The sequence below is a fragment of the Triplophysa dalaica genome, chromosome 7 (assembly GCF_015846415.1).
Source record: "Triplophysa dalaica isolate WHDGS20190420 chromosome 7, ASM1584641v1, whole genome shotgun sequence".
In the NCBI taxonomy this organism is placed as follows: domain Eukaryota; kingdom Metazoa; phylum Chordata; class Actinopteri; order Cypriniformes; family Nemacheilidae; genus Triplophysa; species Triplophysa dalaica.
In genome coordinates, this window is record NC_079548.1 from 6,418,244 (window position 1) to 6,525,743 (window position 107,500).

The 107,500-nt window shown below is 37.8% G+C and overlaps 4 protein-coding genes and 1 non-coding gene across 6 annotated transcripts; 2 read left to right on the top strand and 3 right to left on the bottom strand.

The window, feature by feature from the left end:
• Window positions 1-18,579: 18,579 nt before the first annotated feature.
• On the bottom strand, window positions 18,580-49,173 carry tmem104 (transmembrane protein 104). Its single transcript, XM_056753720.1, has 10 exons — window positions 49,042-49,173; window positions 48,741-48,828; window positions 47,141-47,262; window positions 45,645-45,726; window positions 44,881-44,977; window positions 44,684-44,764; window positions 42,137-42,236; window positions 41,755-41,851; window positions 30,091-30,184; window positions 18,580-20,652 (listed from the first exon to the last, which is right to left on the bottom strand). The coding sequence occupies exons 2-10, from the start codon at window positions 48,783-48,785 to the stop codon at window positions 19,889-19,891; spliced, it is 1,482 nt and encodes a 493-aa protein (XP_056609698.1). The 5' UTR covers window positions 48,786-48,828; window positions 49,042-49,173; the 3' UTR covers window positions 18,580-19,888.
• A 3,354-nt stretch (window positions 49,174-52,527) lies between these two features.
• tnpo2a (transportin 2a) lies at window positions 52,528-60,552 on the bottom strand. Of its 2 annotated transcripts, XM_056752882.1 has the most exons (21): window positions 60,460-60,552; window positions 59,374-59,473; window positions 59,213-59,288; window positions 58,923-59,072; window positions 58,662-58,768; window positions 58,326-58,459; window positions 57,453-57,534; window positions 57,229-57,351; window positions 57,032-57,150; window positions 56,805-56,865; window positions 56,440-56,611; window positions 56,100-56,252; window positions 55,708-55,933; window positions 55,450-55,621; window positions 54,098-54,184; window positions 53,739-53,846; window positions 53,490-53,648; window positions 53,319-53,406; window positions 53,095-53,193; window positions 52,798-52,894; window positions 52,528-52,606 (listed from the first exon to the last, which is right to left on the bottom strand). In XM_056752882.1, exons 2-20 carry the CDS (start codon window positions 59,470-59,472, stop codon window positions 52,857-52,859), a joined length of 2,253 nt encoding a protein of 750 aa, XP_056608860.1. In that variant the 5' UTR covers window position 59,473; window positions 60,460-60,552; the 3' UTR covers window positions 52,528-52,606; window positions 52,798-52,856. The 2 variants fall into 2 exon arrangements, with proteins under 2 accessions (XP_056608860.1, XP_056608861.1); XM_056752883.1 differs by lacking the exons at window positions 52,528-52,606; window positions 52,798-52,894 and having other exon boundaries at window positions 53,094-53,224.
• On the bottom strand, window positions 56,332-56,397 carry LOC130427028 (small nucleolar RNA SNORD41). The gene has a single exon (XR_008907275.1). It is a non-coding gene; the product is annotated as a small nucleolar RNA SNORD41 (small nucleolar RNA).
• A 522-nt stretch (window positions 60,553-61,074) lies between the features above and the next one.
• On the top strand, window positions 61,075-66,749 carry gaa (alpha glucosidase). Its single transcript, XM_056752817.1, has 19 exons — window positions 61,075-61,798; window positions 61,871-62,022; window positions 62,195-62,360; window positions 62,448-62,544; window positions 62,634-62,753; window positions 62,831-62,949; window positions 63,079-63,210; window positions 63,378-63,488; window positions 63,599-63,712; window positions 64,463-64,547; window positions 64,623-64,740; window positions 64,819-64,952; window positions 65,060-65,211; window positions 65,335-65,483; window positions 65,565-65,706; window positions 65,800-65,898; window positions 65,981-66,145; window positions 66,279-66,431; window positions 66,564-66,749. The coding sequence occupies exons 1-19, from the start codon at window positions 61,289-61,291 to the stop codon at window positions 66,624-66,626; spliced, it is 2,781 nt and encodes a 926-aa protein (XP_056608795.1). The 5' UTR covers window positions 61,075-61,288; the 3' UTR covers window positions 66,627-66,749.
• Window positions 66,750-67,253: 504 nt separating this feature from the next.
• tbc1d16 (TBC1 domain family, member 16) lies at window positions 67,254-90,233 on the top strand. The gene is made up of 12 exons (XM_056753735.1): window positions 67,254-67,393; window positions 70,398-70,604; window positions 70,752-71,163; window positions 76,392-76,580; window positions 77,183-77,330; window positions 77,740-77,904; window positions 78,516-78,664; window positions 81,689-81,823; window positions 83,075-83,261; window positions 85,405-85,584; window positions 86,879-87,025; window positions 88,933-90,233. Exons 2-12 carry the CDS (start codon window positions 70,430-70,432, stop codon window positions 89,188-89,190), a joined length of 2,145 nt encoding a protein of 714 aa, XP_056609713.1. The 5' UTR covers window positions 67,254-67,393; window positions 70,398-70,429; the 3' UTR covers window positions 89,191-90,233.
• The last annotated feature ends 17,267 nt before the right edge of the window (window positions 90,234-107,500 follow it).

The window sequence follows — 107,500 nt, forward strand, 5'->3', positions numbered from 1 at the left end:
TTAACGCTGCTCAACTCAAACCGCGCCAAACAAGGTGAAACAGCCAATTACTGTAGAGCAGTTACGATAGAGAGGAAACTGCGCATGCGCCTGGCGGCTTGAAACAGTTGTGGCCGTTACAATGGCGGACAACAGTCGAGCTCCACAGTCACGTTTGGCTATAAGGACTTTGAACTGGACCGTGAAAATAAAAAATTATTTGCCAGATGCAGAGCATGCAACGCGAGGATTTCTGACGCGACAACCACAACGTCGAATTTCATCCGACATTATAAGAACCACAAGGAAAGGTTACAAAGTAATTTCTTTATAGTCAGTGTAATAAAACGATTACTAATATAATGAATTAATCGTTTCTGTTTGTCATAATTTTGCTTTGGTTGTTTTTTATCATTAGAAAAGTGATAATCGATCATCACTGGTAGGCCTACATCTCATCTCATAAGGTGATGAATTGGGGAATCTGGCTATAATGGCGTAGCCCGAATTGTTATGTTCTTAAAACATTAAAATCATCTTAAAATAAAGAAGGGCTTCTCTGTATTACATGTAGGCGAATGTCTATATTAAATGTGCGCATGTTCAAGTGTTTGTGTTGACTGCGTGTGGAAACTGAATAGCAGCTCTCTTATATACTGCATGACTGGCTAACATGGACGCGCCGGTGAGATCACTTGAACTTAAAAAAACTCTTTAAAAACTTTTCGGTCATACTGACGAGAATAATTTCATAGTTCGAATCTGTTAAATGTCTAAAAAAAATTTATACTCACAATAACAGCAAAACGTTTTGTGCTGTAAAATAATGAAACCAGTTCAAATAGAAAACAAATATTCTCAGATTATATATTACGTATGAAACGTGCATACTGCGTGTCCACCGCAGAGATGACGATTAAGCATCATAACTTCATCACTGGGCTATATTAACATACATTTTATTTATATTCTACCGAAATGAAAAAGATTCGTTCATTTTGATAAACAAGATTCAATACCGAAGTCAATAAAATGATCCGGGATTCCCATCAATAGATGCAAATTCCCTATAGGCCTACTGTTCACATTAATGGACAGCACAAGTATTACAGCATCATATACTTAAAACATACAATAGTCAAGTTTTCAATCACAATTCTTAGTTTATAAGCTTCATAGCCTGTATAAATGCATTCTCTCAGATACAAGTATTTCCATTTCTGTGTAGACGTTGCAATTAAATTGAATTAGATTTTATTATACATTTCAGACTGGATTTCTTTTGTTTAAGCAACACTTTTATTTTCAGATATTAATGTTGCACAGATATGCATATAATTCATATATAGCAATGTGAATAAGATACATAATGTATGTATATAAGTTCATCTTTTCTGTGCAAAAATAAACATGTATCTAAAAAATTAACCTCTGTTTATTTTAGTACTGCGACTTGACTTGACTTGAAACTTATCAGGACTTGACTTGACTTGCTTAGGGTGAACCCTTGACTTGACTTGACTTGCTTGATTTGTCTAAACTGTGACTCGAGACTTGACTCGAGACTTGATAGTTAAGACTTGAGACTTGCTTGGACTTGGCCATATGTGACTTGTTCCCATCTCTGTGTATCATACAGAAGAGGCTTATTTCCCTATAACAGCCGGCTACTTGTAGTTGTTCATTTTCCTGCTTATTACACGGCTACTTGCCACATGAGAAAAAAATAAAATAAAAATGAAATATTTTATTAGCTCATTACCGAATGCCGACCTTCCGCGAGAAAAAGACGTTAACTTACAGATCTAAGGTAATAAACGACCTTCAAATGTCACGAACAGGCCATTTGGTTTACTCATTTGTAAATCTAATGTCATGTATGTTATAAAAATACATATTTATCTTTAATTGTCAAAAAGACTGTCAAAATGATTTGCTGCATCCGGGTTACAGTGTGTTTTAACATTTTTGGCATAATTTTGTGTCGATATGTAAGATTAAGAGTAAGAAGACGTAAAAGAGAACTCAATTCAGTTTTGCCTGTTGTCTGATGTAGCTGTGCATATATCTCACACAACACCGAATCCACCTCTTTTGCATCTTCTTGGGAATATTTAAATAGGCAAGTCTTAAAAACGTACAAATTATATTTTCCATGACGATATATCACTGGTCCGATCGTGCAAGTGACAGTTCTCTCAACTGGCCCGAGGATCTCCATGCTGGCCCCGGGCCATCGGGCAGTCCATTATGTCAAGCGCTCCTGTGGCTCAGTGGTTGGCGCCAGCGATGGCAAGATCATGGGTTTGATCCCAGAGGATTGCACATAATCAGAAACAAATGTATAGTACATAACAATGTAATGTAAGTTGCTTTGGATAAAAGTGTCTGCCTAATGAATAAATTTAAATGTAACAAACTTGCAAATTATGAATCAAGCAATCCAACAAGCCATCTAATAAATTACACCATATCATATCATAAACATTACCATATAATGTATTGCATATAATATGATATCTTTAAATATAAAATTCAATTCAATATATCATAGAATCCAGTAGCTCTATTGGTAAAGCATTGCAGTAGCAGCGCAAGACTTGATTCCCACTGAACACACATACTGATATTAATACATGCCTTATATCAACTGTAAGTCCCTTGTGTAAAAGCGTCTTCAAAATGCATAAAAGGCAAGAAAAAAGTCATCGAAACTCAGAAATCCAGACACTTAACATCCCAACATGTCCAAATCAGTCAAGGCACTGCAGAGGACAAACTCCCATACTTCCGCTTGAATACATTCAACATGGGCTGCGGTTTTGTGCCACTCCTCTATCTATCTAGTGTCCAAGTACACAACCATCACAAAAGCCCAGCGGCCTAATTTAAATGGATGAACATTACCACCAACGCCTGCTATCATTTGTCAAAATCTCGCTGTGCTTTGACAAGCAGAGTAGAAATAATTGCCTTTTAGTGTAATGCTACAAACTCCAGTTAGCCAAGGTGAGCATTGCTGGCGGGTAAAGTAGCCAGATTGTGTGGAACCGAACGTTGGCCGACGCTTCTTTTTCTGCTCGGCAGCTGCTAAAAGAGCAAAGCTGTGCCCACCCCCCTGCTTTCCATCCATCATAATAATGTTGAACTATTCCAACACTGATATGATTTTATTCCCAATCATTGTTCTCTCTTAATTTATCCATCAATCTGTTGTTGTTTTAATTGCCGTTACCATTTATCAAAAGAGGGTAAACTTTTACTGTCTTGGCGCCATAACAGCTCCATCTGTCTCCACTCGACCCAGAGAGCGCCAGAGCTAGATCTATCCATGTCACATCAGGAGTGAGTCTGGCCTACAAAGAAGAGGAAAACATGGGCAGGAAAATATTTTTATAGGGATCTCGGACATTTCCATTTTGTTTGAGCTATTTTATACAGTAGCTCATCTTTTATCCAAAGTGACATTGGCTTTAAAGCGGTTGCGTGTGTTCACTGTGATCAAACCCATGAATCTATCAATTATAACTTCGTTTATACAGTGACAAGAAAATTTTTCATATTTAACATAAATGTTCAAACACATCAGTTGAATATTTGACTCCCAAGTAGGACATACTCTCGACCCCAGTGCAAGACTAATGTGGTAAAATGGAGATGAGAGAAGAGAGACCGAGCTCCTGGATGTTTACTGGTGAACAGCTGTTGTGCAGCATGCAAGTTTTTCCCCCTGCGAGCATCTGCCATTGCAAATTGATTACCCAGGGGTGGACCAGTCTGTGCCACCCACTCCAGACTAATTGCACCTGTTGCTTTGATTAAGAGGAGAACAAGATCTCCATCTGATCCTGGACCACAGAGAGGCTCACACTCATGTGGTGAAGAGAGAAAGGATGGATGGACAGAAGATGAGAAAGACATCCAAGATGCCTTGTGGTGGTTAAGGATCATTTTTGATTTAAAGAGAGAGGTATGAAAGGAACAGGTGTTCTGCAAGAGTTACATTTACATTTAGTCATTTAGCGGACGCTTTTATCCAAAGCGACTTACAGATGAGGGAACAATGGAAGCAATTGGAACAACATAAGGACAACTAAAAGCATAAGTGCAATAAAAGAAAACTGGTCTCATGTAGCCCACCACAGTATATAGTAACGTTTTTGTTTTATTTTATTTTTTTATGTTTTTGAGTAGAAAAGAGATAGAAGTCAGAACTGATCAGTCAGATGTTGACGGAAGAGATGTGTTTTCAGACGATTCTTAAACACGGTTACAGAGTCTGATGATCTTGTAGCACCGGGCAGATCATTCCGTAAATGTGGAAAAGATCCCGAGAAGGTACGTGAGAAAGATTTTTGACCTTTTTGGGATGGCACCCAAAAAAAGCGTAGGGATCTGGCGGGTACATAAGTCTGCAGAAGCGAGTGAAGATAAGGGGATGGCGAATCAGTGGTGGTCTTGTGGGAAGTCACTGTCAGAGAGTAAATCTCAGCACATCTGATCGACAAACCCAACAGATCGCACATAAACTTGCGTCACTGGTTGGCAGTGGCTGTCCACATCAAGTTCAAGACTGATGGTTACGTACAGAACGATCAAGAAATCAAAACGAAATCTGAGCTTTAGTTTGAACATTATAATTAGCAATTAAAAATTCATTGGAAAATCTCAATATAATACATTTTCTGGATGAACTGATTAAGTTTTTGATAAACCGTTTTTTGTTTAATTTATCAAGAATTTAATGTTCTTGTTGCACACACAATTTTCAAACAGTATCATTATGTAAATGTGTCAACGTTTATGTTTAATATCCAGAAATCCCCAAGAAACATACAGTAATGCTTAATAAAAAACAAACATTACATAATGAATGAAGGCCATTATGGTTGCATCTGTTTCATTACTTATACATGCTCAGCTCTGAGTTGTTGAGAAACTATAACTCATTTCTCATTTTTGTGTCCTGGATATTATTTTTATATTAACTGATAACAAATCGCAAGATCACTTTTCTTTACAGCCAACAAGAGAAACACCAAATATCGATCTGCTGTAATACCATGAATGACAAAGAGTCTGAGAGAGAGAGAGAGAGAGAGAGAGAGAGAGAAAGAGAGAATGTTATATTTGCAACTGGAAAATTACAGTTTTGACATAAGGGAAATTACATAACAGCCTATAAATGACTTTCACTCAACTTCCTGAAAGACCTTTTTCACAGACATTTACCTGACACCATAAATCACATTTTTATGCCAGCAGTGCCCGTAGAAATGGACATTTCATTGATTGAGAAAAGCGTCCACAAAACTCCTGGTAACTTTTTGACAGATTCTGAAACAAAATCAGACTTTTACGTCTAAGATGCATGTAAGTTGAATGTCATTTTATTGCAAATTAAAATATGAAACCAAGTGGAATTGATTTTAAAGAAAGATAGCTCAAAGATGCTTTTTATGTTAAGCATTGAAATGTAGATGTTTTGGGGGTTTTAAAAGTTATTGTTATAAACTGCTGCAACTGCTAAGAATTTGACGGGATTCATTTAGACAGCCATTAAAAAAATCACATCAGAACATGTATGTTAATTTATTTCGTTAATGTTTCAGATGCGAATTACACTCAGATCATGAAGTGATTTTCAGACCATTTGAAATGTGTCTTAAGTGTTCAAAATATTTTAGTATACACGCAGTATACTAAAATATACTACATACTACAGTATATAGCTGAGCTGCATCAAAGCAAGGCATACTGAAAGAGATGACAGCATTTATTTTGCGCTACAGTAGTTTAAAGATAGGTAAAAAGGTATTTATGCACTCATTAAAGTGACCATTTGACTCAACAACCTCAGTAGTTAAGTCTTGTCAGGCAAAATTTAATCTTAAATTTGTCAGTCGTAATCATTTTTGAGTCACATGACTATGTGAAATTGTCCTAACATTGCTAACCCTTCAGAATCAACCTCAGGTAACATGAAGGAGATGAAATTAAATGAGATTGAGACATTCAGCATAAGCTGTAAAATCATCTCTGTTCATGAGAAATGATGTTGCAAAGAGGTTTTCATTTTAATTAATTTTTCATTAGACTTGTTATGGACTACCAACCCTACCTATTAAAATTCATGTCTGTTCTCCTCAAAGTAAACACACTGTATGGCTTGCTCATGAAGGTCCACTGTCACTACTTCAAGATTTAAGATCTTATTTTTATCTGCAAGATAATTTACACGTTTAGGAAACAATTCAGGCCCAAACTTAACATCCTAGTGACCGGTTACATGTAAATTTTCCAATTGCCTCGATTAAACTTCTATAAATTTAAGAAGCTTTGTTTTGTTGCTGCAAGTCATCATTTGCAGTTGTGCCAATGTGGAAATGTAAATGTAATCTTTGAATGTCTTAAATGTAAAAAATATGAAGTTGAGGCCTGATTTTATCTTTTACAGGGCATCTCATTAGACATACAGTAACATCCTTTTGACCTGATCCAACACCTAAAGATTTTTTTTAATCTAATTCTCAGATCAGATTTTAAACCGCACAGTGAAAGCAGCTACCCAGAGTTCAGTCTGCGTTCAGAGGGCAATGAACAAATGAAATGAGTCAGCTTGGCTGAACTGAACTAGCTGAGGTGCAGTGCTTCTGCCCTACAACCTTCTCTATCAGCTTTCTCTCCTCCTTGGCAACAAAACAGAGGTAACAACAAGGTCGAAGTGAAACTCCTCCATCATAAATTTAAAATCGGTCATCTTTGCCAATAGAAAGCTGCTCTCAAGTCCCCACGAAAGCGTAATCTACGGGACGCCAGGCTGTATTAGCAATGATTTAACTTGCATGTCCTTCATCGGCCCTGAAGACCAATACACAGTATCGTTACCATGACGATTGAAGGGCGGAGGAGATAGGAGGGCATAAATCTGTATTCTCTATTATGGATGAAAAAGCAGAAGAGAAAAGGTAAAGGACTGGCAAACATTTAGCATTACACCAATAAATAGTGACTATAAAACAAGATCTCTGCTCATATTCTTAGAAGGATCTCAACAAATCAACTTCGCACATTATTGGTGCTGCAAGGGCACAATTTGTCCGCGGACGTAAACTGTATTGCTGTAGAGGCCACAAGCAAGCGGAGAAAACGATTTTTAATGTTCTAGGTGCGAAAGCAGGTAACATCTAACTGAAGTGATTGACAATTTTGTCAGACTAGCAGAAAACAGCGACCACTTTCTCAGAGCCAAACAATGAAAGCTTTAAGCAATCTTTGAAAGCATAAAAACAGAAGACAAATCTTTCAACCTGTATAACAAAAACTTTTAAAACATCTGCTTCAATGCAAATGATGCGAGACATTGAACAGAGACACAAAAGTCAAATAAATCGGTTATGCTTAAAAATTAATAGTGTTTCTTTCGTCAAAGCCCAAGCTCGACAGTCTAGAAATGTAAATCAGCCAAAGGTATAAAATGACAAATAATTCATATAAATGCGTATGCAGTTTAGTAAGTTAATACATAAAAAATTAACAATTTAAAGCATTTTGAACCAACAAACCCTAAACCAGCATGCTTTGAAACATTATAATGTTATACATTCTAGAAATACTTCAAAGTAAATATATAAAAAAAATTGCACCGAATCAGTTAATGAATTGCAATATCACACTTTTGGACACTTGTACTGTCCAAAAGATTGTAAGACATGTGTCTTAAATCAACAAAACTACACCAGCCCTGAACAGCTTTGAAACATTGTTAACACTATACTGTATATATTCATATATTCCTGTATAAAGCCCTCCGTGTGGGTCTTTATTAAAGTATAGATATGTGGAGGAAAGAGCTTACATAATGCAACATAATCTCTCTCTCTCGTTTCATTTTATTATATTCAATGTATCCTCATATTGCTGGAGGTCACATGATGCACCTAGACCTCTCATCTCCTCTCTGCCCCCGTTCACACAATTTAGTCTGCATCATAGGAGCTGAAAAGACTCTCTCACCTGCATCCGACCGACCGATCGGCGTGACGACCACAGCCGCTCTTCCTCCAGCGCATCTAACTTCCTGTTAATTACTTCGGTCAATCAACACCTTTCCGGGCCACTTCGTCCCACAGCAAATCTGTGCGTCCTCATTTCCCTCAGCACTAATGGAGAAAACAAATGCAGCGCTGCTCTTGTCTGCCTTGTACATTCAAGGTGGAAATGACTACCTCACAATTTACTCATTTAAAAAAAGTCTTGGTTGCGGGCCGACATGCTTAGCTGATAAATCAACGTCTATGACACATGGATGGATGCTATTATAAAATATATTCATATCTTGTACCCTTGACACTTTATGTTTGATTTGCGGCTGGCAGTGTCTGAATTTCCCTTCTGGGATCTATAGAACATCTATCTGTGAATTATTTCATTATACATATTTGTCGTCAGTTTATACCCTTCGCTCAGGAGTCTGACCTAGATGTAGGAAATAACATGTAAATAGATGATAACTAAAGACTATCTTTGCTTTGAGCCATTATCTGCCGTGTGAGGGATGAAGCTCAGAATAGATGATGAATGAGATGGGAAAGAAACTACAACTGAAGTGGAGGGCAGGTCAGAATGATTTAATCTAACAGGACCCCGGCGATGTTCTCAGGATCATGCAATTAAGTCTAGTGCCTGATACCATTACACTTCTGTCAGGTTAATGAATGGCAGCGGAACTAGTTTTCTCTTGAATGATCTGAAGTGGAAGAAGGGACCCTGAGGGACCGTCAGTCAACGGCACATCAATAAGAAACTACAAACTTGCCTGTGTTTTTCTCTCCCCTTTTTTATTGCTCGATCTCCTATCAATAGGGTAATATCTCTTTAGAAACTTGTTAGTGTTTCCAGCATTAGTCACCACTTCACTTTAGGAACAATAACTGCATTCATCTCAGAAGCAACTGTTTCCCTAAATCCTTCTACTATGGTAGTCAATCTAAGTTGATATCTTTCTTTCTGATCAACCCAACAAAGAAATGTATAGGCTTCAGGTTTGGAACTTGACTGTGAGGAATTTATGACAAAATTTGCCATCTTGGGTGAACTAAGTTGGCTGTCAACACAAGCAGCACTCTCGTTGCAACCAAAACTGTACCAGATTAGTCAATGGTTTGCAATCCGATGGTGAAAATGCATAGTTCACCTAAAATGAAAATTCTCTTTTCACTTAAATTCACTCATTTTCACTCTCAAGCCATCACAGATGTATATGACTTCCCTGAAAAATAAATTCAACAAACAAACAAATAATCACTTTATGCCCATACCAGTCAAACGTTTTAGAACTTTTAATTGAAATGTATCTTATCTTAAAAAAGGGTTTAATCCGAAGGTGTATTCTTAAATTATGTCTGAATTGAGTTTCTTTGACAAAAATATCAATGCGCAAAAAAAGCGTACTATTTTTCTAAAATGTGTTAGAAATACAAGTGCTCTGAGTTCTAAAACTGTTGACCGGTTGTATAAATCTAAAAATGTTGAAGCACATACATTCATCATAAACAGCATACGATTGTCTCCAGTGGTCTAATAAATGTATTCTGAAGCACAACAACGAGCGTTTCGTACAAATGAATTAACATTTTGAGTTTAAAAGTACCTGCTGAAATCGTAAAAATGTGTCGCCATCATAGGCATAATTTGTCACAATAATGTCCCCACCACTTTTGGGATGAAATTTGCTTGTGCATACAGTGTCCAAGCACAAACACCGTATATCAAGAAACAAGTGACATGTTTAGTCATAGGAATAAACAGTTTTTAGTGTAATGCACCGCAACAGCCAAGTGACCTTTCCCAAATGACAGGTTGGGAACCACATGAGCTGGAGTCAAAAAGCGGAGTATACAATGGGCGGAACGCCCTCTATATTAGATAAATATTCCCAACGTGACAGAAACAATTTATGAAAGTATTAATTGTTTTTGTCCCCATCGCTTTTCAAAACAAAGTTACGCCACTGTTCGCAATCAAAAGCCAAGCAACCTATGTCGACATTGTGATTGTCTTTCACATCTCAACTGTCCTATCCGATAAAATGCTATAAAAAGCTTTCAAATGAAGTAAAAATGGGTGTAACTTTAACAGGCATTTGATTAATATGTTGCAAAGATGATACTCCACTAAGCACAAAATTCCTCAGTACTTTAAGATTCTGAGCCTGCCTGAGCTGTCAAAAAAGCTATCCACATATCCAGCTCTGCAGGATCTGTGACTCAGCCAATATCTCCAGGCTTGTTTTGTCTCAGCAGCCCCCAGTTGCACGCAAACAGACCGAGAAACCAGCTGTGGAAGGGTCATGGAGGAATCTAGAGGAACAGATGGGCTTTGCGAGCGTTGTCTTAAGGCGAGAGCTATGATACGGCATCCTGGCAGAGAATCATCCTTGCTGCTGAGTTTTAAATCAACGGCCCTTTACAAAACACTCAACCATGAACAGATCTGACACACACCTGCAGTTAGGGATTGACTTCAAGGTTTAATTGGGGCCAAGAATTGCAATCTGACTAAAGCAAAGACATCATCTCAAACTCACCTAGAAGCTGCAAAAATGATAAAAACCTGTTAACTTGTGGTGTTCAGTGCTGCTTTACTGAGAAAACCTATCGGTGAAAGACTCTAAACTCTAAAATTCATAGAAATTTAAAAAATAAACTAACAAAACTTTGTTCATACTTTATCTTTCACCACATAATGAGGGAGGACAACTAAAACAGCCTTTGGCAAAAGAAGTAATCAAACAGACTAAAAACATCAGCGAATAACAAAGGGAGGTTAAAGAGAAGGGTTAAACACACTTTTTAGAGGTGTTTGTAACGTTACAAATCAATAGACGCCCCGTCAGCATGCTGACTACACCAATGAACACAAGATGGATGGCAGTACATAAGATTAGAGAAGATTGTGAGGTCAATTTGAAATAGAAAGTACAGTTTTGGTCTCAAAGACATTAAGATTATTTACAACGGTATAGGCAAACAAAACAGAATATAAAGAAGTAATCCAGAGACTATGGCCTGGTTTCACAGACAAGGTTTAAGTGTAGTCCCAGAGTAAAATGAATGTGTGACATGTATAACTGAATATAACTTGCCGAGAAATATCTTAAAATATCAGTGACATTTCTTTGTCTCAAGATGCCCACCAGTAATATATTCTTCTAAGGCATTTTTTATAAAAGCGACATATGTAAATATCTTAATTCAACTAACCCATAGTCCTGGTTTAAACTCAGCCATGTCGGTGAAACCGGGCCTATATGTTGTACATAAACCTACAGTAAATCAACTATTTCATCTTTCTCAGATGGCTGCATGTGTTAAAGCCAAACAATCATTATTGATGTATTTGTTCAGTAAGCAAAATCATATTACTGTATGGTTTGCAAAAACTCAAATCCACAGGACCCGTAGCAGTAAAAAACATATGTACAGTTTGTTACTGTTATTTTTCACAGTTGTTGCGTTTAATGTAAAAGATACCGTAATTTTGACAAATTTTCACATATTTTTGTAATACAGTAAAAAAAACGTAAAGATCACGTTCCCCGCGACCCCATTTTTCAACCTAGCTAGGTTAGTTTGTAATGTTGCTGTTAGAGCATAAATAATAAAATGAAAAAAGATAAAGCTCAAAGTTCAGTGCCAAGCGAGATATTGTCTTTTACAGAATTCGCTTTTCAAGGACTACAGAGAATGGCTGGATCGACTACAGCCCTCTACTTCCCGGGTACATGATGTCACTATTCCGAGTGCTCCGCTCAAAGGAATACGCCAAAAAGAGCCGCTGGAGTAGTGCTCGGTTATCAGAGATTGTAAACATTTGACTGAGCTACGCGCTAAACTACTTTCACTTTCATCACAGTCCTACAGCTGGTAATAAGAATTCAGCTACACACATTCTAAGATAACCAACAGTCACATAACAGCTTCCATGATTTTAACATCGTCTGTGAAAGCTGTTCTGTCAAAAAACACTTCTACGAAACGTCCTCTGAAGTCCTGCTTGCCGTCTCCTTGTTTTATTATCCAACTCTGTTATTAGTGATAACCGGTCTGACGCCATTCGGTCCGGTGTCATTACCCTCGTCATAGTAGAAAAAACTTGATCTCTAACAAAGATTGAGCTTTGCACATGCACTAGTAGACCTCCGTTACACATTGATCGATCCGCATGTTTTTAACCGATGAAGATAAGTTGACGCCATTGTTACTGTTTAATGCTAAAAGCCAAAGCTTATGAATTCACTTGCACTGAGAGGGGGACCGACCAATCACAATAGCTTGAGAAGCAGAACTCGCTAATATGGTATTGGTGGGACATCTTCACACACATACTCTTAGCTGTGAACCAATCATGACAGACCTAGTCAGCTTTACCAATCAGAGGGTTTCGGAAGGCGGGACGTTGAAGAAACCGGAAGAAATCCAGTCGTTTCGTGAGAGGAGAGACAGCGGTGGATGATAGACTTGAAATATGTTAAAATATAAAAGTTTTTTGTGAAACATGAAACAAGTGACAAGAGATTGTGTTACAAGAGAAACATGAACTTCCATTGTTAAACACCCAAAAAACACAATCAAAGCTTCGAAAAAAGGGGGAAAAACGGAGCCTTTAAAATGATAGAAAAAGATGTAAAACATGTAATATTACATGGTCACCCCACCTGTATTTTTACTGTGAATGTGACCCTACTGTTTATGTTGCAAAGGGATTAAACACCCGTGTCAATTCGTATACTATCCATCATAAACAGTATTCAAAAATTAAAATCATTATTATTTTTCAGAGTAACCGAATGGTTTACTCTATTATCCACAATTCACAACGGTAGGGTGGTGTAAAAAATGTGTAAAAATCCTAAATTCCTGTATTTTGATGAGGGTGACTGTTAATGATCACAATTTCATTTAGGCAACAGCGGTCATTACCGTTTCGCATTAGTATATCTCAGTGTGCGCAAACTGTGTACACATTTTTCCATGACATAAACAATACTTTTAGGGCATACTATAAGTAGACGAATTAGGATGCAGCAGTGACTTTTGTGCAGTCAATTACTGGCTCCCGTGACATTTAGAAAGCAAAAACTATAATACAATATGATCCATCATTCTGAAAGCAAGCAAAAAAAACAACACACTGTATTAAAAGAGAAATATGCATAGACATGGAGCGTGGACAGAGTCACCCACGAGCCATCAATACAGAAGAAACCTTTCCAAAGATTTGTCTTGTTTGCTTATTTGGGTCAAAACTATTAATATCAAACATGAGCTTGGAGCTGTTGGTCTGACCCTTCTGTCGGACGACATCAATCCAAATGTTCTCTCTGAACCTGCTCCAGCCCAGATGGAAGCCCTCGAGACCATTAGGGAACCCAGGGATGTGCAGAGCGCGGCACACAGTTTCTCGCTCTCATACCCGCCCAAGGGTTTGCATCTAGTACTTTTATGTCGCAATTAAAGATGATGGCCTGGACTTTATGTCTGTTCTAAAACCTGGCATGCCTACCTAGACTGCATTTTAAAGCATCATTACTGAGTGACATAATGTGCATGAATATTGATCATCCATCATACAGGTAAGTGACATAAAACACAAATACAATCAGTCTTGGCTTCAACCAACTCATTCTAAAGTGCCAATGAACGTATTCACATTTTCAGAGCAGATTAAGAGCTTGATAACATTTCTTGAGGCACCACCCTGGGCTGAGGTCACCACAGCTCTGGCATTACATGCGAGACAAGTAAAGCTTACGGTATATATGGTACCTAAAGTGACACTTCACAATCTGTGTAGACTTAGCAAACATCAACCACCTACTCCGTTCCAAACGTGCACGTGATGGACTCGTGGTCTTTTGGCCTCTCATTTGTCATTTAAAGGTTCTGGAGGGTCTTAAAATGATTCAATGCAGTTCCCAGAGAGCCACCATCCTGCAGTCAATGCAGACATCGCAGCAACAGCTCTATTCAAACACACCTGAAACAGCATTTCAAGGTGTGCAGGATAATAAACAGACAGGATCGGTTAACAATTCTACAGTTGGGTGAACAATTAAACAACGAAACTACAGCAGTGTACTGTAGAATAAGGCAATGGTCAACTATATCATATAAAGATTGGGTGAATTAAAGAGAAAGTGCACCCAAAAAATTAATTCTGTCATTTAATTAGCCACATGTGTTTAAAAACTGGAAAATTGTGTGTGCAGGACTTTGTTTTGATGACATATTTTTTTATTTAATGTGACTCATATATCGTTTCCAAGACATTACATTAACAGAAATTACATAATAAATGTAACCTCTCACAACCTAAGCAACCTTTTTTAATACGTATATGACTTTCCATCTTTTGTGAAACACAAAAGATATTTCGAGAAATGTCCCAGCTCTCATGTAGCTCAGTGGTAAGAGCATGGTTAACAACGCCAAGGTCGTGGGTTCGATCCCAGGGGATTGCACATACAAATGTATAGGATAATGCTTTGGATAAATGCTTCTGCCAAATGCGTAACTGTAAATGTAATATAAATGTCTAAAGTGAACCTTTATAAATGTATGCAGACATAGAAAAATCGTCACCACAGAATTATAAGGTTCTATATGCATTCTGAGCGATATTGAGCATTAACATTTTTGCATTTCATTTGACTTTGTAGATAAAATCTTTTTATTTTCTAAAAATTAAGTTCCAAAATGTACACCACTTTAATATTAAAACATCACATAATGTAAAGAAGTTGTTACAAAATAAATATGTGAATAATTCATTTTGACAAAAAATGTCAGATTGAACCTAAATAAATGAATAATTCTGAGGCAATGATTTGCTTCATGACCGAACAAGTTCAATATATTTGTACACTTCATAAATGTTTTTTTTTTGCTGAAGAAGATTGCTGATTCTTGGTGGAAATGGAACAGATGAAATGCTTCACTGTTTTTCTCAAGTCCTTTTAAATAAATGCCTCTAAATGTTGCCGTTTTTTAACAATTAACTGCATGATTTTGCTGTAGTAACTGCTTAGAGTCTCTGTGTGAATAAGCATCTCATAATGGTCAAGCACTGTGACAGAGAGATGCGACAGCGGGGACTCATCTTGCATGCAGGGCAGGACACACACGTGCAGCAGGGCTTCCTAAGACAATGCAGTGTTGCGGACAGACAGTTTTATCATTAAGATCACATTCAGCTCTCTCTCACCCACCACATGTACTGATGGAATTGTTACTGTGGACTGGCACAAATGCTTATAACTGTTGTGTAATGACAAATAAAGTATTGTATAAACTCTTCCAGATAAGCTAGTTATGCTTATTTAGAATTGCCTAGACCAGGTAAAAAAAAAACAATTATTTTGTCAACAAGCGTCAGAACAAAGCATGGCTTTGTTGGGCATAACGTAGCACCTACGGCGAATCATAAATACAATGTGACACAAGATGACGGCAGCATAAGCGTGTTACAGATGCACCTCATGTGTGCCTGTATCTCGGTGACAGCACAAGGCTGGTTAAACTGTCTGGAATAAACACAACAATCTTTTACAGGTGACTCATAACATCTATCAGCCGAGAAAGAGATGGGGCATATGTCCACTGAACCCTATGCAATAAATTTGTATAAAAGTAAGTCAATATCAATCAATGAAAATCACGGCGCTGTTGGATATAATAACAAGAATACATCCCCCGATGTATTTGTTCACTGTAGTTCATTTTAGTTATTATCGATTAAAATGAACAGTCAGCTAACGGAAAAAAGAAAATGCTAAATATGGCATCAATCATCCGAATTTATTTTTCTTAAGAACAAATTTATCTAAAAAACTATATAAACTATTGGCTTCCGCTGTAGATAACACGAAAGATTTTCCCATCTCTACTTATTTATGATCAGCGCTATAGGGATCGACTTAAAGCGAGCTGAGAGAAAATGTTATAAACAAAAATATTGTGCAGCCTAAATCCTGCATTTATACAATATACTTAATCCATATTAATAGAGTGCGTCTAGCAGCCCAAAACGAGAATTTTAAGGTACAAATCTTAAATCAACATTTCTGGAAGCGCTTTGGACATTTCAGTCCAGTGTCTGAATTTCAACTGAGACTGGCTTTCGTGTGGGTTGATGCTCTTACAGGCGCAGTACAGGAAAAATGTCGCTGAATGCAACAGACAATCTGTTAATAGTGGCTACAGTCATCGAGCATCACATTGGCGGTGAACATGAAACATCACCAGTCGGAAAACAAAAAAAAATTCCTTTTTGACCATTGGCAGTGTATATCAACTCTTTCTGCTAAAAATCAGCTTTGAAAAGTATGCAGAACATGATTCAGATGCCTTTAATGCAGTGTCATGTAGGGAAGCACAGTCATAAATCAAACACTGACATGTTATTCAGGCTCTCGCCTAGGAATACTCAAGTGGCAGCTGTCCCACAGTTGATCAATAGATAGTCAGATGCTCGACATTAAAAAGCACTCTATATTTTTCTGAGAACAGGAGCTAGTGTGAACCATTATAAAACATTATGAAGTGTGCATGATTCCCTATTTTTCGGTAGATGTTTTTTTGAAGAATATTGGTGGTTGTGACCAGTCTCAATGTCAATTCAGTTCCAGAGGAAAGCTCAGGTCCCCTCCTTCAACGTAATTATTGTTTTTTTGCCAAGCAAAAAATATATGCATGCTTGGAGAAGAGTGTTAAAATCGTAATAAACTTTACAGCGTTCACGTTCAATCCTGCAAAAATCTTACATGTTAGATTTAATGTTAGAATTAACATGTATGAGCAATAATAAGTGTTGTTGGTATTAGTGAAAGTGACCCATTAGTCAGATATGGTGACCCCGAAATGTGACCTCTGCGTTTAACCCATCCAGAGAGAAGTGAACACAGCACAGCAAGTGGTGAACAGACGTAGCACCCGGAGCAGTGGGGGGCTTTCACTGCAGCGCCCGGGGACAAAGTAGGGGTGAGGTGCCTTGCTCAAGGTCACCTCACCTTCTTGTCACGAGTCCAACTCTCTGACCATTAGGCCACGACAGCCCTTAACAAGGATCTTTAAATGTACAGCTGCATCCGCATTTTTTAAGATGTATCGTGGTCATTCCCGTATAGTGCCTGTTGAATTTGAACTAAATCAAACCTTAGTAGTGACAAAGTCATCCAACAGCAATGTGAAAGACTGACAGCATGATAGGACACATGAAAACTGTGATAAAAATCTATAAAAAATATGTTTTTAACTTTTCCTACAGTATATACTGTACATGTACAAATATTACTATTGTATTGCTTAAAAGTGAACATGGGGGTCTGAAAAAATACTGAGTATATTTTCTATCATTTTAACCCTTTTGTCCAGTTTTTATTTTCTGCACATAAATGTAATTAGAAAGCTTTTCTTTATATTGTTAGTAGTTCCCACTATTAAATAAATGATGATTTTACTCATACACATGCGTATAAATGATACACTTTAAAATCAGAAAAAAAAGCATTTTAAATTGTATTTTATATTGAATTCACTGTCACTCATTACGTATCGCATTAAAATCTAGCAAATCAAACTTTTTAATGGAAATCACAATTTTTTTTAACTTTGTTAAAAATATAGTGATACTATCTTAGAACAAATACAATAATGTGTGCTGTGTGGGTTTGCAAGTGGAGTATATTGTAACACTGGGAATAAGGTAACTGTGTGCAAACTCTTCTCCTTACTGTTGTTCTTACATACAGATTGCGTACAGACGATGTTCTTGGCACATGCTGTTCTCCATTGAGTCCTATTTGTGCAGCAGGTATGATCAATATCCGATCAATAAAGAGCCGCTTAAATGAATGCAGGTGAGGCAGCAAGTACACGGCTGTCTGTCTATGAGATTGATTAGCCTGACCGGTAAAAGAAAAAGCACCTGCTATTGGGTCCAACACGGTAAGACCTTCACACACTCACGTGTCACTTTTAATGACTTAAGATATATACAGTTATATAATTGGCAGAAAAATAAGTTCCTGTGACGTACATTTAAGTTAATAATGATGAGATAATTGACAGCTTGCTCTTTATTATCACTCAGGGTGTTTGCACAAAGTGACGAAACTCATTTCATTCAGTCACACCAGCGGCGTGAGATCAGCAACCTGCTAGGCGTTTTCATGAGCCACTGTGAAAGTAGCATAAATCAAGGCAAATTAAATCAAACATGAAGGGATTAAGAAGGATGACGTTTTGATTTACAATAACACGCACAGACGTTAAAGGACGGGGTCGTCACGGACATGCCGAGACTGGAATTGAGAGGTTTATGATCATAATAAAAAGCCAGACCTGTTAACTCAAGAGTTATGGAAATGACTCTAAACAATGTTTGATCGTGTCTCAACAATTCTTGCATGAGACTTTAAATAAATCTTTACGGTTCTGATATAAAGGGGATAGTTCAGCCAAAATTGAGAATTCTGTCATGATTCACCAATAAATGATTATACAAACCTGTCAGAAATTTACGAGTCGACATGAAAGATCAAAAAAGATTTCATGTTTATTGTTCCAAGACATTATTAGACAGTGATTGTCAAGTATCTGAAGTGACTTACATGCATGTCAAAGACTTTAGATTTGAAATGTGAGAGAGATTCAGATTAAGGCAGGAACGTGTACCTGCCAGGAAGGCACATTTGTTTAGTTAAAAACACACATGAACACATTACTATGAATATAATTTGGATCTCATTTGTGTTTTTGTGCTTGAGGCAGACATGAACATTCGATGCATGTCCTTTATAACAATTTCTTGCAGTTTAAATAAGCAAAAACATTGCTAAACAGCAGCCTTCTGTTTTGAAAAAAGTGAACGCGGACTTATTTCCCTCAAAATCAACACCAGTGAAACCTCAAGTGGAGCAAATGTAAATCAAGAGGCTGTGCTCTCACAGAGAGCAGCGATCAGTTTAGAACATCAAAGACATCACTGAAGATCCAACAAATCAAACACTGACAAAACACAAAGGGAAATAGCGTAAACTGACAACAAATTCATGACATTTGTGACACACTTATGATGTCCTGAAGGCCTCTGTAGGGTAGACGGAAACATTAAATAAAAAGTATGAAAACCAAAGCGAAGGTACCAAAATGAAACAAACATCATTCAATGCAAAATGCAATATGCAAGGCAGGGTGAAGATCAGCTGCCCAACAGTTGTATTTGAATTAACTCGTTATGTTAAAAAATAAGTTGATCGACCCATTGACAAATATATTGAGAACATGTACAGAACATGTAGATCAGGAGGCAGATGTCTCTGTCAAATATTAGGTTCATCTTCCTCTCCTGATGCCCAAAGGGTTCTCTTCTGAGAACCTGACATCAGTTCACCAAGAACATTTGGAAGGTGTCAATGAATCTGCGGATGAACTGAGCCTGAACTCCAGGTCTGAGCACATCATTCACACAAACACTCGCATCAGCATCAGTCACTCCAGAAGACATCCAGGTGCTAAAAAATGCCAACTTGTGACGTGCTGACCATCTGAGATCATCGGAGTTTTGGAAGACTAGAGAACTTTTACAGTATTGTCTGTCATTGCTTAATAAATATTATGACTGTAAAGCATACAATTTTTGGTGTACAAATATGTTCGCCTGAATATAACAATAAAGTATGTAAATACTACAATAACAACATCAATTCTTCTGAAGTAATGCCAGAACTATATTTGGTCCCTTTTGAACAATTAAATGAAATTAATTCAATTAAACAGCTAATTTCATTGTTTCCACATAAGCAAACGCTTGAACCAAAAACACGCAGAGACAAGCTCGCTCATATTTAGACGTTGGTTTCAGTGAGGACAATATTAGCCGTAACAAACATCAAACAGAACGTTGCCCATAATACTACAAACCATACCCAAAATGTGTGGCGAAAGGGAGACCTGTGCTTATTAACAACATCCCGTCCGAACACGGGTTCTAGATGGCGCCGGCTTAAGTACACCAGAAATGCTGGGATGATGTACTGAATGCCCGTGCCGGCGTACGCCCCAGTGATGCCCACTAGTGACTCCAGGTCGTGTGTACAGAAAGCCACGATAACTGGTGGAATCAGAGTAATAAGAGGGAACACAATGCGGTCCACCACCCACGGATATGTACCACCATCCCGGTGGAACAGAGTTTTCCAGTTATTTCGCAACGTGACAGCTATTATGGGAAAGTTGGTGCTGATGGTGAAGACTGGGAACAAGCCCAGGAAATAGCGCAAAAAAGGAATGCCCAGAACGTCACAGTTATCTGTGAAGTTTAACGTGTACATGTCACGCAACAACGAGCTGTCGAAACAGAATATAGCTGTGAAGGACAGCAGGGCGTAGAAGCACAGAATTAGGATGTAGTCGATGACCACCAAGGTGCTCATTCGCTGTTTGTTGGAGATGGGCGTCACGAGCGAGGGCAGGGAGTGCTGGCACATGAATGAGTAGACGCAAACCCCGAAGAGGTTGGGCACACCTGAGATCTGTGCTACGGGTGGGCGGCCTTCGCCGTGACCCTTGCCAATACGAATCAAAGCCAGGATAATCATCATGGTAAATGCTGAAAGAGAGAGAAAACGACATTATAAACAAAATAGTGCTTGTATAAATCTTGAATTTATACAATATACTAAATCCATATTAATAGCAGCCCCAAACCAGAATTTTAAGGTAAAAATCTTTAATCTGAATTTCTGGTTGGACTTTGGAGAATTCAGTATAGTCTCTGAATTTCAACAGAAACAAACCTCACAAGTCAAAAAAATTCACTTAACGTCATTGTGAACGACAGAGAGAATCCAAAGAAGCATAAAAGTTCCATCATATATTCATTTTTGAACAGCAAAACATTAGTATTCTGTAAGGGTTTAAATTTTAATATGAATAAATTTGTATAGTTAATAAAACAAAACTGATTATTATACTTAAACATGCACCAGGGCTGTCGAATGATTAATTGTGATTAATCGCATCCAAAATAAAGGTTTGTGTTTATTTAATTTGTGCATATTAATTGTGTATTTATAAACACATGTATACTAGGGATGTGATCTTGTAGCACTCCTATTATAAATGCATTACTAAATACAAAAATATTTTTTTAAACACAATATAGTCACGCAATCTGCATGATAGAGTGATTGACTTGAAATAGCGACAATTTTAAATGTTTATAGTTTATATTTTTCTTAAATATATGCATCTATGTGTGTATTTAAAAAATATAAAATAAACATGCACAGTACACAGTCATATTTAATGTAAACGCAAACTTTTATTCTCGATGCGATAAATCCCGATTAAATTGTAAATTCAGAAAAGCTGAAAATAATTCTGTAATTTTTCTACAGCTGTAAATATTTCCTTTTCTATTTTAGACCATTCTAAGCAGAGCATTTAACATTTTGTCAAAGAGCTGTTGTTGTGTATATACAGTAAACAGAGGCATTAACTACACAGTAACACATCAGTCTGTCAGCCCTGTTTTCCGATTCAATTTGTGAATCCATTGGAAGTGTGTGCAGTGTAATTTGGCCACAGATCAGTTGTAAATCTCTTCTCTGCTCCAGGCCAGTACTTTATCAAGGAACAAATATGCATAATGCAATATACATTATTAACCCTAAACACTGTGGGTTACGCTTGACTAATAACATTTCAGGTACAGAGACGGCCACAGGTCAGAATCAGTGCAAAGTCTTTTTATTAAAGCTTCTAAATTCCCTCACACGTCCATTACTTCTAAAACTTTGAACTAAATGAAAAAATATATATAATGCATGCGTTTCTGTATGTCTAATATGATCAATATTGCGATCGATGTAAAACAAGACGAGATTGTTAAGGATGTAATGGGGTGATGGATAATGCTGAGCTAGTAAGAATGGACCGATAACTTCTCCAGCTTGTGTCACCTGAATGGACAACCAGACTAAATGATACAGAACACAACAGGCCGAAAGCAAAAATACTGCAATCGCCGGCTTCATCTTCATCATTTGTCGTGTCAATCAGCTGTTGCATGTTTCTGGAGATCTACTTTTCTGGATTGCCGCACACATTCTTTTGCTTTAGACCATCTGCATTCAATCTTTAACCAAACCTAAATACTTCAACCCCAAACTAGTACTAGCCCAAACAGCTAGTAAATCTATGATGATGTGTATATACAGATTATCGTAAAAACAAAACCGTCCATATTACATCATGAACTGTGGCTTTCACCCAAAACCTAATATCTAAATATCTAAACTAAAAATATCGAGAAAATTCACATTCAGCCTGAATGTCAGAAAGGATATCTCTCAAAAAAGGACAAACGATACACAAGACAAAGGCGAAACTTTAATAGCAAATTTTACAGGTAACCTTCATTGTCTAAGAGGCTTAATATAGCAAAACAGAAACACAGCAGATGAACTAAAGGACAAACGTGGTCATATATATAAATGGAACCGCAAATCACTGGAGAAACTTAAGAGACAGATAACGTAACCAAGCACGAAGCAAATGTAGAGGGCACCGTCACGAACGGACCGCGGCTCAAGTCGAGATACATTACTCCAGTCGCAACCGTAGCGCTTTACGGAAGCACCAAACCGAGGAAAAAAACTCAAGGGCACACTTAATCCAAATACTCCTGACATCTCCCGACACAACTCAAGTCACTGTACAGATGCTTAACCTTCAGCTCAGAGGCTTTTGTTGTTTAGGGATGAGATGTGATTCTGTCTGGGCACACATGGCAAAGCTATTCATCACACAGCCTCAATTCCCTCAGTGTCTCGCTGACGGCCAAAGAAAATGCCACTGGTACCTCTGTCATCCAGTCTTATTCATGTTGATGCCAGGTCTGAAGATGCTACATGGGAAGATAGGAATTAAATGGCCCCAAACGATTTCAAACAGCGAAATCAATGCAACGCGGACATTAAAACTAGTTTTGCCAAGTTAAACGTGCTGATCTCTTACATCAACAATCTCATTGGTCCTTGATTATGGATCCTAACAAACAATCAGAAACTGTTTAGGGTTGAAGTTTGTCTAATGCTGTGTTCACACCAAACGCAAAGCGTCGCGTCCTTGCTCTTAATTACTCGCGGGATTAGTTCGTTACTTTTGCGCGAGTGATGCGAAAAATCAAATCGCGTAACGAGGGGAGATGTTTTACTCGTCAAACAGTAGGTTTCAATGTGCTCTTCCTGCGAATTTCTCGCTCGAATTGACATTTTTCTAATTGCACGGAAGACGCAAATTATGAAATGATACTATGAAATGCAAATTTTCTAAAACGTTCTTATTAAATAATAAATCCCTTATGCTGCGTTCACACAAAACACGAATCAAGCAATAAGTGTGAGTAAATTACAATGCAATGCAAAGATGCATGCGAAATTTCGGCGCAAAATTAAGCAAAGCGCTTAATACGTGTTATGTGTGAATGCGGCATAAGGGCTATATTTTTTATAAGAACGTTTTGGAAAATTTGCATTTCATAATATCATTTCATTCCTGTGACTGAAAAGAAAATATAAAGGTTATACTGGTCTGCCCAATCAGATTAAACCGATTCTCTAACTACATTTCAAAGGAATTAAAGTTTTTAACCGAAACACATTAAGGAGACAAATGTGACCATCAATATGCAGCCAGAGAGTGCAAAACAACTTGATCTCGTAACGCAATTCCCATTCAGATAAGAGAAAATCCTCACCGGGGACAGCCAAAGCTATTTCGTCCAATGCAATCCAATTGATGATGTTCTGCAAGCCAAAGCAAATGAGCGTGTGGTTTTATGGTCTGTTAAGGAAAGTCGTGTATGATAGTTTGTGGCTTGTCCATATTGCAAGCCCTGCTAAATGAGAGGTACCGATGCATTTTCCTCTAGAGCAATTTTCAGGCTCTATGAGCTGAACCATCGCCTGCGGTATTCATTAAGGCCCAGCTATATTTCAGAACACCTTGAAACTACACCGCTGCAAAACATCCATAGCTGATGCTCGATGCTGTTTGAGACCTAACCTCTTATATCTGACCTATAAAACACCATTGGGTTCTCAATGGACGTTAACAGCATATGACCCTTAACATTTTAAATGGTAGTAGTATAGTTAGTACGGACAAAAGGTCTGTTGATGGCTATTTTAAGTTTCTTTGACCTGTATGAAAACAAAGAGGTGTGTTGTACGTAGTCAAGACCCCCTAATCCGAGACCAAGACCATCAAAAAAATGGTCTTGATACCAAAACTGGTGACGAGTTCTACAAAATGATGCCTACCTGCCCTCTACACACCTGACACAGCCATGCACTTATCTAAAACTGTTCATTGAAATCAACACCCTAGAAAATTATTATTATTATAAAAAGTACATTTAATAATTTAAATAAGTCGAGGCACTAAAATTGTTAACTGAAAATAAATAACAAAATAAAACTGTAATATAAAATAAACCTCTATGGTTGGTATCATCAGGCACACTCACCTAGCCTGGAGTTAACTTCCGGCTTGTATGGAGAGGCACAGAGATTGACCCGGAAGTGATTTAGCATTTTAGGAATTTCGGTTCCATCGCTCTAAAGTGTATGTTTTTGTTTAATAGGTTTTTGATAAATCCCCCGAAATAAGGTTTGTTGTAAACAAAACCTCTAAATATTTTCACGTTTTATTCGTATTATAATAATAATACAAATAATTCATGTCACACGTATTATTTATTTATATGACATAAAACACACCAATTATAAACAGCGTTTGATTTAATAAAGCCTTATTGCGCCTTAAAAACGGTGCTTGCTAACAAGTTGCTAAAAGCGACTACTTCCTTTGGTGTGGACGTTAGACGTCATCGCGCATATAAATCTCACAAATAATGCAACATGGGGACAAATCCCTCAAGGTTTTGTTGTGGACTCATTCACGGAGTAATTACTTACCAGGGAACACATTTTTAATAAAGTTTGAAAGAGTTTACGGAGCCTTGGTGCTGGTGATGTTGATATCGAGCGACTTTAAGTCTATTCCGTTTATATCATTCTAGCTTTTTACTTCTGCAGATTGTAATTCGGCTTTAAAAGTAACATGTTGTGTTCATTTGTAAAGATTATCTTGATGGACAAAACGTGTAAACATCATGAACATTTGTTAATCACCCAGCTTATTTTTTTGCAATCTTCCAAAAGGAATGGAAAATGCAGTCTAGGGATCCAACTTCCGGGTTAGTCAACAAAAATATGTGATCTCTGATCCTCTCCATTTGGTTATAATATAACAATTTATTTTATTTTTAATAAATATTAATATTTTATTTAAAATTGAATTGAAACTACTGATTCTTTGAGGAGGTCTACGGGTAGTTTACATTGGGCAACATAATGTTTATGTTGTTGCCACTGAATTGTCTAAAGCAACATAAAAAAAGACAAATTCACATTAAATTGCTAAAAATGTAACAAAAATTACCATAAAAACTAAAAATATAAAACATAACCTAGTTTAAAATATTAATAAAACCGAAAACAAAACATTAATAACTATCAAAACAGTTCCATCCATTCCATTTTCTACCGCTTATCCGAACTACCTCGGGTCACGGGGAGCCTGCGCCTATCTCAGGAGTCATCGGGCATCAAGGCAGGATACACCCTGGATGGAGTGCCAACCCATCGCAGATCAAAACAGTTGTTATATAAATTAGTTACGTTACCAAAATAAAAATAGAAATGTATCCACGAATGCCGCATTTCCAGCTACAAAGGCCTCTCAACACAAGTTGTCCGCCATTATAGAACAGTCCAAGCCGTTTTGTAAATACATATTTACTCTCATCAACTCGAAAGATTCCTACGATTCTGCACCTCCATCAACCAGTAGCACAATTAACAGATGAGCACTCTTTCTAGAACATCCTGTAGCTCACCAGAGCAATGCAAGATGAAGTCATAAATCTCCCTAGAATAATCACAAGCTCTTTGTTCGTTCCTCAACGTTCACACTAAATATGAATTAAGGCGGCAACCTTACTGATTCATTTGGCTCCTGATGTCAAAAGCTGATAAATGTTCTCTACTTCAATGCTAAGGAGAGGAGGTGATCCTTCCCATTTAAATTACCCGAGCAATAAAACGCCCTTTAAATAATGCATGCGGCCCACATCTCTGCGTACGAGGTGCCGTGAACGTGTTACTGATAAACAAGTTTCTTCATGCGTTTCATGGAATTAGATGTAAAGAGCGGACTGCAAGTAACAGTTGATAAAAACGCAGCGTTAACTCACGAGGCCGTGTGGTGGTTAAGTTAAGGTCATTATTGAGCTCCGCTATTCGGTGCGTAAGGTTTCGGCAAAATAACGGCGGTGGGTGGCTAAAGAGTGGCTCCCCTGACGCACACAAAACCGAACCCTATTTACCACATCTCATTTGACAAAAGAGCGGCCCCGGTCTCCCCCCTAGTGCATTATGGGTGAATGGAGACACACAAGGGACATGCCTGCTTGTCCTGCTGTCTGCTGTGAGTAATGACCGGGAACAGAGAGGATCACGCACAGGACTTGAAGGGGTGGATGAAGAGAGGAAACTGTTGATAGGTGTCTGGTGTGCTCGTGCCCATGCTTATTTAATGACATGTTTCTTTAAAAAGCAGCAAGATATAAAATAAATGAAAAGCAATATAGAATTGTTTGTGAATAATGTAAAGATATTCAACCGGACATGAAGTTCTCTCCTGAAATATAAGCCACGGTGACTTAAACTTGGCTTACGTGTCTGATTAACGTAGACAGGGTTGTTTTTTATTTTCATTACAAACTGCTCAGCAGCAGATTAAAGCATCACTGCTCGTGAATCACTCTGTGCTTTAAATGCCATTTCCAAACGTGTCCGTTAATGAGAACACACAAAACAACTAAATCAACCAGCTAACTAGACATAACGCCATCTTTTGGATGGTTTTAATAATGGGGTTTTTTTGCCTGTCATTCAATTTCAATGCGCCCCAGAGATTAAGTACAGTCATTTGTATGGTTATAACCTGAGCAGAATATATAACCTTGTTGAAATCCTTACATTCAAAAGAAAGCATTATCAAATAATTACTTCAGCTCTCTAGAGGTTCAGAACACCTGGAGGAAAACGTCAACAGGGAACAAAGATAAGAGCAAATGCATATAAAGAGAGAAAGACTGCAGGGTAACCATGATGGTCTATTCCTGGAAACAGAGACACTGCAATGCAAAGAAGCCAGAGGCGATATAGACCAGTGACGTCTCCACCATGATGAACCGATCATACATAATATATACATTGTACAAACGATCTCATATTGATTGGAACGTCTAACAGAGCGAGAATGCTCTGGATAAACAGACTGAGAATAAGTGCGCTGCTGTGAAGTTCCTCAGAAGTTTCATTTAGCAGTATATTGCTGAAGCAAGCAGGATGAGCTTCTTTAGCCTTCGGGTTATGGTGCCCTTTAATGGAAAATACATTACAACAGCTATGACAGAAATATTGGCATACGTACTAACCAGCACATTTCTTCAGACTATCTTCTGTCACGTTCCTCCGTACATAAACGGTGAGTGAGAACATAATTATTTTTCTGAGGTGGAGATTTCACATGAATTTCTAATTGTGAATCGTATTCATTCAGCACGTTTGAGGAGACATATATAGCGGCAACATATAGTGTCAAAATATCAATTACATAAATTCCTGAGAACGAGTGTGATGCGATTCTCTGTTGAGTAGACGCGTGGCTCAATTTAAACATCTGAAATGGTCAAATGTTTTAAACGGTTTTAATTCGCAGTCCGAATGAAACGAAGCAAAGGTCCGGATCCGGCCCGTGGTCCGCCAATTGAGGATGACTGTATACGCACAAAGTCTATCGTAATAAATTGTAATTTAACATATTTTATATAACATTTTAAAATGATTACTATATATTAAATACAAACGTAATTCATATATGTACATATTTGTATATGGGTAGTTGACAAACAAACACCTTACGACCTGTGTCTATATTTTTTAATTTATCAATGAAGATAAATAAATATGAATAATATAAATATACTAATATTATATATTTTTAACAGTTTGTTTTCTAACCTTTTCTTGTCACACCATAGGGCATATGATATGGTTTATTTGTCAACTACTCGTTCAATCTTAAGTTATAGTATATTAAATTAATATTGATACACTGTTGTTCAATTTTAGTTTATAATTGTTTACCCACATTATAAATTATTATAATTTGCTTGTTGTTTCAACCCTGCATGACATAACACTTCATTTTATGGGTCAGTTATCTCTTTAACATTAACCCTGATTTATATTTTATGAATCAAATTATAGATTTTTTTATATATATTATAGACCACTCTGTAACGCTGGTCCAGAAGAACTTCTCGTTTCCTCTTTTGAACACTACACATACACTTGATCAAAATAAAATCAACAGAACATTTATAACCGAATCAAAATATAAAACAAACATGTATACAATTCAATTCTTTATTAAAAATAAAATATTTAAAAATAAAATTAACTGAAACCAGAAGGATCTTGCAAAATGGCCTATAATTAAAAAACAAAAGCTTACTGTAAGACTGTTTTGCAAATATGTTTTCTTACATGTAACATAAATCCACAAACATCCCTGGTGAAGCTTCCCTTTGAAGCAGGACCATTTGTCAGTGGAGCTTAAGGAAACAAAGCCATTTGGCCAATGCTGATCAGAATGTTTAGAATGTCTAGAGATTAGTACTACCACAGTGACATCAAAGACTTTTGTTTATGCTTCATTATGAATCAAAAAGACGAGTAGTAAAGTCGGATGAGCAGGTGGACAGTGGACAATTTCATGACAGCTAAATGAGACCGTTTTGTTTTCCAAATTGTTTGTGGATGGCTCCAGAAGCCTTGAGTCGTTTTTGTTTTGAGCGGCGGGTGAGGATTGGCGGTTTTATTTTGGTCGTGTCGCCTGGTAAGTGACTGCCCAATCGCGCCTGAGACGGCCTGTCTGGGCTGTCAGTCTGAGGTATGAGGAAGAGGGAAAGCAGGGGCGTACAGCGAGACAGTTTCATGATAGACCGATGCTACCAACCCTGCAGAGGACACCGTAATAACAATAACAGTGCTCTTTTAAATGGCAGATTTGGAACAAAAATGATAAATACATTAAATGCAAATTTGGTAGCAGGAACTTTGGATAGTTATGTGTGAAAAAGGCAACTGTGGCAAAATGTATTCAAACACTGTGTTTCTACAACTTTAAGGGCCAGAATTACAATCATCTTACCGCAATGCAAACGCCTGATGTGACGTAAAAAACTACTGTCTGTAATTTAGTAAAAACAAGCAGTGAAAATTTGTGCTGAAAAGGCATGGACACAGATGTTTTTGCGACTGACCTTATTGCATTTGTATGAGTTTCCTCTCTGGAAAGGGAGGAGAGTATTTACATGAATCACGCTTTTACACAGCGTCATCTAGCTATGCGATTGTTGTTGTTTTGTTCGTGCGCCCTCTAGCGGCAATTTCTAAAAACTGTACCTTTAACATCTGAAGCTGAAACAAAAGTGAATGTTTAGTTGCCGCTATCACTGCGAATGCTTCTCAGACAGCGTACACAACAAGATGTTTCTTCTTCGGCTCTTGTCTTAGCTACACAAGCAACACGCGCGTGGACACAAACGCCAAGTGGTCATTGCCTGTCAACGCGGACACTGCATAAATGAAACCCAGCGAGGTGCTTACGCCGTCGGTTCTACGCACGACCAGAACTTGTCCTTAAGGTTTCCGCTCGTCATTGTACAGGAAATTGCAGATTTATTTAGCCAGACAAAAGCATGTCTTAAACCCTGCGCTAACTTTGCGCAGCTCTTGGCACATTGCGTTGGTCATTATGGGGATGAGATATTGCGCCTGTGTTTTTTAATGTGCGCATTAAATATAAAACGACACAAAAAAGTATAAAAACATAAGCAACTTACCAATCCACCTCATGACAGACGTGAGGATCTGCAGGTACTTGGTCTTTTGTGCATTGAAAAAGGTGAAGGGCCCCAGAAGCAGTGTGAAGAGAGCCTGAAATAATGTGAAGAAAAGAAGAATGCATAAACCTTCACTGTCTCAACGGTGTAAGATGACCAACATCATATATGGGTAACTTTTGTAAGTACTGTACAGTTAATGTTCAATAAACCCATAGGACAGCATGCATGTTATGAATTCATATAATGACTAATAATATTGAACATCAAACTGTTGATGTTTCTTAACATTTTCTATATACACAACACAAATTCAGTGCATTTTTCTGTCCTCTTTTTATTGACAGGAAATATCGGTAGTTGATAGTATTGCTTTATCGGCAAATGCCGATTACTGGCCGATATATGGGTGCATCTCTAATAGTTACCTACTGTAAAATAAAAAATATTTTAAAAAGGTATCACATTTAGTATTTCTGTGCACATGTAGTTTCATAACCCATTTCCAATCAACTTTGGTTCAATGTATATGAGTAATGAGGTTCTGCACTTTATTTGATACTGTTATGTATCAGACAACTTGTTCTCTTCAATCTATCATAGGCTTGATCACTTTTACAGATGCAAGAACTGGACAGTCCAGTCAAGCTGTTTAAAATATCCATTTAGTATGGATAAATGTATTTATCTTTCAGAAAGAAAACTACAGTAAACCTTTTCCGCAGGACTGTTTAGACTTTTTATTTCGATAGATTGATTATTCAATTAATGTTTTTCATTCATGACTCGCTGTTTATTTATCTTTAATATTCCTCTTTCATGTGTCTGTTTACCCCCAGCTTTAATATTTTCTCATTTCTTCTGCTATTTCAGACACTCACATCTGTGCATATGCTTTATGCCATCGTCACTCAGCGTACAGTCAGATTCTGATTTCCAATGCAACAAAAATCTTCAAACACAGTAACGTTTACTTGAAAACAACAGGAAATAATGCCCGATAACCCACTTTCTAAAGAGAATCAATAATAATTTAATGTCTTATGGGGTCCGAATAATGGTCCCAAGACAGAGATTAACAGTGCATTTGCTCTTCATAATAAACTGCACAACAGCGGTCATCTTCCATTAAAGAGTGAATTACACATCACATGGCCTTGAGTGACACTGGCCATATTTTATGTTGAGAGGTGAGGAGTGTCTGGATTTTTGTATAGTCAGATAGGCTTGGGGTGAGATAACAGTTCATCATGATGCCTGAACATCCGTCCTGATAAAAGAGTTGACAGTCTGACGACGGCCAAAGCCCTAAAGCGATGGAGAGAAAGAATGAAAGATCTGATTCATGTGCCGTTCCAATACGAGAGCTGTAATGGGAAATGAAACAATATGGCCGAGAAAGTCACAGTGGGGGTGGAGATAATGTGTGGGTTTGCTCTGTGTTATAATTGAAAAGTCACATTTTACTATTCTTCCCATTAGAATGCGAAATAACTGTTAAATACAAGTTGACGTCCGTCATTAATTATTAAGATTTTTTTTTTAATTGATTATTGGCAATAAACTGCAAACATTGGTTCTCACTTAAAAGGCACATTAACACGTCACTCCAGCCACACAAAAATATACAACAAACACCCACGACCCCAACGATGAGCTTCCCTTCCTGCCCTGATAGAAGACCTCCTACATTCTCATACGCCCATAAAATCTCAAACGCAATCTCATTTCAGAAAAAACCCTCTTGTAGCTCTCTTTCTTTATAGCCGAAAACACATCACCCAATCTCAGCTCTGATGCTGGAGCTCTATATCTCGAGCTTGATTTATAACATATGCCACAGTTTCCGATGTAAAAATGGATGCTAGCAGGCTGGAACTTTGACAGAAGCACCTCTACGTATGCTGACGCTTTTCCATGGCTGTTCTAAAGCTGGTAGTGAAAATGGTGCAACGTTGGCATGCTGGCGTTGCACGTATGCCAGGAAATATAACAGGAAGGAAGTTTGGCGTGGATGGGAGTGAAGGATGAAACGGAGAGACGAGGCCAGGCCGAGAGGGGAACAGTGGACGAGGGCCGCGGGGCGCTGAGTGACTCAGACATGACATGAGAGAGGGAGAGAGAGAGAGAGAGTAACGCATTCAGAGTGAAGAATTAACCAATTTAGTGTTTGTAATAAATTTGACGTTATTCATGCTTCCTTTTACATATAATGATGCAAGAAGATATCATTTGTTACACTGGAAGGTCAAGTCAAACGGGATAAAGCGTTCCAACTATATTTTGGGAAAAGTAGCAGCTCCAGGTTAATCAAACATACAGAAAAGGTGTATTGTACAAGTCATACATACTGCGGAAAAAAGAATTCCCAAAACAAAATGTGTGGTTTTATTAAATTTTTCTGTAGTATGACATAAATGGTTGTCATTGAAGGATTTCACCAATTTCAGTATTTTCTGGAGGACTGTAATGTTCTAAAGCAATATCAGATAACAAATTCAGCAATCCGGAGCTCATTCAAATCCAGCACTTCACTGAAATGAGATAAGCCCAAAAACATGAAATTAGAAAATGCAAAAGATGAACAGCGTGACGCCGGACCAGGACTCACGGTCACATCAAAATGTGCAAAATGAAACGGTCAATGACTGCCACAGGGAGACGCTAACATTGTTATAGCACAATACATCAAATTCAGTTTGACATTAGCATCATTCATAAGTACATTTCTGTAGAACTCTCAACATTTCCCATTTGAATGTAATAGTGATGTGATATACTGTTATAGATCACACTGATGCAGAAAGGATTTTGCAAAAAAAACCTGTTTTTCGGGAAAACTCTGTGTGAAAGACATGGCCAAACGGGACATTGACATTTCGATTCCGACTTTAAAAGAGATTGGAAAGTGTAGACAACAGACTCATCGGCCGATCAGATGTTATCAAATGGACTCCAGGGTAATTACTCACCGTGCCCTCTGCAGAAGCCCATGTGGTGGCACAGAACGCAGGATTATAATTCAACTGACAGTAACAAGTAAAACAGGGATTATATATTTGCAATCCCCACGGTGTCAAGATCCCATGCCATTTGTGCCCAAGCGTTAATCTCCGTTAGGCAGAAATTCTAGACGGGATCAACATGAGGAAAGCAGACACGCCACCATCAGCTAACAGAGCTGAAGGATTAAAGACTGTTATTTAACAATTTCCCCCAATAAAACGAGACCGAGGCATCAATACAGAGATGTGTCTGTTCTGCTGTGTCACGACTCACTTCTAGCTTGTTTTCTTTCATCTGAGTGAAAATACCTGTCGGCTGCTTCTGAGGACGTTGGCAGGAACAACGCTTTCATCCCGCCTCTCAATATTCATATTTCACGGTCGCGTCAGAACTCGACGTGTACAGAATTGTCGTTAAAACTTGTAGCTTGAACTCATCTAGCCATTCGCAAAACCTCTCTAATGGTTGCAGCACCAATAAATCACAGTGGAGGAGTTTGTCATGAGGCGGGCTGTGTTCATTAAGCCTGGACGCTTGCATTACTCCAGCATTCACGGGTCAACGGCTCTCTCGTAAAGGCCTTTTGTAAAGAACATGTCTATATATATTTAAAAAGGAGCCATTTGTCCGTTAAGAATCATTTAGGGCATGATTACACCTGCAACTGTGGTGTGAATCAAAGTTGAAACCTTTCAAATGAAGCCGCAGAGAAGCAGGACTAGGTCACGGGTCCATGCAACACTGTGTTGAGTTTACCAAAGCACTTAGTCCCGTTGTAGACACACAGCTTATGGTCTGTTTAATGCAAGCTAAAGAAAACACAATCGATGTATCGCCACAATTGAGAATGACGTGACTTTCATGCCACATCGACATGGTAAGTTACAAGGACCGTCCCATGAGGAAACCTGGGTAATGTGCTCAAGGGCGCAATGCAAAGAGCTCCAGTTCAGCCTATGAACTTTAGGCAATCTTCCAGAGAGCAGAAACCAAAACAGGCGTGACCGATTAAAGAAACCAAGCATCATTTGTAGAAAACCTACACAACAACGTTCTGTTACTGTACACGTAAATATGTGCTTTTGTCAAGTGGTCATCATTCATCCAAAACAAGAGTTTCATGCATCCCACATAAAATTACAAGCAGATCCTATAAGAATTATATAAGCATCCTGTAAGCATATAATGCAATGAATGCAACGGTCTAAATTTTTGTATAAAAAACTTAATTTGTTGATTAACAACTTCATTGAAACTACATACATCATTGAAAGTCTATGAATATCAAGCTTCTACTCTGCCTCCACCTCAACCTTGTATAACAAAGACAACAGGACCGTTTCTGTATTAAACATTTGTAATACAAAAAAGGTCCTAACACGGTTATCTGAACCCCCCAGGCGTGCAAAAGCCACCAACGTCAGAATGAAGGTCAAACAAACAGCTCCTTTCTGTACAGCAAGATACAGAAGGATGTTCTGATAATGAGACATTGGATTTCATTTCATGGAAATCACGTACGACTTCCTCGTGACACCCACCGAGAAAGACCATTACATCATTATGCGATGTCCTTGGACCAGATAACCAGCTTTCTCGAACCGAGAACAATATTGCACACAGCAGGTAGCCATCGCTGAACATGCAAGCTGTTCACCATTCACTGGACTGAAGTGTAGCATGCAATAACTATGATGAAATGTAATTCAAATAAGTCTTTATAATAACAGGAGCAACAAACCAGAACAGCCATTATTGAAAGCACAGTTCAAAAACACATTGGATTAAACTGACTCTTCTTCTGTGGAACAGAAATCTTGTGTGGGTTGTCTCTGTGGTTTTGTGTCCATTTAATGGAAGTCAATGGGGGCCAATATTGTTTGGTTACCAACATTCTTCAAAATATCTTCTTTTGTGGTCTTCAGAAAAAATGAAGTAATATAGGGTTGGAATGATATGGGGGTGAGTAAATTACAGAATATTCATTTTTGGGTGAACTGTCCCTTTAAGATAAAACTTTGTTTTTTGTTTTCTTAGTAAGTGGCTTCTGGCACCTACATCCAATTGTTTAGCATCATCTTGACACTCTTGGTGGAAGACTATTACATCATTCTGCAATGCCCTTGGAGCACATAAATGAAATCGTAAGTCTAATCGTTTAGAAAAGAAATAGCACTTCGACCAGCTTTGTGATTTGAGGCATCATTTATGTCCGTCACATCCTCTGATATAGGGATGCACCGAAATGAAAATTCTTGGCTAAAGCCAAATAAAAATGAAACGCTTGGCCGAATACCGGACATGGCTTTTCTTATTTCTTTAGCCATTTTTTTTCCACTATTGCACAAACTGAATGGTCAAAATGTGCTTTTAATATTTTGTCTTGATTTTCAATATATTACAATATAACTTAAAATAAAATTTAGCAAAACAAGTAAATAAAAAAATATCCGAGCCCTTTCCCATGAAACAAGCCCTTTCCATGTTTCATGCTGTGTCTTTCTCTGACACTTTAAAATGCTCCACACACTGCCGACATGTTTGCTGCATTAATAATATCTCTCTTTATCTCTCTCTCTGTGTGCTGGTTACTGCATCCCTATTTGATCCAAGTGAAAGAAATCTAACATTAAGGGTTAGGAGTTTAGATTCCTAATCCTAATTATGAGACGTGAACATGTGACATCTGTGACTTCAATTACTTCCGTGTTTATAACATTCTGACAGACTCACCCTTGCGTATCCTAACAGAGGACATAAAATCTGTCTTGTATAAAACCTTTATCGGGATCTTAACCCAAGGCTGAGTTTGTGTTATCTGCATGCACTGCCTGTTTCCCTTTTATTATATATCAGACAACACTTCCTCAGTCTGTCGAGAATCTCTATAGTGGTGCCAGCCACTGTTTACACTACAGTCCCACTGTGGAAAAGAGAGTAGATTGTACCCCTGGTGGTCCGCTACTTTAACTCTTCCCCCTGCTGTGCTAATATCCACTAAACCATCTGCGTCGCCTTGTTCCAGCAGAACAATCCTCAGTGTGAGAGCTTTGTCCAAGAGATTCAACTACATCACGATCTGAAGCAAAACACATCGCAATGGACCCGGGTTCGACCAAAGTGCACATGCTGCTTATGACACAACAAAGCTGTAGGTTCTGATTGAATAGACTGTAGTTAAGACAACTCAAACATTCAGTTCAAATTCCCTTTTAAGAAACATTAATACTTCAACATGTATTTAGGAAAAGCTAAAAAAATATTTGTATGTGATAACCTGCGTTTTTATCACAGGTTTCATGCGTCCGGTCATTCTGTCAGTCTTTAACATTGCTGTTGATGACTTTATGTCACTGCTGAGGTTTCATTTGGTTAAAATTGAACAGACGCTCGACCGGAATGGACATCAACATTTTTTTAATCGTCTCTTCCTTTTCTCTGCAGCTGTATATGAAGACATGTGTTTGGTACAAAGGTTTCTGCCATCAGCATGTTATACATAGTTAGTTCACATGCCAAGAAACCACAGAATAACAGATCATGTCAATACATTAAATCCAACTATACCCTTCCGAAGAATTATCATCTTAATGTTAACAAGAGGATGCTTTGCTGTCCTTGAAACAATTTACAGCTTCAACCTACATTAGCCCTGTCAAATATCACCCCAGGTCCTCAGAATACTATCAATACCTTCAATATGTTTCCTGAATCCTGGCCAAACTTAAGAACTTGACTAATAACCGAGAGGCAACATTCTGGTCTCTCTCGTGAAACCAACACAGAAGTGACTTAAACTGCAATTCATTGTCTGGCTGCTAGAGACTGACTCTAAAAGAGATCAGAATCTCATTGAGCCCCATGTTAACATGCCCAACTTTATAGCAGAAACAAACATGTTAACAGTCTGGTGCAAAAAACGATTTTAGTCTATATAGCAAAAACTGCGGAGGGTGAATTTTAAACTCATCCGTTCAAATGATTTTATGTGGTTTCGCCAACTATGCACCTTAGCTTCACCCACGTCCTGCCTTTTTGCCCATTTTCTATTATCCGAAGCTGTTTCTGAAATAGCCCCATATACCCAAATATAGTGCACTATTTAAAGAAAACATCCATTTTTAGTGGTGTCTAAATCTGTAGTGCACTCTATTATAACGAGTGTACAACCGATGTACACTCACGGCTAGATTGTAGCCATCTATCGTGAGCTCTCACTTTTTGAATTCCCGTGTCTCGGCAGAACATGGCGCTTCAGCACTTCCAGTGTGTCCGAATTAACTCACTCGTATTCACCTGCTCCTTAAAGTGGACTTTACTAGAAAAACTAATGTAGGGAATAGTGAATGAGGGTGTAGGGGTTGATTTCGGGCACAGCCTGGTCGTGACGCATGCCGGTGACACACTGCCAAGATGGAAGCTGCCGGCTCCTCCCACTTCATACTTAAAAATTGCACTTCACAAACCTACAGGTGACATCACGGACAGCCAGAGACTACGTCCATGTTTTATAATTCTGACATTTTCCGTATAAGAGATGAGAATTAGATTCAAATGTTAAGAAGTCATTAAATCCTGATCTATACAAAGCACATTAAACAAGACACTGAAATTAATCGACAATAGAGAAAGTCTCAGTCCACTGATCTTCTTATAAGCTTTTTAGTGAACCCAATATAAAAAAATGCCAGTTTTACACAGTATGGTATATTACTGTTGACCAAAGCAGACGGTCGTCTGCCAGACAGCCGCCAAAGATTCTGAATGGATCCAAATTTGGACTTTCATGAGCAGAGCCAGAATACACCTTACTACTATTACTATGTAGGAGGGTAGTATGTATCCTTGGATGTCGGTTTTAGGCAATCCAATTAAATCCACTGACTCTGTGTCTAATGAGTAACAAAACTGTATAATTGGGAGTGAATATTACCCTAAATGTCTTTAGGCTTCAATTCTTGTCCTTATCCTGCTCTCCTAATCTTGTCTCAGGCTTTAAAAAAACAATATTGCTCTGGGACAGCTGTTGAGCCGGAGTTCAAAAATAGCTCTTGTTTGCAGTGAGGCTAAAGCGATGGGATACATACAAATGTGATGGCACTGATCTACTTAACACATAAAAGAGTGCAAAAAAAAACTTGGTTCAGAATTGGCTCCACATTTTGGTTAGTTACAGTTACATCTTTACAGTTGGGGTAAAAACTCTTTACTAAGAAAAGCCTAGAATAAGGAGACACAATAATGTTATACATTGTAAGATTGGGTTGCAATATGTGTTGACAGCAGAACGGCAGTCATTAATATAAAAAAAAAAAAATCACAGGCCATCCTGCAGACTTGTGCAGTTTGTGAAGTCCAGAACACCTTGTTCCTGCACACCATTTCACCTAATCCCCAAAAGAAAAACATCTACAACATTCCACTTGTGAAACAGGTAAAGACAAAAACTCACGTCCGCCACCCACTCAGGGATTATGGGAGTGTTATGTCCAAGCATAATATCACTCTTATTCTTCAAATTTATTTCTAAAGCTTCTGCCATGAGGCTACGCTAATGTATAAGACATCAATTCGGCATCCCATGAGGGGACAACTGACCGTTGCTTACAATTCTCTCAGACAAATCACGTACAGGTCAAAGTCAAGATACTACAAAAGGCAGTTTTGTAAAAGCCATTGTGCAACAGCAGCACGATCATAATTCCTTTTGCCTGCTATAGACTTCAGAACAAAGTCTGCATGAAGATATGTGACATCCTAACGTGAAAGAAAGTTTAAAAGCACAAGGACAAACTGGCACTTGGATAGGATTCGCTAAGCTTGACTGCTTCCTAACAATGTGAAGCCCCAGCAAACCCACCGAATATCCAACCACAAGTCATCATGAATACATTTTCAAAGATCGTAGACGTAATAAAATCTTTTCATTTTTTTCAAATCATGGCTTCATGGCTTCATAGGCTCGTTCCGTGTCTCAGCAGTATTCTCCTTAATAGGATTGCGGTCAATTCTGCTTTATCAGCACTAGATGAGCGACAAGCTGCTATACTCACCATAAATACATTTTAAGTAATAAAAGCACAGAGAGGAATTACTGGTTGACTAACCTATTAAAAAAGCAAACAAATCAATGACCTTGCATCAGTTTTCCATTCCGTATAAAAGATCAGACAGAGAAATCGAAGCAGAAAACCCTTTCTTTTCATTTATTCGCATGCAAATGTGGCCTGACATTTTTCTGATCATGTTTTAACGTAAATGCAGTGTCTGTGTAAAGCTGCTGACGTTGTAACTCTGACAGCAAGAGAAAAATCTCAAGAAGAAATGCCTGGCCCTTTTTTACCCAATAATCAAGAGGTGGAAAATAAATCTATATTACCTTACATTAAGAAAACAACCTGACTTTATAGTCCGCCAATGTTTTGGATTGACATTTCTATATTTCAAGGGACCCTCATAATAAATTCTCATTATTGCCACAATTTAAAATCTCATTCTCATTAACATAATGGGTAAAATGGTCTACATGGTCTAGCGCCGCAGTATTTGAATGAACTTCTATTGTATTACAGACCACCACGTACATTACGCTCTAAGGGGTCCTGTCAGTTGGTAATACCTAGAATTTCAAAATCAAGTGCAGGTGGTAGATCCTTTTCTTATCTAGCGCCTAAACTTTGGAATATTCTTCCCTGCACGGTCCGGGAGGCAGACACACTCTGTCAGTTTAAATCTAGACTAAAGACTCATCTTTTTAATCTTGCATACACTACACCTCCATAATATTAATCCTCAGAGGATTTAGGCTGCATTATTTAGATCAACCGGAACCAGGAACACATCCAACAACAAATGATGTACTTGTTGCATCAAAGAGTGCAGAACAGTACTCTACTCTCAGCCAGTCTTGTCTCTTTGTTCCAAGGTTACCGCAGGATGCAGTTCATGCCCAGACCTGATGGCAGAGCTGAGAATGGGAAGCGGTGACCTGACAAGTGCTAAGAGGATAGAGCTGGATAAAGGACGCGACAACTTTGTTTTTTTCTACAACATTTCAAATGCTATTAGATTGTTAATGATAATCTTTAATTTTTATATTTTTATTAAGCCTTGTTGTGCAAGCACTGATGAGCTTGTGCAGAGGCAGCAGCTTTTGCCAGAGGGGAACTGGAATCCCCTGGTTGGGCCTGGGTTCCCCTGAGGTTTTTTTTTCTCGATGGGAGTTTTGGGTTCCTCACCACCGTTTGCATATTGTTTTGCACTATCTGCCTGGCCGGGGGGGCTGCTTTAGAATTCATACTTGTATTAAATGTGTCTCATGTACAGCTGCTTTGTAACAATGAAAATTGTAAAAAGCGCTATATAAATAAAGTTGAGTTGAGTTGAGTTAAAATCATACCATTTATTTTTTGCATTACAAGATATGCTCTGCTAAAAAAATCCTAATTGATACATCCCAAATACGCTTATTTAATAAGGATATATTTAGGCTAAAATATGACTCAGACGTGCCAGATTTCCTAAGACTTAATACAACAATAAAAAATGAAGAATATATTTAATAAGAAGAACAGGAATGTTTAACATGCACTGCTAGAACCTCAACCTATTATACAGGCTAATATCACTGAATCAAATACACAATGTAATGCAGCAATGTATTATTTTGAACAAATCAATGATATTTCAATTATGTCCGATGAATCTGCAACGCACAAGGAATGCTCAAGTGAGATGGCAAGCTCTCAGCCGAAAAGCTGAGGAAGACAACATCCCTTTGAGCCGACTCGCCGGGGACAAACAGTCTGATAAAGCTCATAAAGTCAATGACTCAGACTCTCTTCCCCTTTGGACACGTCCCAAACTTCAGACTTCAAAACTGGTCATTTTCCTCAATCACAAAAGGTGAGAGAAGCCGGACAGCTCTAGCGACCCTCAGTTCATAAACTGTCTGGATTAATGTTTTATCAGAAAAAGAACAATGATTTATTTAAGAGCCCATCCAAACAGAGATTTCATGATGTCCTTCTGGTCAAAAAGAGAAAGGTTTGGAACAGAACAGGCTGGGATGAGTCTCCCAGCTGCATAAAAGCATCAAGAGAAAAGATCTAATAAAGTAAACTCAAAACACAATAAACATATGCTAACCGTAAATGACCTCATGATCTTAAAACTCGACACGGATGTCAAAGCAATTGCGAGGAGATTAAAAGCTCCTCATCAGTAAGGTAAGCACACATTGCCGTGAATTCATAAATCAGGCATAGTTTACCCCAGTTAACACGCGGTAAGAGGCTTACAGAGCAGGGAGATTTAAAAAAGCTGAAACAATGCTTTTTGGGAGACAACCGCCTATTTATGGAGATGAAGGAGAGATGAGCAGAGTGAAATGAATCAGCACATCCATCAATGTTGAAATGCAAAAGCAGAGAAGAAAACCACACTGGCGTCTTTGGCTGTACCTCTACCTGAATTTCAAGGGCACTTAAAACTTCTCCTGAATCGCTGAGGATTCCGGGAGATTACGCATCTCATCTGTCTTTCTCTCGCTTGACCTTTAGAAGAATGCTGTGGTGTGTGTCCAGCACCCCGCTGAGATATAAGTGCTGCCAATAAGGTGCGCTTGTTTGACCGAGTACCGTGCGCTGCTGGACTCACCAGAAACACTCTGTAGGCGTCTTTTCTTCGTAAGGGTCCCCAGCACGACTCCGTGTCATTGTATTTCACACTTCCGGCGCTGCAGGAGTGATTCCCGCTGTGAGAAACAAACACACTCTTAGCCTCTGCAAATTTATTTTTTACGAAGCATACGATACAACTTCATACAAGGCATATTAAAGACATTGAAGCAAGAGATCACACCTGCCAAAAAACTCTACACTGTGTCAATGTGGAAGTCAGACGATATATTAAAAAAACAAACTGTCTGATATTTGTTTGATTTTTTATATGAAAAGCATTGGCAGTTTTGATTATTAAGAAGTTGGCGTTTAATCAATAAACATCAAGAACAGGTCAGACGGGAGACGACGAAACTCACCATGACACTTCCATCAGAGACACAGGTACAGCTGCTGCATAAATGGCTAAATCTCCATACAAGTACACGATCAGGCAGATGTAGAACATGTTGACACCAACTGTGGAAACATCAACATCTTTAATGTCTACAAATAAATCCCCATTCTAAAGATTTGTGGCTTTGAAACATCATTTATCAACAGGTGGTTCATTGAACATGAAGATGGGCGGGATGATTCCTCCCTACCATTCAACAGCCACCAAATGCATGATAACAATAAATCATTCTAATTAAAGAAGCAAGCACTTCATTACGAACATCCCCCTCTCCGCTCTTCTCTTCATTAACCCCACACTCCTCTTCACACGTTCCTACATCCATCCATCACTCACTCCAGCGTGTTTGGGATGAGCGCATCCAGGAGGAAAAACTCTCCACATCACGCATTCATCATTGCCCATAATTCCTGAGGAATCCGAAAGTCGACCAATCAGATCATTAATTACTGAAAAGTTGACTAAGCTATACTTAAATGAAACATCTTTCCCCACAATAAAACATCTGAAAAAGATGGCATTTTATAGAAATGAGTGACAAAAAGCTGGCAGAAAACAGGGGAAAATATGAACGCCGTTGGCGAGACAGTTGCTGGGCTTGTTTTACAATTCCTTAAATTCAATTTATGAAGACGCTTGCTTGAAAGTTTATTGCATGAAATATGGAAAAAAAAAATTTTTTAAAGCAGGTCCAAATTAAAATCTGAACACAACTTGCTTGCTTTATCAGACTACAATTTAACATTTGTTGAATGCGAATAAATAGCAGCTTCTTTTTGTTCTTTGTAAATGCATATGTGCCTGTAAAAATCTAACTAAAGTCTACATAAAATCAACCTGCATATTGTAACGAGCATTCTGTGAAAATATAACCCTTATATTTTTTTAAATGAGAATATCATAAAAAATGAGTAAGGTCATCCCTTTGAACTTATTGCTTGAAATCAACCTTCATGCTCCCAATCTCATAGTTACATTATGAGACTTCAGCCTGGATTTCACAGAAGTATTTCTCAAGAACATCAAAAGATAAAGAACATACCACGAAAACATCTAAAAGTATTTTAATCTAGAAAAGAGTGATTCTTCACAAAAAATATCAAAATCATTCACATGCGTTATTAAAAAAAGACGGGTTATATCAAAGAATAAGGGCTAGTGGTTTATAAAGAACCCAATCCTAAATGTGAGGAATAACAGTAGTGATGCTTGCCTTACCAAAAACACTGAGATCAAAATCGAATCAATCCCACTAAAGTCTGTATAATCAACTGAACAAAGTTACAGTATTTGTGAACAGCCCAGATAAACCAATGACCATGAAAATAAATTCCTGATGCTGTTCAATTAAAGAATGATGGAAAAGACCATACTTATTTGTTACATATTGTACCTTTAAGCCCAGATTTCATTATAAAAAACCTGCATTCTGTGATAATATTCAGCAAAAAATTAACTGCTTTGACAACCCTACAGTCTTTAACTTCAGTTCACTGTAGAGTATAAAAGGCGGTTGTTAATTTCCTCTGAATGGCAGCTCATGGAGTAATTGCAAAAGACAAGAGGCCAAAAGAGTTCTTACATTATATTTAAAGCTAGATTCAATTCAGGTCCCACTAACAGAACTAATTTCCTTCACGATGAAAAACGTTCCCATTTAATTTATTTACGATCAGAGTCTATTACACGGCAGTCATTCAGCCTCTTACCGAGCGCACCTGCATGGGGACAAAGTGGCCACTTTGCTTCATCACACGGTAGGAAAGGTCAGAGCCCAGCAGGCTATTTTAACACATCACGCCTAATAGAATAACGAATAACGGCCTGACAGAGCAAGCGAGTGAGGTTTGGTCAGAAAAAGCTCTCCGCTCTCAAGCTACAAGTGCACAGATGATGCTGACGAAATATGAGCAAGCCAGTTAGGAGCGTGCACAGGTTTGTGGGAGAGTGTAACCAGTGTGCCACCTACTGAGTTGTGTTTGCCATTACATGCATTGGAAGTTTTTAACAGCGTGGTTTCTAATGGGCTTTTTGTTGATGGTTGGAAAAGATGCCAAAAGCAATGCTGTTGAGATATTACAAGGCTGCCAGGGTGCTGTTGAGTCAGCCTTTGCGTAGTGCTGCTTGTAAAATGATGCTAAGCTGGGCATGAACCCTGATAGAGCAATAGAAAAGTAAAAAATAGGACACGTTTAAAAGAAAAGTTCTAGGTGAATACGTCATCATATTGAACCGAGATTCACATTTCCCGGATTCTTCGTCTTCAAGAGGCCTTGTCTTATTTAATTGCGGATAACAGATTATGCTCTGCAGTAAAGTCATTACATGAAAAGTAATTTAGCCATTTCTAATTACACCCCATTAGCAGCCAAAAACCTTGCTCGCGCGAATAAACTGACCGAGTTACCGACCTTCAGAGAGCAGTATTAAAGGGCTTGTTTAATAGCTTTATGAAACCAAATTTCTTAACTCAAGCTCACTTTTCAGCGTACAATGACAAAAATCTTACCTTTATTAAAAAACATGGAGGCCATTTGTCCCATCTCAACTCTCTCAACGATGTCAAAGTGGTCTGCGCTGGTGGCACGTTCTGTTAGATCGAATGACAAAACAACAACGCAACTTTGTTTTAAAGACTACAAAAAATATTTCAATGTATTTATATAAAATTTCAAAAACAAATTAATATCCAAATGCGTAACTTACGGACAGAGAGAATGGGCCGCGTCTCAATGGGGTCTGAGCGTCCTCGGATAAGGACATCATCGTCTGAATAGTCCGAGCTGGAGTCGCTGTCGTGGATCTGAAAACATTTCTATTTACCTACTTATTTAGCATATGACCAAGAGGTCAAGGTCGGATCAAGCTTTTTTATAAGACCACAAGGAACAGAACCCGTATTTTGAGAACATTAGAAAAACAGTAGTCTAGTGTAGTTCCTTTTAAAGGCTTGAATACACTACATGGTTTTATAAAAAAACTAGAGATCACACACTAGCAGACTTTTTTACATTTTGCAGAGAAAAACAGAACATTACACATTACTGGAGACTGGCGCAGACTTTCTGTAACAAGCCCAGACTGAAACTCTGAGCAAAAGTCTTGTCGTGTATTCCAGCCTTAAGTTAAGGCATTTTGTTGCATTTAATCAGAGAAATCTACTAAAACTGAAATGCAAACATTTAGATTTATAGGCCATAGCAGCGTTGAAGCAGTAGGCAACATTTCGTTTATATGGATTACAAAGGAATAGAAACACAACGAGTAGCCTTATTCTTCCACTAACAGCTCAATAATAACAGTTTCTATTTGGTACGTCTGCCCTCTAGCGCCCCGTCTCAGCCGCCAACAGGTCAGTCAAAACAAAAAGAGTTAATTTACATTCTTGCTTGATTTACATTGGGGCAATTTTAATAAGTTATGACCTGAAACTAAGGGTGAGTGCTTGTTCAGCTGAAGACATCACTAACCTCTTCCTGTTCTCTCCTCTTCCAGCGCAGCTGGGCATTGGCAGCAGCCATGGCTTCTATTACAAATGTGGTGGTCATAAAACTGAGGACAGACAGACAGAAAGAATGAGACACTGCCCTACTTCATCTGTTTAGTACGTTTCGGAGACAAAAAGACGAATGAACATAACACTGGCTGGCATCGAAAAACAAGAATCCTTCAAACATCATGATAGGAAATTTGGAGTTTTGATGTTTTTAGGCCGTGTCTATCAACCATTTAAAGCCATTTATACAGCCAGTATACTTCTAATGCATACATGCATTCGGACAAACAATTGATGTTCTGTCCAATCAATCTAGTCACAGTTTGACAATCACAGATAGTTCACAAAAAAGGAAGAGTATTTTCAATATGTCCTATCCAAATATCCTGTTTATTAGTAAATATCAACACACAAAAAGGTTTTTATAAGGTCTGTGAAAAACATTTTTAAATGTCATGGTTTTGTTGAGCAGGATTCATCAGTGCTTCCTATTGTAAAAAAAGTCTGTTGTGATAATATTTAATCTAAAACTTTCTCCACCTCTATAAGGGCTTTTCTGTACGTGATACACATTTCATCAAGCTCTTTTTGGACATCTCATCTCTCATAACCTGTATTTAATGTCTGTGGCTGTCTGCTTTCTTCCCTCTGCTGTATTACTGATAAACAGCTCCATCCCGTTTCATCCAAACACTCATAACTCTGCCCACGGTTCTGTCACTGAATCAGACAGCTGGCAGGTTAGTAGAGGTGATAAATGTTTTTTGATGGCCACAGAACCAGCGGCAGTAAAAGGGTGGGAGAGGTGAACCAAATATGAGCACCTGACAGAGAGAAGTAATGTCCAAGAAGAACGAAAAGACCGAGTTTTTGCAATCTTGTCAAAAAACACTTATAGACCTACACATCTCAAATTCATGACTTACCATCACACAAATTAGCATTCTAAAGTAGGGCTATCAAACAATTAATCGTGATTCCTCGCATCTAGAAAAAAAGTCTGTGTTACATAATATAAGTCTATGTACTGTGCATATAAATTACATTATTTATAAACATCTATTATTTTTCTTAAATATATGCATATACAGTTTGTGTTCATAAATAAAAATTAATTTGGACAGAACACAGACATATTATGTAAACACAAAATTTTATTCTGGATGCGACTATTTGCATATAATCGTTTGACAACCCTAATGGTAATGTTTGTAATTTCATAAACACAATGACTTGCATTGACCCTAACAAATATTTGTCCACCTTATGTGAAAATTGTGCGAGCACATGTTTAAAAATATTCGACCCCTTGTTAAAACAGTTTTTCTACACAGCATGCAATACTGATACCCAGATGATGCTCCAAGTAGATGATCATAAATTTTGTCTACGTCACGTTTTGGAAGTGTCACTTCTTGTTTACCTTACCAGGAATTATAATTTTGAGTATGAGAGAGATGAAAAACATACCTCATAAAAGCCAAGAAGGTGACAAGTGACACGCTGACCACCCAACCAGCTGTCGCAAAAGCTTTGGGCATTGTAAGTGCTCCAGTGCCAACAATCAGATTAAACATGTACACCAGGCCAACCTACACAAAAACAAACACAAGCAGATCATGACTGTAGAGGTTTACAGAGGCGATATTACCATCTTATATCCATGTTATCTGTCTACTTCCTTTCAGAGCGGATGCGATTTATCTTCAGTGTGCATTTCAATGAGATGTTTATGATTATCCATCTGACTAAAACTATATTTCCTCCCACTGAGGATAAGCATATATCATAGATAACCGAATAAAGGGAGTTAGATAGACCTACTGTTAATCCCAATAAGAGCTGATGAGGGTTCTGGATTATTGATTTCATTTAAGAAAGCATTCAATGCTACCAAATCAATGTGTGGGTACTGGTCAAACCCTGTATCTTATTGTATGTATTATGTATTTTCAACTAAGCAATTGTTTCTTTTTATCAGTGCGCTGTGTGCTATATATAATTAATTTGAACAGCAGGTTCTGAATTGAAAAATAGTGATCATTGAATCCTTAGGAATTATTACGTTTTGGATAAAAAAAGCTTTAAAGTGATAGTTCAACCAAAAATTAAATCTCTGTCCTCATTTAATCACCCTCTTGTCATTTCAAACCTTTACGACTTTCTGTCTTCCTCAGAACGCTAAAGAAGATATTTTGAAGAAAGTTGGTAACCGAACAGCACCGACCCCCATTCACTTCTACTGGATGGACACACAACCAATGCAAGTGAAGCGGGGCACGTGAACAACATTCTTCAAAATATCTTCTTTTCTGTTCTTCGGAAGAAAAGTCATACATGTTTGTTTGACAAAGGTTGAGTCAATGAATTTTTATTTTTGGATGAACTGTGACATTAAGTTTACAGATTTGTTTTTTATATTTAGGTCCTAAAACATGTTGACGGATGAAAATGTGACAGCTGAGTAAGACCAAATCAGGATCACGTGTGCATTTCTGCTGATTCAAGTCATTGCAGCTCTGTTTCAGCTTGGCACATCACCTGCTCTCTTGTTGTGACAGTACGACAGACTCACATGATCTCATTTCCTCTTTACTAGCAGTTCCAGACATGACTTGCAGACAGTAAAATAAAAGCACCTAAATCCTTAATTCTTGTACAATTTTTATATTCCGACAAGGACTGACACCGACAGTTTAGATGCGTCTGTCACTTACTCTTCAACTATTTCAGGAATGCGTTAAGGAAACCTTTCATTACAGAGAAAAAGAGAAGTCAAAGCATGTCACGTGTATGACATGACATCCACCATTCCTAAACATCTGAGAAAGCCATGTTGTTATACATATTGTCCAAACCCTAACCACAACTAAATCCTACATGCAATACACTCTCCACTATCTGCTTTAGGACGTTTATTATAGTAGTAAGTTACCACAGTTTGTATAAAAGTATCACCCTGTATATTTGGTAGTATTGTAAGGGATTACAAAAACAGCATTCAGCATTAGACCTGAAAAGTATGTGTGCAGAGAGTTGTTCAAACAGGTAACGTTAAATCAATACTTACAAAGGGTGAGTAAGGCTCCCCCGTCTCTGTAATGCCCCCAGCCATGTTGAAAAGGCAAACACAACACCCACAACACAAGTGTTTCGCCCTAACAGAAAAGAAAATGGCTTTTAAATGTTTAATAGCCCACAGTCTTCCAGTCAAGGGACACAACAATAACAATGCAAGATTATCATGACAGGCGATACTCGTCACCAACCGTATGCGTTTTACGAGCGCAACATACACATTGACAACCTTAACAACGAATGTTTCGACACAAAATGTAACACACACTGTTGTTATTGCAAGAACTGCTCACCTGCACCCGCTGGCAGGATGAGGGAATGTGAGGTAACGACTGTAGTCGTCTAGAGAAGCGGCGGTTTAAACCGTCAGGAATGCACGAGCGCGTTTTCCTGTGACGTCCTCGAAAGCAGTGACGGGGCGCGCGTATGAATCGGAGGCTGTCGCTGATTGGTTACGTTTGATGACGCTTGGTTGATGTCGGTCTGTACGGAAGTAAAATCTAAAGTTAGCTCCCTATGAAAATTGATTTGCAAGACCACGCTTGTCCTTACGCAAATCTACGTAGTTGCCTTTTATTAATATATTGTGTAATTATTGATCTTAAATTCCATTTATAGTACTATTCCTGAAAGATTTAACTTTAAGGTGTAACTATTTAATATTTGAAAGCACTATTGTTTGGGTCACTGAAAATATTCCTGTGGGTTTTGCTTTTTTCACACTTTAATTAAAAATACTTTGTCAAAAGCAACCATATGCAAAATACACAGCTGCAATATCTATGCAATCTCAAGCACATAGACAAGAGCAGTTGACCAGAAAACACATTTAGACAGAAAGTGTTTATTTACCCATTTAGAGATTTAATTACAGGTGATCAGAAAGAAAGAAAAGAACCATCCAGAGAGGTGAAGTTGAGTGTGAATCAATCAATGCTTCAGCAGACTTTCTAAAAATCATAAGCTAAATGCATTTCTCCATACCAAACTGCCTGTAGAAAACAAAAAACTCTTTAAACAAAAAGAAAGTAAAATAAATTCTTTAAACAAAAAGAAAAAAAACTTTTAAAGTCTAAAAATATTTGTGCATGCAAGCACAAAACCAAATATATTAAAAAGAACTTAAAAACAAATCATTAACTTACAAAAACTCATTAAAAAAATTAAAATGACATTATGTCTAAACGTTCTGCTTGGCAGCATATTATCATGACCGTAACAGGAGAAAATGCATCAGTGCGCTAGTAATTCAGATTTTCACTTTGTCAACAGTTTCACTTTGAAAATTTTCAATATCTAACCATGATGTTAAAGATTTAACATGTTTATTATTTTTAGGGCATTGAATTTAAGCCCTGTCTGTAACATGTCCTCTTGGATTAAAATGTGGCACTAAATCACTTTCCCAAAATTTCAAAAAGCATGACCCATATTTCAAACTATTTTCAAAAAAGCATCTTAGAAAACGTAGGCATTTAAAAATGAGATTGTCAGAGCTAGTGTTGTATGAGAAGAAACAGGAAGATACTTTGCAACTAATTCCACCAAAACAAATATGGATATTGCTTTATAACTAGTACAAGGGTCTAAATGTGAGGGGAAAGGGAGGAAGGGCAATTCCTACTACAAATGCTAAAATGTTTTACAGACAATTAAACAATGAAAACAAATCACGTGGTTATCTGAAAGCTTATCCCAACAACACTTCTCGCAACCTACATAACGTCTTTCAAGCCATGATTTGGATCTAACTAAAGAACACGATTGCATATTTAAAATAAACATTGAACAAATCTCTTTCTAAAACGAACCTCAGGAATTAGAAATCAAATTAATTTAAGAAATCGACTGTGCTTGGATGTGATACTGGATTAGATGATTTTACATGAGCCACACGCACTGTTAACAGAAATGGATTTGTAATTCTAACAGATCCTCATCTTTAAGAGACACTAGAAAATCTTTATCAGAGAAAGTGCATACCAACAAAGCCACTTACTTCGGTTTAAGAATTCATTTAATGTCCTAGAATACACTTGAAGCAAAATTGTACGATTTTGGCGCAGATTGGTGGAGATAACAATGCTTAAATAAAGAACACAGATCGTAGCGATCCGAAACTTAAAGAAAACTTATTACCATTCGTGTTCTCGAGGGCTACGCGTTTCATTACTCGCTATATTAGCACTACCAACAAAAGGAGGGAGGCAATCACCTTGGTGGAGAAAATGAATGACTGCCTGAACGTCACTCAAATGTTATGTGGAAAAATAAAGCAGGCAGAAAATACAGAAAGGATCTAATATGTTCTTAAGTTAATTACATGGTTGCAAAATGAATCTCTTATAACATTAAATCGCATGCATTGCCAACAGCTAACACAATATTTGGTTAAAACTTAAATTACATAATTACCAGTCTCATTGTTAATTTCAAAGTGATAGTGCACCCAAAAATAAAAAACGTACATACAAAAGGATGTGGTGACTGAGTTTTTGGTGAACTATCCTTTTAAGATCAATTTTGTTCAGGCACAGGCCGCCTTATGCGAGTCAACAAGTATGCCACTCAATGCATTGTTGTGTGCTTTAGGCATCTAGTTGAGGCGGTCTCATGAATGGAGCGGTTTTTATTCACTCCCCAAATAAGCAGCTGGTGAATCTTGCCTGAATGTTCCCTCCCGTCCAATCAAGATCCCTGAGCTTCTGGTTTCAAGCCCACCCTGATCAAGTGAGAAGCTAAACTGTGACGAAGTTGATTTCACATTTACACACTCAAATCCTCTTTTCACAAAGACAGAGGTGGTGGAGCCAAGCCAGATCACCTACAGTCGTCTCTTTGGCTCCAACAGCAGGTCAATCCCACAGACATGAATGAATTTCTCTAGAAATCATCCCACAGATTTAACCTGGAAATTACAATGGAAAGAACAATAAATATTTACGTTCTCAGTGTTAATTTTTCTTTGCCAAGATTTGTCGCAATGTACAGTGAAGTTTGACTTGCCTAAAAAGTATGCCCTTATGTGAGGACGGCTGCAACTACACGCCATAACAGGCTGAAAGTCTCTCCTTCAGCACAGGTGGAAACTGTTCAGAGAACTGCTGCCAGTTATCATCTCCTACCTGATCCTTGAAACCGTGCAAAATCTACATAGAAGATAAACAGTTGAAACGCAAGACAACTTTTCCGAGGAAATTTCTTTACTCATTCAACGTCATTCAAACTAAAATTACACATTACATTTCATTTACTAAAATGTAGAAATTGTTCATTGTATAAAATGTTCACATTTTGCACTTTTTTAACCAAACAAAAATCACAATGTAATCTTACCTTGTAGAACATGTCCCTTAAATCATCTTTGGGATTTACCCAGGAGGCCACAGCATCGCAGAAAAATATAAAGTCCTGCATAATAAAAAAAATAAAAACATTAATACATTAAAATTATTTAAACTACTACTATTTACCAACATTAAATATGGTTGCCTTCCAATAATTTTAAGAAAATGTCCACTTTTCTCAACCCAACTAAAACGAATCAAACGCAACAAATAATATTAAGAAAATCTATTTCATTTTTAATATTTCACCTGCACCACTCCTCCAGGATTCGCCCCGATCATCACACAAATGCCCCTGAAGGCAGAGTCCTTCTCTTCATTGTCCCGAATGTTTCGAAGGGATGTGCACCTAAGACAAACATCCCAAATCTTAGATTTCTTGTTCTTACACAAGCTACATAAAGTTAGTAATGAATAGCATTTTTGGTTTCTCACAAAGGTTGAATGAATTGTGGCAATATGGGCGCAACTTCCTGTGGACACACGTAGCCCAGCCGTCCAATGGTAATGGCTGTTTGACAAGCACAAAAAGGGACTTCATATCATTCAAGTTAGAGACCATTAGAGAGCTTCAGTCATAAGCACACAAATCAGAATCTAAAATATTGCACAGCTAAAATATTCAGATTTCATATGTCTGTTTGAGAGATTATCAGAAGTGCAGTGCAGAAAAATATAGAAAATTGCTGAAATAAAACTCACCTGTGTTCTCCAGCAGTGTTTTAGGTGTATTGGGCCTGTTGATGATGTCCACGAGGTTACTAAGAACAAGGGCCATAAACGGGTTGCATCTCTGTCCCTAAAACAAAATAAAAAATAATGCAGTTATTCAATGCAGTCTTCAATCCATATTTTTGAACAGACTAAAGATAGTATCCAAACCATTCATCCAAGGTAATTCAAAACGGATTACCAAACCAGTTCCCACATAAATAGATGTTCTTTGATATATTAGTAACGCTAACACACATTTAAACTAAAGCACGTTCAAATACTCACCCATCTGTATAGCGATCTCTCCAATGGCCCATGTGGCATTATTACACACCGATATAAACTCAGGGTTGAGGTTGAGACCCAGAACAGGCATGAACTCAGCTGGAGAGGGTAAACGGACACCAATGACAAACTAACCAGCACGACACACACAGAAGCAACAGCTGGCGTGAGAAACCACATCCATGCGTCAGGATTTCATCAGTATGAGTCACATAACAACTCACCGATACAGGGCTTCACGTGAACGAAGCACGCTTTGGTCAAGTCGCCCAGCAGTGCGAAGGAACTCTGTCTCACTTCCGGCATGGTGTCCTTGAATTTAGAATAAATGAAACACTTAAGCTTGGTTTCTAAGTGTAGAGTTTTGATTTGTTAAACCCAAATGGACTCCATACCTGCATGCACTGAAACAGCAGGGTCATGATGTTGCTCCGGGCAACCAGCTGATCCACATGACTGCCGAGTCCTTCAGCCAGACCGCTGAGAAGATCCAGGGCCACGATCATGAAGTCTTTATCAGGGGCTTCGTACTGATCTGGCTGCTGATTGTACATCTTAAACGATAAGAAGTTCACAATGAAATGTTTGACGATAAATCAAGTCTGAATTAATCGGCCAACGTATTTTGAAATGAGCTGTCTGACCATGGCTTGAGCGAGGTTCTTCTGGACCAGAGTGACACAGCGCTGATAGACGGGTTCACAGTACGGAAGGAAGCCGCTCTGGAGAGCTGTCGCCACTGAAGACAGGCACTAAAACAAGAAAACGGTCAAAACGAAGCAATAGTAAGGGACCGACAAAGATATTACTATATATTAACACCAATATTTACAAACAACTATTGGGTGATACTGAAATTTGTCTCTAGCTTATTTTAAACTTCTAATTACAACAGACCATCTTTTTAGAATAAGCAAGGTTTAAAAACAAGCATTTATGTATACCTGCTAGTGTTTTGCATCAGAAAAAAATCCAGACCAATTTTTTAACTATTTTAAATTACCTCCAATAATGGAAACAGATCTTTATCCTCGTCCTTCAGTTCATTCCACTTCTGAATAAGAGGCGGCATAAGCTTCTGGATGTATTCCTATTAAAAAAGGTACAGTTAAGATTCATTAACTTGTAGCTTGTTTATTGAACTATTGTTCTACCAAAGTCCATGAAAGTGGGCCTCACTCATGAAACGATAGTAAACGTCAGATTTGATAGTAAAATGTGTATGTTCCAATCATTCCTAAACAATAAGCATAATCCCCAGCTATGAATGGGGTATATGCAAACAGGTCGATGACGTAGCTAAAATCTCAGCCAGGCTCTTACATCCAGCTCCATAGGGAACAATGCACATAGGTTCGCTTCTGGATGCACATGGATAAGGACAACAACACGAGTCTAATTATTCAAATACCTCCCCATACGTTGACAACCAAAAAGGAGAAGCACTTCAGGCAATCCATTTTAAGGTACAACCAATATGAAGAAAGCAAAGTGAGTTTTCGTTATCACTTTGTGAAAAATCCTCTTAGTGCTTTGAGAGCGGAAGTGACCTAGCTGGCTGAGGTTTTAGCTGAAGTCGTCTTTGTCCTGTGTGCATATACACCATTACAGCTACGCAAAATACACAGAAAGGCTGGAATCCTCTTGACTTCAATCTCTGGTTTGGCACGTCATATTTCATAAATGCATAAAAGCCTTACAGTCATTATGCATAACAATAAATTAAACTGCGTCCACAATTTTTTTTTAGCCCAAATTAAAAAGTAAAAATTAATATAAGACCAAGAGAATAAAACGCCAAAAGAGCTTGTGAATTATCAGTTTGTCTTAAAGAAGGCCGAACGTTTTAATATTTTAACCACCATTAACATGTGGTAGGGAGCAAGTCTACATTTTTCCTACCAACTAACATTTTTTACATACGTGGCATGCACACACAGGTGCACAAACCAGTGTTGCAGTGACTTCTTTCATCAGGAAAAGAGGAGGTAGATATGCAGTAGAAAAATGTTGTCGGTAAAGCCCTGCAATTGTGAGGTTTTGCTTTTCCGACGCAGCTCGTCTTTCTCTTGTTCTATCTGTGCAGCCACTGGCAGAAAACAGCAGTACATTCAACTGACCGAACAAACAGCGTTTCCAAAATTCTGTCACTGTTACAGACAGACTGAACATGAACGTTCGCACTAAAGCCTGCTTGATAATGTTATAACGCTTATTTTCCTTATCAATTATCGTCTGGTATCTGTCTGTTGTATCTCTACATCCGGATATTTGTGAGACATTGGCGATATACAATAACCGTCACATACCCCAGCCCTAAATGAGCCCCAAAGTTTCGTTTCATGAAGGACTCACAGGCTGGTTGAGGTGGTGACCAACAGAGTCGGCTAGTGTTCCGATGGCATCGTAGAGGATTAACAGGTTCTTGTGTTGGTACTTGCTAAATGCAAACACCAGTGTGTCCAGAATGAAACTCAAGTAGGGCACCAGTTCTGTACAGGCTTCCTCTTCCAGTGTGGCAAATGCGCTGTGCAGAAAAAAAACGACGATCTTAAATCTCATTCTCAAATCAAGTACAATCATATAGATTTTTGAAAACAAGGTGAAACACACCTGCAAGCCGCTTCCTGGACCCTTTTATTGCTGTCGAGGATGCGTCTGAGCAGCTCCGTCATGAGGGGTTTGAGGTAGGAGTCGGCCGGCTGGCTGACCACCCAGAATGCATAGCGGCTCAGAGTCCAGCAGGAGATGGAGCGAACCAAAGCTTTTTTGTCAGATAGAGACTGAATCAAGTGTGGAATCAGCTCGGGAAGGTACGGTACCATGTCTTGCATGCAGCCTAGGGAGGAAAAGAGACTGCGTGTTCAGACTAATGCTAATCGTTTTGCTTGAAGGGAAAATTGATGCCAACAGAGCAGTGGACTTGACTAGACAACCCGTGTGCAGTGTTAAAAAAAAACATACCAAAATGCACTTTTACATTTACATCTATGAAAATGGCCTACCTTCAGCAATAGCCCCCAACACAAGGATCCCAGACTCCTTGACAATCCAGTCCGGGTGGAACAAGAGACCCTTCAGAACTGGAAGCAAAGGGGGCAGCAACTCATCCCGAAAGACGTTTGCCAAGACATCAAGAGCAGCAGCTGAACATTTGCCTAGAAATAAAAACAAGTGCAGCAGTATTTAGAAAACCGCTCACGTATCAACTTAAGCTGAGAAACGTCTGGATGTGTCGTGGATCAGACAGTATGAATACTTAAAAATCACTGACAATCAAGTTTTGTGTGCAATCACCTCCACAGACTTTTCCATCACATTTTACACATTTCCATTAACACTTACGCAAGTTCCAGTCGGACAGACTTTCATCATCATCATCATCGTCATCATCGCTGTCCTCCCCTTCTCCTCCCTCACCGCCCTCATGACGAAGGGTGACTGTACGAGACTTGTGGAAGCGCGGCTTGATGTCCTGCTCGTTGTCCGGCACAGCCTCATCCTCTTCCACATCACCCTTATTGGGAAACAAGGAAAAATCTTAAGTTTGAACGTAGTCGTTTTCATACCACATGTACGGCGATAAAGCTTTTGGCCTCGGGTCAGACAGTATGAGTAAAAGCATCATCGATGAATCTCAAGATTAATGATGTCATCACACCCATGACAAGAACGGTTGTGGATATTTAATAGCAAAAAGAAACTCAAACCTTTAATAAAATGATGTCAATCTCCGAGTATTTCATTCCGTTCACAAGAACAGGGACTAACCTGAAGGAGAGAGCGATACATGGTTAAATATTTAATGCTGATAAATATGGGTGATCTATACTTGCATCTCTCTACTTGGAATAAGAAGAGGCCTTCTTACATGCACGTGTGCTACAGTCTGCAGGGATAAATACGAAACAAGTCACATCAGAAAGGAAATGCTTACTGTGCAAGGTGTCCGGATATGGCTTCCTTACAGATGGGCTGCTCAGCCAGCGTAAGCCAGAACTCACAGGCCTCAAGAGACACGTTCTCATCCGGGTCACGTGTGCGCTGGAGCATGTACTGGAGAATAACACGCATCATTAGATATTCTGATCGCTCAAGACACGCAAGGTTGAAGATAGACACAGGTCAACTCACCTCAACGATGCTGTGCATGTGTGGGATGAGCCGGTCAATTCGAACCTCCAGCAGCATGACCAGAGCTCTGCACACGTTCTTCCTCACTTCTGAATCCTCATCCGCGGCAAGCGCAAACAGACTCTGGAATAACGGAGAAAAAAAAGGAAGGGATCTAACACTTGTCACAAAGACCAACAGATGATCTGATATTTCACACCCTGAAAGCGCAGGTCTGAAAATACCTCGATAAACGTGTCAATGTTGTCCATGAGGGCTTGTGCTCTGCCAATGATAAACTGGTTCACGCAGGCAATAGCATGAGACCTACAGATCCACAAATCAAACACGAAACATGTTAAACTGTGTTTTTATTGGTTAACGTTTACCTTCCCAAAGAGTAGGGCTGGCCGATATACCGGCTCATACAATTGTATTTTTGTTATGATAGAAATGTTTTATATACCGCATTACCGTGTATGTTGGTTAAACAACGTGCAGAACGACGTGCAGTGCAACTCTGTGCTGCACGGTGAATGTGCTGCATCTTTGTATGCCACGGCACTACTTTATCATAATTTTTCTATATAAATGCCCTAAACAGAGGCATTTGGATGTTTGTGTGCGTGTCACGCATGATCGGTAACATTAAATATTTGTTTCCCGTCACAATGGGATCGCACACCTCGCGGCTGAACAGCTGCACAATTGAAGCATTTCCAAGTTATCATTACATTGAAAATGTATGTTTGTGAATACATTTATTATAAAATACAATCATGGTCCACTCATATCTGCAGCACCAGTGCTTCCAAGGAAAAAAGTAAATTTTGAGCACTGTTCTCTATTTATTTGCTTAAATATTATTTATGCAAGTTACCTGCGCATGCTATTCCATTGTTAAAGAAGTTAAAACTTTGCAGTTATTATAGGGGATACTGTCACCATGACAGTATTAAAAGCCATTTAAAGTCGATCAACAGCACTATTTCCTCTCTCAATCAGTAGAAAATGTGGTTAAAAAAATACCACCATGTACCAGGAAACCCGTATAAATCTGAGGAGTAAAATGTGGCCACTGTCTCTGGACAAACTCTGAAATGTGTTATCCAACCAACCTGATCTTGGGGCTGCAGTGCTTGAAGAACTGCAGAAATTTGGGAATCATGATGTTAAGAGGTCGATTGAGAGCATCACTGTCCAGCAGCTCGGACGAGTCCTCACAGATCTTTTGCAAAGCTCCAAAGGAGCCCTGTGTGTGAAAATGAAGACGCACGTCACACAACTGAGACAAGTCGAATCACTCTTAACAGAATGGTGTCCTACTACTTGCCTTCATTTTCATACACATTTGAATAAAGAAACGTGCACAACACAGAATAGGAAATACAGGAAAATGGACACGACAGAAAAGTACAGAAAAAGACACTACTGATCTATAAAAATGTACTCACCTCACATGTACTGTAGTCATCTGAATTGAGCATGTTACAGAGCTGGGGAAGTAGCTCCGGCCATGTCTGTAACTCGCCTTTGGTGGCAATTGTTGTTATAAGGATGCCTAAATATGAAGACAGAAATAATCACAACCAGATATTGACTGTATATTATAAAGCAATCTATTCTAAAATAAAATCACATTTCATTGCAATGGAAATATAAATGGAAATATTGTTCTGCATGTCATAAAATGCAAATGCGTAGGGCAAACCCACCAATAGTGGCCCGGATGAGAGGTGAAGGGTCTCCGATGTTGTTTAGACATTCCTGCTTGATGAAGTGTGCCACCGCAGGAGGAAAGTTCTGATAATGAACTTTCACGTTGTTCTTCAGTATTAAGCCGCTGAGAGATCGTGTGGGCTCATCTGCAGATAAAAAAGTCATTTATGTAGACAAGGCACAACTTTCTGTCTACATGAGAACCAGGCACAAATCAACTATAATATGACGTAACACTAATTCCCGAACCGATTTTAAAACGCAACTTCTATTAAAAAAAACCCACCTTCAGATTTCAGTCTGGTCAACACAAAGATGAGATAGTTGTTGAAATCGGGGAACTGGTTCAATTGCTCAAGTTTCTGCCAAAATATAAAAACATAAATTAGGTTAAAAAGTATGATTTTCTTTGACAATTGGGTCCACAAAAGAAAGTGTTCACGTTACCTGCTGTACAGATCTCTGTGTGGCTGTGTCTGGGGATTGAGAGTCTCTCAAAAGCTGAAGGACCTGCTGCAGGCCTTGCTCATCCGCCTGCCACTCCATCCTGCACAAAAAGAGCTCTTCACCAAATGCTTCCTCTTATCAAACTATTGCGACATCTCGAAGAGCATACCAGATGCTGGCCTGATCTGACCATCTGCGTTTTTAAATCTCGCTTTTGGACGGGTTAAAATAACCCACTTTTATTAGCTATAACAACAAATATGTTATGTGTGTTGATAAGCACGTTGTTCTTATACATAATCAACTTTGACTTCAAATCCATACTTTGTGACGCTAGAATGCCTTTTTGATCAATATTTACATTAGGCCATCCGATCTACTAGAGTTGTGCTACACAACAGGTTTGTTCTAGAAGATTCAGGCTGTTCGTTTCCAAGCACATGGTTTTGCATATGGTGCATGGCCTCCTCTGGCATTAACAAAATCGGTCTAGTTCAAAAGCAGCAAAGGGTAAACTCATGAACAGTGGTTTTATTTGGGCCTTAAAATACTTTATGAACGATTACAACAGACTCGTACTTCAAATTTAAACTGCAACACCCACGCGCGTTAAGAGTAGAGTCGACACATCAAAGCCTTACAGACTTATATATTTAATATTACACAGATTTTACATACAAATACCTAAATTACAAGATCGTTTAACTTAGGGGGGGGATATTTTTGCCATTCCACAGTAGCATCCGCTATGGTACGTCGTAGTTTATGGTCAGGCTGTTGCATAACGTTACACGACCCACGCTCGTGTGCGATAAATCCTTTATAAATTAGTTGTATTAAATATAATCGTAAAACAGCCCCGATTCGCTAACAAAAAAATATCTTAAAGCAACAAGTAATTATCATCTAACGTTAGTCACAGACGAAGCGAACTAACGTTGTGACCATGCAGGTGACTTTGTTCGTTTTGGGACGTGCTCTAGCACGCGCACTCGATGGAAAGTCATACTACACACTCTTATACGATTGTATAGTATCAAATATATAGTCCGATACAATGAAAATAGCGTAGACATGTTCACTTACACATGCCGCGTGCGGAGGCCTGTAGATCACGTCATGCAGCGTGGAGCTCGAGGCCTCGCGCTGCTAATCTCGCGCAATGGCACTTTCAAACGCTTCCGCAGCGAGAGGAAGTGATGTATGCGTGCGCTGCAAATTCACGGAAAAAATGTTTTGATTAAATTATTTACATTCACAAATATTTATGAGAATATGTTCTCTGTCTTTTTAAAATGGAACAAATACTGTTGTGCTAAACGTGTTATTTGTAGATATATGTTTATGTATTTTTATTTTCCTCGTCTATTATTGACCGCATGTAGAAAATCTTTATTTTATAATAATTTTATTTTGAATCTTTATTATAATAAATATTAGCCAAAATAATTCCTCCATACACTGAACAGCACGTTGCAAAGTTTTATTGAGCTAAATTATTAATTAAAAGTGAATGCAAAACATTTAGACTTGTTCCCCGTCTAAATAAGATGTATACTAGTAGTAAACATCTATATAAAATATTTAAAATACATAATAAATTAGAGTCCGTCTCCTGCTTTGACTTTAAAAGTTAAGTTTATAAAAAGTTTATACAGCACATAAACAGACACACCAATGGTTTAGAGTTGCGCATGCGTCATTTCCTCTCCCAAATTTACCATTCGTTTCGGGGGCTATAGAGATACAGATGCAGTAATAAAACCAGAACGGATCCTTTATGACATATTTGCAACAGTCCACTATTTAATGTGTTGTTTAAGTACAATGTACTTGATCTTTTTCGGATATTACGTTTATTGACGCATGCGCGGTTGTTTTGGACTTCCGTGTTTAACTAACGAAGAGCAACTCAATGGCCAAACTCTTGCACATATCTACTGCACTACTGATCATTATATTTTTGACATACCTTGCTCTGGTACATGAAGCCCAGAACGTCTCGTTTACTTTTTCAACCTCAGTGGAAATAAAGAGTAGCTCAAAACTCGTATACAGGGGTTTAAAATCCCAAATCAATGTAAGCATTATTAATGCATCTAGTGATCCCCGGGCTGAATACTCTAATAAGTGCGATATAATTGTGCAAAGCCGCATTGACTGTGCACGTGATAGATCTTTAAGTCAGGCTGACTGTGTAAACAGAGGGTGCTGTTATGATCCCCGACCAAAATCTGGATTCAGAGGGCCTCCGTGGTGTTTCTACCCAGTCCGTTACCCAGGTTATAAAATGGGGGTCCTGACTCCTACCAAGAGGGGCCAAAGAGCTACCCTGACCCGTTCCACGCCCTCATACCTGCCCCGGGACATCTCAACACTTCAACTAGACATGATTACTGAATCTTCAGGTTGTCTGCACCTTATTGTGAGTGAAACTTTTTGTATTGTAAACACCTTTTCATACAACATACTCGTCTAAACATCTCTTTCCACACAGCTGAAGGATCTTTCATCTCCAAGATATGAGGTCCCATTTGTCACGTCACACCCCGAAGGTCGCGGTGACGCAATAATTCCTCTTTATGATGTTGAATTTCAACCAGACCCCTTTGCTTTCATTGTTCGTCGCAAGTCCAATGGACGGGTTATGTGAGTGTATATTCCCTCTTGAAAAAATTTCCAAATCCTAATACCATATTTTTGCATGCATCACTTTTATTATCACTCAAGCTAAGTGATTTTTTCAAGTTTTGCATGAACAAATGCTTAAAAAAGGTTGTTTTGTATTGTTGGCAAATGCTTTCTATTTTATTTCTTCTAGTCTAAATACCACGATAGGACCCCTTCTGTATGCAGATCAATATCTGCAGCTCTCCACCAGTCTGGCTTCCTCTGTGATATCGGGACTGGGTGAGCATTACACCCCCATCAACCTGGACCTCAACTGGACTTCTGTTTCATTATGGAACAGAGACATGGCGCCACATGTAAGACCTACATCTCATATCACATTCTCCTTTAACTTTCTCATTGTTCACGGGGCCATCATTAAGATTTAATTTGGCCCTTTGTAGAGAAATGCCAACCTGTATGGCTCCCACCCTTTCTTCATGCTTCAAGAAGGTGATGGACAGGCACATGGAGTGTTTCTTCTCAACAGCAATGCGATGGGTATGCACCTGTGCTTTGACGTTGCTGTATGTTTGTTTAATATGGCACAGATGAAGGTCTCTAATTGTGTCAATGTTTGGCAAATGTAGAGGTGTTTTTACAGCCGTCTCCGGCATTGACGTGGCTTACCATTGGAGGAATTTTGGACTTGTATGTGTTCTTAGGCCCGAGTCCACAGACTGTGGTTCAACAGTACCAGGAAGTTATTGGTATGGAGATCACAGTTTACAGATTTAAAGTTGTAATTTACCCACAATGCAATTTATTCTTTGACTTAAAATTGAAGGTTTTCCTATGATGCCCCCGTACTGGTCACTGGGGTTCCACCTTTGTCGATGGGGGTATACTTCCACCAACATCACAAGGACCGTGGTGCAACACATGCGCCGAGCCCAGTTCCCTCTAGTATATAAGCTCAATAAATAATGTCTGTGCTGGTGGATAGAATACTGCTGTATTGCATGCTGAATTCTGCAGTATATACTTTATGTTGCCTGCTAATGTTTTGCAGTTCAATTAATTTCACATCTTTAGGATGTACAGTGGAATGACCTTGATTATGCAGACCAAAGAAGATGCTTCACTTTTGACCCACAACGGTTTGGAGATCTGCCGCAGATGGTTAATGAGTTCCATCAGCTGGGCATGAAGTATGTGCTTATACTTGTAAGTGAATGAGCACTTATAGCAACACCCCATCAAACAATTCTGCATGCATTTCAAATAGGAAGTGACTCAGACAAGCTTGGATCGAATTCACCATTGCATATGTGAAAAATTGTGCAAATTGTAATACAAATGTGAGAGTTATGTATCATGTGGTCATGGATAAGGATCCAGGCATCAGCAGTACGAGCCCTCCTGGTTCATACAAACCCTTTGATGATGGGCTGAAGAGGAGAGTATTTATCAAGAACTCCACTGGGCAAATCCTTATTGGGAAGGTTTGTGGTTGATGTTTTAATATTTTCTGTTCTGTCTGTATTGGTAATGTTGTGAAATTTGGCCCAGTGGTCTGCACAAAGGAAAGTTTAGAATTCTCACTTCTAACCAGGTATGGCCCGGTCCAACTGCATTCCCCGATTTTACAAATCCTACGACCATTGACTGGTGGATGGACTGTATCAGACTCTTTCACGACAAGGTACCCGTGGATGGACTTTGGATAGTAAGTACTATACAATAATGATCCATCTACTGTTTACTATTAAATCATTACCTCACAAAATTCCTTTTTGTAGTGTACTAATTCAAGTAGGATGTAATGGTGTTTGATTTGTTCACGTATGCCAGATAACATCCCAACAACACAATCCAACACATTACCAGTAGAGACCCAAAAGAGCATTATAGTTTCCATTCAAGGGATAGTACACCAACAAATTAAATTTCTGTCATAATTTACTCTGTATGATTTTTGTTCTGTTAAACAAAAAGATATTTGGAAGAATGTTAGCAACTGACATTTCTTATTGACTACCATAGTAGGAAAAAATATTTTTAAAAAAAATTGTTCTGTTGAACACAAAATTTGATATTTTGAAGAATCGAGGACAGTTTTGGGGCACTTTTGAGGACCATTGTAATTTTTCCTACCATGGTAGTCAAGGATGTCCCAGAAATGTCAGTTGCTAACATTCTTCCAAATATCTTTTTGTTTAACAGAACAAAGAAATTTATACAGGGTAGGAACTACTTGGGGATGGGGAGTAATTCTTGACAAAATTTTCGTATTTGGGTGGACTATCCCTTTAAAACCAATACAATCCAATCATAACAATTAAATCCATTAGAATGTATGTAAAATGTATTTAGAATACATAAATAGTGTCGGAATTTATCGGGATTATTTTGTAAAAATGAACGTTATTCCTATACTGACCTTAATAAATTTCTCTGTTTGACATTCTGTTCATAGGATATGAACGAGCCTTCTAATTTTGTCCAGGGCTCTGTGAACGGATGTCCTGACACTTACTTGGAAAAACCACCCTATACTCCAGGTCAGCTGATAAACTCTATAGTCTACCATTGACCATACAAATAGACTGCATGAAAAGGTCTGTCTTGTTCTGCAGGTGTGATAGGTGGCCAGTTAAACTCAGAAACACTATGTATGTCCGCACAGCAAAATCTGTCCAGTCATTACAATCTTCACAATCTGTATGGACTCACTGAGGCTATCGCCACCTACAGGTCAGTGAAATATCCGCAGTTTATTGGTTAAACATTAGATCGGTGATATAACCAGCTTTTACCCACTGTGAACTTCAGGGCTCTATTGAAAGTGAAGGCCACTCGACCGTTCGTCCTCTCCAGGTCATCTTTTCCTGGATTAGGACGTTTCTCTGGACACTGGACTGGAGACGTGCGGAGTGACTGGGAGCAACTGCGCTTTTCCATACCTGGTATGGTATAAAACCTGCTGTCCAACTTTAAATAAAACCTCAAAGGAAATGTTGTTTATTTCTTTGATGTTATTATGAATAAGATTGTTTATCTCTATGCGCATCAGGTGTGCTGTTGTTCGGACTTTACGGGGTTCCTTTAGTGGGCGCTGATGTGTGTGGATTTGGTGGTGACACTACTGAAGAGCTGTGTATTCGATGGACACAACTGGGAGCGTTTTACCCCTTTATGAGAAACCACAACGACAAACCCAATACTGTGAGATATAGATGAACCCGTTACAGCCTGTGCCCATCCACACCAGGGAAAATAACTATAAAGTTTCAAAAAAAGTGTTGTTGTATACTTTACATGTAACTAAACCGTATTTTATATTTCCAGCCCCAGGAGCCGTATGTATTTAGTCAACAAGCTCAAGATGCCATGAGGGCTGTGTTGATGCTGCGATACTCTCTTTTGCCCTTCCTCTACACGCTGTTCCACCACGCGCACACCTCCGCCAGCACTGTGGCTCGTCCTCTCTTCTTTGAGTACACACGCTTGAACTCATTCATCGCCATAATCTGAGTTTGTTGTTGGTCCATTTCTTAAGACTTTGTTCTTTATTTTAGATTTCCTACTGATCCGAATTGTCAAGCCATAGACCGGCAGTTCATGTGGGGGAGTTCATTCCTTATCAGTCCGGTTTTGGAACAAGGAGCGGTGGAGGTGGCAGCCTATCTCCCCTTGGGGACTTGGTACAGTCTGCACAATGTAAATTTGTCATTAAACCACTCTTTTTAATCAAAGTAAATCAATGTTTATAATTGTATGAAATAAACTTGAAGCTTTTCTATTTTGATATAGGGGCAAGCATATTACAGTAAAGGGCAATATATTCTATTTCCTGCTTCATTGGACACCATTAATGTTCATGTGAGAGAGGGAAGCATCATTCCCCAGCAGGTAATGTAATAGCAAGGTCTAATAATATTTACTTGCATGTTTTAAGCCATGCTCCTGTATTGAAAACATGTTTTTTTCTTAGGTTCCTGCATTGACTACAACTGTGTCACGCAGAAACCCTTTCATTCTGCTTGTGCCATTATCAGCAGAAACATGGAGCAAAGGAGACCTCTTCTGGGATGACGGAGAAAGTCTGGAGACTTCTGAACGGGGAGATTACTCATACCTTCTCTTCTTTGCTGAAAAGGTAGATGGATTTGTTAAATTGTCCTAAACTGCATTAAACCTGCAAATTCAATCTGCTAACCTGTAAATCAGATGACGAGTTTTAGGAGAATAAACATCACAATTTTAATTTATTTATACATTTCCAATTCTAGTCTTATTTGGTGGGTAAACCAGTCAGATTAAATGGATCTCTCGACCGTTTGGTCCTTGGGCAAGTGCGTGTTTTCGGGGTTCAGACTCCGCCTACGGCTGTGTTGGCCAATGGGAAACAGGTTCATGACTTCTCTTACAGTACAGGCACAAAGGTAAGAAATCTATGATCTATCACATCAAAATTTGCTTTCTTAATATCTGGTAAGGTTTACATTTGGATAAAGAACATGAGTCTGTGGTAAATATGAAAATGTATAAAAATATCAATTTGTTTGTGTGTACAGGTTCTTACAGTGTCTGGGTTGGATTTACCAATGACAGCAATGTTCACAGTACAGTGGAGCTGATGAAGGGATACATATACTTATAAAATTTTAAATTTTCAATGAGCATTAATATTAAATATTTTATTGCATCGGTTGTTGTTACTGTTTTTATTTTTGTGAATCAATAAAATACATGGAACAGTTGTTTTTATATTTTTGTAAATCACATAAGGACTACCACATAAAGTATCTGAAATCAAGATTGTTATAACTAATATTAAATAGTGATCTCTTGTTTTATTACTGTTACAAAAATCATGTAGTAAAGCCATGTTTTATGCCAATAATCAATACACTAAAGTAACATGGTTAATGCATTTTCGACACAAAAAAATAAGTTTGTTTTCAATATGGAAATGACACTTATTATTATTATTTTTTCTTGCAGGTGTGTAACTTAAGCTATATTTGATAACACACATCGCTCAAGCTTAAATCATTGTAATATTATTTACTTATATTTTACTTATATTATTTATTTATAATTGCATAACGGTTATTACACAGTCACAATATTAATATTAGGTGTCGGAAAAACAATACTATATATCAATTTGATTGTTATAATAAATACTGGACCAATGGGCTTTCGCGCTGCATCTACTTCCGGACAGTAGGCGGGATTTGACTCAGCGCTAGTGGGCGGGGCTTCGTTAAGCAGCGGCAAGCCGAGTGTCACCCACAAACATACGCGTCATTCAATACATCCCATGTGTAACATATGACTCGAGCGGGGCGCTTCTGATGTGGACGAGCAGCAAATGTTGTAATCGTGTCTGGTACTGAAGGTAAGCTTGCTGCTTGTGTGCTTTATCGATGATTTGTGCGGTACTATTCCTGACAATATTTGAAGTTTAAATGTATCGTCCCATATGGATACAGCAGTTGATATGCCTCTGTTATAACTAACATAACGGGACGGGTTTGCGTGTGTCATCTGTCCTAAAAAGGTGTATGTGATGGGGTGGGGAAAAGGCTTGTCTATTTAAATACAATAGTGATATTGGTCAATCGGTCCGATCAGAGGACACAACATCGGATACAGGCCCGACCAGGATCGATATGAACACATGCATGTTCTCCAGATGGGTTGCATTTGTTATGAACTTCAATTTCTTGTAACGTTATAATATGATACTGCGATGATGGGGTGTATACACACCTCGTTTCTTAAGATTTGTACTTTTTACTGGAATTTCTGTTTTCTATTTCTAAAATGTTCTATTTCTATAATGTAAATAAAAAATTGCTTTATGTTGATATGCAATGTAAACAATCTACAGGGTCCTATACATACATCAATATTATATGATATCTTAGTAAATTAACTACAGATATTCTTTTACTTCTTATTTTATTCTTAGAGTCTGTTCGATCAAAATATTGTGTATTCTTTATAGGAGTTTTATTGATAGTTTTATATCTTTAAAAATGTTTTAATACGGGACTGTTTATTCTGGAAAACACAATGCCAATATAGGAATTTTTTATTCGCAGAGCATGTTCTATAAAATACGTTTTATCCTATTGTCTTTATATTAGTCCCGTTGGAATTGTTGTGTATTCTTAAAAAAATATTTTGTGTTCTGTTTGTAAAATGTAGATTTTATCTGACAGCTAGAATAGGATGGCTAAATATGCATTGCTGTTTTATTGCAAATTCTTACATCTCTGTAGTTTGTAAACAGCCCATGTTATGTTCACTGATAAATTCATAATTAGATTTTTGGGGTCTGCTTGTATAGAATGGATTGATAAAAAATTCAAACACATACTATTCATACTGTACATTAAAGTGCATGGAGAAGTTGTTGTGTTGTTGTATGGATTGTGATATCAGCTGGTGAAGGAGGCTTGAGAGGTGCTGATGGGAAAAGAAACACATGCTTCTACTCGTAACAATCTTCTCAGTACACACCTCCTGACAGTTCAACATCACATTTGCCTGATTTGGCCTGCATGTCAAATAGTCTAGTCAATCCTGGATGTGGCGTGTTTATTCACTGCTGTCACGTTTGCACTGTACTTGGATTGTTCATAAAAAGAAAAAGAATGAAATGCAACTCTAGTCTTTGAGCAACCTTACCGGACAGGTTTGCTTAAAAACAGCCATTCACAGATTGCCAGAATGCCTGAAATAGTAGGTTTGATTTTGTAGAGGTTAGAATTACTTATACAATTTCTTCGGGTCAGTTGTGTTTTGTTTTCCACAGTTTATTCTCTTTGCTGTCACATGTTTTGGTTTGTTATAATGTAACTTGTGATTTGGTATTGCAAAAGATGCCATCGCTTGTCATTATCAGGAAACTGACCTCTAATCAGCCGAAACTGCCACCCAGTGAACCAGTAGAGTAGGGGAAGTTCAGGGTACAGTGAATTAACACAGGAAAAAACAAAAATCACAAAGCAGAAGGAAACAGAAATGAAAGTCTAGACCTGAGGAAGTTAGGGATGGTTGCAGAAATGTTGCATAATAAGTCTTACGGACTGAAATATACTTCTTCAGTCAACTAGAATTTTGCATTTCCATGATAAAGTTTAATAGAATAGAATAGGATGAATAAAATACAATAGAAAAGCTTTTACCGTCATTCCACAGTTGTACAACAAACTTTTAATTCACATTTGTTAAAACGCATACAACAGATATATACAGTAGACTGTCTATATCAACATATCAATAGGTCTGTATCTATATAGTATAGCTTATATGGACATGTAAAAAATATACAGAAAATTTTAATATTGAAGGATTATTAGCAGTGTAAGACTCGGTCCCACAATCCAGTTGCTAAGTTCTTTGTCCATTTAGTGGTTTCTCAAATAGCTCAAGGGAGCTAAATCATAGAAGCAGACCCCCATAGTGGTAATTTGGCACCTGTTTTAGCAACAGCGGCTCAAAACTAGCTAACTGATTGGAGAAGTATTAGCCTCACGACGTTTTATTGCTTGGTTATTGATTTATGGATCTTGAACCTTAAAGAACCAGTAGGAGTTTCTTTAACTGACACACTTGTACGTGTGTGTTTAAGGTGTGACTGTGTATGCTTTAGTCACAAGTTCACAACACAAATATCTGTGCAGCCTGTTGCTGCGTCCCAATTTGCCTACTTATACTATGCACTAAAAGTATGTACCAACTTTGTTATGGAAAAGTATATACATTTTAGTGTGTAGTAAAACAATATACACACAGCGGGACATACTAACAGGAAGTGGCCGTTGTTGCCTAGACAACATTATGGCCATGAACTGTCACACACACATCAAAACATAGCTCTTCTTTCCATTTAAGTATTTATTCATTCATTGTTTCATATGTAATGTTAACTCTGTGCTCATATTTATTAATTTAGTGACGCATCAGTTATTCAGTTTGATTAATGCAGTGGAGCGTCGCTTAACTCCGCCTACTCGCAGTGAGTTGTGGGTAATATTAGCCGCTAGAGTATGCATCTTCTGCACCGGAACTAGGAGACCATCCGTGAATCATTGGAATACTCTTTTCAACATACTTCGATTTGGGACATACTAATTATATTTTCGAATACTATTTAGGACGGATAGTATGCGAATTGGGACGCAGCATGTCAGAGAAGTAATTCATTAGATCATTTAGTAATTGTAGTCATAGCAACCACTCAGAATACCCTAGAAACAGCATAGAATAGTTTAGTATCTTAGTATTGTGGTGGCAACAAGCATTCTCATATCTTAAATTTTAGTTTGTAACTCTAATAACCACTAAAGGACGCTACTCTCTCTCTCTCTCTCTCTCTCTCTCTCACACAGAGGATGGGAGCAGTGAGAGGTCACTGGAGGAGATGTCATTCGGTCGACTCTTGCGACGCGCATCCTCCAAAGCCTCTGACCTTTTGACGTTTAACGTGGGCTCAGGGGGATCGCGGACCGTGCTGGATGGAGAAATCATCTTCTCCAAGAACAATGTGTGTGTGCACCCATCCGAAACTCTGCCTGGACTGCCTGAGCATCACCCAGGTACCACATAAACACATCTAAACTAAATCCGAAAAATATCCACGCATATCCCTCATAATGGTTGATCAGCACAGTTTTTTAGTTTTCACGTGACATTAAGAGTTGACTTAATTCGTTCTGCAAATATTTGACTGTGTCCTCTTCTAGGTTACCTGTGTGTGCACCTGGAGAAAGACGAGACCCTCGGCTCCACCCTCATCCTCACCTGGGTACCCAACTCCCGTATCCAACGGCAGGACGAAGAGGCGCTCCGTTACATCACCCCCGAAAGCTCGCCCGTCCGCCGCAACCCCCGCCGCCGTGCCCACCGGCGTCACTCACGCCCGCCACCCGCTCCCGAAGAAGACGAGGAGGAAGATGGAGCAGAGCCCCCCTTACCCAACCAGCAGCTTTCAGAGGAGGGCGACGAAGGATCTTGCGAACTGTCTGCAGACGAGGTGAGTCGAGACAGCACCTTGGGCTCAGACTCGGACACCTTCTCCTCGCCATTCTGCCTGTCACCCGTCAGCGAGGCTCTGGGCGAGAGCAGCAGCTCTGTCTTCTTGGATAATGAGAGCAGGTGAGAAAAAGCTGAGAATGCTGAAATTTGTGTAGGCTATACGTGCCTTAAAGGAATATTTACCAAACCTGTATGACTTCTTTCTATTGAACACAAAGATATTGAATGTCGGTGTCCCAAAAACATGAGGGAACCATTGACCCAACGAGACATTTCTCAAAATATCTTCTTTTGTGTTTCATAGAAGAAAGAGTAACCTGCAGGTTTTTTTAACAACGTGTGGGTGAAGTGATGACATATTTGGTTGAACTATCCCTTGATTAGTGTCAGCATATTGCTCTACTTGCAAACGGATTTGCCAAAGTTATGCCTTGTTATCATCATACAACCTTGAGAGTGGAGATGGGGAGTGTTGAGCACTAAACTATGTAAAAAATTCTCGGTGAGTGTTTGATGTTACCACGACCCTGTCACGTACGTGCCACGATGTTGTTACTGCAGGTCTGTCTGTTTGCAGTAAGCGGAGACGCTCAGAGGTTATTTCTAATTCATAGATCAGTTGAGCATGGCTTTAGTACAGCACGGCATCATGTGCTACGGTTGAACCCTTTCAGTGTCAAAACATAGGACATGTCCCCACCACGTTTTGGAAGAAATTGAGAAATGCTTGGGGAAGGTGTGTATTGTTTAGGGGCCATCAACATCGAAAACTCGTGAAAACTCGCGCCGCTAGCTTGTGGATCATGTGTCCACGCACAAAAATGTATAAACCAATGAACATAGATTTTTAGGCATAGGAATAAACTGTTTTTAAGTGTAATGCACCACAACAGCCTAGTGACCTTTCCCAGAAGACTGTTTGGGAGCCACATACTGTGAGAGCTGGAGTTGAAAAGCGGAGTAGCCATGATAGATATTTGATTTTTTATGAGTTAAAATTTATAAAAGTATTGTTTTTGTCATCTCGGTTCCCACCACTTTTCAAAACAAAGTTACTCCACTGGTGCAAAAAGACAGGTTTGTTGTATTTTTGCTGTTTTTTTACTAAAGCCATGTCTTCTCTGTATATTGATCATGTTTGTCAACGTGCCAAGGCCGATATCACTGTTACTATTGGCCGGCTCTTAAAAGCAAATGACAAATTTATTCACCAGATTCATTTTCACACACCATTTTTACTAACTTGAGTAAATGAGATCAGAATTTCTTGGTACAGAATATTTTCTTGATTTTTCTTGTACAGGTTTTATACAGTTGTATTTCCTTTGTATTTCCTGTTTGAATTGGTGGTTTTGTTGAGAAGAGGAGGTCAACGATCCCCCTAAGGAAAGAAAATATATTTTCTGATATATTAAATATTATGAAATTATTAAAAATAATTTACTTAACTTTAAAATATATATACAGTATATATACATTTTAAATAATGTAAAAATAATTTCAATAATGCATAAGGAATTTTGTTTTCATATATTAAGAAATAATAAGAATTGTATATAATATATTGCTTTATATTTTCCATTATATTGCAACATATTTTATTTTTCGTAAAATCCACTCCCATTGTAAAACCTAAAACAACAGCTTTTAAAGATTTTTGTTTTGTTTTAGAGAACAAAGAAAGCTATAAAGACAATTTGAACGATATAAATGTGTGTAAATAATGACTTTGGGTGAACAAACCCTTTGCAACAATCTCTTTATCACAAAAATATAAACTGCTTTAGCTACAGCCAATGTCCACACATATTTTTTACTGTAATATTACTTAACGGGATAACGAACTTAACGGGATAGTTCTCCCAAAAATAAAATTCTGTCTTCATTTTCTCACCTTCAAGCGGTTTCAAACTTGTACTGTTTAAAGTTTGTTGTTTTGTTGAACGCAAAGAAAGATATTTGGAAGAATTTTTGTCAGTTCTTGGGCATTGTTGACTATCATAGTAGGGAAAAACAACTGTGGCATTCAATTGTGTCCCAGAACTGTTTGATATTTCGCTTTCTTCAAAACATCTTCTTATGTGTTCAACTGAAGAAATAAATGAATACAGTTTTGATACAACTTGAGGGTGTGTAAATGATGACAGATGCTTATTTTTGGGTGAACTGTTCCTTTAAGTTCATTTTTTCGCAGGGAACAAACAAACTAGTCAAATATTTTGTTTACAGGTGTGGACAAAAGTATAAAAAAGGAGGAAAAAAACCCTAACTGTACAGTGAAATGCTGTAATGCTGCTTTGTGAGCACATGGTGGAGACATTACAGGCTGTTATACAGAATTCTCAGTGGTGTTGAGCAGGTTGGTCTTTTGGCAGTGTGAATTCTCGGTCTAATCTTCTGCAGATGAGCCAATAGCGGATTCCCTCCCCCAGCTGCTTCTTTTAACATTCTGTCTCTTTAGCAGTTTCCTCCCTTTGTTATTTAGCCTGGGTTGCAAGGGTGAGGCCAGGACATGAGACAGCCCATCAGAAAAATAAATATCAGCAATCTGCGATCATATTCTGGTTTCACTTCCTCTGTGTGTTTGTATTTTACGTCAATTTGGATTTGCCAATTTTTTTATGTCTTTGTAAGGTTTTCTCTTTTCTTCTGGTTGTGGACTATTGCGAGGTGCCCAAAGGCCCCTCACTGTGTATTGGGCCCCTATTTAGAAATGTGATTTAAAGACTTAAAAATATTTAAACATGATAAAAAGGGTGAAATAACTCTTCAGGATTAAAGAGGTGGACAAAACTGTACATGCTGCTGTTGAAACCCGCATAATCTACTCTGGTTGAGGTCATATTTTGCTAAGAATGTAACTGTAATGTGTTAACAGTATTTGACAGCTCTGGCTCTCTGTGGCATGAAGCTCTTGAGGCGTTTTGTTTCTGTAAGAGCCCCTCAGGGCAGATCCTATCCAAGTGGGTGTTCAGCCTCTTAAAGAAAACCACCCTAAAGGCACACTGGTACAAGCTCAGAGAAACGCCAAATATAACAGAGATCAAGTGTCCGAGACCACCAGCCAGTGCTGAGGCTTTGCATTCCTATAATGATCATTGGAATAGAAAGTTTATTGAAAAATACATTCATGGATGTTACAATTTCGTAAGACCTCCTTTTACTTTAATGAGAGTTTAACTTGAGCTGAAATAGAGTCCACAGGTTTGCGGAAAACCCCAGCTTGAGTCGAGAAATTGTATTAGTTACATTTCATTTATGCATTTGGCAGCAAGAGCGCATTTTTCTCTTCATCATGTGTGTTCCCTGGAAATGGAACCCATGACCTTTGCATTTCTCTACGAGATGAGCTACAGAAATGCTAGTTTCTTGTTTTAGTCAATTCTTACTAGTGCTGTCAAATAGATTAAAAAAATTTGTGTTAGACCACATGTGTCCTATGGTGGGACAGCTGAAATGTAAAAAAAATGACAATCAACATAATTCTCTCTTATGCTATTTTATATTATTAATGTAAATATTTATGATATATAGTAATGTATTATTAACAGTTTTTTTCATATATTTTTTGTCACAGGACACATGGCACGGTTAATTTGTCAACTATCCATTTATATGTATATCTAGTCGCACACACATGCATGTGTAGTTAACAAATATTTACATAAATACATTTATATTTAAATATAATTTACATTATGTATGAATTGTGCTGTACAACAATTAATTCCATTTGTCTTTGCATAATATATGTCTGTGCACTCTGCATATTTATTTTGGTTTTATAAACGCATACACATACAGTACATGTACAGTATGTAATAAAAACGAAATAAATATGTAGTTTAATTATATTTAAATATTAATATAAACATACTGTATATTATATTAACACAAAACGTTTATTCTGGATGCGATTAATCACAAGTCATCGTTGAACAGCCATATGTATATATAAAATTAGATAATTCTAATAAAAACATAAATATTATTACTCATCTCAATTCTTGTATGTATATACATGTATGTTTGTTTATTAATATATACTGTACATACAAATATACTTGCCACACACACACATATATATATATATATATATAAATAAACAAATATTCATTTTGGTATAGATTAATCGCAATTGACAGGACAAATTTTTACATATTTATTTACAGTGTAATTTTATATATCTAAATTTAAAGTATATAAGGAAAACCTTGTTTTCACCTTTCAAAATCTTACAACTAAGAACTCTTAATTGTTTTAAATAACAACTCATGGTATCGAGCCCCACTGTGAAACTCTCAAGACGGGGAGGAGACGTCCACATATGTAACTTCACACCATATTCTCAATATCTCTGACCTGATTCACCATATGGCTTCATGTGTGTGATCCCGCTGTAATGTGCGGTGAGAAAGACCTCTCGAGTACCACATGACCCATAAACATTCAGCCCACTCGGAGTGCATCTGTGACGGAGGCCACGTCTGCGGGGCTTTCTGGCCTGTTAGACGTGCTCTGTTAGAGTGACGAGTGTGAGAGAGACGGCGGTCCCACGGCTCGGGTTTCAGCTCTGGCTGTGTTACAGCAAGAGCCCGAGAGCCAGACCAACAGAGAGACGCGGTGAGGAATAGGACGGAGGGCAAGAGGGAAATTGGCTGCCAGGCTGCTTGATTTGTGTCTCCTCTCGGCTCCTGCCAGCACAATAACCTCCCAGCATTCCTTTCATTCCTGCTCCGCGTCTACACACACACACGTATCCACACCTACAGCTGTCGTCGAGTTTCACACTGAAAAACAGTCATTTACAGTCCACTGACGAACTGAATTGAGTTATTTTATGGGGTTTATAAAAATGGGTTTGAGCTGGTTAGAAAGTATAAATAAAAAGCTTTGATCATACAAAATGCCCATTTACACCAAGGACGATAACTATGAAGATAAAGTTCTAAAAATAATCTTAAATGTAAGAGAATAGCAGAGTCCATGCCACAGTTATAGCTATTTTTTTCCAGCTGATGAACAATAAAACATTGATAGCCAATCATAATCTATTTTAATTTAAAGGGCTCATGCACTTAAAAGAAGAAAATAAATTGCATTGCTTGTTGGTTTGGATCCGAATAAAGTTATCACTATATTTATTGTTTTTGGTGTAAAGTGCCTTTAAAGGTATTATTATGTGTATTGCTCTCTATATATCTCTATATATTTAAAATATATAATTTTGTCCACGGCTGAATATGTTAACATTTATATGTATTTTATTGTGGAAGGTTAACACATAACAAAGTGTTTTTTTCTTTAGCTTTTTACATCATACGTATTAATTGAGATGCCTTTTTTAGAGAATGCGATGAACCCATGGCTCACTCAGCAAGCTCCGCCTCAAGTTTGGATAGCCACGCCCACTACGAGAGCAGCCAGTCACAGGGCGTCCGGTGGGAGGAGCAGCAGAAAGTCATGGCTTTGGAGCACCTGTGTGGGGTTTTCAGAGTGGACTTAGGTCACATGAGGTCACTGCGTCTGTTCTTCAGGTCAGTCCGGATCTAAGAAGCATCCGTGGTTGATTTTAAAACCCGTATGTGGAACCTTATTTTAATACAATTGAATAACAAGCAAAACTGATTTTTTGTCTGTTTTTTTATTTTAAATTGAATTGTATCTGACTTTCTTTATTTGTTTTTACGTCGTGGCGGAGCACCTCATAAGGCTGTGTTATGAAGCATCTAATATATTCATCTACCTCCTCGTATCCTTTCATTGATGTGGTTCATTTTAGAGAATTGTGGTACATATAGTTGCTAGTTCGAACTAAATCATTCATCCTTAACCTGAAGCTGCTTTTCTTCAATATATTTAAATATTCCAGTGGCATGAATAAAAATCTACAGTAGTGTTCGCGTAGTGTGATGATATTGAAAATATGTTAAAAATCTTTTTATGAAGTGGAAAAACAAAGTAACAAATGTTATTACCAACTGAAAGTATTAAAGTGCAAACCGTATATCATTACACTGCTTATAAACCGGAGACACATCCTGCTCAACTTAACGGTTTTATCCTGTATTCTCCAGGATGTGGCTTGTGTTTGCTGTTTGTTCAGACGGTTCTTATGAAAGTGTGTTTGTTTGTACAGCGATGAGGCCTGCACCTGCGGACAGCTAGTTATCGCCAGCAGAGAAAGCCAGTACAAGATTCTTCACTTCCATCACGCCGGGCTGGACAAACTGGCCGAGGTGTTTCAGCAGTGGAAATGCTGTCGAGAGACCCAGCTCAAAGACCAGGTGTGAAGAATCTGCCATACGATATATATATTATTGTTTCACACATTTATATTCATGGCACACACTCGTATACAGTTTGCCGTGCACATCGTTCATGTGTCAGACGCTACGTGGTATTTGCAATTTGAATGAAATGAAATAATTTTGTTATGTGAACAGGTAAGAAAAGTAGCTTTAGGAGAGAGATTTATATTTAAAAAACTTCATATATGATCAAATTAATGTATTCATGTATACCGGATGTATAAATGTTACGTACACACAAAATGAGGATAACAATTGAATCTGAATGCAGGTATTGATATTTACAAAAAAATTAATATGTGCACACTGATTGAATACAATCTGTGAGGAGTGTTATATATGAGGCTCGTTGACTCATTTTGTTTCTTGTTCACCTTCCTCTCAGGTGTCAGATGAGAAATCCTGCATGCAGTTTTCTATCCGCAGACCCGCCTTACCCTCCTCTGAGATGCATCCTGAGGAGCGTCTTTATCGCCGTCTGGACGTCAGCTCCTGGCTCCGGCATCTCAACAACAGCGGCCAGGTGCTGGAGGAGTACAAGCTCCGCAAGGTCAGATTTGAGTGATTGACAGCTGTCGATCATCCTTACTGGGCATCTGCACGTGCTGCTTGTTTTCTGTCGTCTAAACCAGACCTGAAAAACAACTTCTAGTTGTAACACAAGCTTGGCAAGAATGGAAGACTACCAAAACAGCCTGTGTGTCCTGTACTCTAAACCAGCATTATTAAAAGTGATAGTTCACCAAAAAAATTAAATTATTTTAATATGTATTCATCCTCATGCCACTCCAAACCTGTTTGACATTCCGTCTTGTGCGGAAGACAAAAGAAGATCTCTAGAAAATTTTGGTAACCGAACAACATTTGACTCCCAATTGACTTCCATTGTATTAACACAAAACCAGACATTTCTCAAAATATCTTCTTTTGTGTTTAAGAGAAAAAGTGACATAAGAGGTTTAAATGACATTAAGGTGAATGAATTATGACAGAATTTTAATTTTATATAAACTCTCCCTTAAAGTTGGCAGTCTGATAGTTCAAGTGGGTTTAATCTTTGTCTATGTAACAAATAGAAAAACATTGTCTATGTCTTTTTAATCCCAGTAAAGCTTTGAAACGATTGAAGATCCGCAGAGTTCAATCTTTTTGCTCTTTCAGGCAATTTTCTTCGGAGGCATTGACCCATCCATACGTGGTGAGGTGTGGCCCTTCCTGCTGCATTACTACAGCTATGACTCCACCTCTGAGGAGCGTGAAGCCTGGAGACTTCAGAAGCGTGTGGAGTACCAGGAGATCCAGCAGAGAAGGTTAGAGACTCATGGCCAAACGAGACTAAAACCTTCACCTTCAGTCTAAAGTGCTTCCAAGGCTTCCATACTTTTATATTTATCAAGTACAAAGCTTTTTTCATCATTTAATCAAAGGTCTCTTTCACAATCACATTTATACTTATAGCAAATCTAAATATATATATATTTTTATTTTAAATTTAATACTTGTTTGATACAAACAAACTTTAAACATTTAGAAACATATGAATTCTTTATAGAATGTTTCATTGGATGCACAAGCTGCCCCCGGTCAATGTTTGGTTATTATTATTTTATTTTATTTATATAACTTTAAAATGTATATTAATATTTTATTGTATATAAATTGTATTAAATTAATTTAACGGTTATTCATTCTTTGCGGAGGTCTACCGGAAGTGAGGGCCACATAACGTTTGTTAATGTTGTTGCCACTGAAACCCTCCATTGACAGAAAAATACAATAAAATAATTGTAGACATATATGTTATTGTTTAATGCCTGTATTTGCTGTATTCTACGGGCTGTTGTTCTACGTCGCGTCTGGGACAAATCTGTTATTAATATGGTGGAATCGACAGGTTTTCTGTATTAATGTGCTATTCCCAAACAGATAAATGCATCTTGCAGCTTATGGTGAAGTCAGTTTGTACATTAAAGATGATTTCAGTCAAATAACATCTAATATAATGTTTAATTATGAGAGTGGTGTGTTGCGTAGCTGCTGGACACCGTCCTGAGTTGTAGCCGAGCGAAGCGGCCAGTTTCCGATTGGTGCAATGAACGTAGTCGAATGTAATGTTCAATATAGATGCTTTAGCGAAGAAAGCACCGCCTTCTAGTTAAAAGATCCAATCGTCATCCGATAAAGACTGACAATTCACTGGGGCGGTGCATGCCCATCTGTGTGCAGTCCATAATCATTGATCGGAAATATGCTTTTTAATTATATTTTTTAGAAATATCTGCCTTCCACCATTCAAGGTGACAGGAAGTCTGTCTCGCTATGACGTAAATAGCTGTCCAGAGACATTGCAAACATGGCCGCCGTGTTGCACGATTTTTTTACGTCCAATGTAGACTAGTTAAAGTGGAAAAGTGGTATTTTATTGTTCACAATTTGAATGTCTCACACTGACTTCCTATTAGATGTTTGACATAATTGGCTGATTATAATAGCGTGTTATTTATGAAATGAGACAATTTAACTGTCTTTTAACTGAGATACGGTCTATTGTATATGAAACTGAGGTCATTTAGCTGAATCAGCTGGAAATCTGTACCAACTTGCATTTGTTGCCATTGAGTAGTTGAAATCTTAAAAAAGACTGAGAGTCTGTAACATTTGACTAGTAATTTCCTGTATGTTCAAATTTTTCACGCCTTTGTCACTGAACAACATATCTCATTGTCGTAAATTGGCTGGAAGGAATTTTTCTGTTTGTTACATGGCTTTTTTGCAATGCTAATGACAAACGTGGTCTGTTTATACAATGAGTAAAAGCCTCTGTGGGATTTTCTAGCAACGACCGTAACCGATCGATAAATGTGTGCAGATGTAAACACTCTGTGGTTCACCTGAAACAATTAACTCCACCATTACATTCGTTGTCAGGCCATTAATAGAGTACTTAAAAGACTGATGATCATGTTTCACAACGCTGGCAATGATCAATCCAGCACCTTTTTCCCTCTAATATAGTCATTACCACAACGGAAAACAGTTCTTTTAAAAATGGCTTCAAAGAACATATATGTGTATTCTTATTGTACTTTAAAAATTATCTAAAGAAATCAATATTGTATTTTAGCATCTTCAGTGTATCCAATTTAATATTTAATAAAAACTAAAATATTTAATAATAATTATATTTAATAATAATTTATTTGATAATATATCATTAATAATTAACTATTAATTTAAAATGAATAAAAATTCAAATAATATATAATATTACTTCATCCTTTTTTACAATGAATTAACTATAATGATTGAATATAATTTATGAATAAAAATATGAATTATTTTTCAAACAAATGTCTTGAGATCAAAATACTTGTAGGTCAAGAGAAAACAAACAATACAGAAAATGTAATGAAAATGATTTTAATTTTTCAGTATAACACATCAGATTGTACAGTTGTTCAGTGCTCTGAACATCTTTGTCTGGTGAGACTACAACAGTGATAAAAAAGACCTTATTTACGTTTAATATGATGTCTTTTGGAGTAGAAAGGTACATAAATAAATATCGTCTTTTAGTACCAATACATACACGTACCAGGGAACATCCCACTTCCATTATACCTTTTTTTAGAAATATGGTTTTCGCTTTGTTGCAATTACATACAGTTTGATCTATTTTGAAATATTTAAGTGATAAATATAAAGGGGGAAAAGTATAGTATTTCACTGGCCTAACCGAGCCATTGAATTAAAGCCAACACGTTTCACCTCATGCGGTTATTTATTTGAATAATTGTTGGGTTTATAGTGTTTATGTAAAGAGTGATGCTGAGCATTGAGTCTAAGCCTCGTGGGGCCGGTGAGGGAATCAGGGAGATGTGGGAATAAGTTCACACAAACACAGGTCTCGAAACACTTACATGAAGTTGCATCAGGTCTGGCATTGATTCCAGAAAACAAACAGTGTTAATGAAATCCCACCTGCTTGTTATGAGAATGTCTGTAGCCGCAGGGACCACCAGCTTTCAGGACGAGAATGTTAAGCTGTTGAATATGGCGTTTCATGTTCCATTCTGTTCTGCTGTCTTAAGATTTTGTTATCCTTATGTTCTGCTTTTGTTTCGTTGTGTTTTCTCATAATGTGTCTGTTCTTTTTCTCAGTAATTCTGTTGTGTATTCTGTAAAGATTTTTTCCCTTGATCTATTTGTCATGGGTGTTTGTTTTATTTTAATGTTATTTTAAAGATCTCATCTGGTCTTGAATTTTGTTTTCTCTTTAACTTGCTTCATTTTTGTTATAGTTGATCTCTTTTGTTCTTTCATTCTCTCCGCAGGTTGTCCATGAGTCCCGAGGAACACAGTGAGTTCTGGAGGAAGGTTCAGTTTACTGTTGATAAGGATGTTGTCAGAACTGATAGAAGCAACATGTTCTTCAGGGGCGAGAACAATCCCAATGTCGAAATCATGAGGTTAGAATCTTTTATCTGCCCATTCTTGACGTCCATATTCAAACAGAAAAAGATGTGATTATTTTTACAATCTTCAGGTTGGCAAAAAGGTGCAGCCACAGTCTTCGGCAGCATGAATTCTTCATGAAATCCGTAGTAGTACTTTTCCAATCATATTTAGCTTTTAAACACCATTGTTAAAGGCGGGGTGTCCGATTTCCAAATTACTCTTCTTTAGATAAAGTCGGACCGAGTACCAAAACAACCTTTTAGCTAATCAGCAGTAAGGTGCACAGTGCACAGGATGGACATTAGTCGAGCCGAGCGCTGATGAAAGTGAAAGATGGGGTTAGGGGTGTGTCTGTTTTGGTGAATTGAACATCAACAACGGCTATAAGAAATCGGACACTCCGTCTTTAATTTTTCATAATTTAATACCTAACAAATTGATATTGTAGTGTTGCTTAAAAAGCGTATTTATGGTATCTTTAAAATAAAAATGAATATTTAATATTTGGGGATTCTATACATAGGGATATTATTGTTAGAGAGAACTATGCTGTAGATATAAAAATCCAAAATATGAAAATCTATTACTGTTGATCATTAAGATTAAAACGGCAATAGGCAATTTCACCCCCATCTTTAAATTTTACAAATAGCACAACTCGTCTATGCTAAAATGATGACAGAATCATGTTTTCTTAAATTGGGTCACAAGATTTTTTTAATTATTATTCTTAAACAGTGGTTTAAAACTTTGACAAGTTTAGTTTTCATTGTGAAGCCCCTCTTGTGTATGATTCATCCCTTTGTGTCCCCCCCAAACGAGTTCTTATAATCTTAAAGTCACAATATTTTGATAAAATTGTATTAATTGCTAAATTATACATTGCCTGAACACAGAACTTATGATCATTATAAATTTGATAAATTGCCATAAAACCGTTGTCCCCGGTTGCCATCTTAGGCCCTCCAGTTCTGAAGCAAAATATCTAAAGCATCATCACAATTTGGAAAGATATCGAGATATCAAATTTGAGTTATATTGCTAATACATATAAAAACAATGGAATTGTTCCATGTGTTTATATACCTTAACAATTTCTGAAATGCCTAATTTATCTTTTAAATCAGTCATGCTTTTTCAGTTAACATGTATTAAATCTGATTGTTTTTTTCAATAATAATTATCAACATCTGCTAATTTAGTTATTCTCCAAAAGTTTTTTTTTCGAACAAAGGTTTTTTCTTTCCCCGCATGTCTTTTAGACGAATCCTGTTGAACTACGCCGTGTTGAATCCGGACATGGGATACTGTCAGGGCATGTCAGATCTGGTGGCCCCTCTGTTGACAGAGATCCAGGACGAGAGCGACACGTTCTGGTGCTTTGTAGGTCTCATGGAGAACACAATCTTCATCAGTTCTCCCAGAGATGAAGATATGGAGAGACAGCTGGTGAGAATATCTCGAAACACTGTGACACTGTGAGGAGAATTAAAGTGAAAAAAAATTCTCAGGAAAGGTACAATGGATTCAAATATGGATGAATACGTTCTCTTTAGGCAATGCGAGTTTATTTTTGTATAGCACATTTCATACACAATGGTAATTCAAAGTGCTTTTCATAAAAATAATTCAAATAATCCTATAAAAATAATCACAACAATAAAAACAGGGAGTTTAAAAAAATTAAACATAAAAAAAAATTGATTTAAAGTTAATTAAAACAGTAAAGAACAAAATAAATAATAACAATATGATTAATATAGCTCTAAGCAGCGATACGGGGTCAAGCCCCCCAAGGTGCCGCAAGGGCAGCGGAGGTATTTTACAGAGGTATTTCTCGAAAAATGGCCCCAGAAATCAAAAGTCAATTCGGCCATTTCTGTTCGGCTTTGTTCAAAGATCATACGAACGGAGCTTGGAAAAAATGTACCGCTTTTGACAAATTAGCAGTGACAAAAATGTCTTTGACATGATTTACAATTATTTATGAACGAGTGTTAGAAAATAACAAATGAGGCATCAATGTTATAGGCACGGACCAGTAGAAATAATGACAGTTAGAAAACAAATGTCAGATAAAGCGTTATATAAAATAGTTATAAGCAATTATATTAAAAGCATCACATCTTATGAACGCTAGGTGGCGCTGTTCTTGAAACTCCAAGGGTACCTTTGGGACTGTAATTCGATGTGTCAAATTTGGTGGGATATATCACTAGATTAATTACAAATTTCAAAATGGCGGACAGGCACGTAATCGTAATCATAGGATCTGGCATGACACAAGGAGTCTGTAGACACAGAGATCTCGATTTTCAGACAAACATTTCAAAAGTTACGAGCAAATCTTTTAAATCTTACGACCCACTGTTCCCCAATTTAACAAGGACCCCCAGTCCGAGGTGTCAATGACGCGCACCAAGTTTCGTATCAATGAATCTAAGATTGGCTGAGCTAGAGCCTCCAATACATTTTTGGGTGAACTTCGAAAAGTTTCTGACCTCATGACTTATGAACAACTGCAATTCCGGAGCAACACGTCTGTGCGGCTCAGTCCAAAGATCGTCTTAGACTATTTTTATGACAATCGGTAACTAGGACTTTTAGCGGAAAAACACAATACTGTTCTTTTTCGAGATGGCACTGACATGACTGAGTCCAACACATGTAATGTGATGAGCGTGAGGAGTGCATGACATGTACAGAGTTTAATTTCTGTAGATTTCTGATTGAACGGTTGGTGTAGAGTGAGAGCTTGAGCCCCCATAATTGGTCATATGAGTATTGAGGGCAACCACTACAAGTTTCATCATTAACCTACAGTTCATAGGGCTGCCATAGACTCCCATTGGCAAAGAAGAAGCAGTAGTGGCCATAACCCCTACGGGGCTTGGCCCCTAATAAGAATATTATGTGAACAATATTAATATGAAAGCTCTTATAGGGGTGTAACAATATATCATGACACAATACAGTATATAATCTATGTTTTGTGCAGGTATGGCCATTTATTTTTACCTGATATGACGTCTGTCTATTTAATGATTTTTTACGTCTTACCTTTTCTACTATTTATATTATATTTATAAGTTCTCGTTGGGTTTAACTTTCTTAATTGCTTTCTTTTAAAAAATATATATTTTTTTCAGTGTCAGATCTATTCAGTAGTTTTTAATATAGGCCTAATCACAGAATGTTCTGTTAACATTGAATGTTGTCAGTTCTTTAACAAAAATAGTTTAATGTACAAAGTGTAACACTATCATAAACTCGAAATTATGTTTTATATCAAATCGTGAGCTGAGTGTACCCTGTTATTTTAATGTTGATGCAACTTTGATGTAAAGAAATGTTGTGCAACCCAACAACTTTGCTGTTGCTCAGTGGTTTGTTAGAACACGGCGCTAGCAGCAAAGTCATGGGTTCGGTTCCAGGGATTGCACATACTCCGATACAAATGTATAGTATAATGCAATGTAAGACGCTTTGGATAAAAGCGTCTGCCAAATGCATAAATGTAAATCTAACTTCCTGTTTGCACACATAGAGAAGAATTAAAGGTTAGTTTGTGTGTTTTGTTCTGTATGTCTAGATGTATCTGAGAGAGCTGTTACGGCTGATGCTGCCACGGTTTCACCTTCATCTAACCCGGCTGGGTGAGGACGGGCTTCAGTTGCTGTTCTGTCACCGCTGGATTCTTCTCTGTTTCAAGCGCGAGTTTCCTGAGGCAGAAGCACTGCGCATGTGGGAGGCCTGCTGGGCTCACTACCAGGTACATCTGTTTCTGGTGATCTCAGAGCCGCTGAGCTGTGGTCGGATCTTCTTGCAGAAAACGGAGAAGTTTGTGGTTTATGTTTATAAGCGTTAGGTGGAAAAAGATTAAAGGTTAACTCCGGAGAAGAAGGTTAAATCCGGAGGTGAGATGAGAGTTTAATGAGTCCAATGTTATACAATGCTTGAATATACAGTATAGCACATATATTTTACATAAGCATACTGTTAATAAATGATGAAAAAAATGTATAAATATTTGCATCAAATCATACACAAACAGAGATGTTGCCATGTTTAATGTGTTATTCTTAGAATTCAGAACATAATTAATATTGCATATAGGAATTTATAGTCCGTTTAATATTTGACCTGTGGTTCTCTCTCCTTTATCTCAAATGTGTGCTTTCACTGCGCATGTGTGCGAGTGTGTTTGCGTGTGTGTGTCTATGTCGACGTGTGCAAGTATGTATGCATATTTTGTGTGTCGAGCATTTGTATGTCTGTCTTTTGTGTTTTCACCATTTTCTTGTTTTTACAGGTGTATGACTTCAGTTGTTTTACTTGTAGTAAACATGTCTCATGTAAAGCTGCTTTGTGCAAATGAAAATTGTAAAAAGCGCAATATAAATAAAGTTGAGTTGAGTTGAGTTAGTGTAGAACCTCATAGATTCAATTGAAACATTTGCAAGTGTGAATTTCCTCTTCTTGACTTCCTTTCGTTTTTTTCTTATGATTTTAAGAGTAGTCAGTGCAATTCCTTAAAATAATTGTGAAGGATGATAATTGATCAAATTATAATCGCGATTGTTTTCCTCACAGTCTTAATCACGAGTAGGAAACCCGTCAATCACCATACACTCAACAGTGCATTAGTAGTGTAAAGATCGTGGGTTCAAAACGTACTAAGAAAACATGGTTTACTTTAAATGCACGCTAAATAATTTTTGATAAAAGTAAGAGAAAAAAAACGTGGAATGTGCAAATTCTTATCCATTAGATAAACGTATGGGTGCCCGTGTGGCTTTAAATATCTCTGCCGAGAGTCTAATGAAGATGAGATGCTAATTAACAGGCTTTCACAGAATTCATTTGCATATATTGGCATGCAAATAACAAGGTGATTTCGGGGAGCAAAGTGGTTTGCCCCTCATTTGCATGTTGCCATTTACTGCTCCGTAATTGGCTCCGTTTGCATCTGGCCTCTTCGAGATTGGCCGGAGTTACACGAGCCTGTGTTCTATTGGCTGTGTCCACTGATGCTTTTCTATCTTTGCATTTATGTTCTTTGACAGACGGACTATTTCCATTTGTTCCTGTGTGTTGCCATCATTGTGCTGTACGGCGACGACGTTACGGAACAGCAACTCGCCACAGATCAGATGTTGCTGCACTTTAGTAACCTCTCCATGCACATGAATGGAGAACTGGTGCTGAGAAAGGTATAAACACACACACACTCAGAGGCGCTCATGGTTATGTATGGTGTAGTCTATGTGTCAAACAGAGGTGATGAGCTCCTCACTGCTGCATACAAAACTTGTTTTTTCTCACAGCAACCGTTTCAGTTCCAAATAAACTCAATGCAGGAACTGTCAAGTGTCAATTAAGTTTCAAGTTTTTTTCAAATGTATACAGATGTTGGCGACAAAATGTACATATAAGTGATTGTTGTAAGCAGGGGGTTAAGTTGGGCCGGAGCCCGTCTCGATCTGCCCCCAGCATATGTGTTCGGCTCTTTTAGTGTTATGGAGTGGCAGTCTGCCGTGCCCCAGCATAAATCTGCATTGCCCTAGTATAAATCTCAAGTTTAAGTAACAATTTACCTTATTTGTCAGTGTACACACTTACATTGATAATCACAGAAAAACAGATCTATATGCAACGTGGTAACCCAACTCATTTCTCAATATACGTTCTTTAGCGGTCTTCTGTCCTCCTGTTCTCGCTCTACGTCATCAATAACCGTCAAGAGCTTTGTCTTGTTTCGGAAGGCTGCGTCCTCTGGAACTCTCAATTGAATCCTGCTACGTCGTCTCGTTTCATAAGAGCAGGCCGGACACTCCGTATGCTCCCTTCTAATGCGACCTACTTTCGGCAGGATTCGAAGGACACATGAGGTGTATCCTTCGTTGCTAGAAATAACAATTCTTTGCGTCGGCCAACGTATATTATTTGAACAAACGGCAGACACTGCACATTCAATAAAATATATTGTGTTTAAATGTTAACAATTTATGTCATGTTTTTTAATCTGAGCAGGCATTTGTAGTTAATAGGTTTGCGAGTGTTTTGTGAGTTTTAAAAGGTTTAAAACAGTAAGGCAAAATATGCTACATTTGTTTAGATATGTTGGCATTGTTTAGGGTAGAAAGTAACTTTTTATCTCTTAAAATCCTGTAGAAATCATTTTAATCAATTTGACAAGTGTGTTCAAGTGCATCGTGTTGTCATCCCGCTGGAAGTCCCAGAAGTCATTGCGCCACGTCCATCCTTGTTCTTCCGAGCCGGCCTCGCAAGACCAGACTTGTCCGTTCTTTGCATTCTTGTTGTTGAGAAACGGCGATAATCGCACATTAACTGCGTGCGCGGAGTAAACATTCCCTGTGTTCTATTCCGAAGTCTCTTCGAAGAGAACAGCTCTTGATGTGCAAGCTCTGAAGGGAAAAACACAATTGTGTGACTGGGTTTTGCAAATATCTAACCAATAAAAAGTATTAAAAAGTGCTTGTCAACTTTGTACTTTTTTAATGACTAAATACTGTGTAGTGTCAATGTTTGTTTTCCATTTCCTGAAAAACAGCAAATTTGGACATCCAAGGTTTTGGAAAGACAGCGACCATATGATACATTACATGTCTTCAAAAGCCATTTAATAGTTTTATGGAAGGAAAGGACAAAATTTGAAGTCTTCCTCTCTTCACTGGAACAACCTGTTATTCAAAAAATTAAACTTTTAATAACATATTTATTTCTTAACATTAGCAATTTTTCATAATTTTCTTTTTGTTGTACAATTTACATACAACTTGTTATAGAACTGACAAAGAAATGAAAGTGAATGATATTAACAATAAATTGAGAAATAAAATAAGAAATCTAAACCCTACTGAAGCAGTAACAGCACAAAATGAAATAAACAAAACTTTATATATTTTGACACCGATCACATCTTGGGAACTCAACCAATAGGATTAAACTGACATCATATCGTACAAAAAAACGGCACAGCTCTGCAATTCATCTAATGTTGTTATTTTGCGATAAATAACGTTGACCAAATATGCATTAGTTTTGCTTGATTTAATCCTGTTTTTTATACTGTTTCTCTCACAATCTCTAATTCCAGGCACGTAGTTTGCTCTATCAGTTCCGCCTCCTTCCCAGAGTTCCCTGCAGCTTACACGATCTGTGTAAACTGTGCGGGCCCGGAATGTGGGACAGCCGCTACATCCCTGCCGTTGAATGTTCCGGAGAGCATCCCGACTCTCAGAGCTGCCCCTATGGAGGCACAGCCACACCCGACAGCCCACCCTTACCCAGTCCCAACGAGGGCAAAAGAAGCTCCAAAACTCGTGACATTTTCACGTTCCGCAAGCACTCTTGACTCGAGCGGGAGTCGCTGGAACTTCAGGTCTTTATTCACCTCATCAGAGATTCAGACATCGGTGTGAAAAACTGCCTTCACCATAAAATCCTTCGGGAAGCGATGTTGACGTCCTCCTATGGAATGTCTTTGTAGGCTTGTTAGGTGGAGCAGATTGGATTATGTCATTTCATCAATAATGCACAGGTACAATAATAACAGACAATCTTCATCCATCTTTCATGAGACCACATCGTGCGGACTGACATTGAGGAATATTTTTGTTTGTTATTTTTTGGTTTGTTAATATCTACTGTGTATGCATGTGTGTAATGCCTGTGTGTGGTATGTTACCACAGTTGTAAGGAAGCCATTGCTGGACATTTTTGGTTAATTTGTGCAATCTTAAATCACGAATACGAAGCTGTTCAGTCGATGGCCAACGGTAAGGTGCAGAACACTGTTATCAGGAGGTCTGTGACATCACAGCGTTATGGTTTTGTTATCATACCATATATGCCTTTCATATCCTCACAATAAATATTATTATATATGCGCTGGAGACGATTTTCTTTTTATCATGAACCAGCCGCTTTGAGAGCAAGTCAGAGAAAAATCACAAATTTGAGTACTTAAAACACGTTTTTGGTCTTATTGTTGATTCTCAGTTATTCTGAAGCTTAAGAGACAAATAATGATGTGGTTTAGGCTGCTGTTGTAGGTTATAGTTCAATTTTCTCAAGTCTTTCCAAGAGTTAATGCGGCTTAATGTACTAAAGGTCACGACAATAATGGCAAATAGTGAGATGACAATAGATACGCTGAGATGCAAAACTTGACCTTTCTAGTATACAATGCTCACATTTTACAATTCAGTCAATTCCCAATGGATACAATGCTTTCCTTTTTTCTTTTTGAATCAGTTTTGCTATAAAATGCATAAGGAAAGAAAAATAGCTTCAATACAGCAAGCGCATTAATTATGAGGCTTGTGAATTATTTTAAATTGGGTTTTGTTTGGAATTGGAGGAAACGAAATAAAAGTATAAATGTTTTTACAATAATTTCATCTGTCTCCTTATTTATTTGAAACTTAATAATAAGCAATAAAAATTACAAATATAAATAAAAACTTGCACGCAACCTTACATTTTCAGTACAAGTCATTAGAATTCAAATATATAAATGGGACAGTTCAACCAAAAATAAAAAAAACATTTACTTCATTTATTTTGATGAATGTTGGTAGCCGAATGACGGTGGTACACATTGACTTCTATTGTATGGACACAAAACCGATGTAAGTCAATTCGTACCGCCGTTGTTCGCTTCAAAATTACAAGATTGTTTTGTGTTCTGCTGAAGAAAGAAAGTCATGCAGGTTTAAAATAACAAGTGGATGAGTAAATGATGACAGAATTTTTCTTTTTGGGTGAACTATAACTTTAAACTGATTTTAAACACCCTACCTAAAATACTGAATTTTTACAGTGTAGGTTGAATCAAAAGGGAAATATCTATTTATGCATTATTGTCATTATTTTGAAAACATCACACTTTATCTGGACTAAAATGATAATTTACACTTAAAAAACACTAAAAAGTGTTTATAATGTTGATGCTGTTCATTTTTCAGACAAGCTTTTTGTTTTGTCTTCACGGTCTGTGTTAAATCGTGGCCACAGAAGGTGCTAATCTCCATCTCCAGAACAGAATGTGCTTTAATCCAAACCCATGAGGGAGTTGGACTTTAATTAGTTTATCTGCTGATGGCGGTTGAAGGAGAACATGGAGCTCTCAGCGCTTGAGTGCCACGCTTTACTCTGAACATGAAGGTGGCCCGTGTTTTTAAGTTTCCCCAGAGCCTCTTTTAAAGGCAGATATCTGTAATTTGCTGTCAAAAGGGGAACATTAGTCTCTGGAAGACAAGCTGAGCCTCTCTACGTGCATCTCCGTCGGAGACGTACATTATGGGATTTTTTTTGCCATTAGGCGATTGGGATGCGCTCTTAAATACCCGGAGAGCACCGAGGCATGGATGAGACTTCTAAAAGGGTTAAGAGATGATGACATGGTCGGGAAATAATTCGAGGATGTGCATCAGGGTGTCGTTCATTTGCACTCGTAGCATAGAAAGTCTCACATCCGGGGGATTTCTTGGCAGTTAATTTCTGGTGTTTTTAGAAACCGCAGATGACTTGTTTCAAGAATGACTTGTGAATGAAGTGGGTTTTGGAAGTACAAGGGTGAAACTCGCAAACGCTCTGAAGAACATGTTTGAATAAACATGTCTTTGTCTTATTCAAAAGAAGGAATTAAAGAAATTATGATTGCACTAAGAAAAAGCTGCTTTTGAATATTGTGTTGTAGTTAATCATTGTCAGATGAATAGATAGAGAGAGAGAGAGAGAGAGAAGGAATGAAAGAAAGAAAATAAACATTATGTCAGTGTCAAAAATAAAATAAAATAAAAAAATTTGTCTTGATTTTAGGTAGAATATTACATTTCCTTTTAAAACTCATTTACAAATAATTGTTTTGATTTAAAGACATTTGATCAACATGTATTGATTTGAACCGTTGTTTTCCCTGAAGTGTTATTTTTTGTGACACACATGAATCTTCGAAACCACAGCTTGCTGAAGCATATCAGCCTCATTATTTTCTATAAAGCAGTCTGTCTGTTTGCAAAACCAACACATTTGCTTGTTGTAGCTGTTGTTTTTATCAGTGACAATCTAAAATGTCTAAATGTGTATTGACAATGAAATTATATGATTATTCTTTCATAAAATAAGAGCACACACGTTGCCAGCAAAGAACAATCGTCTCATAAACATGTTTCGATACCCCAAAAAAATTGTGTTTTTTATTCTGGTCTTTTTGTGTACTTAACAAATAAACCATTTATATCATTTCGGACAAGCGGGGGAATTTTCAGAGATGGACTATCTTTTATCTTATCAATTTTTGTTTTATTGTGTTTATATTTTTGAGATTGAGCGAGGGTCTGGGATGTGCTTGGCATGCTTTATGGAAGACAAAATAAATCGGTTCCATTTCCTGCAATTCAGAAAAGGAAAATCCGTGGAATCAAGTGACGATGTGAAGAAATTATAAAGCACTTCACTCTCGCTGCACTTTCTTATTACATTTTTGACGTGGATTTTGGTTTATTTATTTTGAACCGAAGATGGCCATGAAAGTCGATGCCTTCCTGATATCAGTGTGCATATGTGATCTTTTCACCCTGACCTACTTAAGTCTTTCAATTTCACTCCACGGGTTCCCCCTTAGATGTGTGTGTGCGCGTGTGCGTGCGCGTGTTCATCTCTTTGAATGGCAGTACTGGTCACGGGTAAACCCCCTGCAGTGAAACCGCATTGACTGCTGTGTTATTGCCCCTAATTATCAATTATGGGGTCCAGACAGTCCCACCTGGAGCAAGCGTCTGTGCTAATAAAGCCAGGATCAGCCCTGAGGTGGCTGTCAGCAAGGCCTTACTGTCAGGTTTCTCCAGGAGGGAAACCTCTAATCATTGACAACAAGCCCAAGAATACTACTGACCACCTAAGACCCTGGCATCCTTTTTATATACACTGGAGTTTATCTGTGTGAATTATACTTTGTTTTATAATTTAGTCTGTAAAAGCCAGAATGAAAGTAATGTGGTCAGAAGAGCACAGCGTGGATTTATCTCATTGAAGTCAGAGTTTTATGGGGATCTGCAAAAGTGTGTTATGGTTTCGTTTTGCTGCACAATGTCTGTTTGTTTCCGAGTTTAGTGCCATTAAAGCTCATACAGGTTTTACAGCTTTCAGGCTGCATGATCATTTGTTTTTATGTTGTGTTTGTTCAATATAATATTAAAGTGTCTTCCAATAGCATATAAATAAAACATACACCCCTCTGTATTATTGGCCACAATAAAGTACTTTATTTTTCAAAATTCAAAATTCTTTAAATTGTATATCTGCAGTCACATTTTGGTTCATTATTTTACATAATACTTTAAAAAGATTTGAGAAATGTCTTTTGAATTCATCTTAAAGGAAAGTTGTACAGCATGGTCATGTGATTCAAGCTCTTATTGCTGCTCTTGCACATAAGGCAACATAGATTTTTGCTCTTTTGTAAGCAGTTATGTATAAGCGTTCAAAATCCAGGATAGAAATTTTCGCAATCGTTGGTTTGATATATAACAATAATATATTATATTTTGTACAGTATATATAAAACAATAATTGTTACATCGTGTGAATGTGAGCACAATAGAAATTCCACAGCTGTGTGTGAAACTGCATGACACGAGATGAGATGTTTATTTTTATACAGTAAGCTTATTCAGAATGGCATTTAGAGAGCTGAAGGGGATTGGACAGAAGTTTGGCGTTATTACTATGATTTGTGCTTTTGTTTATTTGAAGTTCCACAGTACTCTCATTGTTCGTGTCTCGGCTAGTCAGTGCTATTGTGTTTGTTAACTCTTATGTTGTATATTCATTCAACAATGTTCTCAGTCTACATTGTGTTTACTGTTAAATGACAAGCTTAAATTGTCTGCTAAATATTGTGTCGAAAATACTTGTTAGAATTGTAATTTTTTTAAATAAAACATGAATTATATAATGGAACCTTGTGGATTTCTGGTTTCTTGCTAAAATGTCAATTATATTATTGCATATGGCATTATATATCATACAATTATAAAGAAAAAAATAGCATGACTGTAAGAGATAATTGGTTTATTACACTATTTTCTTTACGAATGTGACTTTTTTGTTTAGGCCTAGATACGTATGAGAGGGCAAATCTGTTGCAAATCCGAGGACGATAACTTAAACTATGTCTTAGAAAACATTACTTGGCTCAGAATGTTATTTTAATACCACATTATTAAAATACACCACAAGCTGCGCTCCAATATTGTGCATTTTAGGGGATTAGAATCGAAATAAATTGAATTATTCCAAAGAAAAGACCTTGAAACATTTAAATAAAGCAGGAATTAACCCCAACAGCAGACACAAGTAGCTAATCTTTATGAGATTTTAAGCTGTAGAATTTTCCCAGTGGGTCTGCCGTGCTTCTGCCTGCAGGATATTTCCTTGGCGACGGTTTCTAGGGAACTGCTTGGTAATTCCCACATCAGCTCTTATATCAGGTCAGATAAACAAGAGCACTCGAGTGGCTGAAATGACCTGTTAATAAATACTGACATTCATCCACACCATATATCTTCAGGTTTCGTCGGCACAAAGTTGTTCTGTCACAATGACATGTTTTTATGACCCTTCTTGACTTATATATATTCTTTCATCATTTGGTAATGAATTGGTATGCATTTCATCAGATCCTAATTAGCTTAATTTTTAATATCTCATTTATTTCTCCTAGACATCAATGAAATTAGATTGAGAGCAAGTGGGAAGTTTTGCTAAAGTCTCTAGAGTCTCCAATTTTTCTCCTGAGAAAAAGAATTCAGAAGAAATCTCAACGATGTCACTAACTGAGCTCAGATTTTTCACATCCGCAATCAAAAGTCCATGTTATTGAAGATCTCAGTATGAACTCAAACATTTCATATCAAATTGACAAAAATCAAGATTATTTTACCTCTACAATCTACATTCATTTCACACCTCCTGCTCTTAATGTATTTGAACTCATTTAACATCTCTATTGTTTCTATTTTGTGTCTATTGCCCATACGCAGTTTTAGGAGGAACATCAAAGACTCGACGGAAAATTTGGAAAATAAGACCTGTCCTGCCCAAGCATGCTAAACGAGTCCTAGTCCAGGCTATTGTCTTGTCCAGACTGGACTATTGCAATGCGATACTGGCTGGACTTCCAGCTTGCACAACCAAACCTCTACAGATGATCCAGAATGCAGCGACAAGAGTGGTCTTCAATGAACCGTAGAGAGCATACGTCACTCCTCTCTTCATTAAGTTACATTGGCTCCCTAAAGTCGCCTGCATCAAATTCAAGACTCTGCTTTTGGCCTACAAGACCACCACTGGTTCAGCACCCCCTGTTATCTTTCCTCGCTAATACAGACTTATGTACCCGCCAGATCCCTACGCTCTCCAAATGAACCAGGTTTTCTAGTGCCATCCCAAAAAGGGAAAAAATCACTCTCAAGTACCTTCTCTGGATCTGTTCCACATTTGTGGAATGATCTGCCCGCTGCTACAAGATCAGCAGATTCTGTAGCCGTCTTTAAGAAACGGCTGAAAACACATCTCTTCCGTCAACACCTGACCGATTAATTTGGATCTCTTTTCTACTCTTTCTATCCTTAAAAACAAAACCAAAAAAAAATAACTTTGTATACTCTAATAGGCTATATGAGACCAGTTTTACTAGGCTTATGCTTTCTGTTGTCCTTACGTTGTTCCAATTGCTTCCATAGTTTATCTCATTTGTAAGTCGCTTTGGATAATAGCGTCTGCTATGACTAAATGTAAATGTCAATGAAACACCACTGAGAACTTCATCAAATCCCTTGAGCTCCATGAGATAAGCAATAGAATATTCTTCAGAGGAGTATGGTCAAAAAACGTTACCTTGTTCGTTAATTTAATTCTGTGCCTTTTCAAGTCAGACACATCCGGCCGTGCTCCTGGAGGGCCGACATGTTGAAGTTTTAGGGTGTTTATTGCTTGAAAATTACACACAGGTGTGTTTGACTAGCATTGTATCAAAACTCTTTTGGAAAATGGCCCTCCAGGAACAGCAATGAACACCCTTGTCTCAAGACTTCCATCTGCTTGTCAAAGTGCATTTGATGTAATTTGTCTTGGCAGAGTTTTGTCAGATTGAACGAGGAACATCTGTAAGCTCGCTGTGATCTTCACATCTGACATTGTATATATGTCAAAGAGTGAGTAGTAACGAACAGTATTCTCATTCAGTTTAATGGTTTTAATCTTGAACCCAGATGTTCTCAAGTCAGATTTTTGTGTCATTGTTGATGGTGATAGGTGTGGTGAATGTGACTCATGTCAGGGGGTTTCCACTGTAATGAGAGCCTCTCTCAGGGAGTCTTTTATGTCAGAGGTAAATTCCTCCACTCTTACAATTACTCCACAGTCTCTCTGTTGGGAACGGCTTCTGAAATCCAGCTATGATACAGATAAGAACAAAACCACTGATGGATGCGATGCTTCTGTGTGCGTGTGCCGAGATTTTTCCGTGATCGGTTGCCTGCGTCACTAAAAGTGCTTATTGGAGATAACAGACACTGCAGATTTGTGCATGGGTCGACAGCTCTGCCATATGGCAAGACTGCATTTAAAAAGCATACACTGTAAAACAAATATATACATAAAAACATATTTAAAAAAATATATATTTTTACACTACTTATTTTTTATAAGCACATAGTGTGTAGGCTATGTATACTTATATGGTAGTCAATGGTGGCCAAGAACTGTCGTGTTACAATCATTTTTCCAAATGCATTTCTCTCTGTTCATCAGAACTAAGAAATTGATACAGATTTGGAACAACTTTAGGGCGACTAAATGATGACAGTATTTATATTTTGGGGGAACTGTCTGTTTAAGTCCGTCTACCTCTATAATACACATATGTGACCCTGGACAACAAAACCAGTCTTAAGTAGCACAGGAACATTTTAAGTAATTGCCCAAAATACAATGTATGGGTAAAAATTACTGATTATTCTTTTATGCAAAAAATCATTAGTATATTAAGTAAAGATCTTGTTCCATGAAGATATTTTATAAATTTCCTACTGTAAATGTATAAAAACTTTATCTTTGTGAATGGATTGCCTGCTGCAATGCCTCAGATTAACAACTTCAAAGGCGATTTTCTCAATATTTTGCTTTTTATGCACCCTCAGATTCCTGCTTTGTAAACAGGTGTTGTTCCGCCAGAAAGTATCCTTTACTAACAAACCATATATCAAAAGAAAGCGTATTTCTTCAGCTTTCAGAAGATGTCATCCAGGGTCACATATGCAATTGAGAATTATGATTTTATTCACGGACAGTAAATAGCCTGAAATTGGTTTAGAATAGAAAATTGTTGACAGATTTAAAAAAGGAGAATCACTATCTATTGAGTTGTTTTGTCGTGTGATGATCTTGGCAGACGGTGCATGTTTTGAACGTTACTCTCTGATTCAGCTGACTCCAAAAGCACAGATCCGTCTTTTAGCCTTGTACTGTTAATCACAGCCGTTGTCACGTGGTCCCTCCGGGGAGCCAGAACCTGCGGTGAGACCCTTGTGTGAAACTCCATGACGAAAGCCTTGTTTACTTTCCGTGATTTAGCGAAGAGAATAATAGATGCAGGAGAACAAGCTGTTCTCTTTATCTGTTTCACTTCCATCAACAGTGGAGGATTTACGGGAGTATTATGCTTTGGGATGTGAAACTGGATGTCTGATGTGAAAAACACCACTGTGCATAAGTAACTGTTGCTTAAAAATCAATATTCAGATTCTCTGAACAACGGCTTTAACGTTTGCTTTGACTGCTCTTTAATTGCAAAATGTCTCATTCCGCCAAGAAAAATGCATACAAAACTACAGATTTCTTAACCACAGGTTTGTCTTTCAATACAAGATTAAACATAATAATAACAGTGACATACGACAAATGTTATTATGAGCTGTGGCGCATGTTTAAACAATTGAGAACGGCCCAGAATAAAAGCCTTGAAGGAAAACAATGAGCTCTGAACACCACCACTGTGATATTGATGACACAAACAACAACAGCAGGGTAAGTAAAGTCAAATCAATAATCCTATACATTTAGTCATGCTGCAATGCATGCTGGGAGTTTCAACTCAGCAATTTGTGTGTTCAGAGTCTGTCAGGCTAGCCGATACGGCAAAACATTTGCAGAAATATTGTCAGTCTTAACTGTATTTTTGTGTATTTATGGAGTCATTTTTAGTGTGTGTGACTCATATTGCTTTTTCTGGCAATCTCTTCACGTTGTGAAAACATTCTTAGAAGACTGCACATAGGCCAGACAGTGATATGTGCTTTCTGAAATGAAGTTGGAAAAAGCTATTGTTGCCACATAACAAACAGCTGAGTACACATGGCCGCCCTCCCCAACACTTGTTCCATTGTTTTTCAGTTCTGCCGTCTCCAGAGGGCTCCCACAGTGCCATTAGACAGCTTCATTTTACAACAGAGACGTTTCTGTGGATATTTCAATTCCTACAGATTTTCCAACCCAGTCTGAAGGCAGATCGGGGCATAGGCATGAAATTAGAGTCAATTGATTCGTGTTGATGGACACAAATGTCCCCATTTTTTCTCCCCACGTGTGTTTGTACATTTACAATCTTATATCAATAGAAGTCGTACATATTTAAGGTGGTGGCTAACCAACATCTCATCTCACCTCATTCCAAACCCTAAAATCACAGCCGAAAAGGCACATTTTTCTAAAAACGTGAGTTTCAAGAAGGGGTCAAAGCAGCGAAAAATGACTACTCTAATCCTGTCCCTAAACCTAACGTCACAGGAGCAAAGTCTAATTATAAAAAAACATAAGAATGAGATTGTGGAAAATAGTTATGAATTCCCTTCTGATTGTGTTTAGATTGTGTATAAATATGAAAAATCTGTGTATTCAAATATATTAGATCGAAAGTTGTATTGGTTGCGTGATAAAAGGTTGTGCTGACTGACACGAAAAAATGGGGTAATTTGTGTCCATGAACGTGAATTAATAGATTAAAGTTTGTGACAATGTAACAAATTCAGGCGAGTCTGTCAATTTTCAGATTGTATGAAATAGGAAAATGTGTTGTAACTTAAAACATATCCACCAATTTCCAAATGCAAATAATAATTGAAAGACTGTAAATAGCAGTTTTCTATGAAATTAGTTTTTTAGTTGGAAAATATTCTGACTAATGTTCAAAACCTTTATATGCTGTATAGAAAAGGGTAGTTTTACCCCATACAAGACCGTAATGAGAAGAAAATTGGGATGCATGAATGTTTTTATAAAAAAAAATGTTTGTACCTTTTATTTAACATGCAGACAGATTTCATAAACATTGGACTACACAATATTAATATAGTTATATTTCTAGAGAATAAATATTTTGTTTGTGTGTAATTTATGCACGTAATCATTTAATGATGTTTGAAATCACAACCTCTCTTTTGATATGTTTAGATAGAATTTTGATCATCTTAAAACATTGAATACAAAATGTTATAGTTTTTAATGTTTCATGTGATTTGAATCTGTAGAAAGCAAACTAATTATTTGTATTTGTATGAAAAGTTTTGAAAAACAAGACAGGTTGAATCCATAAGGCACTGTGTATGTTTTTTATTATTTGTTAAATGCTTGTGTCTTCCTGATTTATTATTTATTTATTCATTGGAGTTTAGATTTCAATTTAGGTGGTTTCAACGGCTTCCCACACGTTTCCTGTTTTATTGTGAAAGTGTGTTAATCGAAGGGGTTTATTTTCTGTTTATCATTCATGGTTTTCCTTTCGTCTCATTCTGTTTCTGCTTTCATGTGATGTCTAGCCGTCCGAGCATGTGCCAGCGTTGCCATGGGCAACCACAACAAAACAGATGCAGCAAGAGGGGCGGCAACACCTGGAACTCATTTCCCATCCTCAAAGGAGGATGCGAAGGGACATTGGCACTCGTTACCGCGAGCCACGACTTCGTCAACACCGCCATTATAAGAAGTGTCTGAACTTCCAGTGACTGCCGGCTGGTTCATGGAAGAAATACCAGTACACCTCACGCTTAACCACACATCAGAAAATGTTCTTGAGAAGAACTTAAGTTTATTTCGAATTTGTTCATATGAGGTTTAATCTGAATGTTTAGGATATCTGGTGGGAACTGTTTTAGCAACATTTGGATGCACCTGGTCTTGTGAAATGTCTCAGATTCTTCGGTGATTATGCAACCTTGAAAACCAATTACCAGGGTAATGATTCCCACGGGGTAACCGCACATTTCAATAGAAAAAGAGGACATCTGGAAGTATCTCTGACATATTCCAACATTAACGTGTCTGATTGGTTGGAGGTCTGGTGATGATATAATTATAATGATTATTATTTTGATAGCATCTTTCAAGGATTCAGCCAATTTCTTAACAGCACCTTACAATCCATTTGGGTGAAGATCAGATTTCCAGATTTGTTGAGACTAAGAAACAAAGGTGCTGATTCAGTTTCGTGATGTTTTTAAAGCAGCCTGAGATGTATCTGTCTATCCTTCACAGTTTGATAATATCACAGCAGAATGTTTTGTTCTTTCTCTTCCACTCAAAACATTATTTAAATTCATAATTACATTGTGAATGATTTATCAATTTGACTTTTGGTATCTTGCGTGTAACTTTTTTGTATTTAAATTCTCAAAGCAAGTTGTCGCAGTCTGAAGCTGTCAAATCAGATTTTGGTGAAAAGAATTCATGACAATGATATTATCGTCTTTTTGTCTTTTGAAATGAAAGACCACACATTAATTATAATAATATGTTATCATTATTATTACAAATAAATCATGAAAAATCAGACAAACTTATCCTTTTATTTTGTGTATTTAGCGTTTTCTCTTTTTTTGTCATGTGCAGGGAGGTGGGGGGAGAGAGTTTGTAACCATTGTGGCTCTTACTGGCAAACGTTAACAGGTGAAATAACATCTACTGTTGAAATATCAACCAGATACTTGTGCTGAAACGTTTACAACATTATCACGTGTAGTGTTAACACAATATCAAAAGTTGCAGTTATTATAACTTTTATTGACAGTGTTTGTATATTGCAACACCCCATAGCAAACTATTACTATCAATTAATAAAAAGATCCACTTTTTTTTAATAAACAATGTGAAAATTCAAGGTGAACAATGTAGAGATAGATTTATAAAATTGTATGGTATTTCCAAAAAAATTGATGTGATGCTTTATATAATAAAAAGCTTCTTTCCGTTTCAAAACACAGTCTTTTTCAAAAATGTCATTGACAAACTTTCACACTAATTGACAGACGTGTCTCTATATGGAAAAAGCTGCATTTGTAATTGTGATTTGCTTATTTGCAACGCTAAACTTGTTTCATATGGTTATATTATTTGTTCACACCATGAACGCAAGGGGACAAGCAGGTGCTGGACAGACAATCCAGAGAATGGGAAAACATACCTCACTTTACATTCCCTCTCAAGGACGTGCTGATAACGGCCTAAAGCAATGTTTGCTTATCTGTGTGTGTGTGTGTGTGTGTGTGTGGACACACTGCCATTACACGTTACACGGGCTCCACCCTGCAGATGAGCATTTCCTTACTGACAGACTAAAACTAAGTGTCTTGCTTAATCACATATTAGCCTAACAGTTTTAATACGCTTTGAAATAAGTGTCAGGACAGCTGTAGTGTCAAACACAGACACTGGAGGTGTGACACCGTGAGATTGACAGACCCATTAACCCATCATTTGCCGCTTAACAGCATCTGTTCTTAATGCATGGCGTGTGTGCGTGCGTGTGTGTGGGCGAGAGGGAGAGAGAGAGAGTCGCTCATGCGCTGGGCTTCCATTAACCTGTACCTCTTCCTCATTAGTGCTGTTTCTCTGTTGCCATGGTGGTCTATTAGGGTGTTCAGATTAAAGTATAATTTGCATGTGAATGTGTGTGTGTGTGTGTGTTTATGTGTGTGATTAGGAGGTGGGTTGTAGAACTGGGACACCAATAGCTTTGCTGTCTTTGTGTTAATAGGAAATAGATGACAGTGACCCCGCACACTTTCAATATCAACCACTCAATACAGTCTCTCATTATGACACGGCGATGTATGAGATTTTTAGCTATTTTGACATTCAAGATATCATGAATGAACTTTTTGTAAATGGCTTCAAGCTGCTGGTCTCAAGGTCATGTTTGGAAGGTGTCATTTTTATAACAGTGTGGAAGTGTTCATGTTCATTAATAAGTATAATAACTAGAGATGCTCCGATACTAAATTTCTTCACCGATGCCGATAATGATATCCATAGTTCGGTGGTTATATTAACCAGCATTAAGTAAATTCTGAAGATTAAATCAAGATTTCTTATCTTTCTGAATGTTTTGAATTCCTATAATGACTATTAATACTGAACATCAAACTGGTGATGTTTCTTAACATTTTCCAGGCATGTGTAGAGAAGGGGGACCAGGGAGCTTGAGTTCCTGCCTCTTTGCCCAAAGTGCCCTTTTTGATGCCCAAAGTGCCCTTTTCACAAACAGATGAAGAGGACCCCCTGGGAAGGCTTTTGCGACCGGCCTGAATGCGATTGCGATTACAAGAATGGGATCAGAAAGTCTTAAGCACCTCTCTGACCAAATGTCTGTGCACTGCACTGAAATTTTCTATATTGAAAGCCAATAGTGAAAAGTTGCTTGTATCGGACGATAAAGATTATCGGCCTATTGGTACATCTCTATTAATAAGTCTTAATTATGAAGAATATGTACGTTGTTTTACAATGTAACAAATCTTTTCTCTCTTTATAACAATATAACAACTTGTTTCTGTTTGGCTAGAACTTAATCCCCCATAAACATCTAAATATAAATGTGATGTTTTTGACGTGTTTTATTTAATGCATTAACTACCTTTACTCAAAATATATGCACCTGGTGTATTTAACAGTCCAAATATGTTTTGGAGACCAGTGTACATATTGAAAGTGTGCTTTTTGTCTGTCTTATCATTTCCAGAAAGTGATGCACCTGTGGTTTTGCCTCTCTGTGGTTCGCATTCTGAGTTTTTGCAGTGGACAGCCGGTCTTATATGCAGCTGTTAGGCAGCTGTTTCTCTTTACTTTCATAAGAATGTATGTTTGTGTAAGTGAACAAGTGTGTTAGTCATACGTGTTAGAAATAATATACATTGAGAACAATACCACAACCGTTCATTTCTTCAGCAGAAAACAACTGCCTTGCGCTTTTGGTTTATTATTGAAATTCGGTATTCCAGCACTAGTAATATTGTTGGCTCCTTCATGATAAATTGCTTGTATTTCTCCTCAGTAAGTTTCTTTCTGCTACGGTAAATGCATTAAAGTAAATAAGCTTCCCTCATGCAACCAACGCTCTCAGAATCGCAGACCTACACAATTCCACATCAACAGCGTCTCCTCCTATAATTTGTTTCATTATCCTGTGGGAGATGAGTCAGAAGCGCTCCTGTAAATCTAAGGTGACTCATGATTTACAGGAGTGCTTTTGAGTCACTTCCCAAAGGATAATATCTCTCCATAACCCACGGCCCACCCTCGCAGGCTCTCACACTCGCTCTCTGTGTGGGCTGGCGGGGAGCGAGACCTCAAATCTTCATCATCACAATATCCGCTACTCGCGGCGGTGCAAACATCATCAATGAATATTAATGACGCAAAGCACATCAATGCTACGTCAAAACCCTTTCCGGTATGAAATGGAGAAAAACGGATTATACGCAGCATCTTTTAGCGGCCTCCCAAATCTCATTTTCTCTTGAGCGTTTTAATAAAACTGAGGCATGTCGCTGCCAGAAGAAGCTCAGAGTGCCACCGACTTTCATCCTTTTGTGAATTTTTCATTTGCATGGGTGTGTTTTGTTTGTAGTTTTCCGTCATTATTTACTCACCCTGTTGTCATTTTAAAGCTGTGTGATTTTCTTACTTCTGCAAAACACAAAAGGAGATATTTTGAAAAATGTTGGTTACCATAAACCATTGGTCCCCAAAGACTTCTATTGTATGGACACAAGACCAATGCTAGTCAATGGGGATCAGCGGTTTTCTTTCCCAGCATTTCTCAAAATAACTTATTTTGTGTTGTGCAGAATAAAGAAAGTCATACAGGTTTGAAATGACAAGAGGGCGTGTAGATAATAACATAATTTTCATTTCGATGGTGAACTAATCCTTTTAGTTATGGTATAATTTTGTGTTGCCTGTACATGTTAGCTACAGTATTGTAGATCAATAAAGGGCCCTTTTGCTTATCTGGATAAGAAGCATTTTTATAATTTATATTTTTATAATTTGGTTTTCAAAATAAAATTACTTTGTAAATCACAGCAATTTCAAAAAACGTTTATCTGTAATATTTGTGCTTTCAAACATATCATTGTGATATAGCTACTCTATAAAAAACATGGCATTTATTCTATTCAAAATCTGGAAGCATCAACAAATATTCTCACATCTATAATCATAATTCAATATAGTACACGGCAGTGAGAGCACAACACAGCAGAGGGCTGGATTCTGTATGAGATAGAGGTCAGAACAATGCATTTGTGTCAGAGTTCTGCGTCGTACCTGCGTCAGTGGTGTTTTTATGTGACCTCCTCCCAGGCTCCAGGAAGAGACAAAAAACAGGAGGTTTTGTAAACATCAGCTTATTGTGGTTCATTAGATGTGTCATGTACAACAGCATTCAATTCACGTGAATCAGAAGCAATGAGGTGCATAGGGTGCAATGTGTTGACATTGAAAAATGTGCCATTGGATGAGGAAATATGGCCAAAGGGGAAAAAATTATCACCATCATTGTAGTGGTGTGTGTTGGGGTCGATAATATTTACAATAATAATACAATAAAACTGGTGCATTTTTAAGCAAAGGTGAGTGTTTTTCATTTATTTCTATGGAGTGCTCTCGAGGCGGGTTGAAAGAATGAAAGCTGTGTGTGCAGTGGAAATGTCTGTTCAGACTTTCTCGCTTCATAAATCACAAGAGCAGTGCAGGCATGGTAGAAAACGTAAAGCAAATCAAGCTATTTGTAAATGTCAGTTGTATAATATACGATATATGGAGTGGCTAATTTGATTTTATTTGTCTCAACTCAAAATGTTTGTGCCTTTTTCAGTTGGCTCAGTTAAAGTTTTTAAGGAACAGTCTGTTCCCACAAGTGATCGTTTTCAATTTTGCCAATTTAACCAGTAATTTACTGTAAATGTAAACATTAAATTGAGATGAAACCAGACTTTTTAAAGTGAATTTTGATTATCAGATGACACACAAACTGACTAAATGTTCTTAAACAGTGAGCATTATCACTGTACATAAATAAGGCTGTCTGCCAAATGAGTGACCAAATATCTCCTCGATGATTGAATGATTGATAATGCTTAAAGGAAAAGTTCACCTTCAATATGGACACTCTTGTCGTTATTTACACGTGTTCTTGTCATTTCAAACATGCATAGTTTTCTTTCTTCTGCAGAACACAAAAGAAGATATTTTGTAAAATGTGAGTAACAGAAAACCGTTGGTCCCCATTGACTTCCATTGGTTTCGTGTCCTTACAATAAAAGTCAACATTTTACAAAATATCTCCTTTTGTGTAGGGCGAGTAAACACAGGGCGAGTAAATGATTTTTCATTTTGAAGAATAAAAAAAGAACAAATTTTCGTTTTAAAGGTGAACCATTCCTTTTTAATATTTTTGACAAAAGGTTTCTGTAGGAGTGTAGCAAAACCGACTAGCATAAAAACAACTGGATTTTCTTCTGATTTGAAAAACATGTGTGTGAATCCCCCCCTCAACTCTCTTGTTTTCGTCTCCCCGGAAAAACGCACAATCCGTTTGATTCACAGCTCAGAGAAATGGAAATCTCACTTTGTGAACCTGGTGTCAAAGGCCAACAGAAGGAATTGTGGGAACAAAGTGAGCAAACACGGCCAAGCGAAGCACCTCGATCCATGTTTTCCACAGATACTGTAGGCATTCATTCTGTAATTGAGCCTTGCTTGTGAACTTCTTCAGTACTCTATTGATTTTTGGCAGACAGCCACCCTGACCTAGATTTTAGCGCGAGGAACTTGCACGCAGGAAATTCGTTTTGAAAAACAATAAATTGAGCATCACAAAGCATCTATTGTGAAATGAAATATCTTCTTTGTACATCTGTTTGACTTTATACCATTCGGAGATTCTGGTTGGGGTACGTGGTGTGGATACAGGCGTATTGATTTGCCATTAACTTCAATGGGAAGGAAAAATCTATGGCTTTCTCTTTAAATAACCATCAAATGTGCTCGGGCAAATGCGTAAGGTGTGCAGAGGGAATTACGGTCAATATAACATGTGATACTCTTATCAAAGGTGGTTTGTTTTAAACAAAAACAAGATTTGACCTCTCTGAGACTATAATAGGTCTCATGTGACTCAAATGTGTTTGCTTAGCTTTAAAAGGCATTTTTCTATGAATACATTTGCCACTGGAATATGTTTTTTGCGTAATGTTATGCACAAATAGGATTTCAGCACAAATATCCAAATGCAACGGCATGCAAGACACATAATAGACTAATAAAATATGAAATATGTTAACAATGTGAACAATGAAAACAATAATGTACAAGCAGAGCAACAACATCCGAGTGGTTTAAAATCATTATTCGCTTCAAAATTCCTAATTCCTCATTGTATATGCACAAAAATCTATCTTTTGAATCACAGTTTGAAACAATGCACCCCCCTCTCTGAAATCCCAAGCAATAGTGATGTGAATTCCGACACTCCTGAATTTCCATATAGATAGACCGCTGCATTGTCCATTTATCCCATCAACGTTTATTCGAGATATTCTTTTTTAATATGTTTCATCTTCCCCCTTCCCACGCACGCTTCTGTCCCCGCGTGTCGGCGTCTTTTTATTAGGCACGTGATTGGTTTGGTCTGGTCAAATGAATACGCTTGCCTGTTACATTAACTGGTTATATAGTTATAGAGCAGCAAGAACTCAAGGCTCCCGTGTGAAATGGCTTCATTGACCCTGAGACCAAATAGTCAGTTGTCAAGGCTAAAACAGAAGGAGGCTTCTAAAGACAGAAGGGAGATGCCAACTCAATTCTCATAGGAAATGGCACATGCCAGTCTTCATTTACATGACAACAACCAAAGGAGGATTTTATTGTTGTTCTTTCAAAGGGTAATAAGATCCATGTTTGATTCGTGTCAACTTTAGCTAGCTGTTTCTCCCAAATTCTTTAGGAGGGATTAACATGGAAAACAAATTAGATTGTTGTTGAAATACAGTTTAAAAATTGTGGATGGCATGGTTCATGTAAGTAATTTGGTCTTGTGTTAAAGAATAAATAAAAAATATTTGAGATCTTATTGGGAGTCTTTTGATGGCATATTTTCTAAGCAGAACTTTAAAATGGTGCCGTCTAATGCTCACCATCTTTGATTTCTTACCAGTAAAAGGCTTTGGCACACAGCACAGATCTTTAAAATGGGTTAAAAATAGCATTTCACTGCAAACCCAGAACGCAGAAAGCATGGTTCGATGCTTGATATAGTATTG

What these genes read in the sequence shown, in the direction of transcription:
- tmem104 (XM_056753720.1), bottom strand. Translation starts at nt 48,785, where the DNA reads ATGGCTGGGGGCATTACAGAGACGGGGGAGCCTTACTCACCCTTT. An exon ending in TCTCTGATGGAAGTGTCATG is followed by an intron (nt 41,852 to 42,136) that starts GTGAGTTTCGTC and finishes TGTTTCTCACAG; the next exon opens with CGGGAATCACTCCTGCAGCG. An exon ending in GTCTGTCATGAGGTGGATTG is followed by an intron (nt 20,653 to 30,090) that starts GTAAGTTGCTTA and finishes TCTCTCTTTCAG; the next exon opens with CATTTACCATGATGATTATC.
- tnpo2a (XM_056752882.1), bottom strand. Translation starts at nt 59,472, where the DNA reads ATGGAGTGGCAGGCGGATGAGCAAGGCCTGCAGCAGGTCCTTCAGCTT. An exon ending in ATCTGTTTCCATTATTGGAG is followed by an intron (nt 53,847 to 54,097) that starts GTAATTTAAAAT and finishes TTCTTGTTTTAG; the next exon opens with TGCCTGTCTTCAGTGGCGAC. An exon ending in AGAGATCGCTATACAGATGG is followed by an intron (nt 52,895 to 53,094) that starts GTGAGTATTTGA and finishes ATTTTGTTTTAG; the next exon opens with GGACAGAGATGCAACCCGTT.
- gaa (XM_056752817.1), top strand. Translation starts at nt 61,289, where the DNA reads ATGGCCAAACTCTTGCACATATCTACTGCACTACTGATCATTATATTT. An exon ending in GGCAAATCCTTATTGGGAAG is followed by an intron (nt 63,489 to 63,598) that starts GTTTGTGGTTGA and finishes ACTTCTAACCAG; the next exon opens with GTATGGCCCGGTCCAACTGC. An exon ending in GAAGCATCATTCCCCAGCAG is followed by an intron (nt 65,899 to 65,980) that starts GTAATGTAATAG and finishes TTTTTTTCTTAG; the next exon opens with GTTCCTGCATTGACTACAAC.
- tbc1d16 (XM_056753735.1), top strand. Translation starts at nt 70,430, where the DNA reads ATGTCATTCGGTCGACTCTTGCGACGCGCATCCTCCAAAGCCTCTGAC. An exon ending in ACTGCCTGAGCATCACCCAG is followed by an intron (nt 70,605 to 70,751) that starts GTACCACATAAA and finishes GTCCTCTTCTAG; the next exon opens with GTTACCTGTGTGTGCACCTG. An exon ending in CCTGCTGGGCTCACTACCAG is followed by an intron (nt 85,585 to 86,878) that starts GTACATCTGTTT and finishes GTTCTTTGACAG; the next exon opens with ACGGACTATTTCCATTTGTT.